This window comes from Myzus persicae, unplaced genomic scaffold (assembly GCF_001856785.1).
Source record: "Myzus persicae strain clone G006 unplaced genomic scaffold, MPER_G0061.0, whole genome shotgun sequence".
Taxonomy (NCBI): domain Eukaryota; kingdom Metazoa; phylum Arthropoda; class Insecta; order Hemiptera; family Aphididae; genus Myzus; species Myzus persicae.
In genome coordinates, this window is record NW_019101482.1 from 314,125 (window position 1) to 427,359 (window position 113,235).

General features: G+C 29.9%; 7 protein-coding genes and 1 long non-coding RNA gene across 14 annotated transcripts; 4 read left to right on the forward strand and 4 right to left on the reverse strand.

Moving 5' to 3' along the window:
* Positions 1–13,104: 13,104 nt before the first annotated feature.
* Positions 13,105–35,604, forward strand: LOC111029302 (ARL-6-interacting protein 1 homolog). Of its 2 annotated transcripts, XM_022308267.1 has the most exons (6): positions 13,105–13,548; positions 20,355–20,479; positions 23,097–23,230; positions 27,369–27,606; positions 32,583–32,667; positions 35,261–35,604. In XM_022308267.1, exons 3-6 carry the CDS (start codon positions 23,127–23,129, stop codon positions 35,374–35,376), a joined length of 543 nt encoding a protein of 180 aa, XP_022163959.1. In that variant the 5' UTR covers positions 13,105–13,548; positions 20,355–20,479; positions 23,097–23,126; the 3' UTR covers positions 35,377–35,604. The 2 variants fall into 2 exon arrangements, with proteins under 2 accessions (XP_022163959.1, XP_022163958.1); XM_022308266.1 differs by lacking the exon at positions 20,355–20,479 and having other exon boundaries at positions 13,106–13,548.
* A 7,443-nt stretch (positions 35,605–43,047) lies between these two features.
* LOC111029298 lies at positions 43,048–51,269 on the reverse strand. 3 transcript variants are annotated; one of them, XM_022308261.1, is made up of 17 exons: positions 50,866–51,269; positions 50,662–50,765; positions 49,649–49,735; positions 49,495–49,581; positions 48,570–48,692; positions 48,296–48,491; positions 47,393–47,535; positions 47,155–47,264; positions 46,678–46,775; positions 46,494–46,571; positions 46,343–46,422; positions 46,140–46,250; positions 45,907–46,074; positions 45,773–45,829; positions 44,512–44,658; positions 44,207–44,443; positions 43,048–43,137 (listed from the first exon to the last, which is right to left on the reverse strand). In XM_022308261.1, the coding sequence occupies exons 2-17, from the start codon at positions 50,746–50,748 to the stop codon at positions 43,114–43,116; spliced, it is 1,833 nt and encodes a 610-aa protein (XP_022163953.1). In that variant the 5' UTR covers positions 50,749–50,765; positions 50,866–51,269; the 3' UTR covers positions 43,048–43,113. The 3 variants fall into 3 exon arrangements, with proteins under 3 accessions (XP_022163953.1, XP_022163954.1, XP_022163955.1); XM_022308262.1 differs by having other exon boundaries at positions 44,159–44,443; XM_022308263.1 differs by lacking the exon at positions 50,866–51,269 and having other exon boundaries at positions 50,566–50,674.
* An 8,793-nt stretch (positions 51,270–60,062) lies between these two features.
* Positions 60,063–65,619, forward strand: LOC111029304. Its single transcript, XM_022308268.1, has 17 exons — positions 60,063–60,565; positions 60,643–60,960; positions 61,147–61,373; positions 61,431–61,858; positions 61,926–61,960; positions 62,032–62,142; positions 62,235–62,348; positions 62,417–62,692; positions 62,804–63,072; positions 63,140–63,347; positions 63,406–63,532; positions 63,629–63,848; positions 63,912–64,037; positions 64,123–64,251; positions 64,315–64,400; positions 64,480–64,601; positions 64,689–65,619. Exons 1-17 carry the CDS (start codon positions 60,211–60,213, stop codon positions 64,790–64,792), a joined length of 3,255 nt encoding a protein of 1,084 aa, XP_022163960.1. The 5' UTR covers positions 60,063–60,210; the 3' UTR covers positions 64,793–65,619.
* Positions 65,620–67,244: 1,625 nt separating this feature from the next.
* Positions 67,245–74,619, reverse strand: LOC111029292. Of its 3 annotated transcripts, XM_022308253.1 has the most exons (5): positions 74,462–74,600; positions 74,258–74,373; positions 70,606–71,035; positions 68,473–68,623; positions 67,245–68,046 (listed from the first exon to the last, which is right to left on the reverse strand). In XM_022308253.1, exons 3-5 carry the CDS (start codon positions 71,010–71,012, stop codon positions 67,804–67,806), a joined length of 801 nt encoding a protein of 266 aa, XP_022163945.1. In that variant the 5' UTR covers positions 71,013–71,035; positions 74,258–74,373; positions 74,462–74,600; the 3' UTR covers positions 67,245–67,803. The 3 variants fall into 3 exon arrangements, with proteins under 3 accessions (XP_022163945.1, XP_022163944.1, XP_022163947.1); XM_022308252.1 differs by lacking the exon at positions 74,258–74,373; XM_022308255.1 differs by lacking the exons at positions 68,473–68,623; positions 74,258–74,373 and having other exon boundaries at positions 67,909–68,046; positions 74,462–74,619.
* A 108-nt stretch (positions 74,620–74,727) lies between these two features.
* Positions 74,728–91,833, forward strand: LOC111029287 (Bardet-Biedl syndrome 1 protein). Of its 2 annotated transcripts, none has more exons than XM_022308246.1 (12): positions 74,728–74,817; positions 76,878–77,028; positions 77,122–77,221; positions 84,111–84,388; positions 84,476–84,613; positions 85,489–85,707; positions 87,211–87,463; positions 88,072–88,227; positions 88,292–88,407; positions 88,977–89,108; positions 91,288–91,435; positions 91,640–91,833. In XM_022308246.1, exons 2-12 carry the CDS (start codon positions 76,942–76,944, stop codon positions 91,690–91,692), a joined length of 1,680 nt encoding a protein of 559 aa, XP_022163938.1. In that variant the 5' UTR covers positions 74,728–74,817; positions 76,878–76,941; the 3' UTR covers positions 91,693–91,833. The 2 variants fall into 2 exon arrangements, with proteins under 2 accessions (XP_022163938.1, XP_022163937.1); XM_022308245.1 differs by lacking the exon at positions 74,728–74,817 and adding an exon at positions 76,338–76,779.
* LOC111029291 (battenin) lies at positions 91,460–99,890 on the reverse strand. The gene is made up of 9 exons (XM_022308251.1): positions 99,227–99,890; positions 97,917–98,126; positions 95,658–95,794; positions 95,348–95,506; positions 94,202–94,348; positions 93,804–93,987; positions 93,576–93,725; positions 93,055–93,195; positions 91,460–91,945 (listed from the first exon to the last, which is right to left on the reverse strand). Exons 2-9 carry the CDS (start codon positions 98,061–98,063, stop codon positions 91,823–91,825), a joined length of 1,188 nt encoding a protein of 395 aa, XP_022163943.1. The 5' UTR covers positions 98,064–98,126; positions 99,227–99,890; the 3' UTR covers positions 91,460–91,822.
* On the forward strand, positions 94,357–95,465 carry LOC111029295. Its single transcript, XR_002603995.1, has 2 exons — positions 94,357–95,239; positions 95,311–95,465. It is a non-coding gene; the product is annotated as an uncharacterized LOC111029295 (long non-coding RNA).
* An 8,847-nt stretch (positions 99,891–108,737) lies between the features above and the next one.
* LOC111029294 lies at positions 108,738–112,058 on the reverse strand. The gene is made up of 4 exons (XM_022308257.1): positions 111,829–112,058; positions 109,394–109,466; positions 109,032–109,141; positions 108,738–108,958 (listed from the first exon to the last, which is right to left on the reverse strand). Exons 1-4 carry the CDS (start codon positions 111,850–111,852, stop codon positions 108,848–108,850), a joined length of 318 nt encoding a protein of 105 aa, XP_022163949.1. The 5' UTR covers positions 111,853–112,058; the 3' UTR covers positions 108,738–108,847.
* Positions 112,059–113,235: the final 1,177 nt, after the last annotated feature.

Consider the following 113,235-nt stretch of genomic DNA (forward strand, 5'->3'; position numbering starts at 1 on the left):
CGCACCGATATGTGTTTTATTTTTTCCGACCCGCTGTCTGAAGTAGAGAACTGATCAAAGCATTTTCAACCAAACAAAAACGATGAATTCTGAAGGCCGAGCGATGAGTAGCCATTACCTAATGACCTAATAATGATGTGTGTGTGTGTGTGTGTGCGTGTTTTTTTGTCAACATCACTTTTAAGAGAAGTAAAAATGCTTCTATCTTTAAATGTGGAGGTCGTTTCTGGTAGCTAATTATAAGTCGTATTTGGTTTGTACTTCAGGGTCTCAAAAGGCTAAATGTCCATCACGAAAAAAAGAGAAGATTTGCCTATTGATATAAAATCAATTTTGTCTTTTTCTATTGTCAAAAATTAATTTTCATGGTACACTTTAAGCTATCGCCAAATAATTACATGCCTGTACTTCTAAATGTTTAGATTTTGGACTGATTTTAAGTTATATATGAAATTTTCGAATTTCTAGGGTTTTTTCAGAAAGGTTGACAGTACAATTTATCAAGCTCGGTCAAAAAATTTGGTAATTTATAATGAGATTTTACGAAATTCGTTCTCGTGACAACATAAAAATATCGAAATAATATAAATACCCGAAATGTTTGTAGATATTTCAAATCAAAATGTTGATGAAATTAAATATTCATGTAAACAAGTACCTAGTTATTTTGTTGTAATTCAAAAAATATCAGTTGCGTGAGCTTTAAACTTGTTACCATTATTGTGTATATTATTATTTTCTATACACAATACAATAATTTTTAGACACATTTTATGCTATTTGTGATCGAACTTAAGTACTATAGTACTTAAGCATATATTATGTGTTATGAACTATAATAATATTGCGACAATATATTATTATTCAATTGTTTTTTTTAGAAAATAAAATAACCTCAATATACACTGTACTCAGTATTACAAATAAAAAAAATACTTGTAATGTTTTGATATTATTTTTAATGTGGGCACTTATTTACATTTAGTTTGAGTTAATTAAATAATATTACTTAGCTATCTATTTGTATAAAATATTATATTGTTATGCAGTGCCTACCCGTGTCTTAGAATGTTAGTTAAAAATTGCATAGGTATAAGTAATGTAATAGATATACGTAAATAATTAATTGCTAATTCGCGTCCACGTTAAAGATTTTTAAACATTCACGAAAAGATTATTATGATTATATTAATTAAATAATCAAAAGTGCGCGCTGGTGTATTAGGGATAAACTCAAAGTGAGGGAGGAAGGTGGGTCGGTGTTTGTATCAATATCTGTAATATCAATTAATATTTAAAACAGCATACCAAACTGATTTGTCTGGAGATTTAAAAGTAAAATTTATTTGATCTTCCGCAAAATAATCATATCGGTAGGTCATTTTTATATTTTAAGTGTAGGTGCCTATACCCAACCGGCCAACCAATAGTTCGAATTGTGTTCAATAAAATAACTAATAAATAATATAGGTATTAAGTATAGGCTGCAGTATATGGGCACTTAAACAATTCACCGGTGGTTTTTTTTATTGAAAATTAGTCAATGAGTTCGTATTGTTTTAATGTCATTGATTTCGATCGTTTTTCAGTGGTTCAATAATTCGCAGTTAACCGAGCCCGTTAAATCTATTTAAATCCGTCGAATTTCCAAATCGCGTTTTTATTCGAAGCGCAGCAGCAAAACTTCTTTCACGCGTTGACGAACTACACAGCGATACATTTTCTGTTGTTATATTGATCGTCTATTATACCAGTGATACCCAAACCATGTCCCGCGAGCACATATGGCCAGCCAAGGCCCCGGAAGTGGCCCACGGCCAATTTTCGAGTTGAAACAAAATAAACGAGGACTCAACGATTTCCAAGACTCGTACACTATTATGACTCACAGGAGTCATTATATTTTTAAATCTACTTTTTTTATTATCATACTTGATTTCTATTGTCGGTGGCCCCGCGAGAATGAAGCGCATTTTTACCTATTGTGGCTCGAAAGGTTGTGCGTCACTGTCTGTAAACCTTGGCTTACATTGTAACGTATTTTTTCATAAAACTTTTTCCATTTACTAAGACGTACGCGCAGGGTATAGTAATACTATCGGAAAATAATCGAAATCCTTCATCGTCCTTTGTCCGTGATCCATAAATATTAGACTCCCAATATTTAAACTCCGAAACATCAAGCGTAATAAAATTTAAAATATTAATACAGGTATAGGTATGAAGAAAATATGACAAAAGCCCGTGCCCAACCACCCCCCCCCTCCACAATGTCCACCTATCTATTATAAATATATATATTATCTAAGTACAACACTATTGAATTTCACATGATATTATTGCAGAAGACACATCGTGTTTCGGGCGGCTTTAGTGTTGATTTCATATTTCTATATTTATTCTTATTATTATTATAAGTTTTTTTTTTTTTGAGAAAATTCCAAACAACAATAATAGCTTACGCTATGAAGAATTCCGAACTTTAAGAAAATGTACATAGTTATGAAACAGTACATTTTGTTCTACGCGGCCTTCTCTATACATTAAATATTTAATATGATTTTAAATTGACTATTTTTAGATTTAATTTTCCATGTCGAAACAAAAGAAAAAAAATATTTAAACTGAATCTTTTCGTTAAAACGCATGTAACAAAAAGTTTAAATTAAAAGATAAAAAAAAAAATATGTTGTTTTAGCCAACAGCTAAAACAACTCGCCATCATAAAAATTAAATTAAATCCTTAAGTATATTTTTATTTTTACAGTATTTCGCGACCTAAATTTCGTATTCTTGTTATTTTACAATAATAAAAATAATAATGTCTTAGACGAATTATAAAAAAATAGCTGCAGTAGTTGTAGTTCTCTTGGCTACCAAATCATTTTCCTTTTTTAATTGCAAAACACTAAGTTGTACGTCATAATACATTTAATATATTTATATACATACACTGGTACGTGTTTGATGTGATTTTAATATATTTTGAACTGTTTCTCCGTTGATTTTACATCGAGTTTTTATTACCGCCATCGTTTGTGAGATTTTAAATTTTTAATCGGAACGAAAATTTGTGCTGAAATAATCAAAAACTAACGCGAAATAAAATGTAAATGTTACCGTCGTCGTTGAACCTTTATTGAAAAAAATATTTCAATACTACTGCACGTATCGGTAATACGAATTTGAAACTATAAATCATCGCAGGTCCGTGTGACGCCGAAATGAACGTTTTAGAGGTACGCGCGTCATGTAAATAATGACATGGCCATAGAAATGTCATGCGTGAAATGTTCATAATAATAATATAGTAGGTATTCATATGAGCATGATGGTGCTAACCTAACCTTTTGTTTGGATTGTGCAATAATCAACACCGAAACCCCTTTGTACGCACGTCAAGAACAAAATAATAACGCAAATCAAACATTATAAACCATTAGGCTTTGTTCTCGGAGTTCGAAAAAAATGATTGCTATTATTTTTATGACTATCGTCGTCATTATTTTACACTGTTTCAAGCATTACGAATCATAGATTTATTGAGTAATTAAATATTGTCACTGCGATGTTACATACAATATTGTGATGCGTGATATGATATATATATATTTGACAGAGGTAATAAGAAGTCAAGGCCGACAGGGATTCAAAACTCGAATGAACACACAAATTGTAAATACATTTGAAAAAAAAAAATTATCAAATATGCTCTGAAACGAAAATTTGTCGACTGAATACGATTTTCAACATTTTGCTGTACATTTATTTGTTCTGTTCGTTTTTATCTTTTCGCATAATTATATTGCTTCCATATCAATGTCGTCTGATCCTCGAATAAAAACAAAATCAAGTCATTACTCAGATGGTAATCGGCGACGAGAGGTGCAAAGCTATTGTATCGCGAGAAGGCACACGATGTCGGTAAATTATGCTGAATTTTAATTTTTAAATTATATGAATAATATTTTTTTTATTTTTTTATTTTTGGCAAAATACTTAAAGAAAAAGCACTAAAAGTTAATATAACAATGCGTGAATATGTTCAAATAAGAAAAACCTTGAAATATACTAAATACAATTTTTAATTTAGATTTTCAATACTTAACGTTTTTATACTTAACACTGTTGTTTATTGAACTATCAATGGGTAACATACAAATATTCAAAAGGGTAACACCAATATCCAAACTTAATGATTATACATCGATATTTTGATATCTCAATAAATATGGGTTTAAATCTATTCATAAAGCCCAGAAAATGTAAATTTGTATATAATATGTTATTATGTATAAAGCTCATTTATTAAGATTGGGATGAACTGGCATTATAGATGTACTCACAAAGCCGTAACTGAAAACAAATTATGTTGTGATTTTCAAAGTTTTTAATATACAACTGAAAAATCTCCCTTTTGGGGGACAGCCATATTGCCCCAACTCCCTCAAATCGGATTATGTACAATGTAACTAAGTTCGTACGAACAAGTCTTGACATCGAAATTCAATATCAAGGATCAACAATAAATTATTAAATAAGTAGTTTACCTATAATTATGTTTCTTAAAGTTGATACGCACCAAATTTTACAACTCACTACTAGAGTAAAGGATGTTAGACACTTCGATTTATTATTTTGTCTAATATTTTAAAATGGCCACATACACAGCGTATAATGATTATTAAATAAATTATTAACATTATCTTAATTTTAGATTAATTATAACTTATGTTCCTCGAATTAGATGGTTAATTAGTATTGCATTATGACGTGGAACTATGTACAATTCAACTATTTTGATTTGATTAAAACTTTAGCTATAAGTTAGTACAGTTACGATAATAATTATTGTACTAAAACAAATTACGTAAAAATAGAGTGAATTAATAATAATTTGTCGTTAAATTTAGTACGAATGATCCAAGTTTTTAATCTAATTAATATCGAGAAATACGAGAGTTGCAACAGTTAAAAGTATCATTAAATATTAAATCGGTGATCCTTAAAAAATAACGAACGGCTAAAGTAACTATAATTAATAATCGGAACTTATAACGACACTCTAGAAAGAAAAATGGAGTTTTGGAGGTATAACCGCAGAAATGATAATAAATTCAATCATTTTTCTGATGTTATTAATTCCTGAAAAAAAACGTTTACTCGTCTATAATAATAATAATAATAATAATAAAGATCTCAAAACGGGTTTTGCTGTATGATGTCTCGAATTCGTAATACATCGATAATTGTGCATCCTATAAGCTAAAACGGAAAAATAAGGAATTCACAGCATAAAAATGTATTTGGCTTATTGACATGACTTTTATAAATCGGTCCAATCGAATATTTAAGTACTTCATCGTAACAATCAAATCACGACGGATCGAACGTTTTCGGTGTACCATTTTCCATCAGCGGTCAAGGTGTTCCAAATAATTAACACTCGTCGTTCGCTTTATAATTTCTGATTATTTTTCATCACTTAATTACTTCTCCTGAATATGAAGTACATATTATGTATATGTTGCGGGAAATGTGGAATACAAATTTTTTTTTAACCAGCTAATATTATTTTTTATCATCAATAAAAAATTATAATCATTAACTGTATTTCATATAGTATTGATTTTTTTTTAAACAATCATTATCAATTTTATACAAAGTACCGCTGCAATATTACGAAAACAAGTACCATCGTTTTATTTTTATAATAAATTATAATTTTAATATTAGCTATTTTTTTGAACGAGATTTAGAAGCATGGCACTTGGAATTACATAGTCCGTCTGCTCTTTTCTGCATTTGGTTTTTAAATAGGCACACAAATAAGTTGATACACAGTGTTTCAAAAAATTCATAGTCAATTGAATTATGATACAATTAATAGTGATTGTTTAAAAAAAAAAAATCAATACTAAAAATAGGTAATAATAATAAAAAAAAATTTAGTTGGTTAAAAAAAAAATTCGTGGTTTACATTGCCCGGGCAGGACCACATTGACCGGGCAATATACACATTGCCCGTAACACATACATGACATCCTGCAGCATGCTCACCTCCATTTTTTCATTTGATAATATCTGATTTTTGGAATTTTTAAACATACTCAGTCCATATTATATTCAAATACGTGGGATTGTATTATGTACTACTGGTAAGAAATATCTCGTGGATTGAGTGATGCAATCTCCCGTTTTTGACGTGAGAGCACCCCTTTTAGTTGATATTTATTTTAAATTTTGAATGTATCTAGGTAATTCATTATAATTTGAACGAATATATCAGTCAACAAAATGTTTGTACATTTAACTATAAAGACGAAAGTAATTTATAAAAACGGTTTTACAATTAAGTAGATGGATGTAATATTGAATCTAATATGACGTATTGTACACCTAACCATTTTTACGAATTTTTAATGTTGATGAATTATTATAAAAAAATAAACCACTGACGTTTTAATATCTTCCAAAACCATTATCATAGACCTATTATCCTTAGTGCCTATGAGTTAAATAACTGAATAATTACTAGTTCGAATTTTGATTCTGATACTTCGATATTTTTAGAAAAACTGTCCACTAAATAATATTAACGGTGGAAACGGGGAACGCTCATTTGAAAAACGGAAGGTTGTATCTACATATAGGTCTCTTTTCGAGTAGGTAGTGCAAAAAAATATCAGGAATTTGAAAACATAGTTCACGAGTGTATTTAAAAATTCCAAAAATCGGATTTCGAACAGCTGCATTGTCGAAGAAGAAAAACGATTTTTCCGAATACAACGGATATCGCACAAATTCTGGTTATGGTCGCACAAATTCACACTAATGGCGCACTAATGTTTGGCAAAAGAAAAATTTCGAAATCGCAATTTTTTCTATGAAGGGGGCTGAGGAAATGCGAAAAATTGGAAAACGATTTTTCCGAGTACAACGGATATCGCACAAATTCTGGTTATGGTCTCACAAATTCACACTAATGGAGCACTAATGTTTGGCAAAAAAAAAATTTCGAAATCGCAATTTTTTCTATGAGGGGGGGGGCTGGGGAACATTTCTCCAGCCCCCCTTACATATTTTTGAATTTAAGTTTGAACCAGTATCGCACAAATTCCGAAATTGGTCACACAAATTCACACTAATGGCACACACACTAATAATTAACAACAAAAAAAATTTGAAAATTGTATTTGGGGGGGGGGGCTGGCGAAATGTACGTGAAAAAGTGAGCGTACTCGGCGAATCGCCCTGCATAAGCCAAAAACCAAAAACTTCGTATCGGTGACACACCCGTTATTTAAGGGAGAAGCTGACTACGAGAGGATCCCGCACCTCACTTGGTCTTTCTCTTTCCGTCTAAGTAGTACACTCCAAAAGGTCACGTCTGCATTGCCGCGGTTGCACCGATTGGAATGTCGATGAATGAAAACGGTCTGCAGTAATGAATAAAAATGAAAACGACGATTACACAAAACACGTCGATATGTTTGCAAACCATTTTGCGCGTTTACGTGAATTTCAAAACACGTCGAAAACACTGCACAGTACCCGTTTGCTGTTTACGGTTTTTTAAATATTGTACTCGGCACAACGTGTGCACAATAATTAATTATTGATACGCCGTGTACACAATTGTACATATTTTTCCGCCGAGTCATAAAAAATACTGCGGATAAAACATACTATGTGCGAGTAAACATTACACGGTATAAATTAAATAATCACATCGAACACGAGTATACTACACAATAAATAATTATGTTCTTAAAATCCACACCCATAATTACAATGTAATATATTAGTTGTAGTCAATTTTTGAATCGATTCTCGGCGAGTTTTCCCGGTGGGCGTTTACTCGAAGTCATCTCCAAATAATATTCGAATTGAAACGTTTTTCTATATAATATTATGATAATATTATAATTGTTGCTCTCTTTGAGATGTCGATAGGTGTGAGTAGAGTAGGTAGACGTTTTGGAATATCGACTTTAAAAAAAAAAGTGTTTATGCTAGTGAAACGTGGCAGGTAAAAAAGCTTAAAAATTGAATACGGTGGCACTTATATATAAGTTATTGTCTCCCGCCAATCAAAAATATCGAAAATATGAATTTAAGGATTTCACGTATTTCGTCTAAATCACGAAAATGTACAAATCGTTTTGTAATGAAAAATGAATAAACGTCTTGATTTTTAGCAGCTTATTTTTTATGCCCAGTCGTTCAATGAGACCTCTGCTTTCAACCGACACAATTGCAGGTTTTCGTTTTCGACCATTTTTAGCAAGACTTTCCGCATTTTTCTCAGAAAATGATTATCGTCGACGACATTCGAGACGGCACCAATATTATTGCACTAAACCTACGTTGTTGTTGACGTCTTGTCAAACGTATTTTATTTTCACAATATTTTAACCAAAGAGAAATGAATTAATGGTATTTAATTGGAACTTCGGAAGACAGTTTATCGTTTACGAAATTCATCAAAAACTCGAAAATTTGAATAACATTTTTATTTCGGTACGGGCCATCCTAAGTTTGAAAATTTAACACAAGATTCCACGTGGATGTATAAAAAAAAAAAAAATGTTAACGTATAGTTAGTCGACGATTTATCATTGAATTGCAATTCAACACATCTATTTAAACAGTGTGATACACGTTTTAAATGAATGAAATACTTTTTGAGGGAATGAGCTGTAATCGATTAAAATGTAGAATCGCATTTTTGTTTATCCGTCGTATAAATCTGTACAATATACTTATTATAGTTATTAGATTTGCCCTAACATGAAAACTCTATATTTAATGGAATTTAAAAGTTGAGTTCTTTACAAAAAAACGTTGAGATTTTCCTCATATTACTGTACTATTCCAGAGCTGGCACCAGAAAACTGAGAGGGGGGGGGCTGTCATACAAAAATTGCTGACTCAAAACACCATGTTTACAGATTAGAAAAGAAATTGAAAATCAGATCAATGATGACGAATTCTAAAATAACTTTTCGCCGCAAATCAAACGCATATTATATTAGTTTAGTCTAAAAACAAACGAGTTGAACATGAGCAGGAGGCATGTTATCATAATATTTATCAATTAGCTATATAGGATTTGTCAAAAATGACATTGAAGGTGGAAATTAAATTTAAAAAACTAATAATTTAAATTAATATTCCACACGTTTCTTATATTCTCATAAACTATAATAACAACACAAAGGCGGGCAAGTGGGTATCGCTTTGCTGTACATTGTGTGTAGTGTGTGTCGCTGTAATGGATATTGTGTTAAATTTGAATTCAATATTATATCATATCATATAATTTTATACAAAAAACAATTCTGAGCGAAGACGTCCAGTAAATATAAAATATAGGTCAATATAACTATATAAGTATATTTTATGATATTGCTATTAGAGGTTTTTTGTTTTATCACTAGCAGATAGAATTAATTTTCCGGAAAACATTTTATCTGATATAATTTAAATGTTTCAAGTAGGTACCCGCGTGTAACATTTTTCAATTACAAAAAAACAACTAAAATCGTTATTCTCAGTTTAAACGTCTAATTATATTTCGTAGGAATTTGAACTTAAAATGTCTATTTAAAAAAACTGTGTTCATATAATTTTTAAATTTTTCAGTCACACTATGAAATACTTGACAAAAATCTTGTTGTTAAATATTCAACCCTTAGTCATAAGAATTGAACATTTAATACATTTTCAAATCCAAAATAATTTGCGAATTGTTGATGAAAAAACCATGCTTATATTTTTGATCTTCTATTATAGAGACGATCCTTGTATTACATAATGCTCAATCTGAATTTTTAGCCGACAAAAGGTTTTAAAAAAACTTAAGAAATGTTAATTTGAACATTCGTCTTGATCATTTTTAGTCAAAAATGGGCTTTGCGTAAAATCAATACATCTGAAATTTGTTTACAAGTTACAACAATAAATTGCGGATATATATTAATCATACGGTGTGCCGGGCAACCTGCACTTACCTACCCAACTCTCTATAGACTATAATCGATTGTACCGGAACTCTTCATATAGTTCATAATTCAAAGGTTTTTTTGTCGAGGAGTGACGATTGTAAGAAATATATTGTAATTCATTTCCTTTCAAAGTTTAAGTTTAATTCGTAATTAACGAAAATACCTTTTTAACTTTGACCAAAAAAAAAAAAATCCGGCTGCCGATATGCCGACCATCTTTCAACCCTCCCATATTTCACTTCCCTCCTACCCATAAAATAGTCTACACCTAATAATAAATATTTTTATTACGAAAGAGAAATATTACGGAAAGACCGAACCCACTCGGCAACCTTCGAACACACTTTTAAATTATTAAATATTGTATTACACGGTTTTTGTTTAAAACTCGAAACCTTTGCCTAAAAATGGATTGTAAACTAGAGGTGTAATGCACATTCGAATAATCGAATAATTCGAGTATTCGAATAGTGTAACCTTAAATAATTTCTAATATCCGAATACATACTCGAATAATTCGATTATCAGTATTCGACACTACAAAATATTAATCAACATAAATAATAATAATAATAATAATAATGATATTTATCGACGAAACTTAAAGTACAAGTTAATTATTAATTATTATTGAACATATTATCGCGTAAAACTATTACTTATGATCGTATATTTATTTTTCAACTATTATTTATTATTTTTCTGTTACACCTATAATATTAAATTATGTATTATTTTTTTTTTTATTTGATCAAAGGCTTCAGATACGAAGATTATTAGCCTAGTGTTATTAACAAACTAAAAGTATTCACACAATATTAGAAAGATATTTTATACAGGAGTATTATAATTTATCAACTAAATCAATTAGTTTAAAAAAATTGAAAATATTTGCGATGTTGGTCTGATTGAGGGCTTCTTCGAGTGATGTAGCATTTTTGAGGGGGTGACGTGCAGATGCGAATTTAGGACAGTTGACGGATATGTGTTCGATTGTAATGAGGGTGTTTGAATGAGTCGCACACTGGTCTAGGTTCCTTAGTGATTGATTAGGAGTGGGTAATATTGGAGTGGCCTAAAAGAGCGTACAAAACTATCAAGACTTTGTTTTTAAAACAATAGTATTTAAATATTATCCCTGTGTTTACCTATAAAAGCTAACCTATAAATCTATTAAAAGGGTAAAGGAAAGGAATACATGGCTGGCGGGAGCGAAAATTGGTTAAAGAATTGAATAAATATATACAATTCATTATCATGGAAAAATGACTAAAAAAGTTATAGTATTCGAATACTGAGGTACCTGGACGTTTCTCCCCCGACTCAATATACCTTGTTTTTACATATAAATATATAATAATAGGTCTGAAAATAGGTTCTTTGGATTTACCCGAAATATACGATCATCATAATATAATATCATTATATCATATCGCCATATCGGCATCCATCGATTATCATCATTCACGTTATTTATTTATTACCCAATTTAATGGGTAATGATTAATAAACCAACCTCAAATTATCTAAAACATTAACAACATTTTTTGCTTTCATGTCTCTTAGTAGTTAGTATAGTTCGTAACATTGCGTATCATCCAAATATTTGGCTTTTTATTGAAGCTCTATACAGATGAGCAACTAAAGTGAATCAATCAAAATTTTAAATTATAGAGCAGGAGCTTTTCGTAATAATTTAAGTAAAGATGATGGGTTAGAAAAGTTATGTGAAAGTTTTTCAAATGGTGATATTTAAAATTTTTTAATTTCAGTGAGCTATCTTACCAGAATAAAAAAAATAAAAATATACATTTATACAATTATATTTATTATACTATTGTTTTATTATATTCATTATATTTATACATCAATCATCAATTTAATCATTTGTACATTTATTTGTTTGCATTGTATATTATTGTTGTTTAATATTTATTTATTTTTTGTCCGGGGGGGAAATTGTCCCGTCCGTGGGGGAAACGTCCATTGTATCGGATTGGGGGGGGGGGGAAGGCACGGGGGTAAATAAAACGTCCTAGATTCGAATACTGATACCCGAATATTTGAATATTCGAATTACTTACAGTAAAACTATTCGAATATTCGAACGATTCCCATCACTATTATTGTAAGTCCCGTCGTCGGCGGGTCGGCGCACCGACATTCACTATAAAATATAAAATAACGCAGGCGTAGGTAATAATAGCCTGCAACAGGTAGGTTAGGTTAGCAATTAATGTCATTATGCAGGGTTATTTTTTCAAGCGTGTTCTTCTTCTTTGCATACCAAGGAATGAGGATAGTATAACGCCTATATTAAATACTATAAATACTTTGCGAATGCATACACGAGCTCGATAGTATTATAATATTCGGTTAGGTAGTAACTATATATTGACGGATATCTTGTATTGCACGCCGAATTATAATAATAAAATAACCATCGAGCTCGTGTCCATTTTACAAAGCAGTTCAGAAAAACAGTGTTCACCTATAATTATCCTCAGTCCTTCGCGTGTGTGCAGGAGAATAACCGAGAGAGTTTTCGTTCAAATTTCGATCACAATACGTCATCAACATGATATTTTGCAGAAAAATTATCTCGATCACGTTTGGCTTTAAAACGTTATTTCTACAACAGGTTGTCGTTTGAAAAAGCAAACGCCGGTATCGCCATCACAGGACAATGTCCTCGGACGTTGCGACGCGAAAATATCGCATTCGACTGCACTCGGAAAATTCTAAAAATCAGAATTCGAATGTGACGCGCGCACAGTTCGAGCATATAAGAGCGGGGCGAGCGTGCTTCGGATATTCGGCCGGCACATAATAATATCGTGCGGTTCGCGTCCGTCGCGTTATCTGCACAGAGATTACGACGATCGGCGGGCACGGCAAAACCGAGTATTAATTATTAATCGTATCGCGTAATAGTTAAGACGATTGGATTGTTATTGTGTATTATTATTAGCCCGAGACGGTGTCGTTGCACTGAGCGTCGTCGTCGTCGTCGTCGTCGTCGTCCCTCTCAGGTTTTTCGGCGGTTCGACAGGTGGGCAGGCGGGTAGGTAAAACGGCGTACCGTCGACCCGTTTGCAGCGGGCAGCGTCATTGCCGCTCCGTCTGCCGTCGTCGTATTGTGATACGATAAAAATATAATAATATATTATTGTAATAACGATAACAACACAGTCCGATCGTCGACGATAACATTGAAATCAATTGATTGTCGCGTCGCACAGCGATACGAGCGTGACAATTGCCGACCACCATAACACGATATATATTATTATTCTTCATTCCGCGAAACAGTATAGTGTCGTCAGTCGGATATCATCGTATTTTTTGCGGACCTACTCCTCGGCAAACCGCAACAGTCGTCGACGTGTCGCACACTCCGTAGTGGTCACCCGCCAGCCAGCCAGCGACTCGGCGAGCATAAAATATAATATCAATACGTCACGATAATATTCACTAGACACGACGACGATTTCGGGCGAACATGGCCGCCGGTGGATGCGTCGATTTCCCGGAAAAGGTACGTGCGGTTGCATATTATTATTATTATTATTATTATTGTTGTTGTTGTTGTTGTTGTTGTTGTTGTTGTTGTTGTTGTTGTTGTTGTTGTTGTGGTCAAAACGGATTAGTCGGTTAGTTGGAACAGATTTTTCGTCGTCGTCGTTCGTGTCTGCACACCTGTAGGACGACACCTGCGCGATGTTATGCGTCGCCTTAACACGTGACGCTAAGAACTTTTCATTCGTAAAACATTTCACTGCAAATCAGTCGGTATTCATTTCGCCCTCCAATTTCGTATAATATTATGTATCATACGACAAGTATAGGCGCACTGCAGCAGTGTGTGTTAACCATAACGTCCATAACTATAATACGTCTGACAGTCAATAATCGTGTTGTACGACAGACAATATTTTATTAAAATACCTGCCAAAATGAAGCTTATAATAATATTATATTATCGTCTGTTTTACCGACCTTCTTCGGAAATACTGTTATGGCGTGCCTCCATAAAATAATAATATTTTTATCCGTGGGTACCTATTGAACACGTGGTTTGTGCCGTTATTTATTTACTTTTTTTTAACTCCGTTTTCAACCACCAATAAAATATAATATTAATAAATAATGTAATTAAATTATCTCGATAATCAGAAGAACAAACTTTACTAACGACTTCAATAATACATCGACTGCTGATAATATGTGTAACGTCATGACTGAATCATGACTATATTTTTAGCGATCAGGCACCACAATAATTTTAATATTTAGGTTATCCGTACTCGTATGCTCTCTAATGACGTATTGACAGCACGGACATGGGTGGTACTATAAAATAGAGTCGAACGTAGAATTTATTTCTATGCCACTTGAGTAAGTCACAGATAATATTACTTTTGTTTAGTAATGTTGGGGAATTTATTTTATAATAGAAAATTAATATTTTAGTGCAACTTAATTCAGTAAACTATCGGTAATATTACTTTTATATGGTATTATTGGGAAATTATTTTCCAATACCAAATCGAAACAAAAAATGTAATCTAATTAAAATTATAAAATACCTGTGGATACACTGTACTCGAACTTCAATTTTTTTTTAGAAAACACAATCTGAGTATATTTCTATTTTTGTTTCTCATTTTATGTAACGCATTGAAATATTTTAAATCAAAAAAACTACAAGTAAATATTTAAATAATAAATAAACCTAATATGATTTAATACAAGTAGAAAAACTTCAAAAATGAAATCACTCTCGCAAGGTGGTTAAGAAACTTGTATTTATTACTTTAACGATAAACGACTAACTTTATTATACTTTTCTGTGGGAAGTATAGACGTATAGTAATACACTATCAAGATTTTCAAGAAGAAAAATTCGATACGTATCGATACGGAATAGTTACGTACCACCTCGTATCGAAGTCCGAGTCCGATACGGGTCGGTACGTATCGCTTGTATACTGCACGTGTAACATCTTGAACGCTCAAAATTGACCCGATACGTACCGATACACTCCAAATTCTTTCTTGAAAATCTTGTATGTTTAAAGAGGTATAAAATTCTGTTGTCGCGGACTTCGTGCCACCTATACCCATAGATAATATTAGTATTCTCATACTATCTATGCCTATACCTAGTAATCAGTAATCATCACTAATCTGTTACAATCAAAAAATTCCGAGACTGTTTGGAAATATTTGGACTATATTTGTCTTTTATTTTATCATCCGAGTTCTGACACTGACAGATAGAGTAGATACTAAGTACGGTCCATACGACTGGGCCTAAATGTATTATTGGCGTCAACCACTCGAGACCTGCACACGCTCGGTGTCAAAGAACGAAAGCACGCGATTATATTTTAGCCCGTTCTTGAGTTGTGCAGTTGTTGTCAGTGTTAACACTGACGACGACCTTGTACGATTTTGTAAACGATTCTATGGGGTTTTGTTTTTTTTTTATAAATTACTTGCTTACTAGTTGTTCGTCGACGTTTTCACATAAATTCCGTGGCCCGTGACAAGATAAACCGGAAATCGCGTGGGAATTAATAAGTAAAAAATGTCGATGGGACGTTAAAAAACATACATGAGAACACTATGCAGTGGAGTGTATAAGAATTACTTTCAGTTTAGGCCAATTCAATTTATTTAAATGGATTGGGGTGTATTATGATTATGAGTTATGACATATACGCATGTATTATAATATACTTAATACTGCAGGGCCCATAAGTTCGTGCACTGAAAAATGCATAGATTAGCATGCATTCATGCAATTAACATCGGTAAAATATGCATTGAAATATTCACTAACGTTTTTAAATCGTGCACTTAAAATAAAAATAGAGCAAAAAAATCATAGACAATAATTTTTAAAGAATAAAATATTTCCATTTTTTATCCGAATTTAATTTTTTTTATTCATTTTATGACACTGAAAAACCTAACGTTACAGATCAACACTTTGTTGTCATTATTAACTTTATTATTGTTATTAAATCTGTGGTATATTGTGCAACCTGTGGTCGTACGAAAATAAAAAAAATCGAAACAAATACTACAGTTATGTAAATTGCAGAAACACTGAGAAACAAAAATAATGAAATTTTTTATTAGTTAAAACAAATTTTTTTATGTAAAAATATGCGCTTATAACTCTGAAAAAACCTAGTTTATGCCAAATTTACCTTTACGCTGAAAATATACAAAAACATGCCCTATTAAACTTTGTATATTTATTTTGTTATGAAACGAATTTGTATCTTAGTTTGCATGTTTTCCTGCGTTTCAAGAAAAACACATGCAAATTCTTGAACTTGCGAGCCCTGCTATGAGTTATGACACATGCCTATGATTATTTTAACCTGCAAATTCGCTATGGGCCCACCAGCACACCAGTTCCTTCCTTATACATGCCACTGAGTAACGGTGTATGTATATAACGTTCAAATTATAATACGCACAGCCTATACGACTACTATTGTTATTTATAAAAGTCTCAGATAATTTGTATCCGAAATATTCTTTAAAATCTGGTTTATTAAAAAGAAATTGAATTGCGGATAGGCCATGTTATACGCACTATTCTGTCCACATTTCGAACCAAATTCAAAAAAACATTTTTCTCTAGTGAACTTGACCACACGTTGGAAATCTAATACTCAGAGCAGGATTAGGTAAGTATGTACCTGCAGGAACATTAATTTTTTTTCTAGTTCAAGAAATATAACTTAGGAACCACAAAAAAATTGCTTTATACCTGTCCCTATTAAATATCAGATAGGACTTTGATAGGAAATCCGATAAAACATTTTTAACTTAAAATAATTTTTAAAAAAAATAATACCATCCATAACGTTTTGCATAACAATCAATTAAAATATTTTGAATTTTCTATCTATTTATTAAATATTCTTATTTTGAATAAAAGTCCAACACGATCAAGTCAATTACATTACATTTTTTTTTACAGTTATGAAATTGAACCCTATAATTAATATTGTTTGAATACAAAAATGATTTACAATTTTGTATTGAAGTAAGGTGGTATAAACAGTGTTAATAAACGGTGTTGTTTGTTCCGTAGAACAAGTATATTTATATTTGTGTTACTCCATTAGTAAAATAGTTATTTAACGTAAAATACACAATTTATGCAACTAATAATTTGTACTTGTAGGTCAATAACTGTAGTTAGGGCGGGGGCTACGCCCCACTTTTTTAAAAATCAATAATATTACGGGCGACGTAAGGCCAAGGAAAAAAATTGTCCTATTCGTGCGTATGGACTCTTTCCCTTTCTGACTGTGTTTTCTAATGTCCAGTCCAACTTAGGTTCGGCCGTTTGTACTATTATTGATATACCTAATATATATTTTATAGTGTATACGATAGCCGTACTTTCCGCGATCGGTGTGCAAAACTTCCACGACCCGACCGCCCGCACACTAACCATCCACGACCTTTGCATCCCATGACCATGATATTATTTAGGTATTATTTTAAATTATTTATATTATATTATGACCGATCTACTTCCACTTTCTTCGACAGACGACGACCGTCTAGTCCGTCCTTCCTTCTTTACCACCCACCGTGGAGAAACAACTACATAGACAACGGATTTTTATCCTTTTAAAGGACCACCGGATTTTAGAATCATAAATCAAAGCTTATATCATATTTAAAACGGGACCGGCTAACCGAACCTTTCTAACGTCGTAAAAAAAGAGAATTTTAAACCTACGTATTACGGCTGTGCTGAAGGTATTTTAGTGCATAGGTACCTATTAATATTATTATCATATTATATCGAAATCAGAGTTACCTTCGTCTATACGCAAAATCAGATTTGATGGCGGTGCGTAAGCTTTTACCATTTTTTCGTCAACCCTTTTTCTTCATAGTTAAATTTGTTGTCGAATCCACCATAAAACGCGAATCGATTTATTCTGTGACACAACAATAATACTGTTGCATTAAATCTGAAGCCCGTGCGTGCCTGGTCTCGATGAGGACTCTACACACTCATAAACTGATCGTAAACCGTCTAACGCACTCAAAATAACCACTTGATCTAAGCGATCACAGTTATAAAACTAAATGCATACACCAAGGCGGAATATTTGAATAATATTTAGTATTTTTTTAAAATATGTTTATGTTTTTAATCTCAATAGGAATTGGACACTGACTGTTCTAAAGGAGTACAATATAGGAAATTTTCTGTGTGCGTGCATGCGTGTTGTGTAAATGGGTGCAGAGTAACAGATCCATTACACCTGTGATAGTGTGTTTGACAGTAGTGTAAAAGAAAATATAGAGAAGCGCTATCGCACGTGCACTTCATAATTCATGTCAATAACGAATATTAACTATATTTTGTAGTAATTTTCTAAAAATATCAATCTTTTGCCAATCATATTAACCCAAAGGTAAATCACACAAATGTATTCAAAAATATTTGAATTTTGAATTCGCTACGAAGTTTAATATATTGAAAACGAATTTCTTGAGATGGTAGCCTCAGTATAGTCAGTATGTTCATTTGGCATAATACATACCTATAGATTTATTTTTGTAGAAAACTCAACAGGGATTCATTTGAATTTGTTTCTACAGACGATTTCTTTTGAAGAACTTCTGTAAAAAAAATCATTTTATTTTTACACTATTGTTTTGAGTCGTTTAAATTATTGAACACAAAGGTATATTATTATTGTTATTATCCACACACCTACACATACAAATAATAACATTTCAATGTCAATTTTAATTTTTTTAAGCTGTTGTCTATTTATTCCACGAACCTATTCACTATTCCCTCCGTTCTACCGTTACCTAGTTCTGTATTTATTCGAGTGTTAACGACAATATTAAATGATGACATATAGAATATATTAAACATGCCTATTATACTATTATGACAATTAAATATTATTAATATGTAATAAATGCGATGTTTCCGAAAAAAAATTTTCAAACTCCCGTGTATTGCCAACAGTAAAACAAATTACTCTAATAGCAATACAAAACACAAATATATCATAATATAAACTTTGTAATATGGGTCGATATACCTTCAGATTAGGTTTTGATACTCAATTTATCATTGATTCAAATGCGACACATATAGAGAGCGTTTATACTATACATTACAGTAACGTTTCAATAACGTGGTGCACTTGACATCTATACTGTACAGCAGATGAGCTTCTTTCACCATTTTTCTTCCTTTAAATCGATAAGGTAACTGGCACGGTGGACCACTTGCTATAGTTACTTTGGTAGTATTAAATAAATTTAAAATATATATTTTTCTCAACATACCATTATTCATTACAATTGTTTATAAACCGCCCTTAAAAATCGGGTTTGTGGAGTACTGGCGTCTAATAATATTATTTTTACACAATCGTTATACTTTTATAGAGGTGTATCGGCGTTCTTGATCCACAACAATACATATTATTTATAACGATTCGAAAGTCTCTCCCTCTCGGTCTCTCCTCCCAATGGAGGTGCATAAAGATTTATTTAACAGTGCTCAGATCGGAAAAAACCTGCAGCTTTCCGAGTAAATAGTTTTAGCTAGCTACATAAAAGGTAGGTTACGATGATCGAAAAAATTTACGATACAATAATATTAAGTTAACCAAACGATAATAAATAAAAATAATGGAAAGCGAAAAACGTGTGCCGTACCATTATAATGTGTTATCGATCGACATATTTCATTATGAACTTCGTGAAAACATTACCTTTCCATACCTATCAATTATTGCTGTTATTTTTATAACGGTTAAGAACGTCGACATTTGTGTGTCACGAACACCGAACACGCTTTTCCACGAGACCTGTTTTAAATTATGTAATGTGTTAAAATATTTGAGAACTTTTGTTAATAATTATAATATCAGAGATCAATCGATTTAGTACAATATTTCGATAAAATTAAAAGTTAAGAAAACCTAGGGTACCCGGTAAAATACTCAACTAGAAATTGTTTGTCTTCGTAGTTTATGACAAGGTGTAGATGAAAATACTAAAAATTGTGTTATAAATAAAAATGTCAGGGTTCATTTCATAAAATATATAATATAAAAATAACCCGTCCGGTCGTATTGTTATTATTATTAGGTCGTAAAACATTTGATTTCCCTCAAACATAACAGCCAACGGGTACAAAATTGGTCGTTATGTGTGTGCCCTATATATTTACGTTGAGGTAAGTATTTTTAAAAATGTACTTTGTATGTAGGTTTATTTTTTTTAGTTAATTATAACTATAAGTATATTTTTTTTATGTAGGCACTACTTAAACTACGCGCGTCAAAAATACATGCATATAGAAAACAAATACTGAGAAGTCACCCTGGTGTTTAATAGTCAGTATGTGCGGAGACGTCGAGTGTTCCTCGGTCGTCATTGAGTAGGTAGGTCACTGTTTTGATGTGATAAATAAAAAATAGTAGCATACAAAAAAAAAATGATCCTGAGCAGGCTGTTATGTCAAATTTCCGCTATTATTGAGATATATTTATTTGTTAATTATTTGATATTTTGAACTAATTTCTACCTAAAATACCACATTTATAATAACACAAAAGCTATTGTAATATTATATCATATATTATTTTTAGTAAAAAATATAAAATAAAAATATTTAATTATTTAGTAAAATATTTTTTGAACGATATGAATACCGACCGTGGTATAAATAGCCTAAAATTACTCTAAATATATTGAGCTGTACACTTAACTGTCTTTTTTGATTCCGGTAAGAAAAGCCTTTTAGGAAATTTGATGAATTTTCAACAAAATAATAATTAGAAAATATTGCCACGGTTATCGAAGATTTCGTGACTAGGAATTTTCTACTTTGTATACTCAAAACCAAAGTACAAATCAGATAAATTTTGCAACCAAAACCCACTCTTTATATTAAGCTTATTTTTGTCTTCGGACCAAAAAAAATAAACCACACATGCATCACGTCATTGCACCCGAATCCAGTACATTTATCGTTCCGTTAAAAATCTAAAAGTAGAAAATACTAAAATAGTGGTTTTGGACTTATAATATTTTACCGAGTGATAAAATCGACCAAGTTAATTACCTCTAATGAACAATTTTAGATAAAAATTTAAAAAATGTAGGTTATTACAATATCATAACCTAACATATTATCCAAAACATTATGTAAACTATTGCAGTAATGAAAATGCACCAAAAATTCCGATCGTCCCGTCCCAGTCTTAGCGTTTTCCGTTTTGTAAAATTGATTGGAAACCATCAATGCGTGCACATTTTTTCTGAAGATTGGAAAAGTTGGGAATGCACAATGTACTAAATAATGATTTGGATTTCGGAATGGATAAAACTTCGAGGCCGCCGCTGTTTTGACATGACGTAATTAGGACATTATGACACACCAACTTTTCGTTAAAAAAAAAAAAAATAATAATAATAATAGATACACAAAATGAAAATATTATGATCCATAATACGCGTAGTGTACGTTTATAATAAATTATTAACAAAGTTTGGTACTTTGAATTTATAATTTCTTCGTAGACATTTTAGATATACTACTAAAAACATGATCGGAAGATTTATCAAGCAACTTTTTATAAGTTAAAAACAAAAATTTAATTCCGTCATAATACTATTTAAAGCTTATTATTTTGTATTTTCTGTTGTTTACAGAAATTCGGTTACTTGGTAGGTATAAGGTATATTTATCAAACCGTTATTTTAACAAATTTGAAACTGCTGCAAAAGTTTAAGTGTTATACATCCAATACTCGTGTATACCTCATACAAAGTTGCTTAAAAATAAAAATAAATCTCGTCAAGTAGAAATCTTTGTTTGAAATTTTGAATACTTTTTGACGTTATACAAGTAATTTTATAACAGTATCAGGACTGTAACATTTTCATGAATCACTTGAATTATTTCTATGTTTAATTGCCTTCATTTCTGCTTAAAAACACACTGTGCATATGTACTGAGCGGCCGCCCACGACTTAAGCATTTTGGACCATCTAAATTTCACAAACATCATAGTAATAAATAATAATATTGTCACTATATTTCATATATATTTATATATTTTACTGTCATCGATGCCAAAAAAGTTTTTTTTCTGTCACTCGTGACACAAGAATTTAAGATTTAAATAATAATAATTCTGAAAACAGATTTGAACTTGTCGTCGAATCTACTTGAAATCAACTTTAAAACATTTTTGATTTTTTGGTTTTGACTTCTCCAAAAATTGAAATATGTCATTTTTTTAACTGCTCATTTTTTGTACCACGTTTTTAGGAATTTGGAGAATAATATCAAAAATGTGGGAAAGTTGATCTTAAGTGGTTTTGGCGACAAATTCAAATCTATATTTAGAATTCTTATCGCTTCGTTAAACTAATTATGAGTAAATATTCATTTTATAAGTATTTTTTTAATTAAAAGTAAAATGTGTAAAGAGTTATGACATGATGACAGTATAATACTTAATAACCTAACTAAAAACCAATTTAATATATTTCTTAATTGTTTTTTATTTTTAATTGTTGTATACACGTTTAAGCGTTAAAAGTTAAATTCAAGTTCATAATTAAAAATCATCTTAATAGCTGGTCGATAAAAGCTGATATAAAAGTATTGCCGTAGATTAATAAACGTTGTATAATTGTTACTAAAAGTCGCATTTACGGTGGACCCATGCAATTGTCATTTTAGGGGGGTATTTTTAATATAAAAGTTAACTTGGTAATACTCAGTGAAATTTAGGAATATATACAATATATTATTACCTATAGGCAAAAATGTACGAGCTATTACAAATACAAGATCACTTTTATTCTCAACTATATAACCCATGCTTACCTGCAATCTACATAATAAACAATATTACATTTAGTCGAGAAAATTGTTCTGAACAGCATCAAAGAAAATTGTACCGGTATAATATGTCGAACTTTAATAATGTATCGCAATATGGATACCTACAATTTTAATTATTTTATTTATTGGTTCTGTTACAGGAAAGGATTTCAAAAGAACTTAGAGTTAGCATGAACGAATGGAGAGAAATTATAGTATTGTTGAACGCAATAATGTCGTGGCAAAAAAATTGGTTTCCCGCGATTACAGTCATATGTGTAACGAGTTTATACCTGTAAGTATATATTGTATTATACACGTCATACTAGGTACCTACCCACTCATTCGTGTGCACAATTTATGATATTATACATAACAGCTATTACCTTTTCAAAAAAAAAAAAAAAAACCCCCGTCTGCTTTTCCTATATTATTATAGTTGTGTGTATTATGTATGTTCTTTGAAACACAAACAGTCAACAGTGTATGATATAATGGTGAGTAAATAATAATTGATGCATGTAATAGAGGTACATATTACTATGTACGAGATACCACACGTCATGTAAATACTGCTATTTGGGCACCTGTTTAGAAGTTAGATCTAAAATTAATGTTAATTATTACCTACGGCCTACGCGTAATCGGGAGTGTTGATTTGACTCGGCTGGTTAACATCACACGGATATCTGGTGTAATATGTCTAATCGAGAGTATTCATTTCTGTTGATTTCTTTTGATGTATAACATTATAATATCGGCGGCTACCTCTACCGTAAAAAAATAATAAAATAATTTGTGCTCACAAAGTCCTGCCGAATTACAGCACCGGTGTTGTATATTACCGCTAAACTTTGATACACGGCGTGGAGACATTATTAATATTCTAGAAGCTCATATATTTCTCGTGACATGATTATAACGTATATTAATGTCTATTTATCTTACCCGGAACGTGGCCGGATTTTGAATAATAAATTGCGTCCAGGGTTCGCTATATTATGTATAAATTCACCAGATCAGTTATTATAATATATACTTTTACATTTATGTATATTATTATTTTTTATTACTCTACCACAGAAGAAAATTTAAGTTTCGGTAGTCCGTCAACATTCGTAGACGATTAAAGTCCGTCTATTTTTTTAATTCATATAATATTATAATAGCTTAACTGAAGAGAAAACATGCATTGTACAATGTACGGAGTCAGTTAACTTGGCAAAAATACGACTAGTTAACATTTTCGATTTCCACGTGACGATAAAACGTTTCAGTTATTTATTCTTTTTGAGTATTACCTATACGTTTTGATGAATTTGAAATTTTATCATTTTGAAATTATTATTTCCCAAAAGTTAATGAGTTATGGTTTTCATTGATTTGGTATATTATTATTCTTTATGAATGAAACAAATTACTTCTGACTTGTTATAATTGAGTGCATAGAATATTTCATCAGTACTATAGTCTACTCAAAATCAACAGTCAATTATTACCTACTGACTAGGACACAAGGTATACTGACTTGTCATAATGAACTGACACTGTTTAAATTAATATACGATTTCTATTTATTGTTTTTGAGCTTTTTTTACCAAAATATAAAATTGCGTAAACTGTTGTATACTTTTTAACGATTTGAATTTAGCGCAATAATATTATTCAAAAATAAAATACACCCACTGACCATTTTAATAGATATAATATATATATATATATATATGAATTATATAATTTTAATATAAGGTTGACATTCTGTGACGTTGTATATTATTATTATACCTACTATTATATTAAATTGATAATAATAAATAATGAATAATACAATTTACATTTTTATATTAAAGTAAAAAGATGTATAATAATAATTAATAATTGATTGTTATTAGTAATATTGCGAATGTAAGCAAGAGTTGCAATTGTTCATATGCAAAACAATTATCTAATTAACGACACTGAGATTGGACGTATAAAACAAAAGTTGTTAAAATCTGATCTAGGTACATAAACCGACCAATTAATTTTGATTCTCGTTTAAAATTGTCCATACTTTTTAATAACAGTGTCTGTGTATTATACCCACACATAAAACGTGTGCCCCTACATAAATTCCCAGAAATGTGTTCATTTGTGTAAAATAATCTCTGCGCCGACTGACTTACGAGGAATCGATTATGGAAAACTGGTAAAGCCATCGCAATATTGACTACATGCAAAATACTGCAGTGGCGCGGGCGTCCTCGAGCCTCGATTGACTGTAAATTGTAATCCATCAGGAATGAGGAAGATACAATACATTTAAAAAACATGTTTCTAAGGTATTATTATAGATACACATAAATGTTTATTGTTTTTCTCTAGATACAAGACACATTAAATATCTTCATAAAGATACTAGATATTACTCAAATAGTCACATTAGATGCAAGATAATAAATGTAGGTTAACCAAATACTATAATAGAATATTATGTACTTTAAATATCTAAAACAATTAATAATAATTAATTATAAATTTATAAATATAAATAAATAATAATGAAATATATTTTTTAAATAATTATTTTGGCAAGTTAAATTGCCAAACTATAAGGTATTTCATTATAACGGTTCAAAGCGTTTTCTATCAAATTCTGCCTTTGTTCATAAAAACTCCCTCACTCTATTGTGACTACAAACTATTTTATCAGTGTGCAATACAAGTTAATTATCATAATGACATAGCAACGTGATAAGAAGAAATGGTATGAATGACTGAGCGTCAAGACGTATAGTTGAGTAGTCACGAGGGGAGCAAAGGATTTTAACTTTTAAGAACAAAGTATAAAAAACGGGTTTTAACCCTCATATTAGAATATTGTGTGTTTTAGCAATTTTATGAAAAATATAGTATCTATTGTATCTTAGACACAGTATTTAGTAGGTATTTAGTCAGGAGCAGATCCAAAAGTGCAGGGCTTACAGTTTTTTCTCAACATTGTGTGACCCCTGTGTATTATCAGACATAATTGCATAAGAATGTTTTTACTTTAACAAATAATGTGTAAAATAATAATTTTAAAAATATTATTTACTTAAGTGGTAATTTTAAATTAACGTTAAACTACTAAAGAATTAAAATCACCTTAGCCCACATATCTTGCAAACTCATTATCACGAAATTATTATGTTTAGAAAACATGATTATAAATAACTCAAAAACTACATGCTCGAATTTCGATTTTGATTCCTACATGAACATTTTCAATTTGCCACAGGATCCTCCTTAATTGGTATAAAAGCATATAATTTTAAAATATAGACCTTACTCCATCATATCCCTGGTACCTCTTCTAAATACGTCACTGACAGATATTATACTTATAGGGTACTGTAGGTAATCAAAAATCGGTTGTTCGCACACTTCATCATTGCTTATTTAGTACAGCTCGGATTTTGTAGCAAATGCTTCTTTTGATGGGAGTGTGATAACGTTTTGAATCGTTCTGAATTCAATGAGGTAAACTTTTATTGCTTTTTCCCCTATTTAGTTTTTTTTAAAAATTTTTTTTTGCATATTTTTCTTGAAAATTTAACTTAATTCTATGTATATTATACTTGGACTGTATTATAATTGATAGAAATTACGAAACTAGTGAAAAAACCAGTAATAAACGGATGACTGATAAAATAACCATCGTTATTGGGCCGAAATTGTATAGTATTACCTAAAATTTAATAACCAAATTACGACTGTATTTACGACTTAAGGAAAGCTAAATGATTTAGTTCATATGAAATATGCTCCGTTTACATCGGTTAAAGTGGAAAGGTCTTTTTCTATGTATAAAAATATATTAGCCCCCAATAGGATGAGTTTAAATGAAAGTGAACCTGACCAAATATATGGTCGTAAATTCCTTTTTTAATATTTAATTTTATGTGTAATTTAAATTTGTTTTTTTAGAATTAAATTTAATAAATGCTTTTCTAAGTATTTATTTTGCTACAAAATCCGAGCCCTACTTATTAGTTAATACTTACTATATATTGTTTCAAACATGAAATAGTAGAGTTCGTACTGATCACAGCTGCTGCGCTGACATAGACTTTTTAATTTGTTTTTGTTGCGAGACCCCGTTTGGACATAATATGGATTTTTATAAATCACACTATACATTTTGACCAAAATTAAATACCGATTTCTCAAAAAAAAAAAAAAGAGAAATCATATATTTATATTATTTTTAATTGAATTCTTACAATTTTGAATTATATTCGTAAAGATTCCAATCAGGTAATTTTCTTGATGCGAGGGGTTAAAAAAAATTTCTTTGGGGCTACTCTTTTTTAATTTTGGATCCAATTTGGATCTATTACCATACCGATTCAAGCAAATAGATATTACATATAGTATAAATAATTATATTACCGTTATCACTCGGGTTTTAGATATGTGTGGCTGGTCAACTGTTCGATACTAAACATGATCTGGATGACCGGCCTATGCGTCGCTCTGTTGGATTGCATCGTGTGTGGTCCGTTTCAAAGAATCTTGCCACCTAGCAGTTGGGACCAAGACAAGGAGCGTACGTTCACGGATATCTCTGAGTGGGTGGCAGATTGCTGGGTGACGACGAAGCTCTACATGAGCCGATTTTTCAACCTCAGGCAAACACATACCAAACTGGTAAATATTTCAAGTATCATGGATTTATATATTTTTAAACTAATTCATTGCATTATAAGTACTAATATTTTAATCAAATCAAGCTTCAGTAATGCCGTGTTTGAAGGGAGGCAATTGTATGAGATCCCCTCCCCCCTCTCTGATAGTGAGCTTAAGGTTTTTTCTCAACCTTTATAAAATGAATTATTACAATTGAAAAATAATGGAAATATCACACTACTCACTTCTGTACTGTAGGTTTCAAATAAGTTTTGATAAAATAATAAAAATAATAGGTTGAATTAATTTTAGCCGAAAACATCGTGTTTGAAAATGTCATCGTGTGTATAAAATATATTAATATACTTTAAAAGTTTCAAGCACCCACGAATAATATTCTTAAATTACAAGAAAATAACTAAAATTATTATTCTTAATTTCGTCCAAGTTTGAAATTAAAATTTAATTTAAAAAACTGTGTTAATATATTTTTTTAGATTGTTTGGTTACAGTATGAACTGCTTATGAGAAACCATTTTCAATCCTGAGCTACAAAAACTGAATATTTTGTAAGCTACATGATAAATACATATTAACTATAGGTACGATACATTAATTGCAAACTTTCTTGATTTTGTCAAAATTTAAACTTTTAATGCTTATAAAACGAAATAGTGCAAATGTATCTTAAATAATTTTTTAATCCTTTAGTAACAACTTATAATAAAACTTGTTTAAATTGTCGAACATTTTTACACAACGAAAACACTTTAACCGACATCTAAACTCAAGACAACTATAAAAAATTAGAAAATTTAAAATAACAAAAAAATATGCACAATATTTTGAAAATTATATCGTGTATTGAAAACGCTTTTATAAATATTATATGATTATTTCAAGTCTCTGCATTGGTTATTCCTTTCTGAAAATGAACAAAAATAATAAATTCGATTTAATCGAAATTTTGTGTCGTATTCCATTTTTCCTCTGTTATTTATTAGATATTCCCAATAATATAGATAAGTAGAGGTAATTTTCTACTTTTGAACTATCGAACAACCAAACTACCAACTAGATCTAATTTTCTACTAGAAACCAACTGTTAAAGCCAACCTATCTGTGTAGAAACAAAATTAATGTTGGGCTCTGAGTAAAGAAAACAATTCAATAACTTTATTAATGTTGGCCTTGGAGGGCGACTAGTCGAATCAAAAGTTATATGTGAAATTAGCATAAGTGATATACCGATGATTGATATTTAACACGAGGAAGGGTCTGAATTAACTTTAAAATTGTTCAGCTCAAAGATATTTCGATGACAAAAATTGTTGTTGTTTATTTTATCAGACCATGCATAACTTTGAATGGATGACAAAAATATATTTTTTTTTTTGTTTTCTTCAACATTAACCCACATTATATAAAACTCGTCTGAGTCGGGCTAATAATTGATGCGCATTTTCCTAATTTTAACTTTTTTTTAGTTTCCATTAAGTATTCGCGTATGATATTATATTTGTATGGTTAGGTAATTGTAAACGTTTTGACTGCAGGAGGCGGGTGTATGATGTATATCCATGTATGTATGTAAGTGGGTGTATGTATGGGACCGCAAAAAAGACAAACACTATGTGTATCATGTACCAAAACTACTATTTCATCACTTACCTAATAGTCTTGTTTTCGGTAAATTCAATTGTTTTAGAAAATATTGTTTTTTGAAGTCATTACGACATGATTTTTGAACATTTCGTTATCATCTTTAAGGTTAAAAGTGTTTTACTATTTTATAAGACAGCATAGACTTTTGAGCCATGTACCATTGTAGAATATTTGTTTAAAAATTTCGATGTATAACATTGCAATATCTTATAGTACAATCAGTATAGACATACCGTAACACCTGTTTATATGTTTAGTGCTGCTTACGCAAATACCTGTACAATAAGTGTGATAAAAGTAAAAAAATAATTAAAACCCTAATAATCAACATAAATATTAGTTTGGTCCCTACCTGCAGCTATTATCATGCATGGTATTGAGCTTTTGAATTTTTATAACAGGCCAGCACACTCTTAAATCAAACTTAACTCCTTTCGCCCTTGACGTTTGGAACGGAAAATGCGATCTCGGTTATTTTATTTTTGGCGTGTGTTAAACGGAGATAACCTGCTACAGCTGCTGCCTGCTATATACATTGAAGTTCTCTTAAAAATTTTAAATATCACGTTCTTATATTATAATTTATAATAACTATATACATTTTTTTTTTAATTACTGTAGTCCTCAGGTGGGATAAGTGGGTGGGTGGGTACTGCTGTAGTACTGTATATATTATATAATTATTATTTTTATGCGCATAATTCTTAAAATAACTATTCCACAGTAACAATTGCAGGTTACGTTTGAAAATAAATTCCTTTATTCCCTTAATACAGTTTTAATGTAATTAAATTGTTGTAAATGTTTATCAAAAAAAAAAAAAAAACTGTACCTACATACCTTAAGACTTAAGTAACATTGTTACAGCTAGTGTATATCTGTCTTTATCCGTTTACCATGCTCTTACGATATTTTATCTGTAAATTCCTCAAGTAATATTCACAGTGCGATAAAAGTTGAGTTAGAATTTTATACTCTCTCGCCTCAGTGCTTTTTTTATGCGCATGCGTGAAATGTTTGTCTTTTATGTTGATCTTTGTGATGACGTGGTACGCAACAGTGCAAGTACAATATTATTACTCAAGCACTTTACCGCTGTAGCGATCCGTCAGTGATTTATAATTTCTTTAAACATTCTCAATGCATCTCATCCACCTCGTTGAATATTTTTTATTATTATTGTAATTTATTTATTGATCTATATAAATCCTTATTATTACTTTCACACAAAAGCGCGCGGACTTGCAGTGTAATAAAATAAATTGAAAAATTCACACGTGCACTTTGAATATGCTTGTGTGTGCAGTTTGTCAGTTACAGGGTTTGTACAAAGCTTTTCGAACAAACAAATTTTAAAATTATTTGTAACTAAAATTATTTGCAAATAACCTTTGCAGATTTACATTACTATAAGAATATCATATTTTAGACATGAGCTGCAGTATTAGGTGTTGGGACTTTGGGAGGTATATTATGTCGTGCATTTGCATAAAATGGTGAAAATATTCAGTGAAAATTTTTCATAGTAAAGTCGGTTTTGTAGGAAACCAAATTTCGTTTGTGTTAACTAAAATGTGACTCTCTTATTACAAATCGGATAAAACTAAATATATTGATTCTTAAAAAGTGGGTAAAAGATCCCATCATCAATTTGTTATAGGTTTAAACAATAACAACTTCCGTATCTATCATTGTATTATATCTTATTATTTCGTATTATTTCGAGTTATACAACAACAGAATTAATTTCATTCATTTAATTGTATAGCTATAGCATATACATATATTAGTTGTATTTTGTTGTATTCTGATTAATTTTTGAAAAAGTTTTCTTGCCATTTCCATTTTTAATATGACTTAATTTAGTAGGTAATTAAACAATAAAAATACTGATTATTATAATATAGTTACATTTATGTATTGAAAAATCACTTAAAAGATTATTGATTTCAATAAATAAATTAATATTCTATGTTATTACAACCAATTTCCACCGTGCCTATTCTACAGTTCTACCTATCAATCTATTTGGTAGCACATTACTTATGTACAATGTTAGCATAGAATGTTTATTTGTGTTTTATCAATGACGTATAAAAATAATGTCATAGTTCCTTGTTGAAAACACATCGGAAGAATTTGTTTTCATTTGTGTTCTTGTCACACGAAGGAAAAATAGAAGTTTCCTTCTCTATTTCCAATTTAAATTTTAAACCCTGAATAAACTATAGGTACCTACCCCACATGCAGACCATATAATATAAACTTAAAATTTATACAACGCAGCATTATCTTCTTATACTTCTGCGTACAAATCTGAGCACTAACTCAGTGAGTTAAAGTCAAATTAGAAGTTACAGTTATCACGATGAACTTACTAGTATAACAAACTTATTTTGTAAAACTAAATTAATGTAAAAAATAATTAAAATTTTTGTTTTATAGTATTCTATTCTTGTGTATTAATAGTTGAATTGTTGGGACATTTACAATATGTATCTATATCTATATATATTTAACAATCAGACGTTCTTCTTATATGTAATCAATATTTTGTGTAAACAACACTATAGTGATTATCGAGTAGTGCCGAGTAGTAGCTTTATAAAGAGATAGATAAAAGTTTTGGAAATAAGTAACCGGAGATAAAAATAATTTCCGGGGGAAAAATTATATAAATCTAAATGTTCAAAATATTTTTAAATACCCATTAACCTGAACAAATACAATTATAATCACTCATTGTATAGTACATACAATATAGATCAGGTACGAAACAGCTGCAGGCCGCGCAAAATTATCTTTGTATGAACTTGGTGAACTAGCAATAACAATTAACAAAAAATACTGAAGACGAAAACAAAATTAATAATTTATGCACACGTTTATTCAGAAAAAAATGTAGTTATTTACTAATTTACTTAGTCCAAATCCTCTCCCGAGACTTAGTTGCATGCCACTTTTTCTCTGGTACTTATTTATTTCCACATCTACTTTTCCGGTACCCCTTTTTCCTCGAGACTTATTTTCCTCCCCTTAGAAATATATGAAACCATTTAATATTTTATTGGGCTTTGGGGAAAATATCGTTATTCATCTTCTTACCCTTTTTAATCCATTTAGTTAATCTAATTTCGCTCACCACCGCTGTATAGAACACCATAACGCGTAACACATACGAATACAAAATTCAATTGAGAAAAAGAAAAACTGAAAAATGTTCGTGTGTCATCTTCAATGATTAAAAATGATTAAAAATTATATTGTGCGCTAATATATATGCTTAGTTATACGGTGCCTATTTAATAATATAATATAATTTTTTTTTTCAGTTTCATTCTGTCTTGTCGGTATCGTTCTTCAGCCTGTTATACATCGGAACCACATTCAACAATTTGTTCATATCATATATTACAAGTATGTCACCCCAGCATTTCTGTCATAAATATAATTAAATAATTTTTAAAATACATGTACAATATATCGTGTAGTTGTGATTTTCGGCAGTTGTAATAATGGTACCCTTCGAAAATTAATTGTCAGGGGTTTCAAAATATTTACACTATTTATACAATTTTAACTTACAACTAATTTGACTAGTTACACGTAAGTATGTTTAAAACAAATAAATGATTTTAAACATAATATAAAAATTACGTAAAAAGTAATTGGTTTTAACTTATACTTAGGTATCGAATATAAAGCAAATATTTATAATTTATGAACAATAATAGCTATTTCATACATTTTTTATAATTTTTTTATTTAAGTCTTTGTTTAGTTGGTCTTGTGATATGTATTATGTTTTATATATTTTTTAATTTCTAAACATTAAAAGGTATTTCCTACCTATACTTATTGCAAAAAGTGTTCTTTCAACCCGTGAGTGTTTGACATGTGCCATATCAAAAGGAATTCATTCGTTCCGCTCCCTTCCCTATTATTTTATTTTTAAGGAATTCATTGTTTTTAAGTTATACAAATTTATTTCTTAATTCCAAATTTAAAATATATATATGTATATTGAAATAACTGTGCGAATAAGAAATGTAAATATTCTCATCATTAATTTGTACTAGTTTTATGTAAATTAGTTAATAATTAAACATATTTGAAACTTCTATTCTTGACTGCTGTAGACATATTTTACTGCAAACAATCATGATTTTTACAAATTATGGGTTTGATATATTGTTAAGTGCCTGTAGTCTACACTCACGAGAAGATAAAATTTATTTAGACTAAAGCTCTGACACTGTAACTTATTTTATTACAATAATGCCGGATTTCCACTACACCACCTGTCATGTAGGGTTGAAATGTTGAATATATTAAACTTAGAAGTAATGTGTTACCAACTTTTTGTTACCTACATGTTAAATATATATGGAAAACGACACAACTTGGTATATATGGTTAAATCCCGGTTTAACAGTGAAATTCCGAACGAACGGAAAAATGTTAATTTTTCATGGATGAAAGGATTTAGTTCCCCTTTTTGTCCTTTTTACCATGTAATATAATTAAGAGATTTTCAAATAATCTGGTATTACGAGATATATCATATTTTGTAGGTATGTGGAGGTAGCAAATTGTAAATACAAGTACCTATTTACAAACATTAGAAATCATATGTTTTGGAAACACAAACTTTATCAGAAAATTTATATTTTGAAATACTCAAGTTCAGCAAATCTATATTACCTATAACCATTTTATATACTATTAAAACATCAAAAACAAATCCTCTCTCCAAATAATTTCGGTTAAAATCGTTTAAAATAAAAACAAATCAATCCATATGTGGTATACCTGTGTTTGACAACAAATCGACTGATCTGTTTGACGATAAATTTATTACAGACATATTGTTCAATGTATCGGGCCTCAATTTATTTTTATAAACTTATAAAACGTAATTATAGGTATGTAGTAGTCATCAATGACGAAAAATATGAACATCATATTGTTGTACCAATACAGTATATTATACATATCTCAGACCTAACGTCTGAGTATAATTTATTATATCGAGTAGAAAAGAAATATCTGCTAATGCGGTAATAATGCCACGTTTAGAACGTCGACAATCGGCGTATATCATCTGTAATTAGTGACTGCGACGTGTGTAAGAATTTATAGACTAGTAGACTACCTAGCAATATATTATTTCTATGCATTATATTAAATAATATCTAGGTACAGAAACGTATGGTATCATAACATTTTTTAGAAAGTCGAGTTTTAAAATGATAGATATGTCTTATTTAGAAATTGTCAATATATTATAACTTATAATATATATTCACAACATTAATACATTTGTTAAATAGGTTTTTTTTTAATATTTTAGATTAGGATTAGCAACCGTTCTAAACAAAAAATGAGTTTATAGTGTAAATGAGATTTTAAACTATTCATTAACAAATATTCACTAATTTTTTTTTGACATACCTAGATAATATGTTTTTGGGCTTTGTACAACTTCTTTTCTTAACTGATTTTTAATAATTCCAAGCAAAATTTAGCATAATGTTACTAGATTACTTTTCACCGCACCCACTGCACTCCACTATACGCAAAAACATATCTATGATTTCTCAATTTTTCTCACAGAGGAAAAATATCTTATAGCATGCTTCTTATTATCTATACGAATGACATTTTTATTACTGTATTTAAATACCAATGATTATGGTATCTGAACATTTATCTTCGGCTCATTTCTGGTGTGGGCGCAGCAGTTCAATAACATACGTTGTCTAATACTATCTAACAACAATAACATAACATGTTTTCTCAAGCCTGTATATTCTAAATATCATATTTTTAAAACTCTACTTTCTAAGACAAATTCGTAGGCAGACACACAGCAATACCACACCGATCCATATTATACCTGTGATAAATTAAAAATTATTCAAATTCTAAAATCGACCGTGTAGTAAACATAATTATTAATTATATATTAAAATGGTAATAAGTAACCAATTGTATTTTTATTTTTAAGTTTTGGGGATTTTGCTGTTTCCCGGATTCAAAACTAAATCGGAATACATCGAAGACAGTCTGCAGAGGTACGCTCGTCAGATGCTGTCAGCCGACGACGACGAGGCGTCTTCATAGGGCTACTCCCTGAAAGCCAACGCGATCTATCTAACCAGCTCAGTTAACATTAACGTTTTTTAGTGTAAAATAGATGAGTGTATAGAGTTCATTAATTATTTTTTTCGCCTTTTAGTTTTCATAAATAAATATAATTTGGCATGTACCCTACCATTTACAGTAGGTATTTACAATTATTTGTATGTGCGTGTGTTGTACCTATATGTTTTGTTAATTATTATAATAATCGTTATCTGCAGAACAAATTTGTGAATCATATAAATCGCGTTTTATAGTGATGATAAACTGATAAAACATTTATAATAATATAGTTTTGCAATATTATAAAAATAATATAGTAATGAAGATAATAGTTTTTTTTTTAATAATAATTATGATTGTATTCTTGCAGTGTTTTTTGCGTTTATAATGTAAAAAATATCAATAAGACGGTCGTTACTTAATAAATACAAACGACTTACGAGATATAACTTTTTGGCCGTGTTTATATTTTTTATTTATTAAGGCGATTCAAACCCAACTGTTGTTAGTGATTAAAATACCAAATTTGATTCCAACTTAATGATTGATAGTAATGGTTAAATAATTATTTATATTAATTATTAATGATAATATTATTATTTATTACGATATTAATATATGCAGTATATTTTTTTTACACAAATATTTAAAATATTTTAGATATTATAATTATGTGATATGGATTATGAAAAACTGTTTGGATTCCTAGTCGTATTGTCTTCTTTAGATATGAACGACTTTAAAACAAATTTTGAAAAATTCTTGTATCTATACCTACATTTTTTTTTTATTCTAAACTGTATATTTGTATAACCTAATCTAATATAACCTTATTCAGGTAAACCAATGGAAAGAGTTACGTGTAAGTAAAAATATTAACCGCGGGTTGCATGAAAAATGCATTAATTTAATGGTTCGATAAAATTGAATGAAACAACCATTAAGTGCGGCAGTAAATCATATTTAAGGAACCATTAGCTCACTATTGATTCGTTAAGTGATTAGTGATTGTTCATTGTTAATACTTAATGCAAAACTTTTAAATTTGTTTTCAATATCAAATTATTAACATGTACGTGCCTCGTGAGAGAACAAAACTTGGCCACTAATAAAGTTATTACCGCGTTTCCATACATCAATAATCATTTGCCAGACATTAGAAATATTCGAATGGATTCTTTTAAATACTGTATTCTAAATGATTTTAACTTCCCAAATCATTTTTAATTACTTTTTTTGAAAGTATTCAGACTATTTTAGAGCACTATGCGAAAAAAATACCATTTTATTATTACGATCATTTTTTTTTGCTTATGTTTACATGTATTTTTAAATCTACACGTTTTAAATCAGTACCTTTGTGTTATATTTATTTTATATTTTTAATAAATAATTAATTATTCACTATTTAATGAGGTAACTGAATTTTAGAGATCTTAAACACATTTATATATCGCTTTTGTTTCTTACTATAACCACTAACACAGTATAATTATAAATAGTTAAGTAAGTAAACAAATTAAATTGAATCTCCAATTAGTTTTATTATTTAGTAGTAGCTAGAAACATATTTTATATTTTATTAATGTGTGATTATTTGAAATAATAACGTATCAAATACTCGTAAGCGGAATATTCCTCAAAAAGACGAACCTATTTTAGAAAATATAACAAGAACACAAAGGTACATTATATCACATTTCAATTACTTAACCATAATGTATCATTTTTAAATATTTTGTACACAACTTTAGTGGGTAGTAATGTGTCTTAGAAATAATGAAATGTAATGCGTTTCTTCAGAAACGCCAATAACCCTGGTAGTTGAGGGGTATTTTTAAAATAAAAAAAACATAAAATAATACCAATAATGAATAAAGTAAAAACTAAAAAACAATTATCTAGATAAGATAAATAGTAATATCTGATACGAGAATATTATACAGAAACAAAAATATATTGTAATTACCTATTTCTAAAAGTATTCGAAAAAATATGTCTAACACCATCCGCGATATTGACTATTGTATAATACATATTCTACGCTTTTATCATATATATTATGATACATTATCCATAATACTATGATAGGTGTACGTCGCAATACTTTTTAAAAGTATTGAACCCATGTCTGTCATTTACTACGCAGTATGTACAGAGTACCCGGACGCAGAACATTTTATATTATTGCTTACACACAGAACTTCTAACAAAACGGTGCGTTTCGAATCCCCTTAAATGTCTCAAGTGCCTACTGGTTTATTTGACACCCTCCAAGAAAACATTATTCTCCCGCCGTCCCACTCGGGTTTAGTCGATGTCCGACATAAAACTAATTGTAAATACTGTAGTAACAAAGTGATTAGAACATCGAAAATACGAGAGATATAAGCTGCGGTGGTGTAAAAATATTCGTGGGTATACGACGCGCTTTCTTGACGCGGTTAAATCTTAGGCGTCAATGATGTACTTAATCTTAACATTAAGTCAAAAAATTGTTTTTCTCGCTTCTCTCGAATACACGTAGAGCCCTTATTATGGGGATCATATTACAACTGTACAAGTATTTTTCAACACCAAACCGAATGGAAAACGATGAAACCACTCGGCGACTTTCCGTTTTAAATATATTATGAACTTCGAACAAAAATTTCCAAATATTAACTAAAAATGTTTAGTAAATATTTGATCGCAGATGTGGTGAATTGTATTTTGTTACTCACATATTCGCATATCGCAAAATTAATTTTTATAAACATTGCTATAAATAAACGATTCAGAATTGAGCTGCGGATATACTCGTATATAGGTACTTATTTATACCTTTATGGCTGCAAGTATTGTCACACCCACATAGCCACACACTCGTCACTCACATAAAATACGTACACATATTTATAAGTATTATAAATTTACGAGCATAAAGAGTTAAAAATAGACATCTAATGTATTTATATCGGTATAATGTATTATCTGAAACTGGTAATTGGCACTCAAAATGTTTTTCAATGATCAGCTAATAATATTATGTACTAAATAGACAAATAGTAAATAGGTACCTGCTATAGGAGAAATGAAAATTACAAATAATTATAGAACATTTTGTTTTCGTCACCGAAAGTCTTAATAGATAAACTCGAATTCTTTAAGGTCGTATACCCGCGTATCATCGTTTATTTGGAAGGTATTCCCTTGAAAAAAACTAGACAAGTGAGTACACGCCGTGTACCCCCCCCCCTCCCCAAAATACACCACTGGATATAATTTAGCAGTATCTAGCAATCAACTAACTAAACCCGAGTGGCCGTAGAATACTTTCTTAAACCAGTATAATATAGGCAGTTACCATTTTAGTTTTCAACCGAAATACATATTGTATTGCCATGGATCAGTATAGTCGGAATAAAAATGTCTGTAATGAATTTTTCTATAGGCGCCTAATTTCAGCCGTTCGAAGACACATTTACCCCCCAAGGGGTCTATTCTCGAAAAAAACGACAAAACGTGGACGCGAAATTGCTCGTCTCTACGTTAATTATCCCGTATTCTTCAACAGCGTACGCGGACTAGTAAATGTCATTAGTGAATTGAGTAGGGTAGGTACATTGAAAATTATTTACCTACACCAAAGTAGTTCCGAGAGGTTCGTTAAACATAAAACTACACTGAACACATTCGTTTTACTTACATTTTGGCATTAGAGCGCAGCATTCAATTTAATTGTTGATTTTTGTTTTCACGAGTGCAGCCCGTCTCATCGCGGGTGAAACATTATTAATTCTACTTGAACGTGTTATTATTATTATTATTATTATTAATTATTATTAATCTAATATGTATTTGTATTTAGTTATTCTAAATAGATATTTTATTGATTAATTGATTCAAACCTATAACGATACGATAAAAACACTGTGCCGTGTGTTTTTTGAGTTTTTCGGGTTCGGACTTCGGAGTCAGCAGCATTTGGGATTTCGGATTGAACATAATATTCCGAACCGTCGTGTCTTCCGTTCGGTCGACAGACCTCAAGCTCCAAGTACGCGGCTGACAAGTACCAACGTAACCAGACCGGCGAGCGTCATAGAACAGTCGTGCTGTCGATGATTACCCATTACCAGAATTCGGGTATTAGGTACCAGCTACCACGTATCTTGACCTATAACCTAATACCACCGACGCAATAATTATTCATTTATAATATTATAATATGATGGTGTACAGAAGGTGACACTCGAATCGCCGCCTCCGGCTGTTTTCGGATTATTAATATTATTAATAGATAAATCGATAGTTGTACAACATTGTACAAGTACCATTACATCGATTTCCGTAGTGTTTTAAATCTGTACTTGACTGCATTAGGCCTACTGTCCCACAATTCAAAATATGGGTCTTGGCGCGTATAAATGTTGCGTGAAAGGACTGCACATTTAAAGGTAATTATACACATACAGGTACACAGCGTGATCCCGATTTAACACTTAATATTTCGGCTGGATGAACTTATATTGAAATTCATTGGTGGTGGCGGGGGGGGGGGGGGGCTAGGAGGTACTAAAGTACATATTTCGTGACATTTTGAAATTGACAGCAATTGTACGGTGCTCTCGCGCACAGTGAAAAATGTATTTTTTTGACGGTAACACCTATTATTAGCACATGATTTGGATTTACCGAATATTCTCAAGTCGATTTGTCTCATAGTGCTTGGCTCTAAGTTCAAAATTGAATGAATGACAGCCATTATTCAATTTTTAAGAAAAAAAAATGTTTAATATTTGTATAATTTATTTATTTTATTTGTTGCATTAAATGATATAATTAATAGTAATAGTAGTATTACCTACTGAATTGTGTTATTATTTCTATCAACGCAGTAAAATAAACATCAACAATAAAATGTACATAGTATTTAAATACTTAACATTTCAATTCATAATTTGATGTCCGGAATAATTAATTAAAAAAATTAGAAATATAGTTATCCTAAAAAAAGTGAAGATTTTTGAATAGAAATTTTAACATTTAATGAAAAAAAAAATTATATACGTGTACCCAAAATTAATAAATTATACAGGTAAATTGAACATTTTTTTTTTTTAATTGAATAATGACTGTCGTTCATTCAATTTTTAACTTCAAGCCAAGTATTTTGAGTCAAAACGACATGAAAAAATTCGGTCAATCCAAATCATGCGCTAATAATAGGTGTTACCATTAAAAAAATACATTTTATACTCGTACACCTTAAGTGTTACAAATTTGAAAATGTCACAAAAAATGTATTTCAGTACCTACCTACATCCTAGGTCACCCCCAAAATTCATTTTGAATTTTTGAATTCAAGTTTATCCGGCCGAAATATTTAGTGTTACCTTAAACCGTGATCTCACTGTTTATCGTCACTAATATTTATCAGCAGTTTTTGTTCTTCAAAATTATTTATCGAGTACTCAGACAAATGTGGCAAGCGTAATCCACTTCAAAGGCCGTCACATCCGATTGTGTTTTTTCCATATTTTACCGCGCTTAACATGAAATATCCACGTTCAGATGAAATTTGGTTCTGTTAGTTTTAATATTAGAGTAAATATTGATAAATGACCAAACTTTGAGCTAAGACGTCGTTGTCTGTGTTTGTATATCGGTAGGTAAGTATTAATATGACGTATTCCATATATTATGCGCACTTATAAATTAAAATATTTTTACAAAACCGATACGCAATTAATACTGTTACTGTTCTTAGGTATCTTTATATTTTAATATCTATCAGTCTATCACTTTACACTTCTACTAAAATTTTAACTTTCTTTAGGTTTCTAACAGACGCAAATATATTTTGTTTCGTGTTAATCAGAACTTTGTAGACCAATGATTTCAATAATAATGACATATTGTCTTCTATTATTATATTCTCAGCAAAAAACAACTTTTAATTTTCAAAACTCAGTGGAATGTCACATTGTTTTCCTAATCCTTAAGTACCTATACATTATGACTGCCACGAATCAATGAATTCAAAAACTAGATGAAAAACAATTTACTGGTTTGGATTCTTCAACTATTTATTTTAAAAAATATAGTTTGCTCAATTAATCATATTAAAAAAAAAAGGATCATAGCAATGGATTTAAAATGTTAAAAATATGTGCAGTTCCGATTCTAAATCTTGGAAACTCAATTATGGGTAATTACTTTTTATTTCTGTTTTTAATTTCTTAAATGTTTGAAGTTCAGATATGACAGATGCAATACAGTAGCCGTTAAAAAAAGTATATAATTTAATATTTTTGGTAAATAATAAGTAGCAGTCCTTGCTATTTACACCATTATTATTGAGTACCTAAACAATAGCAAAGGTTGTGAATTTGTGATTGCTACAATTCTACTTCTAAAGAATTGAAATTCCCCATCATAATAATTAGTAGGTCTACCTACAATTAAAACTGTTAAAATCGCTTAAACATTTTGTTGATCACCAAACAGAAATCAGTACCCATGCAATGCCCATGTGTTTTCAGGCACATAGGTAGGTACCTATACATTGAACAACTCATTTTAAATATGTTTTAAACATGAATGCAGGTATAAAGTTACAATGACTAAAACTTTCCAAGCCATAAATCACTATAAATATTGGTGTATGCATATTGTATAATTTATTTGTAAGTTTAGTTTTGTTTAAAATTATGATTTGTCTATGACATAATAGTTAGAATAAATAATTATGTAATCATGTTTTAAACTTGATTTATTCGATCAAGCTCTTTACTTTAACCAAAAAAACCTATTTTCAAAAGTTATTCAATGAAAATACATTAATGTTTTTTCCATTTGTATTCTGAGTATTGTTATAAAAGTTACTTTTAACCTTAAGTAAACTAAGTTATTTTTACATATAAATTTATAACTTCACTCAGTTACTCAATTTATATTTTTGAATAACTTTAAAATAAATCTGTTAACCTTTTTTGGGATAACTTAACTGAAACTAGTTTTAAAAAGATATTCTGCTTGGTTACTTACCCAGTTAGAACATTATCAAGAGTTATACACAACCGCATTTTTAGGTTTGAACAATTGCTTACTACATTGTATTAAAGACATTAGAATATATAAGGTAGATATTTATTGTATATTTTAATAGGTATTTAAAAATTATTTAAAAAAAATGTTTTACATAAATTCAAAAGGAGCTAAATTATGTTGATGCGTAGATAATTATGGAAATATGATTAACTATAATAGTTATACTTATATATTATGTAGGTATGGTAAATGACATAATATATATAAATTAATTATATTACACATAGGTTATTTGACACATTTTGTAGCCACTCAATACACATGAAATTTAATATAAATATGTATACAAAGCTTATAATATAAAATAATAAGTATAGTTGACAATAATAATTAAATATGGAAATTATTCAATAGGGTACAGCACTATTAAAGATTATAAATTACTGATATATCACAATATGTTAACATTGATAGGTAAGATTTTGATAAATACGTTTCAAACAATCATTTATACAAAAAACACTATTACAATATACTATGATAAGAAAATAATTATATAACGTATAAAACTATCAATAAATATTAAATTATTACAAATTATTTTATAAAGTGAAATGGTTAATATATATAAACATGCACACATATATATATATTATATACTTAATACTGATGATATTGTGTTCACTTCGAAGGCTTCATTTTTCCCTAGAACAATTTTTTTTATTTATTTGAATGTAGTTTTACAAAATTGTGTACACAAATTTGTAGCTAAAACATTGAAGTTAAGTTGTTGAAGTTTTTAGCACTTGAGCTTACAAGTTAATTTATTATTATTTTACTAAAAATTATCAATATTTTAGATTCGCCTCCCAAGAATTATTGTTGTTAATTTTTTGAGGTAAATGTAATTGAACTGTTCATGTTTAAATTTACATTTTCACCGAAATATTTTTAAGCTAGCATTTTCTATGCTATGCATGGTAATATTTTTGTAAATGATATGCACATTTTTGTCATTTTGATAAATTTGTTACAACTAAAACTACAAATGTTTGAAAACAAAAAAATTATAGGCTTTTGTTGAACATTTCAAGTATCTAAGGTTATTCGTTACTTCAGACACTTATACAAAATTACTGTTAATTTATGTTTTACATTGTTTTTAATTACACTAATAATAACTTATGGAGAATCTTGTATTAAATATTCAAGTTTTTTTGACCAAATCAAAAACATTTTCATGTCTTTCAGCAGCCCAAAAACTGTCAAAATACTTAAACATTTGTCATGAATGTAGTGCTATAGTTTACAGTCTATATACATCAAATAAAAATGTTAAGGATTTACAGTTATTCATTTTTGAGTTACACCAAAAGAAAAAATCAATTTTGTTAAAAACCCTGTTTTGTCATAATTTTTTTTTGTTTTTCTTTAGGTACGTTTTTGAAAACTACTTGAAATTATTGACCAAAAAAGAAAGCCAACTAATTAAATTCAGTTTTCTACCATAAAAAATACTGAATTAAAAAATAGAAGCATTTTTATTGCTTCAAAAGGTGATGACAAACAAAAACAACATCCTAAAATCAATACATTCATCGCTCAGAATTTAAAAGTTACAAAATATGCAATAAGTATTAACATTTTAAATCCAATATTATGAAACAAATACGCATCAAACAAAATGTTTCATTTTAATTTTTGTTAGAGATTCAAAAGTACGTACTGTCTCAAAACCCTGATAATTATACCAATGATTTTGAATTTAACTCACTGCTTTCATCTTCAACTGACTGTTTAGATCGTCTATATGCCGTCGCTCTAACACAACTGTCTCGTTTAAACTAGCCAAATGTTCGGTCATTGCTCTAAGTTGAGTCTCGTAATTGGTAGATGTTAAGTGAAATTCTTCTTTCAGATCATCAATATGCTCGGATGCCTCGTGAAGCTTTATTTCCAGATCGTTACGTACGAATATGCTATGGTCCAGTCGCGTTTTCAAAGCGGTGATCTATATAATTTTAAATACATTAAATTTTAGTCAACATAGAACAATTCACATAATATATGTGATCTTACCTCCATAGCGTAAGCATTGCTTTGGCTAGATAATTCTTTATTCATGGAAATCAAATTGTTAATTTTCTTTTCAAAATAACACTTGAGTTCTTTTTCTCTTGCCATTACTCCATCATTAAACTGTAAACCCGACTCGCATTTTCCCAACTGCATGCAAACAATATATATTGATTAAAATACATTATAATTTATCAAAAAAATATTTACAACACCAGGATAGTTGCTAGAAGGCCACGTGCCTTGGACCGGCTTAATCATAAACGGCCGAAAACATTCGAATACCCTGAACTTAGAACAATTAAGTATGAATTATAGTAAATAATAAATATTAATATATTATATCTTATTGAAAAATGGGCTGTTAACTTTTTTAGGCCTGGTTAAAATCCTAAAACTCAAAGGGCCGATACCTCGAATTTTACTTTGTCACTTTAAGTACCCAAGCCACTTAAATAAATCAGTTAAATTTAAAATTCAATAATAAATCATTTTACATGAAAAATAGTCAGGACTATAATATAGATGCTTTAAAAATATAAAATTACTCATAAGTATATAATACCTAGGGCCCGGATTTATATGCATTTGCATGTTTTGTTTTAATAGTCCAAAAAGTAGCTACAAATTTGAATCTTAAGCTAATGTGTTGGTATGCAGAATTAAATGTTGCATACTTTTGCATATTCGGACCACTTTAAATCGCTATGCATATTTTAGCATTTTTCTAAAATATAATGCATATTTACAAAAAAAAAAATAGTATCAAATTAATAACGATAATAATATATTCTACTTAAACCCTGAGAATGTGAAGTTTTTCTCGATTAAAAAATATATTTGCTGAAAACCAAGTGCATTTTTATGTGAAAATTTATCCAAGTCTTTCGTAGTCAACTGTAACTCTTCAGGTAACTTAAAAATGTTATAAAAATGTACTAAATTTATTTTAATTGATTTTCGTTCATAAATTTTTATTTACATGAGTGAATGTTTAAAATGCAACATACATTGTGCAAAATACAGATAAATTATTTCAACTTGGCATTGAATACATTTTTTTGTTCCATATTAATTTTTTAAGAAATTATATAAATTTTAAAACTAAATAAATTTAATTAACAAACCTTTTTGTTTAACTATTTTTGCATATTTTAATGAAAATCAGTGAATAAATGCATGCATGTTTCGTACATTTTTAGTGCATATAATTCCGGCCCCTAATTATAACATACAATAATATTATTGTACTGTTAATGCTTACTTCATTTTCCACCACAAATGCTCCCGAAAATGCAGAGTATTTGTCTTTGTATGATATCTATAACAATATTTAAAAAATTAGGACAATAAAATAAAAGTTTTACTTTCTTACTACAAATTGATAAGTATACTTACACTTTCCCTCTTTTTACATAAAAGTTTATACTCATTTTCCCAATGGATTTTTTCTTGTTCTAATGATAATGACCTGTTCATCTCTTCATTTAATTTTTCGTTGTAAACATGAATAATACTTTTGTAGCTATTTTGAGAAATTGATGCTGAATTTAATTCCTCTTTAGCCTGAAAATAGTTTGATGATTGTGAAAACATTATCTTAAAAACTGATAGTAAACTGCATCTGTTACTTGTTTTGAATGTGTTATGTGTAATAGTGGATTTCTCATATGCCAATGCATATCCACTTGGCTATATTTATATAAATATTCGAACTCCAATATATTTATGGCTCGTAATAGCTATAAAATGTACATAGACTGATTAGAAATTCAAGGGTAAAAGTAATAATTAAATCATACATTGAAGAAAATGTATATAATATTTTACTTACAGTGTGTACTGTATCATAAGCCCCGTCCAGTTTCTTGGTTATGTTGGTAGAATCCAAATTTTCACCAGAGTTCACTAACTCTGCAAATTAAATAAATAAAATTAAAATCACATAAAATAAAAAGTAATATATTTTATAAATTTTTAAATACCTCCAATAGGAAACTTTAATGCCATGAACGATATTATATTTTGGCGCAAAGCTGAACAATCAATGTTAACAGTATTATCTATAAAAATAATAAATGTTCAATAAACAATATATAATTAATTATAGGAACAATATAAAAAATTGTAATTGTAAACTTAAAAAAAAATTTAAGTTGGATACATTACCTGATTTTATGAATTCCTTAATAGAATTAACACATTCAATGTATTTATTTGATATGAATAGCAAAATATTTTCCATAACAATGTGTTGAGAATCAAATCTAAAAAAAAAAATAAATATGGTAATATTACCCTTTTTTTATAATTGATCCAAATAACATCGGGATCGAAGACCACTAGTTTGAATTAAATTCACATTTTATTTACTATATTATGCATTTAGCTTAAAATTAAATCAAGTTGTTTTAATTTAGTTTCCTTCATGAAGTTGATAATATTTATGTTTTTATATTATTTTTTATTTGTTATGGTAGAATTCGCATAGATGTATTTATTTTAATTAATATTTATGCTGAACACATTTGCTTTATCTAAACTTAAAAAATATTCTGCACAATGTAGCATAATTTATTTTCTCTATAGCAAATTCAAAACATTTTGTTTAACACTCAGAGGATTAATGTAATAATGTATGCTTACTTAAATGTTTTTAAATCAGCACTGTAAATTAAAATTTTTTCCAATACCAGAGAATTACTGTGTAATTTATTTGTCAATGGTTTAATACTTCTTTGTAAGACATGGGAAGCCTGAAAATGTATTTAAAATTTTTAACTATTAAATATTTGAATATGATGAACAATATAATAATAGTTCATCTCTATAAAATGCATTATATTATTATTTCCAACAAGCAATAATAAATGTAAATACAAACATCATTTGGGTTAATATCTTTGAGCAAATCTTCTAAGACATCATTAAGATTTATAATAAAAGAAAGAAAAAAATGTAGAACCAATGTCACAAAAACTTTTTGTAATCGGTCTTCGTCAGATTTATAGTTGCTGTCCAAACAATCTAGAAATACAAAAGGTTTACAAATTACAAAAGTAGAAATTAGTTGGTTTTTATTTTTTAACAATACATATTATATGAATGGAGAAAAAAAGTGTTTTTTTTTTATATCAATGCTGTGGCAAAGCTTGAGTTTATAAAATTAGGGTAGAAAAATTAAAATTTTATTTTTTATAAGTATTGATTTTTTTTTTTATGTAATAACTAAAAATTATAATACAGACAATGATATTAAATGATACTCTATGCAGTATATATTGTTCACATTATTTCTGATTAAGAGAATGAATAATATTACATTATACAAATTCCATGAAGAAAGCCAATCTTCTAGAAATATAAACGTACTTATCATAATTTAATGTTTCTGATACGTGTCTCTTTTACATCCTTGCACAAGTACCCCCATTTTCAGGCATCCGCCATACATAACACATGCCCTATAGTATGAGACTGCACACATAGTCTCAGCTGGAAATTCTTTGTTGGTTTTGACTCGTCACAATGCAGCCAGACTAATAATCTGTTTATCCGTATTATACATATAATTATTATATTATATTATTTTGTTGTTAATAGAGTAACATTAATTTTTGTCATATATAAAATGCAATAAATAAGGCAGAAAATACCTATTTATCTCATAGTTAGCTTTGCCACCGTATTAATATTCTTTTAAACAAAATAAGGATTAAATATACCCACTTCATTTTATTTTTTAAATTATACTTATAATACTTTTAGCAGTAAATAATATACTTACAATGATTAGGATAAATGAGGCGAGAATCTTCAGTGCTTATTTTAGTTCTAGACTCGAGTTTATTATATAAGATGTTGTACAAGCAAGCAGTAATAGAACATTTTAATGCTGTCAATTCTTCATTGAGTGCTTCACAAAAATTATTCGGACAACTATTATGTATACCTTTACAGTGTTCAATTTCTGACATAATGAGCTAAACATAAATATCCAAATATGGTTACAGGTACTACTAAAATAAAATTAGATTAGGTTAGGTAAAAAATGCACAAACATTGTAATCAAGTTGATTAGAATTTGTGGAGTCTAAAACACGTTGTATATATTGGTGCATTGAGTTGATATCTTGTCTCAAAAACTGGACATCTTTGGATTTAAATTCATCTGTTCCTTTCACCTTTAAATCAAGCAATTATAAATATAAATCATAAAAAAAATGTATGCTGCAAATTATATTCAAATGTAAAATACAAAATAACAATTTATTTTTATTTTTACATCAGTAAGAATTTAATAGAAGCATAAATAATGTGATCTACGGCCAAAAACAAAAAAAAATATTTAGTCAAAGTGATGTGATTAAACCTACCTATCTATATTATTTTATAACATAATATATTAAAATATATTCTATACAAAAACATGATACACCTTATATTTGTGATTCTAATCTAAATGGATTGTAATTAATGTAAAATACCTACTGGTATAATTTTATTTTTTATTAATATAACAGTTCAGTAAAAAAATTTAACTAGAAATTGCTACAAGGTGTTATTAAAAAATTCATACCAATTTAGGAACCAGAAATTGATCACAATTAACCAATGGTAGGCCAATAGTTAAAGGCCTATTAAAAGTAATCATTACTAATTTGTGATTATTCAATATATGGTATTAATAATAAAAAAAAACTGTGAATGTACTTATGAATAAAAATGCTTTCACAACGTACTGTGTCGTATCATACTGCTTACATTTAATAGGTAGATAACATCTTATCTTTAAGTTGAATAAATTGCATAGTATAACATTATAACACAGTCAGCTGTGAATGCCCTTTCACTCAAAAAAGTATGATCCATAATCCATGCCTATTTTAGACTAGAAAAATATTTAACACAATAATAAGTACGACAAAATTACAATAATTATAATAAAATTATAACATTTATGATAAACATACAAATAAAACTTACTTTAGAATTTACTTGACTTGTTTGGTTCAAATTCTCTTGAATTTCTGAACTACTTGTTGACATTGTATCATATTTACAGCTTTCAAACTAATTATAATACAAATATTTGATAAATTAACATCATATTAAAATGTATTTAAAACTAATTGCATACTTGGTCCAGAGATTCAATGCTCCTTTGATCCAATTTTGAAGTTTTCGCAGTATACGCTTTTTTCAATACATTCAATTGCATTCTGGCCTACAAATATATAATTTTAAGTAAATAAAATGATAATTCATTGACTACATAAACATAATATTAAATTAAGTAATTGTTTTAGCATCAATTCTTATTAATTACAAACCAATTACTTAGAAATAATAACTCTAATATTTTATATAACCAAAATAATATGTCACCATAATAATACAAACATAAATATTTAACACAACATATTACATTAAATGTTGCCACTACGGTTTCTTCGCCATAATTGTTAAAATATATAGGAATTAGTAGCAATATACATTAAATACAGATTGAACAGTCCAGTCCAAACAAGAAAACAAAAACATACCAACGCAACAATGGTGTATAGTCAGGGCAAGTAAGGTAAGCGCCACATGCCCACTTAAAAAGGGTTAATTGACAATATTTTATGTAGTAATATAGGTTAGATGAAATTTAAATATTATAATGTATTAATTCGAACATGACAGAAGCACTGAGGAATTGAATTACCCAGCGCGTAATGTTAGAGAAGTCGTGGCCAGGTGCGGTTAGGTGGGTTGACCACGGTTTTATGCAGCAACTGGAAACGCTGGATTGAGCAATTATAAATACTTTTAGAAACAGATTTTTCAATCTTCCAAACTTTTTTTTTAACATAATTATGTAATAACGTTAATATTGTTGTACACAGACACAAAGCATAAGCTTCCATCACAGAATATTACCTGTTCGATATATATTATACACATTGGTTATCATTTACGTTTTAATAATTGTTAATTCTTTTTATTCCCGATGGTTAGTTTTAAGTTTTCTTTTTAAATAATACATTTACGGTTTTTCTTTTTGGCGCTTACCAAGCTTCAATACCACTGCATGCCACTGCTACATAACCTCTATCAAATACACTAAATAATTTTTAGTTTTAGCGCCGAACACATTGGTATATTTACTTTGGCAAACTCCATGGCCAATTTATCATACTTCTGCTGCAGATCTGATTGAGATTTATCGGTCTTGATGGAATCTGTGTCCGACATGATGTGGCTTGTGGCTTCTAGATGAAAAAATTAGCCTTATTAGGTGATGCATATAAAGAAAGAAAGAAACATACAAATGAGCACTCATGTAGGGCCACACGACAACTGTTTACTTACGTGTCGACCAAGGTACGGCGTACTAAACACGATTTCAACTAACACTGGATCCCTGGAGTCTTGCAGTTTACAGGACAGCGGTCGCAAATCATTTTAGTACCTGCGAGGGATGAGAGATCATGAAAAGTTGCACTAACAGCTACGGGCAGGCACCAACTACGACCACCGGTTAGACTAGCGACAAACGAACAATTTCAAGACAACCTGAACCGGGCGGTCTAACGATCGTCAAACGATTTGTCGCGATGAGCCCGACGTGCGTTAATTCGCGAGTTTGACGAGAACAATACAACTTAAATAATAAATAACCACAATAATATTATCATCGCGGTTTAACAAACCACCAGGTACTTACATGACTAAAAATTACTTTAATAATATTAAACCCGCAAGCCGCCGCTTATCACTACGATTATTAATTGTCGTTATCAAAACGAAAGAGAAAATAACAAGCAATAGGTGCTCGTATCAGCGCTGTTAGTTATCTTACGTGGCTGACGTAGAACGGCGATCGGTGGGCGTTTTTAAATGTGGGGAACAGCGACAGCCGCCTTTTCTTTAAAAACGCACCTACTTACTCGATTGACCTCAATAATTATTTACATAATAACCGTTTTAAAACGAGCTAGACAATATGGTCACTACCCATCCTCAAAAATATTTACCTCGTCGCTTATTATTAAAACCAATAGGTACCTACCTACTTATAATTATATTTTCAACGATGAGTTCCAAAATAACAACCTGACGATTTTCCAATAAATATTTGTACATATATATATATATGATCCTAAATCGTAAGAATTCAGAGGACAGTACAAACGAGGCGGCAGGCTTGAAAAAATTGTCTGAGGGAGGAGGGACTCGAGTGCGTGGGGTTCTTACTAAATAAGCTATATAGGCGGGGATGGCCAATAGATACTCAAAAATCAGTAAGTATCGAGATACTAGATTCGAGATACTCACATTTTTCAGTATTTAGATACTAAATACCCGATACTCGAAATAAAATTAGTCTCAGGTTTAAAAAAAATATATATTTCTACACAATTAGGTATACATAGGATACATACATTATAGGTATATTTATTAATTAGTGAATATAGACCAAATATTTAATTACTTAATAATAATTTGCTACAGCACAATCGATTATTATATTCAAGTACATAATTATTTAGATTGACTTCATCAAGTACATGGGCAATAGCCAATAAGTAATAGGTAACTTAATTATTAAACCAGTATTACAGGTATATTATATTGTAGCGATAGAAACCGTATAATGCTGATTACATTAATACTACAATCGCTATAATTTTACTAATTATTAAACTAATATTACTTGGTATTGAATTATATTTATATTTTAGTAGTAATTTTAGTTTAAGGCCCGTTCAAAATGCACGTATGGGTGTGTCGCAGTCCACAGATATTCCTAAATTCGGCTGATGGGTTGAAAAATAACTTTTCTAAAAGTTGCAGTCCAAGCGGCTTTCGAAAAATCAGCTGTAACTACGTATTTAATTAATAAATACTGCAATTAAATCATGGTACATATAAATTTAAATTTGCCGCGCTTTTTACACATACTAAAACATAGTCGAGTAGTAGTTGGTATGTACTGCTACAACTAGGTAGGCGAGTGAACATAATTGTGAGCAATTCATTTTTCCAAGTATCGCATTAATGTATCGAGTGTCTTTCGATTAAATTATTTTATGAAATACTCGATACATTGACCGAAAATATATCGAGATACAAGATACTGTCGACACAATTTTATTAGGTAGGTATATGAAGTACCGACGTATGAGATACAAGATACAATTGTATCTAAGATAAGTACTTGTATCGAAGATACTGCCCAACTCTGTATGTAACATAATATAAGTACTTGGTTGTACTTAGTTCAGTGGACTTCACCCCCCCCCCCCAAAAAAAAAAAAACTGTGATAACTTAACATTATAATAATTAATAAACAGAAAATGATATACCAGCATGTTACCATTTTATGAAATTATTGATATTATATGATATTTTATGTCATTATAGAAATCGGCATTTTTCCAAAGAAACAACATGCAAAGTAATAACATATTTTTTTAATTTGTTATTTTATTTCTCGTTTTTTCCGAGATTCATTCGTATCAACATTTTTTTCTTTACTAAGTATTTCTACTTTCTAGTAGTATTACAGTAATATTTTTTATAAAGTGTAATAAAATACTTATACCTACTTGGTTGAATAACGAATGACAAAATAGATTTTAAAATTATTTTTCAGACCTCTTAATGACAATTGTTTAAGAATATTTTTTTGTTATTATATTTAATCGTTTTTCAGTTCCCACTCTCAGGCCCGGATTAATAAGGAACAGTTAGGTTTATGGACGGGTGCGTTACGATTGCTTAAGGAACTTTTTCACTATTAATTATTTCACTAATATATTACTTTACGATAGCGTATACGTTCAGCTTACCCAAACTTAGGGCAACGTTGCCGTTGTTCACAACCGCGAAAATTTATAAGATAACTTATTTTAGGAAATTATTGCTTAATAACTTGATAAAGTTTCATTAAGGACACTGTGACTATTATTGCCAGGCCAATACTTTTCGATATAATCTACAAAATAAATACCTACCATAAAATAAGATTAAATGCAGATTTTTACATCGGATTTCCTGACGTGTCGCACTTTATTAGCATCCCACCAACTGTTATCCGATATAAGTTAGTTACAGGTATAAATAATAATAAAAAATAATAAAGAAATATAATAATATAATAATAAATAAAATAATATTTAACCACGGAGAATGCATTAAAAATTATAATGTGAGAAAGTGGGAAAGAATAATTATTAGCTGTGATTTCTTCTCTTGAACATCGATTAATATAAGGCCACGCCACGACGGATTGTTAAAATGGTTATGTTCTAACGAAAGTTTAAATAATATCATAATATTGAGCGTCAAGTTATCAGAGGAATTTGCAAACAAAAAGCCATATCGATTCAATTTCAATTCGACCAAGCAAAATTATAAGAAAAGAATTACTCAAGTATTGTACATAAGGATATTTTAATCTTTCCAAAAAGTCATGTGTATGGCAAGACGGAAAAACATTCCTGTATATCCTGCAAAATCTTTTGATGAAGCCGTAGAAAAAATTTAGGAAATGCAAAACGATGATATTTTTAATTTAATAATAAAAAATGTATCCACATTCCGTTGAATAAATCATATTTCTGTATCACAACTGAAGACGATTTAAATTTAATGAGTTTTTGCACAGAATATTGTTTAAATAAAAAATTTCAAATGCTTTTGATGAAGTATAAATTCCTTAAAATTAGTCCTGATATGTTGAAAATTGAGTATAGAAAATTTCAACTCAAGTAACGGTGGAGTGTCTTAAGTATGTAAGAAATGTTATAATGTAAGTACATATTTACTAGAGATACATGGGATTACTCTACGTTATTTTTTTGTATCCTGTATGGTCGTATTAATGTAAACATAAAAAACACATATTTATACCAGTAAAATTAATTTAGAGATAAAAATAAAAAACACGTTTAAAAATATAAATTACATATGGGTAGTGTATAACCGTTGACTTATACTTATAGAGCTGTAACAATAAAAGCTACATGAGCATGACCACCCACTTTTTAGGGGTGGACTGTATTTGTGCTTAAATACCGCAGTTGGGCAATATATGCGAAAACTTCGATTATGCTTATTAAAATTAAAGTACGTGTTTGCTCCCATTTACGTTACAAATCTATAATTTTGGCAACAACGTGTGGTTCAAAAATATTATTTTTAATTTGAACCCACAATTTTTTTTTTTAGAACCACTGTGAAACATGGGGAAACGTAATTTCTATATCAGCCGTGACTCGATATACCTTCATAGGTACTTTAATCATATATAACTTTTTATTTTTGCTGTAGATAATTTTTACTACCTATAGATAGTCGATAAAACATTTTACGACTTTATTTTTCAAATATCGACAGCAAATTAGTCAGTTGTCGCCATACTACACTTAATTACAAATTTCTGTTTGGTGTATTATTGTTTCAAAAATGACAGAAAATAAAATTATATTTGCAAAAAGTGCAAGTAACAATTCTAAAGATTTACTTATTATCGACAGTTTTAAATGCAGAAAAGTTTATGAAAGTGTCAAAGTGATCTGGTAATGTAACTTGGAGTTGTACAATGATATCGTATTAAGCAAGACTAATTAAAAATGGAAATGTACCTAACTGTGAGTAGCCATTTAAATCACAACCATCATTTCCTTACAAACAATACTCCAAACAAAAAAATTGTTGAAGTTCAATAATTTTAGTATCAAAAAATATGTAATAATCTAAAGGCCAATCATTGATTGCAGTAAATAACATAGAAAAAAATATTGTAATTCTTAAGTGTAGGTACCACAAAATGTTGGTTAATACCATGTGTACGTCGATGGTACATTTACTTATGGCACACAAATTTTTGTCATCTTTTTACAAATCATGGATTATATAATAATCATTACAAACCTCTGGTTCTTTTGTTTGTTAATAAACCATCAAAATTTGGTGAAGTTTATGAATATATGTATTTGAAAATGTTAAGCCCTTATGTTCAAATTTAAACTTTAAGCTTTATCCTGTAAAATATATTCTGATTTTGAAAAAAGCATTATAAGCCCTGCATGTAATATTTGGCCAGAAATAAAAGTATGTAGTTATTTTATGTATTTTATGTAAATGAATCGTTCGGTTAACATTCTACAGATAATCTTATATCTTGAAAAACAATCATTTTTTGCTTGAATATCAAGGTTCATCAAAATTTAAATGTCAGGCGCGCTCATAAAAATATTTGTGGAATTAGGTTTATTCATTTTTTTTCCATAAATCTTGAAAGTATGTTTTACGACGAAACTTGTTCTAGATTTTCAAGCTTTTTTTTATCGACATTTATATACATTTATTATTATTATTATTATTATTATTATTATTATTATTATTATTATAATATTATGTTATCGTGATCGTATCCATGGTGAGTTATTTCATACGTTTTCCTCCGCCAAATTCCATTGTCTTTTTAGTTTTTTACCGTTTTATTATTAAGTACCTACTAGTTTATAATTTTATCCGATGTATACTGTACACTTAAATTAAAACCAAGTGTTTACGTGTCCAGTATACTAAACAAATTCTTTTTTTTTAATCTTGTTGTTGGCTCTTTCACTGATGGTGAGTACCTCGGACAGTATAATATGTGCCCAGGGGCTGAGTGGCTCAACAATTCTTACCGGGCAAACAGATATTTTCAGGCCACATAAATTTATTTCAGGCCATTTTTTTCAAATTTAATTTCTTACCATTTATTGTCTTATTGCTAAATGTGTGCTTACTATTTTTTGATTGGGTGAAGTATAAAACAATTTAATAATATTGGTGGTTCACATATCACATTATTAATTTGTTTTCGTAGTTTTTACAGTCGTCAAAAATAGCTAAATATTTTAAATATTAATTATTTTTATCACACCAGGACCAGGCCACTTCTTATATAAGCAAGCCGGGCCACTCCGCCCCTGTATATGTGCCTGTAATATCTATACGTACCTATTCTCGTTTATAAGTACAGTAAAACTTCGATCATCCAAACTTCCGCTGTACGAGCCATATCCATCATCCCAACTGTAATTTAAGTAGGTACCTTTTAATTTTTATATCCGAATGCGTTGTAACTTGTAGCGCACTAGCGCTCGTACACGTAATCAATTAAGTATAATATGTACCTATAATAATATAATAATATAATAAATCAATGTTCGCATATAATAATTCGATATTAATAATATAAATAATGTTTTTCGTGATAAATATTACACACGCGATACGCATAGGTATATTAATATAATGTCATATTAGGTAAATAATATTATTTGTTACCCTATGTAGATATACGTCTCACATAATATACGATAAACCCATGGATTAAAAATTAATTTATAATTTATTAAAACCTATTAATAGTATTATAGTATTCAAAAGATTCCCAATATTCGTTACTTCGTGTTTCCAAACTAGACGTAGTCTCATTATATAACGGATAATCGAGGTTCTACTATAGGTACCTACTCGTTTTAATTAGTTAATTAATTCTTTCCTATATTGTGCCTATTTAATACTATTATATACTATACTATACTATACTAAACCAATTTTAATCGGGTAGACCATGTTTTAACATTCAATTTTTGAAAAAAAATATCGTATCCCGGTAATTTTAAAATATAAGATATAAGACACGGGCCCCTAACAATAAAGATTCAACTAGCCAACTAGGTATAATCTCATTTTTCACTAAAAGATAATTTATTTGAACTTCTATTCTTTGACCAGTAAATTGCAGTATTTAATCTATACGTTTTTGCTATAATTAATTTATAGCCTTATCTATCAATATAAATGTGCAATGAATTATATACTTACAGGTAATGGCTTAACCTATTTCAATAAACGTTAGATACTTTTAGGTATATGGCATATGAATAGATTCGTTGAAACTCTGAGGGTGGTTTAAACTTGTTTTTTCAACCACATTATTCGTAAAATTAAATGTATTGATTCAAATATTTAGTAATCGTTTGTGAGTATTTTGGTTGCAACATAAAAAATAATATTTTAAATTTTGTAACAACTAGGTATTAGTTAGTCTTAAATACTTAAATTCCAATCATCTTAAAATACCGTATGGTGTTTTATTTGGAAGTAAAACTATCACTCATTAAACTCCTTCGTAAACATAAGTACTTAAATAGAAAAAAAAAAAATTTAATACCTATCTAACTATCTGTGCTTATAATATATATGTTACGGGCAATGTGCACCTACAACTAATATTATTTTTTATTATCATTATAAATTATAATTATTATAAAGTATTTATTTTTTTTTTTTAACAACCATTATTAGTTTTATTCGTGTATCATAGTACAATAAACTATGAATTTCTTGAAACACTCTGTATAAACTTATTTTTGTTACTTATCGTACTGCCTATTTAAGAATCAAGTGTAGAAAATCAAACAGACTATGTAATTCCATGCTTCTAAATCTTGTGCAAATAAATAGGCAAAAATGTTCGTAACATTATGAATTATGATACATGAATAAAATTAATAATGATTGTTTAAAAAAAAAATCGATACTAAAAATAGGTGATAATTATAATTTATAATAATAATAAAAAATAATATTAGTAGGTTATAAAAAAAAATTCATGGTTTACATTGACATTGCCCATAACACATTATTATATATTTACACTCCCATTATTGATATGATTTGATGTTTAAATATTTGATATGACGTAAAAAATTATAAGTTATTGTGAATCAGAAATGTTAACGAAAACACAGCATCGATACATCATACATGCCTGCTTTCGTTTAAAACCTTAAACATTTAAGTCTGACTATATGTGAGTCTGTGCATAATCTTAATGTTTTTGAAACTTTGATGCCCATATAGGTACCACAAGGGTGAATTGGGCACAATCACAATTAATGTATTATAGGGTACAAACTACGAACGACATACGTCATACAACGTAAATGACAAAAAACAAAATACCATACATTTATGATTTATTGTTGTGATTAAAACATTGTACTATTTTCGCTACGTGGTGTAGTAGATAATCAATAAAATAATGACGATTATTATATGATTTACCTATATGATTTGATATGTTTCATTTTATTTCCTTCACACAATTTGAAGTAAAAATAGTGTTCTATCTTCTATCGCCGAACACTTTAGACTGACCGTGGCCCGTAAAAAAATTACGTCCACGAAAATTGTACGCCCGAGGATCAATTAATTCACCCCCACTAGTTCCGCTTCTGGGTGGCTCACACATAAATTTCGTTTTGGATCAAGAAAATCGAATAGTTTTTAATATTATTTAACTCATTGTTTGTTACTGTAGAACTGTTACATACTTGTTAATTGTTGGTACTAAAATGTACAACAAAAGGCCATTGCCTTATGTTTGTAGCACAAAAACTAAAAAAGTCAAAAACTACTCGACCAATTTTTATGAAAGTTTCAGAGATTGTTCTTCGAGATATCAGGAAAGTTTAGAGAATTGTAATTTGAATTTTTGAACCATGTTCGAAAATAAACCAAGTGCTACACGTCCAATCCACACCGGTCGGATTTCCTATCTCAGTTGAATTAGTTCACAAAACGAGGTACATCGATGTACCCACACATACCATGGTCCGTGAAATGAGGTAGGTACACTAAATCCATGAAATTTATATCGAGCTTCATCGATATAGCACCGTATTTTATGATTTTTAAATTTTTTCTGTTAAATTCGGGTTATACAGCTAGTAGGCAATATAATAAGTGAATACGTTTTAAAAAATTACCCAATACTTATTAAACTATCCAAATATTTTTTAAGCTTATAGGTCACTTATTTTGTAATGATGACCCAGTGGCACTTAGGAACATTCATGTTAATCTTATTAAGATCATGAACTCTAATCACAATTTAATAAAGCTCAATTCATTTTTTTTTTTTAGATTATTATGAATGTATTTGGTTGTTAGCTATTTTTGGTAAATTTTGGACTCTAAAGTGTAAGTACCTACTATGTAAGGTTTATAATAGTTTGACGTAACTACTTTTATATTATTCTATGAACTTTAAATTTGTTTAAAACTTCTATTTGGATGCTGTAGGTGGATAATATTATCTACAATAAATTAGGGTGATTTATTGAATTCAATAATTTGGAGAAAAATATTTTACACTTGAATTGTATTTATATTAATTTGTTTTCTATAAATAATGATAGATACAATAGTTCTACACTTATTTTTGAAAAATATTTTAAAGAATTCCAAGGGATAATTTGAACTATAGCTTCTTCTTAATGTCATTCTATAAATGATAGAGTATAATGAGTATATAGGTATTCATATACGCCAAAGTATATCTTTCATTGTGCCAAGTGCCTCTATACTAAACACATCCCACTATTTAACTATTGACCTCATTTATTTAAAACACATCTTAGCGTATTCTCCTCTCTTGCTCAATAATATATTTCAAAATAAATGTATGTATATTTACTATGGTGTTTAATTGTATGTATAATATAACAACATAATTCTGTGTCTTAATATAGTTTTACTATGCCTACCTAATGCTTTTAATTAATTTTTTTTTAAATAATTTATCATTTTAACAGACAAATCTAACAGTTGTTTTGTAATAATAAACAAGTTGATAGAAAATGAACAATAAATCATACTCAATATTACCTACAGATATGTTCAATAATTCTAAAGATGACGGAACAGTACTAGAACATTTTTTTTGCCCGGTATGCAATGTACATATGAATAGAATAAAAAGATTTCAACCACTTGATATTCACCAACAACATAAATCATTGTCATCAGATGGAATTAAAGAACTGTGGAAACCTATGGATCAATTACAAACTCTTCATACCAACTTACATCAAATAAAGAATCATAGTTCAGAAGTACTGCTAAAATTAAATCCCTATCTAATTTTGGATACTGATCCTACATTGGACAACTTAAATTACTCAAATACACTATCCAGATCTCCTCAGTCATTAGGTAAGTAAGATAGGTACCAAGAAATAGGAAATAAGCTTATTAAACAATTCTTATTTAAAATAACATTTTATTATTAGTTAATAATCTGCCAAATGAAGGATCTGTACCAGAAAACTGTTTTTGTCCTGCATGTAATGTACACATGAATAGAATAAAAATATCACAACCACTTGATACACACCACCAACAACATGATGTATTTTCATCAGATGAGATTAGAGAACAGTATTATCCTACAGATCGTTTACAAACTTTCCGTACCAACTTACATCAAACAATGGATCAAAATTCAGAAAGACTACTAAAATTAAGTCCTTATCCAATTTTGGATACTGATCCTACATTGGATAATTTTAACGACTCAAATGCATTATCACGATCTCATAATTCATTAGGTAAGTAGGATAAGAAATTTTTAATTACCTAGTTTATTAAAAAGTTGTTATTTAGGTAAAATAAAAATTGACACAATTTTGATCTACAAAACAGAAGAGATTAGAAATTAGGATTATTCAAAATTAATAAACTAATTAGAAACTTATTAAAACTAACTACACAGAAAAATACTAATTTTTTTTAAGGAAACAAAAAGAAAGATTGTACAGCAAAATCTATGTTTGAAATAGAACAAAAAGATAGATGCAATGATGATTTTCAGTATCATTGTAATTCAAAGCAATGCGAAGAAAATGCAAACTGTCATCATCGAAAACACCAAGAAGACTTCAAAATTGATCAATTAAATTATACGCCACCTAAAAACGATAATATGCACATAGTACAATCTCCTGTTAATCGCCAGCTTAAGGTATGTATTGCAGAAAAAATAATTTTTTATTTATTTGTGTTTTAAATTATACTTTAGGTATTACCAACAGTTCCTACAAAGCACCATATTTCTACAAATTGTACAAAAAATATAGGATGCTCATCTTTAACCATAAATTGTCATTTGAACAATTCAAATCCAAAGAATAAAGATCTCATAAACATTCCAATTCAGAAAACGTTTGTCAACCATGTACTGCAGTTAGCTACACTTATGCCTGATGAATCAAAAGAAACATTTAAGTCAATGAAAAACATTAAAGTTACTCCTAAGGTGAATGAACCATTAATGATTACTAAAGAAGACAAACAAATTCTCAAACAAACAAACTCAACACCAGGATTAATACTTAATAGTGAAAAATCAAAATCAAAATCAAAATCATCTTATAAAAATAACAAAATATTAACACCTAAAACTAAAAGGACTGGTAATATAAATAACACATCTATGTTTCCTGCTAAGTAAGAATAAAATCAAACAATTAATTATTTTATTTTTAAATCTATTTATCGTATTATTTTATTTCAGCTCATTAAAAACACTCGTAAACTTACCATCTGAAAGTAAATATTAACTACAATTCGCCATAATACTATGTATTTGTTTATTAATGTATAAACTGTTTCTATAATAGATGCTCGAAAAAGATTAGAAACTCCAAAAGTGCAAACCCTTAACAAGGGTATAGAACAAAATTGTATGACTGATGAACCAAATAAATTAGCTTTTGAACATTTATTTTTAGGTACCCATTATATTATATGTTTTAAATATTAATTTAGTAAAACAAATATATAATATATACTTGTATAATAATGATAATTTTGGATACAAAAGAACTTACAGGTGCTCAAAAACAAAAAGATAATGTTGAATATCATTCAGCCTTAAGACCTAGTTTATTTTCTAATATGCCACCATACATAAGATTTTCTTCACACGATATTAAAGGTATCAACACTTTTGTTTAATATTTACTTTGATAAAAATTATAAATTTTTCAATAATAATTTTCACAGGTGAATCATTTCCATTATCTTTGCAAAAGTTATTAAAATGGAAACTAAGTTCTATAACTCCAATTGTTGTACGTCGAACTATCCAAAATAGTGGTTTTAAACTTGTCAGAAGTGAGCATAGTTTAGATACTGTAACTGATCCTTCTATCATGACTAATCAATCAAATCCAAATGCCATTTCCTTACAAAATCACTGTGGTGTTACACCTCCTATTGTTGATGCTTTCTGTGGTGTAGTTCCTCCACCTAATGAATTAATGATGTTACCTCGATCTGGTGAGTGTATCTGTACTTTTTTCCTTTTAATTTATTCTAGTAGGTATTATACTATTATATAAATGTAACTAATAAAATGTAATGTTTGATTTTATTATTATTATTTTTAAGAATCTAATGATTGGGTTGGAACTTGGGGTAAACACATGAAATCATTATGTTTCAAGACACTTTGGCAACAACAAAAACTTAACCATTTTCCGGGTACTTTTCAAATTGGTCGCAAAGATAGGTTGTGGAAAAATTTGCATAGATTAATGATAAAATATGGCAATGAACATTTTGGTTTTATACCCACATCATACATATTACCTCAAGAAGTTAGCATTTTAAGACAAGTTTGGGAGAAAAATGATGAAGATAAATGGATTGTTAAACCAGTATTATTTTTAAATTCGTTCCTTAAAATACCAAATGCATGAACTAATATCTTGAATTAATTTACAGCCAGCGTCTGCTAGAGGAACTGGAATTTATGTTATATCAAAATGGGATCAAATACCAAAGAAAATACCTTTGGTTGTTCAAAGATACATAGATAATCCATATTTAATCAATGATACCAAATTTGATTTAAGACTTTACATACTCATCACTTCAATCAATCCACTTCGTATATATCTCTATGATAATGGTCTTGTACGATTTGCTTCAGGTATTATCATTTTTGCTATATAATTGACACTATCACTTATTTATCTTTATTATTTTAGTTAAGTATTCATCTGATCTTAACACTATATGTGATCGATACATGCATTTGACCAACTACAGTATTAACAGACTTAGTAGTCAGTATACCGAAAATGAAGATGCGGATGCATGTCAAGGCCATAAATGGTAAATAAATTGTATTTACTTTATTTATTTTAGATTTTGTGTTAGGTTTTATATTTAAAAATATGTAAAGATTAATAATTGATTACAATAACTTAGGACATTACGTTCATTATGGACATATCTGGAGAAAGAACGCAAGGTTGACGTAAAAAAATTGTGGACGAGCTTAGAAGATCTAGTTGTAAAAACTGTCATTAGTGGCGAATCACCTATGAGTCAAATGTGTAGTTCAAATCTGAGTAATAGATATAACGCATACGAGTTATTTGGAATAGATGTCTTGTTCGATGAATATCTTAAACCTTGGATATTAGAGGTAAAATTAAAATTAAATGTTTATAAAGTTGAATTGTTGAATGATATTTTTGTACAATGTTAGGTCAATATATCTCCTTCATTACATTCATCTTCTCCGCTTGACTTGGCTGTCAAAGGACCATTAGTTAAAGACCTAATGAATATGGTTGGTTATCATATCCCAAACAAAATGTCTCGTAGTACACATGTGAGTTATATAATAGCTTTTACAAATGTACATTTTATTCAACTAATTTCAATGACCTGCATTCCTATTTTTCAAATTTTTGTAGAATAATTTACTCGAGATGTTAGGAGTCAAATCACCACTATGTTATGATAAAAGATTATATACATTTAATTTATCTGATAGAGAAAAAGAAAAACAAGAATATTTTGCAAATGTTGAATCCAGAATAGAAGTACTAAACTATTAATTACATTTAATAGTATCAATTACTGTAGACTTTCAATTTTTTTTTTAGTATATTGATAGCATATTAGAAGATCTTTTACCAGATGATATTCGCCATCTAATTATTTATGAAGATGAACTTACACAAATCGGCTCGTATGTGTTTCATTATAACCAAAATATATTTATAACTATATATGACAAAAACATACTAGCAAGATTTTTATGATTTTAGATTTAAAAAAGTATTTCCAACCACTAAATCTTTTGAATATCATCAATACTTTGATGGCTCCAGATATTACAATATGCTATTTGATGCATGGGAATGTAAATATGGTAATAACAGAGAAGAAGGTAAAAACTATTATTAAAAACTTAATTTATACTTATTCATTAATTTTAAAAGTGTAAAAATAATGCAATAATAATTTTATTTTTAAGGCATTGCTGTGCTAGAAAAGTTATGTCAGTTAAAAATTCACTTGGAAGTGTCAGACTTTGATGAAGAACAATCAAAAGTAACATATTCAGTTTTTAAGATATAAGTGATATAACTATGATTAACATAATTTATATGAGAGAAATGTACTAAACATTTGTATGAGTCATGTAAATTATTTTAAAAATAAATATTTCTAATGTTTTTAATTTAACAAAAATAATAATTTATCAGTTGACTTGCCTACAAACAAAAGATGTAACAAGTCTTCATAATTATTGTACTAATTGTGTGTTAGCTTATAGAATAAATAAAAATATGTACGTATTTCCAGAACCTAACTATATGTATAATGATAAAGTGAAATTCTTGTATTTTGTCTTTTTTTATTTTTATTAAGGGTAAACCGCAGAAACATAGGTCGCTGAGTGTGGGTAGTTGAATATTTTTTTGTATCTTTTTAGTAGGTTTTTGAGTTGAGGGTTTTTTGAGTTGTAACATGTGGTATTGTGTATGTGTTATGTGTACCATGTTTTGTCGCTAAAAACCTGAGTAGTCACCCATCCAGAAGCTAGTGATGCCGGGTGCCTTCAGCAATATTACGTGATTGCGGTCAGCCACTGAGCACCAAGGCACTTTGTGTGTTTTGTGGTAAATATCATTTAATAAAATATAGGCACTAAATACTTATTTTATATCTTACCTACACTATTATATTGGTTTTAACCTAACTTCTATTTTAAATTGACTTAGTAATGCTTTAATTGTGAAGCCATTTATAGGCCCTAAGTATTTCAAAATACATGAATAATAGGTAATTAAGATTTATATTTTATTTAGTAGGTTTTGTAATAAAACTGGTTTCAATCTAACATGGGTACTTAAATTTAATAAAAAAAACAAATAGGTACCTATAATGTTCTGATTTGAATTTATGTTGAACTATTTTATGCATTGTTGTTTTTTTTTGTAATGTTAACTGTAAACTAATACTAAACTGTATATTATTAAACATTAAAAAAAATATATAGGTAAATATTATGTTCTTTGTGCTGTTCTTATTTATATAGTTTCATGAGCGGTGGTAAACTACTAAACTCTCCTAAGTTATTTTAAAACTATATCGCAAAAAACTGTATGTTCATATTATTATTATAAAAATTTATTTTTATTATTTTTATAATTTACTATTTACTAATTGAAATTATATTACATAAAAAATTGTGTATGTTCATAATATTATAAACATTAAATTATAATGTATGAATAAAGTTATTTCAGATTCATAGGAGTTTAAATGTGCAATTCAAGCAGTACTAAGTACTAAGTAGACCTGGGAGCCTTTTATTATAGCTCAAAATCTACCTTTTGGTTTTTGTCCAAAGAAATGTTATTAATCATAAACAAAAAAAAATGTTAATTAACATTGTATTTTTTTAATTAAAAATAGTATTTAAGCTTTTCATTGATAAATGTTAATGTCAATATATGAACCCGAGTGTAAAACATTAAAAAAAAAAATATACATTATTTGTTAAAATGATGGCACACTGATAGGTGTAAATGTAAAACATATAAAAGCAAATTTAAACATATAAGTGTAAGGCATATAACATTGTATTATATAGATTTTTAAATGTTGATACATATTATGTCTTGGTAATAATAATATACTAATATATACATTTACTTGGTAACATAGTGTCTACATTTGATTTAGTATATTTAGAAGCTGAAGAAGTGTCTTATTTTTTCTAACTGTTTTGTTAAGGATTTAATGGGAGATTCTCTAATTGATGATAACAAAATACTGAGAAAATTTAACTGAAAATGATGCTGCATTTTATTTATTAATATTTTTGGTTACAGAAAATAAACTAGTTACTATGATGGGATATAATTAATTAAAGTGATCTACCAGCCATTTAACAAGTTTATAACCTTTATAAAAGATAAATATTATATCATATATTTTATTTTTATTATTTACTCATAGTATTTTATATTATGCTCAGAACTGCTGGTCGACGAGGTGGTAACATATAAAGATTAAAAAACCTATAGATACCTAGCCAAAGGTAATATCACCAACAAGAACGTAATAAAACAGTTCGAAAACAGTCACACTAAATATTTAATTAATGACCAAAAAAAATTAACTACCTAGCTATCTATACAACAATTTGATAGACTACAGCTATACCTATCGGCTATAGCTGGCCTCTGTATTTTGGCCACAGACACGCCTTTCGTATAATATGCAGATAATAATTCGGACAGAGTCGAAAAGTTTCATATGTGTAATTTTGTAATGGTCAATTCTGTAGTGTGTGTGGGTAGTTACCTAGGTATAAAGTGCATGATTTATAATTTATATACAATGTAACAAATTTACAAATGCTAGAATTGTGCTTTAGGAGTAGCTGTTGACCAACACATTTAGGTACCCGGGTTAAATCAAAAATTTAAGATGCAAGTGCAATAACAAGATAACTCAATTTTTCGTAATTTTTCGGAAGACTTAAAAAAAACAGTTTTACTAACCCCCCTTTTACTGTAAAAAAGGTTTAGATGGTAATTCTTCAAAATAAAGTCAAATATATACAAAAAAAAAAAACTAACCAGCCTTTGATCAAATTAGTACCGAATTATTGTTTTTAGACGTAACAATACGCAGAGTCTTATTACCTTTGAATACATTTAAATAATTCAAGTATAATCTAGTGGATATATATAGGTACCGTTATTACACCAAAATGTAGACAACATTTTCCACTACTAGAATAGGTATGTTAAAATATTCATTTTGAACAAAAAAGTGGAGATACCTTGTTAGGCTTGTTATTTTGCACCTCCAATTGTATTGCTCTCCGACCCAGGTTACTACATTGGTAGTATATAGGTGACGATAATAACATTAAGGAAATGTGATAAAATATATTTTATTCATAGTAGTTGGATATTTTGTTGCTTGATTTTTTGGTTATTTTCGACACGCTGACAGAGTAAGGTAACCAACGGCAAAACTTTAACACACAAATCTAAATTGTTTTCAACAAGCAAGTAAGTGTATAAAATTCCTCAACAGGACGGTGTAGGGGTAGGTTCCTACCCTGTTCACTTGAAATAATAAGTACAAAACGTAAACACGACCCATATTAATGTGTTCAACCACGACAGTACAATAGATACAATTAAAAGTGCCGAAGTGTTAATCACAGAATCTCGTGGATTGGCCTTGTGTCGATGGATCAGTTCATATGTCACTTGTCGCGATGGAGGTTGTAAGTAGTCCATGAAATCGTAAATGGTCCCACAAGACATGCGATTTGTTATCAATTCCACCATGTTTCCGGAAACCTGAAAATCGTTCAAAAACACATTATTTATACCCACTAATATTGTTGAACTAGTTAAGCCGAATTATTCACAGCTAACAGATAGGTGCGTCGGGTGTCGTGTCATGTCGTTCAAACCGCATCATTGCAGATTGGACGTTACACTTTTTTGGTATCATGTACACTAACCAGGTAGCAACCGAGTATACCAAGATTTAACTACAGCTCGAGTTTTAAACCAATATGGTGACATGCGGTTGTAACCATGATAGTTACCAATCCCTCGCACGGCACGACACACCGCGTATAGTCGTGAATCCGGCTTAACATAGTTGCCATAGGCAATAGCAGTTCGGTAGGTACAAACCACGGTTACTTACTAACCGATAGTAGCTAGATAACCACGGTACAAACTAATAACCTATAGGTACAATAAAATATTAGGTACCATCAAAAAACTTTTCACTCGATGCACGTACTGCAGACAGGTCGAAATGTATCCGTTGCTCAGTACAATCGACGCAATAAACATGTTTAACGCCATGGCTGCGAAAATGATTGCAAGACAAATCGTTAAACTGTCTATCTGTACCTGTGGACTAAAACGTTTGTATTCAAAAAGGCGTGACTGCTTGAGGTAGGAAGTGTTAAATTAATTATTTTTCTTGGAAATATATTTTTTCATCGTTTTTAATTCGATTGAATCTCACGCTTCTATTACTTGTCGACTCAAGAACACCGCCGGTCGGTTCAAGTCTGGTAAATAAATAATATTTTTCAACTCTGTTAAATCGATAGTTAAAATATAACAAAAAATGTACATTTTGAATAGTTCTTACTGAAACCTCTCCTAGGTACCTATTGAAATACATTATATTTTGCGAAACATTCACATTCTTAACACTTACGGTGGACGCGTATAAAATTTATTTTTTCAATAATGCTAACACCAATTTTCAGCACATGATTTAGATTAAACGAATTTTTTCAATTCAATTTGACTCATAATACTTGGCACTGAGTTCCAAATTGAATGAATGACAGCCATTATTCAATTTTGAAAAAAAAATGTTTGATTTATTAATTTTAGGTATATGTATGTAATTTTTTTGTTATTAAATGGTTTAAGTTCATTTAGCAGAATTATTTCGTGTTACCTTCCTTAAATTGTGATCATAGTGATCATACTGTATCCTGTTGGTATTTATATATATACATATATTAAAGTTTGTTTCAAATAATTGTTTACGAAATACGAACATATTATCGCAGCTGATAATCGGAATGTAATAAACGAGCGAGAGTAAAAATAAATTATGATGCCAACGAGTGCATCGAAAATAATTCAATGGAAACAATTGAATTGGTTACGTGCACAGAATCTAATGTGCACAATTATTTTCTTGATACTTACGTATATTGATGAGTGAAAAACGACGAACGCCCATATACTACGACATAACTTACCCTTTGAATTGTGACCTACTTTAGGTGGTGTTGCATAGCAAGTCGAGGGATATTTTCGATTGGCGGAGCGAAGCGACGGCACCGAGGATCGCAGCGACGAGTGCCGCTAACTGTGTAATCACTATATTATAATATATATAGCGTTGTGGGTATTCGTAAAAAACACAAAATTTTAAATTTCCAAAATTTACTACTTCGAAACTAAGTCCAAAAAATAAGTTCTGACAGTGCCAGCGTTCTTAACTCATTAATGTACGCAAGTTTCAAGAGAAAAAATTAAAATAATCATAAAAGACGTGATAAACGCAGTAAAAACGCATAAACGCTAACTTCTAAAGCCGACAACTTCGAAACTAAATCTGACCGACAAACTCTGACTGCACCATCGTTCTTAAATAATGAATATAAGTTTGCGAGGGGTGGTAAAGTGCATTTTTTCCGCCGTTTCTCATTCGAAATAATCCAATACAAAGTATATTATATTATTTTCGTATTCTGAATTTCTATATTAATATTTTTATACGATGCATTTTAATCTTAATAACACTACAGGTACCTACTTAGTTGTGTTGTTATGATTTATGTTTACAATTTTACTTGAGTTTGGGTATAGGTAGTGCACGCTCACCTGTGCACAATATAATACATATAGGTACACGAGCCACCCCACAGGGCACTGGTTCTCAGATATGTATATTAAAAAGTTAACAAAATATAAAAATGAAGATGTATGTGTTGTTGCAGCCAAAATTTAACAACAGATTTTTAATTTTAACTTTTACATGTGCAAAATAATAAAAATGTACGTGTATTTGTTCAAAAATAATTTTCGACATAGGCATGATAAAATTTTTGTTTGAGAGTACAAAAGATTAAAAATGAGTACATAAGTTTCCTCATACTAGCTGCAACGTGTTATTATGAAGTGGTCGATAGCATGTGATTTTACAAGCCTATACCTACCAATATGAGTTCAAACTATATATTACTATATATTATTTATAATCGTACCAATATATTATAAGCAATAAGCTAATTTGATTATTAATTAGTATTGTTAAACAACTACTTGTATACGGGACAGGTTAATTAATGACGATGTGTGTATAGGTACCTGTTGCAACCGGTGGTGCCGTCCTCGGGCCTGGTCTCGGCCACCGTCCTGACCGGCCGGTGGTGCCGGTGGTGCTGGTGGTGCAGGCGGCGGCGGTGGCCGTGGCCGGGACACAGTAGCAACCGGCAGCCGTAGTGCACGCACATGTAGACAGCGAGCCCGGCGGACGCCAGCAACGAGTACGCGACGTACTGGCACGCGAACCTGTCGCCGCCCACGAAACCGCCGCCCGCGAAGCTCGTGCCGAACAGCAGGCACTTGCAGTCGCGCGCCTGGACGCAGTCGGCGTCCAGCTCGTAGTACCAGTACGACCACACGGACAGGAAACAGCACGCCGCCGCGGTGGACGCGACCAACGCGCCGCCGCTCAGCGTCAACCGGACCAGCGTTCCGCCGCCGGCTTTCATGGCGACGGCCGACTGACTTTTATCTGCACGAAAATACGTAGATTATTATTATTATATGATTATGTTAATCGCGGCGGTGCTCGACATTTGTGATTCTCCGAGACTTCCCCGAACTCGATGTACTATTAATAATGCACTTGAAAAACCAAAAAGCGGCGGGGGGGGGGCGTTTAAAGGTCTGCGCTTCTGCTGTACATCAGGTGCCCAGCGAGTCCCTGGAGGTAATGGATGTCAGGGGGCTTACCCAAGGGCGAGAGGGAGGTCGGATCTGGACCCCCTCCCCCCCATGGGTTGACAGAATTTAAAATGTATAAGGTGTAAACCATCACTGATTGCATAATATTTTTACATGTCAAAGAAATTTGGACCCCCTCCCCCTTTGAAAACTTCCTGGGTACGCCCCTGATGGATGTGCCAAATTTGAACTCAATAATGATGTAAAATCATTGCATGCGAAAACGAATCTGATCGTAGACGATAGAACCTAACCTGTCAGCCTATAATATTGCGCTTCGTGTATATTTTATTTTGATGATACTGTTGTGATTAAAATAATTTATTTTACCATTAGGCATTAGTACTAAGTTATAGGTTAAATTCATTTTTGGTCAAAAAATTACATTTCAAAATGTCATTGTGTGTATAAAATATAATAGTACACAAGATTTATATACCCACGAGTAATATTTTAAAATTACAACATAATAACTAAAACCGTTATTCTTAGTTTTAATATTATGTAATTTGAACTCGGTATGTTTGGAAAAAAACTGTGTGTATATATTTGTATAATCAATTCTTAGCAATTGAACAATTCATAATTTTTTAACTACAAAATATAAAAAACATTTTCGAAATATTGATCAGTTTTGTCAACATTTTAGCTTTAAATGCTTGTAAAAAACAAATCGTTTTTATGGATCCTTAATATTTTTCAACTCCTATTAAAACTACTTCTGAGGAACCTTGTTTTTAATTTTCAAGCTTATTGATCAAACCAATAACATTTTATTGACATTTACAGCATAAAATACTAAATAAATTGAAACTTGAATATGTCTATAACTAAACTTTAAAAGGTTCGAAATATTTTGAAAATGTTATCGTGTATAGAAAATGATACAATATATTTTTTATGAAAATTTTAAGTACTTACGGTTTATAGTTTTGTGATTAATAACAAAATAAGAAAATCGTTGTATGAGAACTTTGTTAATTTACGGGTGAATAATATCCAATTTTCAACTTCAAACTAATAACTGAAAAATTGATTTGACTTTCCGGTAAACTTTATTTTTTTGTTGAATGTAGGAAAACTTAAGGGAAATCTTATATTAAATTTTCAAAGCTTAGATATAAATAGAAATATTTTTGTGAATTTCTACCTCAAAATAGCTTGTCAATTTTCATGAGCCTTTTTTTTTGTCAACATTTAGCTTCAGGCGCTCATAAAAAATGATTGTAGATTTAAGCTCAACTTTTTTTTTAAATTTCCACTAACAACAACTTATGAGGAATGTAGTATTACATTTTCAAGTTTTTTGATCGAGCAAACAATTTTGTATCGACAATAATTTAAAAAAAACAAATAAAACTCAAATTTTTCTTATGCCTATAAATAGCTCAAAAAGATTCCCAATATTTTGAAAATGTTAGGGTGGTCTATATACGATTATTTTGTTTAGAGTTACTAAAACTGGTTTTGCGTAAAAATCCCAGGTTTCCTTAATTTTTGTTTGTTATTCCTGCTGTTTTTGAAAACTATTGGAAATTTTTTATTTCCCCAAAGTATCAACTAGATTCACTTCCTACCAGAAAAGATACTGTTGAAGAAATTCGGAGCATTTTTACTGTCCTCAAAAAGGGATAGACAAAAAAACACACATCTTTGTAAAATAAATACATTTATCGTCCCGCTTAGAGTCTTAGATGTGCACGCTTATTATTGTTGCCTATTACTTTCTTTTTTCAGGATTTTTTTTAAGCAGTGCCATATTTGTGGGGTGGGGCAACAGGGGCAACCCCTCGAAAATTTCACAAGTACTCCACTATTTTTAATTACATTATATAACACTATTCATGATGATTCTCTACAGTATAAGAACTTTTCCCATGCAATCAATTTACAAAAACCATTTTTTTTTTGTACACATCACAACTTCGAAGCATGAAATACATTTTTGATACTATTATTCGACATCGACGTGTTAGGACATTAGGTACTATTATTTATGACTAAATATATATAATTTATTGATATATATATTTAGACATTCTATTATTAAAATCATACATGATAGTATGATACAAACAGAGTGAATACAATTACTCACAGAATTTGTGAGTTATCCACAAACATGAGCTAAAATCATTATCATCGGTACACACTAAAATTGCATATAAACAGGTAATACACTACGCCCTTAAAACTTAAAAATCTCTAAATTGCAATATACAATTTGATCTAAAATCTATTGATTTTATTCTTAGACATATTACTATGTAACAATATTAATATGCTGTGTGTTTTAAATGTTTTTTTACCCTAATCAACATCTTTTTAATTTACCCCTTAACTAATATAAGCCTATACGGGTTTAATAAATTAAAATATTATCAAGCAATTTCAGCAAAATTTTTCCAAAAATGTCAATACAGTTAAATACATGTTCAAAAATGTATTGGATATTTTTGGTTGGAATAGTTTTTCCTCTCCACAGTCCAAATCCAGACCTATATTGCCAGTAAAATATAGGTAAATATACTATATACTAATCTATAACTTGTTATTGTTCATATGTTTTTAAAATGATTATAATATTTATTTTAATCAATACCTAAGAAATTGGAGCAATAAGAAATTTTAGCCATTTTGAACGCTTTCAATAAATGTCTTACTTTTCTATCTATGTTATGCTTATATCTGTATAATAGTCGTGGCTTTTTTGTCTATAGCGGTTGGATGTGTTAGTGTGTTACCACATTGTATTTGTATATTACCACAAATATGGCAACACTTCGTAGGCACAATTATTGTATAAATATCGGGAATTAAATGAACCGATTGTCCAGTAAAAAATTGTTTGCATCTGTGAGTTTCGCTTTTAATCTATGAAAATTGATACGATTTTATATTCTACCGAAATTCTAATAACTATTCAGATCTTTCAGTAAGCCTTCAGTAATTTATAAACTGAGAAATATTTTCACAATGCATTTAAACAAAAGAACATAATATTATTTACCTCGTTCCTGTTAAGCTATTTTATATACACGGCGAAATAATGGGTTTGAGTGAAAAATCAACTTTCGTTTGAATTCCATTTTGATTATACTTGTACACTAAACCTGCAAGATTAACCTACGAATACGATTTAATTGTGTTTTATTAACTCAAAAACCGGGCCAAACTACACATCTATTACATGATATTGTACATTTATTATTACCTGCAGCAATGCGTTTGTATATAGACTGTTGTTACGATTAGGTAAACGAAAATCCGTGTATTACGGATGTATATTACGATATAATATTATTCAGGTAACGTGAAAATATTCTATTCGAACCAGTCGGGCGCATACTGCTGTACCTACCTATGTGGAACTTTAATGTTTTGACGAATACCTATGATATCAATGTTTACGGATGCACTTGAGCGGAGATAACTACATAACTACACCTATGTAAGCGGTTGCGCCGACCCAGCTCACTCATTTAATATTATCTCGCTGTAATATTTCGATAATATGTCGACATTGTACCACCCAGCAGAGATAATACGATGTTAGAGTGTTAGGCATTGGTAAGTGTACGGCACTATTATTTGTTTTATTATACGCTATTACCTTATTATACGTAGAGCCCGCATATTTTTATATAGGTAAACACTGCGATGATTTTAATTTTTACGCCGACGGATGTTTGTTATTCGTCTGTGTGCATAATGTAGACTAAGGAGTCATAGAGATAATTATAAGGCGTACCTAGTCACCTATAGCTATATGTTGGCCGTCATCGATTAGGTCTATACCTATAGGCTACAGGCTTAAGATGCATCATCTGAGTGGCGAGTGCTGTTGCAGTTTAAACGGTTATAGCTGCGAATATAATAATCATAATGTATTACCGTATAATGTCCCGAGACAATAACCTTTGTTGTTGCGGCTTTAATAAGAAAAAAATAAAAATAAAATTATAATCATTTTCGAGGTGTCTGTGCGAACATTGTTGTGTCATTACAAATATTTATCAATGTAAGAACGGAACGAAAATACCAAGTGAATAAATAAAAAACGACTTAAATTTTAATTAAAAACTTTCACGCCCATTATTCGTGTGGTATTCTCACTAATGTACTTGGTACGCATATACGCATATATATATATATATATTATATATATATATACCTGCACGTGTGTGAGAACTGAGGAGCAATTTTTTTCTCACACATTTCAATATAGCACACAAATACGTGGAGGGGACTATGCTCTTTTTTAAAGTAATGATGATCATTGATCACGAATATGTTTTTTAATCTCCCCGCAATACCATATCCTTGTTTTAGTTTTTAAATAATTAATAAATAATTACATGTACAAAGTGGTCCTAACTCGTAAGTCGTAACCGTAAGTCCATAACTCAAACGTATCCACTTTTATCACTGCCATATCGAAAAAAAATTATAATTTATCATATAAATATATAATATTAATGATTATTAAAATAATGTTAATGTTAATACTATCAAAACTAACAAATTACTAGTTACAAAATATAATGCATTACATACTTTATAATTTCGTATACTACCCATAATAAGTGATTGGCGTATTACGAATAAAAATAGGCTCTGAAATGAGGATAACACAGATTGATACTCTATATGATTCCATCAATGTATAACTACAGTTTGTTTATTAGTTAATTGAAAAGTCAATAACCCTAAATCAGAATGTATAGTGGGAATATTTTTGTGTAGATTTTTTAAAATTGTTAGCATCCCTTTTACCACAGTGCATATATATTTGTACGTTACCGTATTCAAATTAATCAACATAGGTTTAAACTATAAGATACTATTTATTTTAATTAATTGGTGGTCAAGCGCCAATTCTAAATCAAACCCTCAATTTTTGAAAGTCAAATGCAAAATTCTTATATTTTACGTAATTTTGTCATCTTTAAGAGAGTTGCTAAACCCCCTATAAACATTTCATTTTTAAAAGCCAGTTGATAATATTTTCATTTCACAATCTCAAGAGGAGTATAATTCAGTACATTTTTTTTAAACGCATTGATAAAAAAAATCATACTCTGTGAAGAGAAACAATATACTGAATTTTATGGACGTTTAATTTGTTTAATATATGTTTTAAAATAACACCATTTGTGTACCATTCAAAGTTTCAGTTCCTGTTTTAGATCACAGTTCACTTATCGTTTGTCATAGAAATAAGGGAAAATAATAATATGTATGCATGAAATTAAACGTCTATAACCTATATACAACGCTTTCAATTTATATATTAAGGTAAACTGCCCGAGGACGGAAATATAGTTGCTAAGCGACCGATCGCACAACACACCGAAAAGTTCTGAAACAAAAGGATACCTACTGTGCACAATACAATATCGTCGCATACGGCGAGTGTACAAAAACGCTGCAGTATAATACGTGCACAAATGCATACATGTTCGAACTCCGTTTATAGCAACGTTACGATCTCTATAACTGTAATTTTCATGTGGAAAAAATATTTGAAATGTAAACTTATCAGCTACTTTTCACAGTTTAATATTATTTATTAATCACTATTCCATCGCAATATTAGTATTGTCATTAAACGTACCGTCGTTTTACAGGAATTCGACTTGGATAGACGTGGATATCAACCCACCGATCAATTTGCAAACGTACAACTGCTGTATGATGTTGTCGGATGTCCACGGCGATAACGATAATAAATTCGTGGCCGTGGATTTCGGTTCGGGAACTTCCAGCCCTCAGTTAAAAGTACTATACGTTTCAAAATATTATATCATAAGTAAAAACGTATAGGTTCCAATATATTTGAGTTCAACATTTTTTGTTTCAAATTTTTTTCAGATATTCAAAGGGTTGAAACAAACGCACGTGATATATTTGAACGAAAAACCATCAGCTATTACAACCGTGTACACAGACAACAGCGAACAACACATACCATGTAAGTCAACACATTTTTTTTAAAATACGTAGGTACAAAAGTGGTATTATAATGATGCGTATGATAATTAATCATAATTATTAGGCTTATTGTTAACAATTAACTGCTGAAACGTAGTTTATTGAAACTGCTCAAGATATTTCTCAGACTCTCAGAGGGTGTAGGTACCTAATTGTGTATTTAATTGTGATAGTGCTCGTGGTACCTTTCGGCTATAAGTTATACGTTTATTATAATTTATTAAAATATGAAACATTTGGGCAAGTGGATATTGCTCTGCTGTACCTACATCAGGTGTCGTGTGGCCCGTGTGGCTCACTGTAATGACTGTGTGAAATTTGAATTTAATAATGTCATATAAAATCACAAAACACGATTCTGACTTCTGGAGGTTAGGTTAACACTTCTGGTCTGTAAGCCTTTATTACTGAGTATATTTTATATTTATCGTTGCTATAACGTAGTTTATTTTACTATTTTTAACACAATTTTTACCGAAAACATTGCATACTTGCATTTGAAAATTATGTTATTGTGTCTATAAAATTAAATAACATACTATAAAAGTTTCAAGTACCCACACATTTTTTTAAACATCTATAATTAGCTCAAAAATATTTAAAATATTTTGAAGATGTTGTCGTGTAAGAAAATTATAAAATAAACATTTGATGACATTTTCAAGTAGATATCTACTGTTATCTACGGTTATTCATGTTTGAACAGCAAAAAATTGAAAAAAATCGTTTATTTACTAGTGAATATTCAATGTTGTAAAAATTTAAACTTCAAACGCTCATAAAAAATTCATTTGATTTTTCGGTAAAGGTGATGACAGGCACAAAAAAAACGCACTTCATCGCTCCGCTCTAATCTAAAATATCCTGACATGAGGTTGAACGATTTTGTGAAATCAAATCGTTATATTTCCGTATTGGTTTTGACAACCATATTATATAGAAATTGCGGAAACGGAAAAAGTGTTATTGCTGTAGTTTGGATGAATTGCTTAAAATGTATTTTACGACGATAAATATTTTATTTCATGACCGGAAATAATAATTGAAAAATACCTAGTCAGTTATGCTCCACTATAATTGGTAACATGATGTCTTTATTTATTTATTTAATTCACGGACATAGTATGTCCAATTTATAATCTATACACTTATTACTTATATAACTTATAAGATATTATAATAAGGTATTTTGATAATATAATGCAAATAATAATAATTACAGAAATAAAATTGAACTTTTTGGGCTAGGGCTACAACTCATTTGCGCACATTTACCTTTTTTACAACTCATTTGCGCACAATTTACGAACAATAGAAACCTTTTTTCAAAGAAATGTATCCATGTATAGGGTGTACATTATCTGCGCACCTCACAATTTTTGAATTGGTCATTACTCATTACTGATGTAAAATTATTAAACTCAAACAACATTTTCCTTCAAATTGTCACCATGTTCCATATTATCAGTAATTTCTCAAGTTATTTTAAAATATATCTTACAATTTATAGTAACTTTAAATAAAGATCCATGCATTTTAAGTTACGTTTAAAAAGCATAATAATATTTAAATTAAACGTTTTCAATTTAATTGTTGTAATTTTAGATTCTGAGCGGAGCGATGAATGTATTGATTTTACAATGATTATGTGTGTTTTTATATTATTTATTTATCATTTTTTTTTTTGTGTATCTGTCATCACGATTTCTTGCAGTAAAATTGCTTCGATTTTCTTAAACAGCACCGTTTATGGTAGGAAAGTGAATCTAGTTGGTGCATTCGGGAGGTCAAAATTTAAAATTCCCAATTGTTTTCAAAAGCAACAAGATAAACAAACAAAAAATTTAGGAAAAGCGGGAATTTTTTGAAAATATCGATTTCGGTTTTTAGGGTAATTCTAGCAAAAATGACCGTAGATACACGACATTTTCACTGAATATTTGAGTGAGCATTTTCTATGTGACATACAATTTTGATAAAATTTTGATTTGTGTTGAACTATTTATAGGCATATTAAATTTTCGATTATTATTTGTTTTTTTTTAAACTCGAATCGATAAAAAAAGATTTTCTCTGATAAAAAACTTGAAAATATAATACAAGGTTCCTTACAAGTTGTTGTTAATGGAAGTTTAAAAAAAAGTTGAGCGTAAATCCACAATATTTTTTTATGAGCTTAACAAACCTTGATTAGAATAAACTAGACAAAATTCGTAAAAATCACAAAAATTAGCAAATTATATTTAGTTAGAAATACATAACAATTTTTCTACTTATATCTAAGTTTTAAAAATTTAATAAAGATTCCTTACAAGTTTGTCTACCGGAGAGTCAAATTAAATTTTTATGAGCGTTTGAAGTTTAAATTTTTGCAACATTGGATATTCACTCGATTTCTCTCGTAGTAATTTTCTTATTTTGTTGTAATTCAAAAACCTAAAAAGATAAAATTTTCAACATTTCTGACTCGTCTTTGGCTGTTGACGGACATTTGACCTGTTGATTCCATTTTCCTTTTTTTTCATTTTTATTTCTATAAATGTCAATACAATTGTATTGGTTGGGTCAAAAAGCATGAAAATTTAATACAAGACTCTTGATAATTTATTACAATAGCAGTTGAAAAATATTAAAAATACATAGGCACGATTTTTTTTATAAGCATTTAAAGTTCAAAATTGAAACTGATTTTGTAGTTAAAAATGTGTAAAATGTTCAATTTTTATAGCTAAGGATTGAAAATTTAAAACAAGGTTTCACTTAAGCAGTTTTTAGCATGACTAATAAATCTAAAAAATATATGGAAACAGTTATTTTTTACAGACATTTTAAGTTCAAATTTGGAAGAAATTGCATAATTGCATAATTGGATAATGGTTATCATTTTGTTGTAATTCGGTTCCAAAACAACCCAATTTTACATAAGTATATTTAATATTTTTCCAGCATCACTGATAATTTAAGAATAATATTAATTCAGCTTACCGGCTACCATATTATTAATAAGTAATAACAATATACAACATCGTAAGCTGACATACCGTCTCCGCTCAGAATCGTTTTTCATATACAATGATTTGATATCATTGAATTCAAATTCAACGGCGACACTTTTAGACACCTAACGTACAGCAAAGTGACATCCACTTACCCACTTTTTACTATTGAATATTTTATCTAATGGACATCGATGAGAATTAAAGGCTTGAGTAAATAGGTTGGTAGGTAGGTATTCAATAAACTTAAGGTTTCTCATAAGTTACAATACTACTTACAAGTAATGGAGAATACCTAGTATTTAAAAATCTGTTATATATAATATAATAATGAACAAGGGTACATGTAGTTAATAATTACCTGTTAACCTTTACTAACATATTGTATCTAAATATCTATATAGTGTGTTGTACCTATAATTATATTGTATAATATATTTGAATTTGAGTTGTGGAAGTCTTGCGATAATTACACACTCATTTTTAGTACCCATAATTAATATAACAATAACAGTATGCAGATATGTCAAACATAAAATATTTTAATAATTCAACGTTTTGAGAATTTTTAAATTTTGGAAAAATTAATTTGAATCTTATTATGCCAGTAGCAATTATAATTGCTATAATAATTAGTTTACAAATAATTGCATTTAAGTATATTATTTTGCCACGGAAATACTAAGGGTGATAATAGCATTGATTTTATAATCTACGAATAAGCCATCCTGTTGTTGAGAGGACGTTACATCACAGACATTTGTTGTTTCCGTCTTAGAAGTGCGTAACGTAGCAAAATGTTACGCTCAACTGATCACGTTTAGCACCGACACCGTACAAATTAGAGTGAATAATTGACCTCGTATACAATTTTAAGATAAGATTATTACGTAGGGTGCCGTCGGCCTTTTATTATATTTTGATTTTAAAGCGAGTTACGAGTGTTTCGAGATGTGCAAACCCTTAATATTGGAAGCGATAAATTGCATTCAACCTCTATAGGTTGCTCAACGGATTGAATAGCCCGAATAGGTATACGATATTATGAGTCTATGAGCGTAGGCGTCATTTTCAACACATACAGAGGAGACTTTGACAGTGAAATATCGTTTTTATTTTTTCGATACCGGAACTACCGAAAAAGTTATTGGAGTCTGAAAAAAAATATATATCGGGTTTTGAAGCGACGCGATCTGCTTTCGTTTAAGTCGATATCGACAAAATAAAAACGACTTTTCACAGACAATATTCTCGACTACATCGGACATCGATTTTTGAGTCTCATCTATCACTACGTCTGCCCGAGAGGTTCTGTCCCGCGCAAAAACCGTTTTTACCGTGTTTGTACGTTTGTAAGACGGAGACAACACGTGCGAGCGTCCTCGGGGTAACTACTAACTGCTCGTAAACGCTCGTCGTTGTTTTCGCGAGCACACTACTCGGCGTTCACGAAACGGGATTCGACGGTACCAGTGTCTCATGCGGCGGTAGTCGCTACTCGTTCTGCAGTTCGAGCAGTTCGAGCTCGTTCGACCACAGCCATCGCGTCACAGCATAAATTCCTGTTACTGATCTCTCGCGTTAAAAACGAATGCGTTTCCGTCATTTTTTCTCATCGGTCTTCTTCGTGCGCGTTTCTTCAAAGTCAAACTGAGCCAAACCGCTTTTGACTTTTCAGCAACTTGTATGGTTCAAACTACGCTTGTCATCAATGATATAAAAGTAAAAATTATACCCGACCAATGTTTTAATGTTTCAGTAATAACTAATTGGTAATATACTCATAGGTAGTATAATAATATCTATTTCGACTTTCTACTCCCGTTACTATTACTAATACGTCATCGTCCAATCATCATTAATCATAACATAAAAATACATATTAATTATTATGCAATATACGTCGAATAAATATTATAATTGTCTGTGTAGATACTTAATTATTGCATAGAGGTGTATACTGTATTATTAATTAAGGCGGTTTCATAAGAATATTATTGAGCATTTCCGTTGGATCATTAAACGTATGTAATTATTATGGACCATTGAATTCGAATATTTCAAATACAAAATATCTATTGCAGGCACTCGAAATCTACTGAACAGCTTATAGCGATTTCCAGATGTTGACTTACCGTACCCCATCGTCAGTCGTCTATAAGTATGAGTCGAGTCTCAGTAAGTTACTGTAACGTATGTGTTAAACTCGAATTCAATGATAAATCCTAGCACAGGTAAAAACGACTCAGCGCGAAGGCAGCTGTCAATCGGTCAGCCATCAGCAGCATTTTACTAAATTGTCTATTGAAAAACCACATTCTCAAGTATCACATTAAATAAAAAAGAAAAATAAATGTTAGTAAATTTGAAGGACCTTATTTGTTGCTTTCTCCTATGCACTGCGGCCCGCTAGATTTTAAAGTAATTAAAAGTGGCCCTCTGGTAACTTTGAGTTGCCCATTCCTGGTATATATTAATATATTATAATATTGCACAGACTTCTATACTAACTAGATAAGGCACTACGGGAATTTGTTGAAGCCGGCTTTTCGGTTGGCAAATAGTATGGTATATCATACGAGTATATGTATTTATGGTTAATATTAAATTATGTCGGTGGTGTCAACCGAACATGGGGGACCGATAATAATAATGTAAGTATACAATATCAACCATATTATACAATTTTACCGAAGTGCCACCTATTGTAACAAACATTATTTAAAATATGCTCTGCAGCAGCCTAATCTAAGAAATCTGAACGATATATTTATATTGAAGTAGTTTATTTTACTATTGGCAATATGGTAGGTTGAATTAATTTTTCCCGAAAACATTGCATTTATTTTGTTATTATAATGGTATACATTTATAACATGTAAATAATATATATTATATTGTTATTAACTTTTGAACCAATATACCAACTTACCGTGGAGCGGTGTCAGTAGGTTGGTGATGTAAATACATACATCATAAGCAATATCAAAAAATTAATTATAATTGTTTTGAAAATGTCATTGTATATTTTTCTACAAAGTTAAAAAGTTAAATTATATACATTAAAGTTCCTAACTTTTAATTCGCGAATTAATTCTGAAATCGTTATTTTTTGTTTACCTAAATATCTAGTTTAAATCTTAGTTTTAAAAATAAAACATTTTTAACTGCATAATTATTTAACTTCAAATGCACGTAAAAGAATACCGTGCCTCAATGCGTCTTAAATATTTTTAATAATTTTAAAAGAACTTATGAGGAACCTTATTGTATTTTTAATCATATCAGTAGAAATTTAGAATTCACTGATATTCGTAACCTGAGTTAGTTTAAAACTAGATAGAGAAAATGCATTGACGAAATATTGCACAATCACTTTAAATATACTTTAATAGCCTACAGATACCACTAAAAAAAGATCGTCAAACACATAATAATATTTTCACATAATTATATAATTTTTATAAAAACTCGCCCTAACACAAAAACCTCTGAAAATAATAAAGTAACTCATAAAATCACACATAGGTATAGAATAAATTTGTTGTTATGTTATTTCTTATGTCATATAAAAGTTAATTATAGTTTTACTGTCATCACTTGCGGTAGATTATTCGGTATTTCACTTATTATTATAAGTATAATGTTACTATAGGTAGGTACTAAAGTTTGTGAAAATCGCAAAGTAGAGTTAACTCTTTCAAAGTAAATCTAAAAAGCTATAAACTTATTTGCAATAAAATTACTCGGAAAGTTATTGTACCTGCTATGTATATTGTTTAGTTGTATAAACCTACTTTGCAACTTGTGTGATTATAATATACTGTTATTTGAATATTATACTATGTACGAATGAAATATTTACTGCTACAGGTGTAGCTGTAGTGATAAAAAACGAGATATACTTTTACCGAAATTGTAAGCCCTATCATAAATATTCAATCCAGTCGACGACAATAAGAGACACCGAAGAATGTAAATTATGGCAAGAGAGTGAAGATGCGTTCGATCTACTTAAACGTTTGCAAGTGTTGTCGTCGACCATAGGATTCGTGAGTCTTTCGACAACGTCACAGCAAATGTTATGCTTAAACGAGTGTCATCTTATCGAATATTTTGAGAAGTGGAGAAAAAATAATCTAGTCAAACAAGCAAGTATTATATTATTGATTAGCCATAAAATAACTTCTTTCCCGACGCCCAGCGTTGATATAATACTCTGAATGTATAATGTTTAGCACACCGTAACATCTGTTACGGAGTTGAAAAGGAATACGAGCGACGTACACGGGGTCAGTTGTCTGGTAATAGCGACCACCGACATGATCAGCATACTCGATACTGAATCGTTCAAAATTTTACCCGACAAATATGAGGTAATATAATTTAAAAATATATTATCAAAATGGACAAAATGTATTTTAGAATTGTGTTACATAGAATCTTTTCTCCTGCAGTTTCCTTGAGTTAGTGTTTAGTTGTTTGAGTTTGGTAATAGCATTGATTACGTATATACATATTGTATGTATAATCTCTATATATATATATAACTAGCAGTGTACGACCAGACTTTTCCCGTGAAAAAAAAGAACAAATATAAAATATAGCCACATAGCCAGTCGTGTTACGGAGGGGGGAGGGTATTTTATAATACAATATAGATGTTTGTTCAAAGACTATACACGTTACAAGTGTACAACATATTTTACGTATAATTTATTACACAGACAGAGGTACAAATGTTGCTATAAATAAAAATCCATAATTCTTTGAACATTCTTATCGCTAAAAATGTACGACCGGCGCACATACCGTTGTTCAATTATTATTTATTACTATCATCGGACCCTGCTCAAGGGGTAGGCGACATAGGCCCCACGTCAAGGGGGAGGCATTTTAAAAACAGTGATAATATTATTATTTTAGTGGTGACAAAATTTGATTTTCCCTAGTGCAGTGCACTATTTTCGCTTGAGCCGGCTACGACTATTATTATATTATTGTGTATCTATATGTACATGCTGAGTTGCAATTATTAATAACGAAGCCGGGTCCAACTATTTATTGTAAGATTATGATTTCTTTCTTTTTAGAATACCTACACTTAACGGTAATAACCGTTTTCTATACATGCACAAATCTATAATTAATTATTTTATAATATCAAGGCCTACAAAATGTTCGAATTAAAAAATGTGTTGGTCCCTGTCAGAAAACTGATATTTCATGCACCTATTACCTGTATATACAGTTACAGGGCGAAACAGCTTATATGTCTGCTGCTGGGCTGTACGACGTCGACTATAAGATCCTCGTAGCTACAAGAACGGGTCGGCTTTACATTTTTTCTAAATCTTCGACGAGCGGCTTTAAAGTCGAAACGACACATGCGATTGTGGCCGTAATACTCCGCATGGACAAGTTCATCTGTTGCACTATAGACGGACTTTTACAGTGTTACACGCTAAAGGTGAGATTATATTAAATTTGTTGTAAGCCATATCGTTGTTGTTATCTTATACAGTTGTCAGTTATACTTGTGTATACTTATTCACATATAGACATATTATTCATGAATGTGTCCCTATAAGACAGGAATGTAAAAGGCCCAAGGCTCGTTTTTTTAAGGCCCGAGGATAACAAAATTACACAATTCTCCTTTCGTGTCACAACTATGTTAGTGAGAGGTATATAATATTATGTTAGTTTTCTGTATTGTTTTTTGATAAAATGTAATTGTATGAGTATTGCATATAGTATTGCACCTAAATAATGAATACAATGATAATTACCTAAAACATTTTTTTTTTCCATTAATTCGTATGTGCATAGTAAACTATTAAATATATTTGGCCCAGTTAATAATTGTTAGCTTAACATACCTGCTGTAAAGGCTGAAATCCTGCGTAGGCATAGATCCAAAACATATATCAGGGAAATTAATAACAATATTGATTAAAAATTTGCATTAACATGCATTAATACAAATGTTATAATTTTTATTATTTATTAATTAATTATTATTTTAGATTGATTCTACAATAGTGTATTTTTTTTTTATTAGATAACCATGGTCTGTAAACACGAAATGCTTAGATTATCAAATTTATTTTCGGGTGGTTTATGGTATCAAATTGGGTCTAGTTGGTTGTTTTAAGATATCAAAATAAAAAATGCCCAGTAGTTTTTAAAAGCGTAAGGAAAAACTGAAAAAAATAAGAAAAAATGGTCATGTTTTTAATTTTTAACGTAGGCAGTCATAAAAGTAAGTTTTCAACAAAATTTTATACTTAGTAATTTAAAAACAAACAAAAGTAGATACTTTAAAAGTTCGCTAAATTTTTGTATGACCATTTTCCATACAAGGTTTTCAACATATATTTTGTCTTTTTTATAAGCTATTTACAGACACTTGAATAATTTTTCTATTCTTTTCTTTTTGTTTTCTGTTCTATGAATATCGATATAACTATTTTCGGTTAGTCGAAAACTTTGAAAATGTAAGACAAGATTCGATTATTTTTATACCAATTAAAAAATATCAATATTTATATACATAAGCGTTTAAAGTTAGGATTTTGACGAAAATCGTCAAAATCTCGAAAATGTGGAACATTTTTTACAGCTAAAAATATATATAAATTCTTCAAACAATAACAATTTTTCGTTAGTTTGTTGTAATTATTTAAAATTATTCTTCGTGAGGACTTGAAACGTTTAAAGTATATTTTATATTTTAAATACACGATGACATTTTCAAACTCAATGTTTTGGGCAAAAATTATTTCAATCTTCTGTATCACTAATAGACGATAAATTACTTAAATATCAAAAATTTCATCAACTACACTTAGTAATATAGGCAAACATATTGAATTTATTATTCAGCACTTTTAGCCTCTGTACACCAACCTACATGTATTTTTTATGACGAATTTTTTTCATCCACAACTCCGTTTACCTATAATTGCAGTGTGTGTCTTTGTGGAACGTTAAGTTACCGGGAGATCCTATGTCAATGGTGAACATGTACGTGCAAAGTATGTCTCTCGAAATGACAGTTGTGTCGTGCAACGTGATCAACACCGATGGACACTCCAGAGGATTAATCCTCATGTATTGCGGTTCGACGGTGATCCACAAGATTACCATGCCGGATCCAGTGACTTGCATCACGTTCGGGAGATTTGGACAAGAAGAAAACGCTCTGATCATGATTACTACCAGTGAGTACCCACTAATGATAAACAGGACTAATATGCATTTAACGATTTGCACATCTTCGATTTTCGTTCTGAATTCAAAATATATGTGGACGTACAATACATATTATTTTACTTAAGACATTACCATTTGAGTTTGCGTATTTAAGATGTTTTCGCATTTTAATGTTTTTGTATTAAAATATTTGTGTTAATAAAACCATGGATTTTGTGCTTATAGTTTGTACCAAGCTATAAAATATTTGAAAATCAAATTTATTTATCATGATAGGTAAGATTTAGATTTTGTTTATTGGTAGGAGATATCCTTAATGTCATAATCATAAAAATAATTTTGAATTTATACATAATTTCATAATATTTTTGGAATTTCCGGTGCACATCTTTCTGTCTTTGAATGCATAATATTGTGCGGGTATATTTCATGATTTTAATGCATTCAAGGATTTAACTCACAGTCCCGAGGATAAATTATATAATTATTAATTACACCATTATGATATGGATTATATAGCCGCGCACTACAACTAATCGATAGATAGCCGTGTTATAAGTTATAACTATAGGTATATAATGGTTACTGACCTAAATGATTACAAAAATATTATTAGACGGAAAAGTAGGAATAAAACTGTTGAAACGAACTGCGACGTTCGACTTGAGTGTTCGCCCGACGTTGACGGCGCACGTCCAAGGTAACTTGAACATACCGAAGAGAAGTAATGTTTTCATAGAACAGACTTTACGAGAGAGAGAACACTGTAAGGGTAAATAATAAACAAAATATATATTCGAGATTTGAATGTTTACAGTTTTTTGTTGTTCTTATAGAAATGCACGTACGAACTCAGCAAACATGGCAACGTCTGCAAATCGTAGTGTCGAACGAACGGTTAAATTCGATCAAACAAAAAGTTACAAGCCAATTTCTACACACGTCTGCTCAAGTATAAAATGTTAAAATAGTAGCGATCAGTGGTGTTGGCCGGGGGAGTATAAAGGGACTACATTAATGTAGTGTGTCGTAAAGATAAAATTCTCAAATAAATATCTGCTGAATAATTAAAAGTGAAAAACGGAGCGGGTTCCTATTTGAAAAACAGAAGTCTATAATGCCACATTATCAGCCTGAAAAAACGTCAAGTATTCGAAAATATGGCGTCTTCAAGAGTATTAAATAATTTTAAAAATTAGAATTTGAATACATGCAAAATGTAAGCATTTAAAATTAGGGTGAGAAGCTTAAAAATCACCTCGTAAATACCTATTACCTATTAAATATACTTTGCAAAAATGTTGATTACGCATTATTTACATTATGTGGATGTAACCATGTGATATATATATATAATATATATATATATATATATATTATGGTTTTTACCGAACATAAAGATAAGTTTATCCAGTCCCTTTTATCAAACCCTGCGAACACGCCACTGGTATACCAATATGACATAATAGTTAGCCATATTTCGGCACAGATACGTCATGTCGCATGAAATGTATATTTTAGCTTTTAGGTCTGGGTCCACGTTTCAAAATTCGTTTCATTTTGAAAAATTTGGGTAAAGAACCTTTGATGGGCATTCACGTTGCGTTTTTATACAACGCCCAGTATCACAGTATAGAATCGCCAGGCTGCAGGGTAAGAGTGAAAATTAAGAGGACGTCTTACCGGCATGCGTTGACTTGTCTCCATCTTGCTTAAGCAATTCAAACGTTATGTTAAGTATAACAGTGAATTTTTTGACCTATGTGATCAAACTTAAAGATGAAAATAAAATCTGTCTTTTATCTCGTTGGATTTTTAGGGTATTTAAATTTTTTAATCAAGTTATGAGTATGTGAAGTATTTGTATTTAAAAATGTTCATAGCTTATTTCAAAATTTAAATACCGAAAAAAGCCACCTGAAAAACACAAATAATGTCAATATTTTTATTTTATTAAATAACCATTTATTAATGGAATATATAATTGCAAAAAGTATTCTGTCAACAATTTAGTTTACCTACCTTCTATAAGCAAGGCTTGAGTTGAAGGTAGAAAGTTTTTTCTTAGAATTCTACACACTATATACGTTTACATTTACGATGGTAGAAATATAGACAATATAGAAATAATGATCAACTATAAAGAATTTTTTCCAGTTTAAAGTACAGATATAAAAAATTTGGATAAAGTCTTATTTGTATTGTATTATTATTAACTCTAAGATGTTTCTTGAAATTATTATTAGAATAGATTATTTCAAATAGATCAGTTCATCGAAACTAACCAAACAAAATTGAAACACCTGACTGTATACATTTTAGTATGTGTCATTACTCATATTTTATGCGTTAGTAAGACAAAGACAACACATACGGGTTAGACGTCTTTTAAAATTTAAGTACAATATTATAGTTTCTTGTGTCGCTCAAGTCCGGATTAAGGGGATTCAATCTTAATTTTCTAAATTTCAGTCTAAAGTCATATCGATGATATATTGTTCATATTTTTTTTTATAGAGCCATAAGTAACTTTTGTTATATCATTATTATTGTTCAAATTAAAACCGACTGAAACCTAATATTATATTATATACAGTATGAGGCAGATAGAGTAGGTTAGATAGACTAGATTATATTAAGTATTTAAAAGTAATACTGGAAATTCCATAATAATATTAAGGGGATTCGATACCGTCATTTTCTGTTTTTGTCTTACACACGCGTGACATAGTAATTTAGACGTATTTTTTGCCAAATATACCAATTGATCTAATGAAGCGATAAGAATTCTAAAAACAGATTTGAATTTGTCATCAAGTCTACTTGAAATCGACTTTCCCACATTTAAGATTTTTTGATTTTAACTTCTCCGAAAATTGAAATACAAAAATGTTTAAATGCTCTTTTTTAATATGACATTTTTAGGAATTTGGGGGATAAGATCAAAAATGTGGGAAAGTCGATTTTAAGTAGACTTAACGAAAAATTCAAATCTGTTTTCAGATTTATTATCGCTTCATTAGATCAATTAGTGTGTTTGGCAAAAAGCACGTCTAAGTACCATGTCACGCGTGTGTTAGACAAAACCAGAAAATGACGGTATCGAATCCCCTTAAGGCATCGTTTGAGAAAATAAACCCATATAAACCTATAAATCATCGAATTTTTAATAATTATATGATGTAAGTACATAATATCATAGAAGTTTTAGAATTGATAAAAATGATGAATAGATAAATAGACGAATTATAGTGTTCCTGCCTCATAATGTATTATTATTATAAATAGTTCGCTTCTCATTATAATGGAATATTGTAAATTAAAATTTGTCCCATACCGTGCACTGTCTTGTGACATGAAGACATTGTTATGTATTCTATGTTTATATGCATAGTTATAATACCTATATTGCATGTATAATTTGTAAAGAATTTCAATTTTTATTTTGGGTTATATTTTTAGTGTTTTGCTCCAAACTAAATTATGGTAATATTGTTTATTAACGTTGAGTCATAATAAAGTCATGTGTCGGTAGGGTATAAATATACAATGACAATGTTCAATTTTTTTATGAACATCGGACAGATTTCTATGACGATTGGTTAGGGGCACAGCGCCTCTATTTAACTTTTCCTTTTGGTCCAGGGGCCCTTAAATGACTTCATATTTAAACAAATAAATCCCTTAAATCCGGGCTTGGTTTAATAATTATACGTTATCGATATTCGTGAAGTTGGTTCTGCGATTTTATTCGACTACTTTATTTGCAAGACAGGGCCAACTTCAATGCTACACCATCACCTATAAATTATCTATTGAATATTCACAATAGGTGCCGATAATTGTTCCGGGAACGGAAGTCTATTGCGAGACGTTTGTTACTTGTTGCACGTACGGCGGTTCCGACGACCGAGCAATAGACATCGTGGTTAGCCGAGGAACCAACGTTATGTACAGAGCAAAAGTGAACATGCCAGTTTGTGAGTTGAAAAAAAACATTTGGTTACCAAATATGATAATTTATTCTTATCAAAACGTTTCCATTTTTATAAAACTTTTACAATATATTTTATTATAAACTATGCTTGAGACATTCTCATAGGTGTATACTTAGGTACACATTTCCTATGTTATTCGTTCACGCAATATTATTATAGGTAATATACCTACGTGTTTGCTTACAGACAATATTCAAACCAATAATCTTAGTGAGGAATCAAACGATGTTATGTCATAGTGAGTAACATTAACATAATTTTTGTCGAAAATTAACATAAGTAGTTACTTAATATTTTTAAATTAGTTCTTCTAGTACAAAAAACACTTCTTTTTTTTTGTAGATACAGTGTCAAATACCTCTGACAGCCTCATTTCGGTATTTTACAAATTTGATTGTGTAATGGAATGGCCAATAGTCCAGATAATGAAATACCGATCGCGTCAGCAAGTGACGTCATGGCCATTGAAAATTCCTGGCGCTCCTTCGGAACCTGCGAACAACAATAAGACAGAGTTATCATTTTCGTATGTTTTATGTATATATATATACAGAGGAATGATTCATCAAGCATGCTCACTCATTTGACCCTTTAACAATGCATTTATTTAAGTTCTAATATTTTCAATTTTTAAGTGCACTTAAAAGACTCTTTAAAGATTTTTTAAAAATACTTACATTTTTTATACCATTTAAAATCTCTTCTGGTGATACAAACTTTTTCAAACGAGAACCACCCTTTTTTATTATAAATTGGTAATAGGATGATTTTTCTACACATTTTGATAATTTGATTAGTGTAATAATGAGTAGCTTCTGAGTTATAAAACTTTATATTATAAAAGTCTTTTATAATGGTTTCATTTAAAATAAAAAATAAATTTCATATTCAGTATAGTATCTGTTATACTCGAACAATTTTTACAAATTATAAAATTTTAATGAATTTGTAACCATGTTGATTACTTATTTAGTTTTAATATCATCATAGCCCTCATACCTACATATTATATATATCATAGACTAATAGACTATGTATATTATTCTTAGTACTTAATGTTTAATTTAGAAAATACTCATTCAAGCTTTTATTAAATTCTCAAGTTTTTTATCTAGTGACAAATTTACCATCGTCAATACTTTTAAAAAACTAATAAAAACCGAAAATGTCTTATGTGCCTATAAATAGCTCAAAAAGTGTTAAAATATTTTTAAAATGTTATCGTGTATAAGAAATTCAATACAAATATTTGGTGAAAATTTCGAGTATCTACAATTATTCGTTTTTGAATTACGCCAAAAAAACAAAATCTCGTTTTTTCTATTTCACCTCCCAAATTAATCAAATACAATGATATTCCCACCAGAAAAGATACTGAAGTTGAGAATCGAAGCATTATTTAAACTACTTAACGTGTACTAACACAAAAAAAATAAAAATGAAAAACCACGCATCATTATAAAATCTATATATTCATCGCTCCGCTCAGAATCTAAAAAGGGAGTGTGTATGCTTGGTCAATTATCCTGTATAATATTATATAATATAATATTTTATGTGTCATAATCATAAGCTACAATAGAAATAAAATATTTTCATACTTTTTTCATGATGTTATGGTACGATTTAGCATACGCTCCTCCGCCTAATAAACCTTCGAATGCTATCAACCCAAATATAATGTATATATTTGGTGTGAAAGAATACAGTGTTTCGAATAAAAAGTATACGACGTTGAGACCCTGAAAATAAAAAATGCATTCAATTTTATTAATTACAATCACACGTTCGTAGAAATGACTTTAAAGTTTCAAATTACATTAAAAAATAATCAATAAGAAATATTAAAATGTGCCCAAATTAAATTTTAAGTTTACCCGTTATTTACATTAATGACAAATGACTAAATGAGTAATGAATAATCACAGTATAGAGCTTGCACTTTAAAGTTAAATTATTTAATACTTATAAAAATGTATTTAATATGCATAGTTTGATTAAGAACTGAATATTAAAATCAAAAAAAGTGCGTTGAAAAAGAAAATATATGTTATGCACCCATTCTTTTTGTCGTTAAACCTAAATTATTTTACCGGCCATGATGTGTACGAAACAACGATACCTGTAATATTGTCAGGATCCAAATTTTTTCGATCGGAAACAGGCTCACCGAAGTCCTAGAAATGAAAACGCCCAACTGATATATGACTTGGTACCATCTGTATTGCTCTGAATGTGTCAGCCATATTTTTTCAAAATAAACCAACTCGAACTGAAAACATTCAATTCTGTTAATAGGTATAACATGACTTTTAAACTAAATGTAAGGTATATTATGTAGACAACTTACTAATCCCTGATTGATCAAATACTCGAAGAAGTACACTAACCCTAAAGGAATCATAAATTTCAATAATGAGGGTATGTACGACATCTTATTCGAGATACTTTGACTGTTCGCACTGGGATCTAGAGAACTGCTAGGCATCGTTGGAATTTCATCTTTGTTCGGGTGCTCTAATAATACCCAGAATCTTAAAAAAAGTACATTTTCCAATTTATAAAATAAAATGGTAAATAGGAAATTTGTATAATTTAGATTATTATTTAATACCAGATAACAGATACTAAAAACCGCATCGTGCATTCATGCATTTACCATTCAATCTAAACTCATTAATTATTATTGTCGGTGAGTATTTTTGACAAAAGAAAAAAATGCGTAAAACTAAACAAATAGGTACTTACGACACGCCCATTAGAAACGGTACGGAAAGCATTAAGTACATCGTCGTGGACGGAGATAGATGGAAAATGCCAGTCAATCCCGCATAAGTCAACGCTCCTAATATACCAGCAGCGCCCGTTCCAGAAGACCAAGACGTGATCACACTTCTGCAATTTGAAATATATTTTTATCGAAAAGTGCAACGATCGTTTTATAAATTTCTCGAGAAAAAAACGACATGGTTTGTGTCGAAATTTTTTCTTGCACAGAACACGTTTCTAAGCGTAATTGACTTATGCATAGAAAACCAAAATCAATATAGATAATATGTTAATGTAATATAAAACCGAATCTATACTTAGGCAAGTTAGACACTGACGGTCATGAGTTTTCATGATATTCTAATAATCATAGGTGGTAAAATCGATGAATAATGTCAGTTGATCTGAACACGAATAGAAAATCGATTTTTGTGATCAGGAATATTATATTATGTATTAGAACTAATGTATTTATTTTCATTATTCATTAATGCGTGTTAGGTGTTCATCAGTGTAATAACACAGTCCAGATTTTTAGGTTTTTACATATCTTCATTACAGTTTCATAGGAGTGAAAAATGTAGGGCGTTCATTTGGATACAGAGTTCGCAGATGAAAGTTTTTCTTGCATGTTTGAAAATATTTCAGGGGCTGGGGAGTATTTCGTTTTTTTAGATTCGGATTAAAGGAGTTCGGGGTAGGCAATTTCCTAAGTGCCAAGTGAACACAAGTCGTGTTATAGATGTGTGCGAATTAAGTGATTATGATTATAGTGCGTATTATTATCATTATTTTTTTTTCTATTTTTTATTACTTATACAATCACAATCAGTGTAGTTGAAGGTATAGGTATACCTATGTGTGTATCTGAGTTTCGTTGAGTTATCCACATTCTTTCATAATTATTTATAAAAATCGTTGTGTTTATTTATAATAATATGTTGGTGGTTTCGCAGACACTTTGTGCAAATACAGTCAGTCTAATTATTTTTTTCTCTCGGGTTGCAATACCTAAACGTGCGTTCAATTTTTATTACAATTATTATTATCTTTACTATCTTTTTAGCCTGGGTACTTATATTTTATAGGCAGCACAACGTTTATAACTTTATATTATGTCCATACCGTTCATAATTGACCATGTAAGACAAAAGTGTTGATTCTCCTAGACCTGAAGCCATGGATGTCAGTGCTACACCGATGGCTGCAACTAGTTCAGTATTCGCTCTTGCCACAGTTATAAAACTAGCGGTTGTCAGCGCAATACACAACGATAATCTCCGGCTGTAAAAACAATTGTTTTCATTATATTTAATATATAAAGTATGTATTAGTTAAGCCCGAGAAGTTAACGATATTTTTTAACTGTGTCAAATTGTGTTGATAGAAATTTTTTTTTGTAAACCAGTGTGGCCCAAATAGATAGTATACTCACTTGATATGTAAGGCAAAAAATGGTGAAAAAACCTTGATTATCAGTCCAGGCATAATATCGGCCAAAAGTATAACGCCGGTCGACAAATGATTACACTCTCTTTTGAATACATCTTGAGTGGAGTTAATACTGACTGTCTTTAAAAAAAATGTAAATAATTACACAATAATCAATATTATTATAGTATGTTTCATGTCATTACATCTAGAATAATTAAAATATTTTTTCAAAAATTATATTATTTTCCATAGTTATATTTTTGACCACATCTAAAAGCATACTATGTAAACCAAATATAAATTTTAAAAAATTAACAAGTTATATTAATAATATATATGTTTATAATAATTTATGTTTTACATAACAAATTTTACTTTTTATACTTAAGATTTGAAAATATAATACAAGATTCCACAGAAGCTTTTCTACTCTCACAAAAAATCTACCGGAAAGTCAAATAAAATTTGTATGAGAGTTTGAAGTACACATTTTTACAACTTTGGAATATTCACTCAATTTCTCATGGAGCGATTTTCTTATTTTGTTGTAATTTAAAAACAAATAACCGTAGATACTTAAAATGTACAGTTTATTTTATCATTTTCTATAGTTGATAACATTTTCAAAATTTAAAATTTTTTTAGTTTTTTTTCTTTAAATGTCATTAAAGTTGTATTCGTTGGGTCAAAAACTTGAAAAATATAAAAGGCTTCTCGTGCATTGTTCCTAAATCGGTATAAAAATATTTAAAAAAATTAAGGCAAGATTTTTTTACAAGTATTTAAAGTTCATATTTTGACAAAATGTATCAAACTAAAAATGTATAAATTATTTTGTAGTAAAAAACTTATAAAATGTTTAATTTTATGGCTAAGGATTGCAAATTTAAACAAGGTTCCACATAAGTATGCAACTGTTTCGGCCCCCCTCTCAGATAGGACCGAATTACGATACTGACTTAATATCACTGTCAAACCATGTGTATAATTCGACATATTCGACGTATACATTTAAAGGTAATTATAACTTGCGGTGATATATATGTATAGATGTGTTTCAGCAGTATAATGATTAATAGCAATGTAGCTTAGTACTTATCTAATAGGTAATATATTTGAATAGAACCTATGTACCTAGATAATAGTGAATATTAATCCTATTATATTATAGTCGGTGTATAATCTGGTAAGTCATAAAAATCATATTTTAAGCTATAGGTGGTAATCAACTTTGTTGAATTAAATAAATATTTTCAAGAGGTTTTTGTATATTTATAGAACGACTCAGATTCTCTCTCTCGGCTATATATTTATAGTTCCCAATTACTCTATATTATAGATATCATAATATTCCGTTTAAATTCGTTTGCTTATATTGCGTTAGTTACATTATTACAAATTACTCAAACATCATAGCAATTTCTTTGGAAGGAAAAACATTTAATCCCTACCTAAATAACTTGACAGTCAAAATATTATGTTTATAACGCGAAAATACCATCTACAAGATTATTTATAAACACTACAGCAAACGAATATTATACATTTATACAGGTATTGTTATATAAATGCAAATCCGACATTCGTTGGATTTCATAACAATTCAAACAAAATTCGAAAATTCGTACACAATAATTAGGTAGGTATAGGCAGCATTCATGGCACTATTTATTAATATTACTGTAATTACCTAAGTAATATTTAGGTACGCAAGATATCACAAGGGACAAAATCGTCATAATATAATGTTTCAAAAAATGATTTCAGCAATAGGTGTAGAATAATAATTATAAAATAACAATACCTGTAGCCTGGAACATAATTAGGCAAACCAGTTAATAGTACGGAAAATAGCTTTGAAGAATATTGAGTTTGATGAAACCTTGAAAATTTGTATTAATTTATATTTTTAACCTACTTAAATTTTTTCTCTAATACCATAGAGATAATATTAGGTAGTAATACTAGTAATTACCTATATGTAAACAATTAATCTTTTGTGTCACTACAACTGAGGTTGAAACTTAACTCGAGTTTAAAGTTTCGCTACAACTATTATATAATCATCCGATGTCTATGTGTTATAGATTTAGAAATATAATATTTTTATTTATTTATCTCGTCTTATTTCTCAGAACAAACCAAGATAACACCTCAAAGAAGACGCGCTGCTAATCAATTATTAATGCCTGAAATATTTGTATTACACTTTCGATGTAATATTATAATTTATAGGTACTTGATGTCTTTGTATACTTACTTCGTTGCCTCCCGACGTAGCGGCATTGGATTTTAAAATGTCGTGAGCACTACTCAACATCACAACGTATCCAAAGTTATTGCAGAGGCCCAAGATCCAGAACGACGCCAAAGTCAAAATGTTTGACCTCACCTCGACGTCTGCCATCTTGAGTTGCGGGTATATGAAATGTCGATGTGGAAGTCAATAATTATTGGCGTCCGTCTAAAACTGATGCAAACGAAAACAATAAGGCTTGTAATGATAATCGTTCAATAATCGAACCGATGTAAGTGTACAGGTAGGCACCTAATTGTTGTACTGCGCTCAGCGCTCGCGACACAACGTCCGCACGAAATAATATTAATTATTATACGATATTATGTAAACGTCGTGCGAAATATCCTAAACGAAGATGGTCACGGACGGGGTTTGGTATTCGATTTTATGGAACAAGGACAAGGCGAACCAGCCGATTGAAAACCGTCAAACTAAATTCAAATGCACAGAATACGTAATGTATAATGTAGAAGCTGTATACCAATACGTGCGGTATGTTCAAAATCGTAACCACTCACGGGTACCTATACCGCAATATACTTACCGAATTATAATTAGCAAAGCCCGCAGAGGTTATTATAAACCTGCAAGTGACCGATGAAAAATAAATTTTAATAAAACATAAATCAATATATGGGTACCTACGACGTCATTCGGGTACAGGTACCTACCGCGCAGCTAAAATATTGTAATATTCAACATTGAAACAATCCACAAGCCGCGTAGTTAATCAAGAAATTAAATCAATCGTTATATTTTGATATCCAACGGACATTTCCAACTTTTTACACTTGCAGATAAACCTAGCCGACATTAATTATTTTAATCGACACGAGTGTTCTACACAAGTACTGTACCAGCGATTTATGATCATCTCGACTTTTCGAAAAAAGACTGCAGATGATGTGACACGCGAAGATTGTAAAAACGCTGATACTAGTATATGCGAAACTCGTGCATTTAGCTATAGGTAACCGCGAAGACGATTCGAAGCCAATGCATGATTTTAACGGCAGGACACTAAAAACACGAAAAACGAAAACTGAGGCGACCGCGAAATCGTTTTTCGAATACGACGGATGGCTCGTAATATCTTCGCGACTTTCAAATCGAAAACAATACACAACACGCGTATTACGCTGTGCGCATAGGACGACGACGACAGCCGTGCAACAGTCGTCGGGTATTAAAATAATATTATATAAAATTAAATTTCGTCCGTCGTTTATTTATTTATTTTATAGAAATAAATAATAATCAACAGTATATACCTGTGAAAAAACGTCCCGACCACTGCACTACATTCCAGCGTCCACTGCAGTCGATATCGCCGAAATGTGCGATGGCGAGACGACCGATGATCGAACTGTTGTCGTATTTCGTCGTAAAAATAACGCGCGCACGTGTGTATCGTCTCTCGAAGACGTCCGACCGACGTCTTGCGATGAGCGATTTTCAAATCGATTAGACCGAGTTTAAACACTACGATGACATTTGCTAGAATAAGACGGTGTCGGCGAACAGTGTACGGTCATCATCGTGGTTTACTCACGTCGGACGATTGCGGGTATAGGCGGTATTCAGCGCAGACGGGTATCGAATGTGTCAATAACAGTGCAGTATTATTACAAGTAGGTGTAGGCACTCGAATCGAAACGTGGCGCGACGACTGATGAGGACCAAAAACGAATAAATAATAATATTGCCAGACCGAGATAAATCGTACGAGCTCGAAATCAATAACTGCGTGCCCGGGTTAAGACGTTAGGCACATATAATATTATGTACTTATGAGTAGCTACAACAGGTAGGTGCCCAACTGCGTTTACGCCACATCACGAAATGTTCGCGTTTAATACGTACAATAATACGCCACAATATTGCACGTTTATAATAAGCCGCGTAATGATCTTAATAGTATAATCGCACAAAATTATGTGTACGTAGGCTTATTGTGTTTTATCTGAGTATGGCTGCGCGGTAGCCGTGCACAATATTATAATCTACTTGTGGGTACTTATAATATAATTGTGATTGTAATTCGTTATGATTTATAAATCGTTGTGTTGACGTTCGATACGCCGTTTAAAAAAAAAAAAAAAATCAGACGAAAAACATTTATCGCTTCCCAGAAGTCGAGTCATTCTCATCGGACGAAACTTCAGACGCCTATTATATACATTATAATATTATACACATTTTTAATCGATGCACTCGTGGCTCTGTGTTCTATAATGCCTGTTTTAATAAACAGTGTTTATGATGATTGATATAGTAATATCGGTGTGGTTAAATCGCGTACCTATAGGTGATATTATAATGTCGATAAAATATTATAAGAGTTTTAAAGAATCAGCCGGTCAAATACATATATGAGGAGGCGATCAGTAAATTTAATAGTTAGGTATTTGCAATTTATCGATAATATGGGTAAATTAAAAAAAAAATTGTTAGTGTCGGTGGTAGGTGAGTGGGTAACGTGGACGGTTATCGGGAGGAGAGCTTAGCCTCCCAAAAACATCGAACTGCCCCGAAAATTGTTTAACATTTTTCAAAGTCTCCACTTCTTATTTTGTAAAGAAAGATTTATGCACACCCTAAAATTCAATCGAATCCCTGGTGGGTAGCTGAAAATCAACTAATAATAAAATTACAGTCCATAATCTGAATGTATAGAATTCATATTTAGACGTAACAACTATTAAAATTGTAATACATTTTAATCATTTACATGGTTTAGTTATTGAATATTTTGATTTTTAGTATTTTTGGTACCTACTTATTGAAGTGATTAATAGTTATTATATTATGTAGACGAGTGTGGAGACAAAAAGCCAAAAAATCAATTATTTTAACAATGACGAATTTGTAATACAAATTTTGTATCATGCTCAAAACGTTAAATTTCAAAAACTAATCTGTCCCCTCCCCCCAAACTATAAGCAGATTTAATTTCCCGGCAGAAAATATGCCGGAGTAGGAAATCGAAGCATTTGTACTGGTCCCAAGAGGTTGAAGACAGGCTGGAAAAAATACACATCATTGTAAGATACTAAATATCACAACATTCTGCACCGCTCCACTCGCGGAATCTAAAACGTACACAAATTTAATCATCCTTTTGTATTGTAAATTTATAAATATTGTGTTGAAAATTTTTATTGCGTAAAAATTCGGATAGATGTGCCATGTGCAGTAGTTAAGTACAACTTGAAACCAATCAGCCGATCATGATGAGTGCCTTGTAAGTACTAATGTTTTCCAACATTTTTTGTAACTCTCATTTTATATGTTTACAATATTATTTTATATCGACGAATATATTTAAAACTGAACAACCGTCGATGTTGATTATTGTAATACATATTTAAACACAATTCTGAATAGGAGTGCCCACCTGTATCTACTTTAGGACGTACTTATCATGCCGAAGGTAAAAATAAATTTGAGCATTAACAGTAGAGTTTTTAGAGATTCGCTTAGGTAGGTACCTATAATGGTATCTATAATGGTAAACATTGTGTAATGTTAAGATTTCAAGTGGCTGTACGAAAATGTCGATATTTTAGTAGGTTTCTATTATTGTAACTATACCTTACTTTATACGGGATAAAACAGTAAAAAATAATAATTGAATTATTTATGCAATATTCACGTTACGCATAACCTTTGAATACCTACGTTGGTACTTACATATATTTTCAGGGGAATTTTTACTACAGACTCATTTCAAATGTATTTACTGAGTCATCACAATATAAAATTAGTGTTTAAAAATATCGTGAAATATTTCAATATTTTAATAAAATTTGTTTTCGTGTATTTTTACATCCATTTGTCATAAGTTATTTATTTTTCTTTCGTGCAATAAGTTTAGTATGTTTTTTTTTTCATTAAATTCTCGAAGCACTGTGCATTTTCCCCTCGTGTTTACCCATTATTCTGTACTCGATAAACGTCTGAACACAGATCATTATTTTATATTTCGATAAATACTAAATTTGTATACACTATACACCATAAAAGAAATAATTTGACGATAAATGAAGACAAACCATGTTTTTAAAATTTAAATTAAGAAAAGAAAACATCGACCGTCAATTACAGCGTACAAACAGACTCGTAATAATGGTTATATTTATATAATTATATTAGCTTGTATTTAGTTACATATAAATTGTAACATTATTGCATCGTCTTCGGAGATGAATCGATTCCTTTGAAAAAAACAAAGTTTCGCTACAAACGATCGAAAAAAAGACCGTAAGATGTCGACCTCTATTAATACTCAACGCATTAATGTCTTCAATGTTTCACGTCTTCGTGAAATATTTCAGACTTCAGACACTATTTATAATATATGTAGTAGATATGTACTATATATGCACCTACAGGCAGTGCTCGAATTGAGGGGGGATCATTTTTTTTTTTATATATTTTGAGAGCACCCCTTTTAATTATTTTCATCAGGACGGGGAGACGGAACGTTTTATCAAATAATATTGTAATATATTGTAATACTATTATTTCGTAAAGCTGTACTAACCTATAGTCAATAAAATCATTGATTTTATCATCCACTTTTGTGTGGTATTATAAAATCAACGATAAGATCAAATCAAATGTAACGATGTTTTTACGGTATCCGAAAAAGCCTCCCGCGAGTCGAGTTAAATCATTAAAATTTTTTCGAATATAGATGTCTCTCCTTTCTTTTATTTTTCCAATTCGAGCACTGCGTATTGGTAATCAGTTGTAGTATACGCGCAGTACCGGCATACCTACCTATATAGTGTGATGTATTGAATATTTAAGAAGTATTCGGTAACCACTTGAAACGGTATTCTAGATAAGTTCGTCAAACCGAGGATATCGCGCAACGAATAAGACTATTGCGAATAATCAAACAATATCTAATTAAAAATCATTTTTCATGTAAGTATATTATACAATATTGCTTATAACCTATATATTACATCGTTACGTAATTAAAAATGTAGGCACTACATGTACTGACTTTATCTGTGTTACATAATATAGCTATTGACTATATTTAAACTATATTATAAAATGCAAATTATAATTTTAAATGGATATTCAAAGAAATCATTCCTCTGAGACTCTCACTACATGTAGGTACATATATGGGTATAAGTATCACAATGCCATGTTCGTGGACGCAAACAGCGGGAGGGGCATTGGGGCCGAGCCCCCCAAACATTTTCCAAATTTCTATTTTACGTTTATTCGACATTACATTGCGCCTACGGTCATATTACGTACACGGGACGTCAGGACATCATAATAATATACAAGCGAAATCACCGGTGGAAGACACGAGTTCCAAAATGATGAGATGAGAAAAAAAAAGTCGTATCGTATGAAAGCGGCAAAATCCTAGCTGGTGGGTTAGGTAGGTCTAACAGACATTGAATTCAGAACTATATTATGTCGTTCAAAAACTCCAAACGTTTAATCTTAATTTATAACATAATGCATTATCAGCCGTCACGATGGATTGTCGCGTATATAGACAGTTTGTGTGAGCAGTGTACATATTATTTCGTAAGAATTCGTGTGAGCGTCATTCGTAAAAAATCGAAAAATTCAACCGATCTCGTACGACCGTGTTTGTTTGTATGATGTACGTTATTGACAGTTTAAAAAAAAAAAATAATCAAACGAATTATTAAAATCGTGTATGCTTATTTGCAAGGCTGTGCAAGTTAACGATTTTTTTTTAACTCGTCAAGTTAAGTCAATATAAGAAAAAGTAAGTGAAGTTAAGTTAAGAGTTAACTAATGTTTTTTATATAACTTCGTTGATTAAGAAATTAATGGATTAAAAAATTTAACTGAGTTAAAATTAACTTAAATAAAAATGTAATTATTTTCGAATCTGTAAGAAAAATAGGTTACTTAATTTGGAATCCATGTCAAGCTCAGATTTCTTTCTATCAACCATGTAGTAGGCTTAGCAGCTTAGCAGTACTTACCAAGGATTTAGGGTGGGCAGTTGACAATCCATCCAACTCTTTCCCAGTGTCTTACTCATCAAAGAGAAGGGGAGGGGCGTTAAAATGGTATAAATACACGAATTATAAAAGTTCTACTATAAGCTGCTACACGTCAATATTTGGGAAATCCATATAAAGTATAAACACATTCAGCATAATAAGATACAAGAGTATAATATGAGATACATTAACATTAACATATTATAATATTATGTTTGAATAAGTAAAATAATTTTATTTACACAATATGAGGGTACCTGGGTGATTATGGTACCAAATGATTGTTGTTTTTTTTTTTATGACAATACCATAATTCAAATTATAAGTATCGTGGAGTATAATAATTAGTATAAATATTTCCAATCAGAGTAAACCAAGATGTTCAGAAATAGACTTTTCCCCGTGAGTTATTTTAATAATTTCGAGTAATAACGTATTTCTCGGGATGTGTGGCGTATTCGTAAAGTGTCACTAGGCAATGACTATAATAAGTTATAAATATATAATAATTTAATTTAAATAAATTTAAATAAAATAATTTATTTATATAAGTGCACAGACGTCGGGGCAACACACGAATCGCGTGTATTTCACAGGCTATCTACAAAATTGGAAATACCGGGCTATACGTCTCTATGTATATTGTGTACACGTCAAACGACCAGTAATAATTATTATTGATTAATTATACGTTTTCGGATTATCCTATTTATTTTATATGATATATATTATTATCCAATATTTCTTAAACCGACAAATTTATAAATCAATGGGTCACATCAAATTTAAAATATTGTAACTTAACACGTTAAATATGTTAAAAATTTAACTCATCAAGTTAAAAGTTAGTTTCAAAAAAAAAGTAACGAGTTAGTCAACATAAGAGGACGCCACACCCGCATGCGTTGTCTCCGTCTTACAAACGAGTAACATAGCAAATTTACGATCAGCAGTTCAAGTTTTATGCCGTTAGCTTAGAAATTAGAGCGAATTAACCTATTATGAAACTTGACGGTGAGAACTTTATCTGGGTTTTGTTGGAAGTTTTTTTACGATACTTCAGTTTTTTAAGCGAGGTATGAGCATTTTTAATTTCCATTTATTATACAAGCACACCTCGCTTAAAAACTGAAGTATCGTAAAAAACTTCCAACAAAACCCAGATAATAAGGTTCTCACCGTCGAGTTTCATAATAGGTTAATTCACTCCAATTTCTAAGCTAACGGCATGAAACCTGAACTGATGAGCGTAAATTTGGTATGTTACTCGTTTGTAAGACGGAGACAACGCACGCGGGTGTGGCGTCCTCTTAACGTTTCGACTTAATTTTAATTTTTAACTCGTTAATGTCCAGCCTCGCTTATTTGACGCTCGCAGACGAAATCGCGAGCTCCAGAACACGACACACACGATACAGGTACTCCTGAAGCGGTTTTGAACGTATTCATTCGCGAATGTGGGGAATGAAAAAATAATAACCGGACACGGCATTGTACACACACACGTGGATAAGCACCTAGTTGACCTACACGTAAAAATTAAAAACCGACCTATAATAGTCGTTGTCCGCGTGAATACCGGTTTGGACTCGGGACGGTCACCGGAACAAATCAAAATTGTAATTTTACACTCCAGTCGTCGGGGCGCCAGCGGTCGTATAATATATAATATATACCAGATTATACCTAATACCTATCTATAGATAAGCCAGTGCCGTATTTCCCGGTAAACACTATAAGCTATAGTGCTTAGGGCGGCAAATAATTTTTAACATTACATTTTTACCATATGCAAGTAGAACTAAAACAAAATGAAACTAATTATAAAATGTTTTTAGACCAACGGGATTGTGGTAATATTTATATTTTATGTTTTCCAATTTCATGACCGTAGAGTTGTATGTTTTTATTTTTCATCGTTAAAATTTTAAGTAAAAAATAAAAAACTATAATTGTATGCTTTAATAACATTTTTTAGACTAGAAAAATATTTATATTAAATGGCGGCAAATTATTTAGTGCACAATAAAGCGACACAATGGTTAAATCCGGCACTGAGATCAGAGCTTCTCCAATATTGTGGGTCGCCACTCGCATTGGTGGGTGGTTAGAAGTTTTTTGAACTGTATATAAGGATTCTGAGAAATTTACGATTTTTGAAACGGCTATGACATGATTTACAAAAGTGTTTTAAGCGTGTACTGTAAATCCCAAAAATCATCGACGGGCATTAAAACGATTGTTTATAATAGTTCGTCGTGTATTTTACGATTATTGCACGATAGAGGTATTTTTGGTACGACCGAGGAGAAATGTAAATGAACCATATGTCGGTCACCATAGGTTTTCGGGGATAAATTTAGGTCGCCGCCCTAAAAAGATTGGGAGCCTCTGACCTACATAATAATATTGTATCTGTTTATACGTATATATTATAAAAACAGGGCGTAACAGAAAGAACCGACTAATGCAATAACTTTTATCATTAATATTTTGAATTTTTTTTTTTATTATTATAATTAATTTATAGTCACTTGCGCTACATNTGGTAATATTTATATTTTATGTTTTCCAATTTCATGACCGTAGAGTTGTATGTTTTTATTTTTCATCGTTAAAATTGGGGGGTCAAAATAAAAAATTTCGGTAATAAGGTAATATTGTGGTAATGTTTATTGAGCTACAAGTTCATAATATTTTTTTCCAGGGGGGGGGGCAAGTGCCCTGTCCTGCACCTCCCAATGGGCGCCCATGATGATACCTGATGGTTAAGTGGGTACCTATAAATAATACGGGCAATGCGGCTATACTCTCGTTGCACGTACGTCGAAACTCAAGAAGAACGGAAAAAAAGTTCGAAACAATACGCCATCGAGCGTTACTGCAACGGACGATATGGTGATTGCTTCAAGAGGATTTCAAATTTTTTTTCGATCGATTTCGAGATCACGAAAATTTCGAATTATCGAATGAGAATCTACGGTAGCCGGTATGGGTCTTGGACTCTTGAGTGCGCACTGACAGATCCGATGGATCATACAATGCCTATGGTACCCACTTAGTATTTATGCAAAAAATATGAGGTGCCTACTACCTGTAGCAAAAAAAATGCCTACACAAAAATACAACACCACTCATGTGGTAATTTATTCTAATGTTCATCGGTAGACGGTTATTATTTATAAATATTTAACCAATTTACAATTAGGTGTGATGTATTTATTTCAGAGATATTTACCGATAGTGGACAATCTTTAAAATGTTTGTTTCAATCAATTTGAAATCTGAATTGCAGTACAAAAAATAATAAATAGTTCTACTTTTCTGACTTATCACTCATATTTATGTATTTTTAATAAAAAAAAATAATTAATCATATTTGAAAAATATGTATTGAAATTATCCAGTTAAAAAAAATACAAGCCTTTCATTACATTGAAAAAACATATTTTTGTAGCAATGTACATAATACATACAATGAGTATATTTTTGTCAAACATTAAATAATAAATTGTACTTCTAAATGTGTTTACTTTGTTGGATATTGGTTTTCAAAAAAAATAATATTAATTTTAAACATGCACATGAAATAACAACAAATAAACAATTTATTATGGTCTCACCTTCTCCCCTTCTATACTTTTGGAGACAGTAGATAAAAAGTATTTTTTATACTTTGCCTCATCAAAGATTAACTCTAAATAAAAGTCATTGCTTGCTACAATTTAAGCATTTATAATATATAAGTTACCGTGACCTGTCTGACTAAAGAGCAGATTTTTTATCATTTTGATTAAAAATGGAAACATCAACGTCTAGACATTTTTATTGCCTAGAATATTTTCCATTGAAAAACATGTTTACTCATTGTAAACTCAATATCACATTGCCACTAATATATGTTATTTGTCTAACTATAAGATTTACTTACCTACTACCTTCAATCTTTTAGATAATTAACAGTATTGTCAACTCTACTATAATATTTTTGATTAATATTCTAAGATTGCACTTACTGATAAAATCGTAAATACTTAGGCATAATATTTTTTCTTAAAAGCCTTGTAACCAATTAGTAGTTATTACCAAGGCTGGGCAAGTTAACTAATTTTTTTAACTAGTTAAGTAAAGTTTTAAGTTAAAAGCTAATTTTCTTTTTTAAACAACTCGTTAAAAGTTAGCTAAAAATTTACTTAGTTAAAAATAAGTTACTTTTTTTCATGTAAAATTAATCATCATACCTTTTCATTAAAGCTCAACAATAACATAATATAGGTCTAACTATTTTTTTTTAAATGTATGTAATTGTTTTAATTACAGTAGGTACTTACAAGTTATTTACTCGTAAGCCGTTTCATAAATTGTATAGGTAGCTAGTTGCACTTATTATACAATTTTAATTCTTATTGAAATCTCAAATACAGAAATAATGTAAAACACTTGCAACAGTTTTCAATTTGGAACATATTTAGAAAAAGAATCAAATTAGTAACAACATAAATAGTATTTGATTTTTAAAGCGATTAATCAATATTTTGATATATATAAAAATCAAAATAATTTAAAATCTATAGTATTTACATCAAGAAAAATAAAAAAATTAACTACTTTAAAATAAATGAACTAGGTAAGTTAGAAGTCACTTATGAAAATAAAAGTAACTCAATAAGTAACTTAACTTTAACTTTTTAACATGTGAATGCTCAGCCTTGGTTATTACATACAAATTTAAATTTTTAAATTTTTGATTAAAATAAAAAAAATGTATATTGTAAAATCTTACTTTAATAAAAAATACATTAACTGTGTACAAGTCATAAATACATTATATGTTTGAAAAAATAGTTGAAACATTACAAACAATGTTGTACACTTTTAAGACATGACTTTTTTCTTTAACTTTTTAGTTTTTTTCAAACTACTTAACGAATTTTTCAACAATGCACAATACTCTTCTTGAAATGAACTCACTTCATCGGCAGTTATCTATACACAGAAATGGTATTACAGTTTTGATTTAACGACCTATATTCAATTTTACAACAAGATCAACACTTACTCTGGTGCTCAATTTTTTGTTTTTGAATGTAGCCCTGATTAAACATACTTTTTCCTTGGGTACTTCAATTTTAAGTTTTTGTTCCTTTGGGTCTTTTTTATTCAGTAGCACTAGATATGCAAACAAGTCAAATTTTTATATTCAAAAACATACATTTAGACACAGTGAAACCTCAATTTATAAATAACCATTCTCTGGAAAATATTTTTGAACTAAATTCTTCAACAAAACTTATACTGTTATACTCTATATAGATTACACCATTCTATATAAACCTTAAGGTCTCTATTAAAATTTTGAATTACATATTGACTATCTGTAAATAGAGATTACACTGTATTATGAAATAATGAGCGGCTTACATAATTTCATTGTTATTCTCACTGATCCAGATGACTGAGATGTATTAAACAAAATGTTTAGCTCTTCCAAAAACTGTTAAACAAAGAACACATTTCGTTAATGATACCTACTATCAATCAAATTTAATAATATATATTTTACAGCTACCATACAAAACAATTTTTTTTTAAATTTTAGTTTGAATGTACTGAGCGTAGTTAGATATGAATAAAACATAATTCTAAACTTCTTCTATTCATTTAAATGATTTTTATTTAATAATTTGTTTTTAGCATAAATATGTTTATAAGCTGGATACACAATATAATGTTCCTGACCGATTTTTTGTAAGGTTTTTGTTGCCATTGTTACTTATTAGTTATTAACAACAACATTTATGATTTATGGACTTTCCTAGTAGAGTAAAAATATAGAGCCTATTGTGTTGAGTTATAAGTAGTGACCAACAAACCAGGCGATGGTTGTGGTTTGTTCATTCATTTGAAATTCAAATTAATAAAAATCATTAATGCATTTGTCTATTTACTTATTCAATAAACTACAAGTTGTGACACATAGATTAATGAATTTATAATTATGATAATAAATATGATAAATACTTAATAGTAATGTATTATACATTTGTACAAATGTATAAATTCTACAAAAAAAAAAAATGTAATACCATTCATGTCTAGATCCCCGTAGTTACAACCAAAATAGATTACTATGAAGTAGCTACAATTTATTGACTTAATACTACTAGAAAAACAATGAGTGTGTGGAAAGCGTAACAACAAAGGGGGCTCTTTCGTTGTTAAACACAGTTTTTGTCTAATAGTATAAGATCTATGCTACAACTATAAATTATAATATAATTATATTTTTCCACAAAAATAATTAATTAGAACTTTAAAACATAACATTTTACTAAAACTAATTCTAATCATAATGTTTTCATTGCTAATATGTTATATCTGTAAGTAATAAGTATAATGTATATTAAATACCACCAAAAGTTACAAAACTATAACTTGTAATTATGAAATAATTATGGGTTCATAAAAAATTGAAGAGTTAATTAATTTAAGTAACAAATACAATATTACACTTAAACGTCAACAGTAAAGATAGTTTCTGATAAATTAATCAAAATCAATATACCTACTAAATTATTATGTTTGACTTTTAGTCAATCGTTGTTAATCATGAATACTTTTTACTACCTTTTTAGGTACCTACAACAAAGAATCTATTACCTATATAGAGTATATACGGTGTGAATGCAAGTAAATATCAGATACATTATTAAATGTACGTACCGCAAAATGTTTAATAAAATAAAATAATAGTACTTAAAAAGATTGCCGGCAAAACATTTGCGCAAGTATCTATCCACTTATAGTATTAAAAGTAGTAAAAACACCTTTACAAATTAGTAGAGTTTAACAAATATTCCAAAGTGTTAATAGCATAGTCTAAATAGGAATTTTTCTACGAACAAAATATCTATTAGCATAAATTTATTGTCAACTTCAATTAGTTATAACTAAAGACTGGATTCATAAGAAATTTAAACTGTACAATATGCATGTAAACATGCACTAAAAAAGTCAAAATATGCAAGAAAAAAAATTAAAACATGCATAGTAAAGTTTCAATTATTATATTTAATTTTAATTTTGAAGTGTTAGTTATTGATTAATAATATGGAGTATCGAATTAATAACATTTTAGTAAGTAGACAAAATTAATTCTGTGAAACGTAAAATATTTGATATGTAAACATAAATATAATTTTTTTTTGTTTTTGCTCAACACCTTTTTGATCCCTTAGGTGTTTATTTCAAAGTTATTTTGTTAAAATATGCAGACCATGCACTAACATTGAAATACACAAAAATATACAGTATACAATTTTGATATTTAATCAATCAAGTAATGATGGACACTCATTGATTGCATGTATAGGATGTTAAAAATAGCAACAATCCATTCTTCAGTTACAATAATTTAAATGAATACAAGACGCTTGATTGAAACATTCTTGGTCAACCGGGTAACAAACCATGCTTCAACCGTACCTAATTTGTACAATTTAACTACAAAATATAATTTTGCTGTGACATGTGTGATGGAGACATCAATTAATGTCGAGGTGGAAAGACTACCGCCTAATATAATAACACTAGTGAACGGGTGAGCTCATGAACAATTTACAACAAAGAAACAAATGATGGCATTTCAGATAATCACAGAAATCGTCACTAAAAGGTCGATTATGGACTCACTAAAAGGTGTAGGTCGGTTACGTTTCGGGGAGATTATTTTGGATAATTTTAGTTAACAAAATGACTTTGTAGCGGATCGTCGGAGATTTTTTTTTGTCAAGCAGAAGACGAATTTTAAGCACGGTTTCTCGACGCAGTACAAAAAAAATTTGAAAAACACTTACTTTATTCTTTTCGAGGAGCACCATATTTCTGACAGAATGTGTTACACAACCGTGAGTATGTGACGTCGGTAAGTAGTGAGTACACGCTATCAAGCAATAAACATGCTTCCAGAAGTATAAATAATATTGTTAATAATAATCGTGCAAAAAAATACGCCGATCTCGACGATTCGATCGCGAACGGATTTGTGGCGAACGAGTGAATTGTTGTTTCATGCTTTCGTCTGATGACGAGACTCTTATTGATAACCGAATTTGATAAGAATACACCGAACGGCCGAATGTCGATTCATCCCAAAGACATTACTACCACCTACAAGGCGGGAATCAAGACCAGTTGTAAGCCTTTTCAAACGAGTGCCTTACGATTTGTGCGAAATCCGATAAAAAAACAAAAAACCATTTGCTACCTACCCAAAAGCAGGTACAATATTGAAAGCCCGTTTGATGGGCTTGTGCTTGTATATCGATCGAACACGTGTACATAGAACTACAGTTACTCAGTGGAACTAACCTAATCTAACGGGTAGCTACTTGCTATTATACTCTGCTCGATTGTTAAAAACAATTAAATACACCAGAGACGATGCCACAGCGCTGGGAGAAAAATTGTCTAGGCTTTGAAAACAGAACTCGAATTGAGACATACAATTATTTCAGCTCATAGGCACTTTAATTGATTTGTGAATTTAATATTATAACGCTTACATTAGCATAGACTTTTGGTTCGTTTGCTTATGTAAACTTATGGCATCACAATGGGAGAATTGGATCTAACTTAAAAGAGCTTCAACTGCTGAAACAAAAAACATATGTTCAGATTTCATCATTTTTTTGCAAATACTAACTGATAAACCGGAATCCAAAGTTTTCAACTTTTTATTATCTCAAAAATTCCAAATCCAAAATAAAACAATTTAAATTTCCTCGAAAACAACTTCAGAATTTCCTAAGTTGTTCACAAGGTAAATAATACATAATATAATATCGATTCAAGGTTAAGAAGTTACACATTTCATTTCACTAAAAAAAGTAACTAAGTCATTCGTCGATATGAATATCTTTGATACGCACAGCACATCATATACCAACAATAGTATAAAAATAATTAACAAAACATTTCTGTATGATTGTGTTTTCATTTTTAAATGTTTTTAATAATATAAAAAGACACATAATAACTTTAAACCAATAATACATAATAAAATAACATATCAACTACATCGTAATATTACATTTCAAAAGAATATTTGATATATTGATAATATTCCAATTGCTTTCGAATAATCCATTTAAAATTAAAGAAGTCTTATTTTTTATATATTATATAAAAAATAATAATTTATTTTAGTTGAATTTAAAATTTACAATATCATAATTTTTAAAATTAAAAATAATAATTAAATA

Bases quoted from the DNA above. Each gene is read 5' to 3' on its own strand.
- LOC111029291 (XM_022308251.1), bottom strand. From the start codon at position 98,063: ATGGCAGACGTCGAGGTGAGGTCAAACATTTTGACTTTGGCGTCGTTC. The intron at 95,795-97,916 runs GTAAGTATACAA...TTTTTTTTAAAG, and splicing joins CTACGTCGGGAGGCAACGAA to ACAGTCAGTATTAACTCCAC. The intron at 93,988-94,201 runs GTAAGTACCTAT...ACTTTTTTTAAG, and splicing joins CCGTTTCTAATGGGCGTGTC to ATTCTGGGTATTATTAGAGC.
- LOC111029298 (XM_022308261.1), bottom strand. From the start codon at position 50,748: ATGTCGGACACAGATTCCATCAAGACCGATAAATCTCAATCAGATCTG. The intron at 46,075-46,139 runs GTAACAGATGCA...AACTATTTTCAG, and splicing joins ACATAACACATTCAAAACAA to GCTAAAGAGGAATTAAATTC. The intron at 45,830-45,906 runs GTAAGTATACTT...ATATTGTTATAG, and splicing joins TATGTAAAAAGAGGGAAAGT to ATATCATACAAAGACAAATA.
- LOC111029292 (XM_022308252.1), bottom strand. From the start codon at position 71,012: ATGAAAGCCGGCGGCGGAACGCTGGTCCGGTTGACGCTGAGCGGCGGC. The intron at 68,624-70,605 runs GTACCTATACAC...CAAACGTTTTAG, and splicing joins GGCACCACCGGTTGCAACAG to TCCACAGGTACAGATAGACA. The intron at 68,047-68,472 runs GTACCTAATATT...AACGATTTTCAG, and splicing joins GAGTGAAAAGTTTTTTGATG to GTTTCCGGAAACATGGTGGA.
- LOC111029304 (XM_022308268.1), top strand. From the start codon at position 60,211: ATGAACAATAAATCATACTCAATATTACCTACAGATATGTTCAATAAT. The intron at 61,374-61,430 runs GTATGTATTGCA...ATTATACTTTAG, and splicing joins CTGTTAATCGCCAGCTTAAG to GTATTACCAACAGTTCCTAC. The intron at 63,348-63,405 runs GTATTATCATTT...TTATTATTTTAG, and splicing joins TCTTGTACGATTTGCTTCAG to TTAAGTATTCATCTGATCTT.
- LOC111029294 (XM_022308257.1), bottom strand. From the start codon at position 111,852: ATGGTGCTCCTCGAAAAGAATAAA. The intron at 109,467-111,828 runs GTAAGTGTTTTT...TTTGTTTAACAG, and splicing joins TGCTCCTCGAAAAGAATAAA to TTTTTGGAAGAGCTAAACAT. The intron at 109,142-109,393 runs GTAAGCCGCTCA...TTGCATATCTAG, and splicing joins GAGAATAACAATGAAATTAT to TGCTACTGAATAAAAAAGAC.
- LOC111029302 (XM_022308266.1), top strand. From the start codon at position 13,513: ATGGCCGCCGGTGGATGCGTCGATTTCCCGGAAAAG. The intron at 13,549-23,096 runs GTACGTGCGGTT...GTTCTGTTACAG, and splicing joins GCGTCGATTTCCCGGAAAAG to GAAAGGATTTCAAAAGAACT. The intron at 27,607-32,582 runs GTAAATATTTCA...TTTTTTTTTCAG, and splicing joins GGCAAACACATACCAAACTG to TTTCATTCTGTCTTGTCGGT.
- LOC111029287 (XM_022308245.1), top strand. The intron at 77,222-84,110 runs GTAAGTCAACAC...TTACTGCTACAG, and splicing joins CAGCGAACAACACATACCAT to GTGTAGCTGTAGTGATAAAA. The intron at 88,408-88,976 runs GTATAAAATGTT...TGTATATTTTAG, and splicing joins TTCTACACACGTCTGCTCAA to CTTTTAGGTCTGGGTCCACG.